General features: G+C 43.9%; 1 protein-coding gene across 1 annotated transcript; it reads left to right on the forward strand.

Moving 5' to 3' along the window:
• Nucleotides 1-26,111: 26,111 nt before the first annotated feature.
• On the forward strand, nucleotides 26,112-109,907 carry MAL2 (mal, T cell differentiation protein 2). The gene is made up of 4 exons (XM_073632197.1): nucleotides 26,112-26,373; nucleotides 71,894-72,064; nucleotides 99,306-99,458; nucleotides 109,332-109,907. Exons 1-4 carry the CDS (start codon nucleotides 26,245-26,247, stop codon nucleotides 109,404-109,406), a joined length of 528 nt encoding a protein of 175 aa, XP_073488298.1. The 5' UTR covers nucleotides 26,112-26,244; the 3' UTR covers nucleotides 109,407-109,907.
• The last annotated feature ends 34,272 nt before the right edge of the window (nucleotides 109,908-144,179 follow it).

Here is a 144,179-nt window from a genome sequence, read left to right on the forward strand (position 1 = left end):
AGACTTGACATGTTTATCTGTTTACTCCAAGCAACCTCATCTTTTATTTTTTTTACCAAAAATTGGGGATTTCACTTTTTGCACTAAAATTAAATCTAAAATTGTATCTATTTTCCAGAAAATTTGCTTTTGTTAAGCAGTTATGCATAAAAATGACAACTATCATCTTTATTCTACATGTTTTCTGCTATCAGAAAATATAACGTTTAAGTAATATGACCAAAAATGAAGATTTTTACAGGTCTTAAAAATTAGAGTTGAATGCAAATTACAAAATTAGTTGCTTATATATATGTTTATAATTAAAATGTTATGTATACAGCCCTGACCTGCCCCAGTTCTCCTGTAAATGCAAATAATGTGGGGCCCCATATAACTGTTTTGCCCCGTACACACGATTAGAATTTCGGCCCGCAAAAGACTGATGAGAGTTTTTCGTCGGAAAATGTGACCGCGTGTATGCTCCATCGGTCTTTTGCTGGCGGAATTCCAGGCAGCAAAAGATTGAGAGCATGCTCTCAATTTTTCGGTCGGGAAAAGTTCCTATCCAAAAATGCGATCCTCTGTGGCAATACCGACGCGCAAAATCCCTACGCATGCTCGGAAACAATTCGACGCATGCTCGGAAGCATTGAACTTCATTTTCTGGGCTTGTCGTAGTGTTGTATGTCACCGCGTTCTTGCCGGTCATAATATCAGCAAACTTTTGCGTGATCGTGTGTATGCAAAGCAAACTTGAGCGGAATCCCCTCGGAAAAGCCGTCATATCTTTTTCCGACGAGAAATCCGCTCGTGTGTACGCGGCATTTGGGTTAACATTTTTAACTGACCTTAACATAAGAGATTTTAAATGGTGTATGGTGGTGGCAATTAAGGTTCTCATACCCATAAGCACCCCTTTATCCCCTGAAGGTGCTTAGGGACCTTCTGTAGCTCTGTGAACTACTATTTAACGTCAGGGTGAAATAGACCCTTTTTGTGTGACTTTAGGAAGTGAGTTTATTGTAGAATGAATAAACAGAGGAAATAGGACCCATGATACCCAAAGACCAAAAATGTAGAATGGGACTTTGTACAATTTAGACTGCAGAGCAGCTTCTATGTAGCACAAGTAGCCCATGGATGAGCCACCAGACCTTCTGCAATGTCCACCGGAAGTAGTTTCTACCCAGCTCTTTGGGACAGGGAAGTCTTCACTCTTATCGGCGCTCTAATCCAAGTAATCGCCTTTATGTTCTACTTTCCTTATATGTGGTTTGGGGTTTACATAACATTTTAAAAACAGACAGAGGTTCTAACCTCAAAAAAAAAAAAATTAAAAGGTTTTGGTTGGAATTCAATTTTAATATTTGACATTGTTTGTTTTCATTTATGTTAATGTTGTACATGATAATTTGAGGATTTTTTGTTTGATTACAGTGAGTATTTGTCTTTATTCATATAGCCTATTTGATAATAAAGTTTAATTAAAAAAAAAAAATGTAAACGTTTGTTTCAGTTATTTTTGCCTCACTGATTGGATATATTGATGGTCCAGATTTTGGACAACTGATTCAATTGGGAAAGGTAAGTGGTTTCCTATTCATTCCATTGCTAGTAATTTACATCAGTCTTAAGCTGGCCATAGATGGTTCGAATCGCAGCTGGTTCTGCAGGGACCAGCTGAGATTCAATCCATGTATGTCCCTTTAAAAGGGAGCCTGTTAGGATAGCAATATTGGAGCTGCCATTACCTACTTGGTTTTGATGGTGTAAGCACTCGGACTGGCTACTTTATTTTTAATTCACTATCTTGGTCGTGACATTAGAATGCAACTAGTGAAGCATCAGGACACCTAATATGCCTATGCTTGTTACAAGTCTGATTCACCAAGTAGTGAAGAAAGGATGAACATGACAGCCCTGCACCATCAAAAACAGATCCACAGTGGCAGATCTCATTTCTATCCAGATTTAAACCAGTAAGAAAGTGACTTTTGGTGACTTTTGCTTCAACATCAATGTACTGTGATCACTACATTTATGGGGAATCAGTTTTTGCAATCATCAGTCCCTCCCAGGGAAAACAATCAGGTATTGTGGTGGAGCACACACCCAGCACACCTCCTTGCACATTTTGTGTGTATTAGTGCTGCCTAGCTAGACCCACAGCTATTTATCCCTTGGCATGGTGCACTGCCTCCTCTGCTTACAGCTTGTTACAGCCTAGTTTCAATGGAAATATCCAACCTGAGCTTGCAGTGTGTTTAGGAAATAACCCGGATTCAATGACGCTTATGTCTAAAGAGAATTCAGTTATAAGGTTTAATTTAGAAAAAAAAAATGACAAAGCCCAATTGTAGTTCCCTAAACTACCAAAAAAAACCCTTTTACTTTCTTTTTCATACATCATGGACACAGAGTTAGGCTAATATTCATTACCTACAGGGTTATACGGCATCTCTAGGTGAATGGACACTGGTAGACAAAGTCTTAGACGGATAGTGTTCTCCTATATAACCTCTCCCATACAGGAAGTACATCAGTTTTTTACCAGTGTCTGCAAGGTGGATGGGCACGTTTGTTTGAGCTCTCTGAGCTCCAGGTCTCTAGTCCCACAAACGGTTCTTATATAAATTAAGGGGTTGACCGATCGGATCCATTTGACACAGGCTCTATATGCTTAGATAAATGGTACCCGAGCCTCGCAAAGAAGACCCAAGATCCTGCAAGGTTTTGCCTGTAATGTGACCTCCTGGCGCTGGACCCTGCGTAGTGGAATCCTGGACACCAGAGCTAAGGCATTCCTGCAGGATGCTGTACAGGTCCAAGGAAGTGGACCCTAAACATGAAAAGGATATCCAGTCCTTGAAGGTCCTCAAGTGACAGCAACCCGCCATGATGGGTGAAGATTGGGCTCTTAGTTTCTTATTGTGGGGTGTCCCAATCAGTCAAGCTAGCTAAAGGCTGGACACCTGTGTGCGGTGACCACAAATCGGAGTTTTGGGCTAGCTGTGGGTGTGGGGGTGCGAAGAGTACATTTTTGTTTGTGTCTGGCTGTTTTTTATCTGAATGATGGCGCACGACGTTGCACCATTTCGCCTCTTGGTTTCCCAGGGCGCACATGCATTCGCAAGAGTTGATGCTTCTGTGCTCAGCAGTTTGTTTGGCAGCCATGGCGCACGCGGCTTCGCCATAGGCGTTGTACACACTCGGAGCCACGCATGCGCCGTAGGCCAATCTGGGCGCACGAAGATTTGTGCCATATGCGAATACAGCCGCGCCCATTTGCTGGGACCGTGCATGTATGCATGCGCAGTACGTTCCAACGCCCAGCCAGCTTATTTAACTGCTTGCCAACCGCGGCCGTTTGACGGTGGCAGAATGGCTCATCGTAGTAGCTGTACGCCAGGCGCTTTAAGGGGTATAGGGGGCGCGCCCGCCGCGCCAATGAGGAGCCAATGCGCGTGCCTGGCGGCCGCGATCGCTCCTGGCAGAGCCAGAATGAGGATCTGTGTGTGTAAACACACAAATCCACGTTCTGACAGGGGAGAGGAGACAGATTGTGTGTTCAGGGGAGAGGAGACAGATCGTATGTTCTTAGTATATAGGAACACCGATCAGTCTCCTCCCCAGGCAATCCCATCCCCCCCACAGTTAGAACACACTGAGGGAACACATTTAACCCCTTGATCACCCCCTAGTGTTAACCCTTTCTTTGGCTATTTATAGCTCTGATCGCTGTATAAATGTCAGTGGTCCCATAAAAGTGTCCGATCTGTCTGCCGCAATGTCGCAGTCCCAATAAAAACAGCAGATTGCCGCCATTACTAGTAAAAAAAAAAAAAATTTAAAATGTCATAAATCTATGCTTCTCAGTCGCCGAGGCTTTTAATCCAGACTCTTACCGAGATGGTTCGTTCTGCCTTTAAGTTGCCTCTTGCAGAGGTTACTGAGTCCCCTGATCCTCTTTGGGGTCCCTGAGGCCTCTTCAGGCCACACAGGCTTTCCCTTTACACCCAATGTTGGAAGAGGCAGTGTATGCTGAATGGGATCACCCTGACAGGTTTTTTGTTCCTCCTAAGAGGTTTTCCCTTTGTTATCCCATGGATGAAAAGTTTAAGTGGAGCATGCCAGCAGTAGATGTGGCAGTCTCTTCCTTAAACAAGAACTTAACTTGTCCAGTGGATAGTTCACAGGGCTTGAAGGACCCTGTTGACAAGCAACTGGAGTCGTATTAGAGGTTTTCTTTTCTTTGGCCAGTTAAGCTATTCAGCCATCTGTTGCAGCTATTGGTATCTGCCAGTTCTTTAAAGGATCAGGTCAGACGGCCTGACAGGCCTAACCAGGAGGATGATCTTGCTGAAAATAAGATATATTCCTCGAGCGCTGTGTTTTGCTGTTGATGCCTTTTAAAGGATTCAATACAGCAGGTTTCTTGTTTGGCTCTCTTGTCTGTACATACGCGCAGACTTTTGTGGCTTAAGAACTGGTCAGCCGAGCTTCCTTGTAAGAAGTTATTTGCAGGTTTCCCCTTTCATGGGGAACGTTTGTTTGATGATTTGGACAAATATAGCCAAAAGATTTCCGGGGGCAAGAGTTTTCTACTTCTTGTGAAGAGAAACACCAGGCGTCCCTCATTTAAAACCTCAGGGACTGCTTCCTCAGGTACCTCAGCGCCAAGGCAGTTCCGCCGCCAACAGGGCGCTAGAGCCAGAGGCAAGCCGCAAGGCCAGGGCCAGAAAAAGCCCTGGGCCCAAAACTCTTCTAAACCTGGCACCAAACCCTCCTTTTGAGGGGATGCCCCCACTCTATCGGGTGGGGGGGGGGGGGCTGCTGCCCTTTGCAGACATTTGGAGAACAGTGGTTCCGGACGTGTGGGTCACCTCGACTATATCAAGTTGGAATTACGAAGGGTTCCCCCTCAGGTTTCCAAGATCCAGCGTTCCCTCAGATCCTCCAAAAAGAAACTTACTGTTTCAGGCACTACATCATTTAGAGCATCAAGGGGTGATTGTACAGGTTCAGGGGCACAGGGTTTTTTTTTAGAACCTGTTTACCGTTCAAAAACCAAACGGGGACACAATGCCCATTTTGGATGTAAGATCCCTGAACCAGTATCTACTAATCCAGTCCTTTCGAATGGAGTCTGTCCGCTCAGTAGTAGCCTCACTCCCAGATTGGAGACTTTCTTGCCTCCATCGATTATAAAGGACGCGTATTTACACATACCGATCTTTCAGCCTCATCAGAGGTTCCTGCGATTTGCCATAGAGGAATGTAATTTTCAGTTTGTGGCTCTACCCTTTGGGCTTGCCACAGCTCCCTGTGTGTTCACAAAGGCCCTAGCACCAGTACTGGGTCTTTTAAGGGCCCAAGGGATCTTGGTGCTCGGGTATTTGGACGGCCTCCTGCTCAGAGATCACTCACTACAGGCTCTAGAACAGAGCATAACCTGCACAGTGCGGTATTTGGAAAGCTTAGGCTGGGTCATAAATACTGAAAAGTCAGCCTTGAGACCAGTTTAAAGTCTGAAGTATTTAGGTCTGATCCTAGATACGGTCCAAGCAAGGGTATTTTTGCCACCCGTAAGGATCTGTGCCCTGAAGGATTAGTTGCATCAGATAAGGGGCAGTAGACAACCCTCCATTCGGCTCTGCATGAGTCTTCTAGGAAGGATAGTGTCCTCCTACGAGGCAGTGCCCTATGCCCAGTTCCATTCCAGGCCTATACAACAAGACATCTTGTTGACTTGGAACAGGAGAGGACAAGCCCTGAATTATCCATGTTCTTATCTCCTCGGGCGCACTTAAGCCTAAACTGGTGGTTGCAGGACCAGAACCTGCAAAAGGGAAGATCCTTCCTCCCGGTGACTTGGAGAGTTCTGACCACAGATGCCAGTGACTCAGGCTGGCGATTGACCCTAGAGGGGCTCACAGCTCAAGGGAGATGGTCAAGGACAGAACAGAACCTAGGTAAAATAGAAAAAAAAGTTGCGCTAATAAAGTGGCAAGAGCAGCAAAAATGAATGCCTCAGATAAATCTTATTGAAAATAAAACACAAAACAAACAAAGTGATATTGAATATAACAATTAAAAAACAAATTATGCAAAACAAGGAAAAAATATCCCCTAGGGACGAGGAGCTACATCCTGACGACACCGCTACACATCTAGTCCCGGAAGTTACGGGCTGTTCTGGAGCTGGCCGGCTTTTCCTTTTGCTGATTTATATCTACCGATTTGTAAGTGTACATTTGGCTTTCTTTTATTCAATAAATGGTAAAGGTTTTATGCTATGTGGAGCATCTTGTGTTTTTTACGGTAATATACCATCCTGCTGTGGCCTATGGAGAGGGTTCCTTTGGACGCGATGTCATCCAGTGCCTGCCTCTAAGATCCCGGGCTGGGGTTACAGCTGTCTGCTTAGGGAGGTCCTCTGTAACAAGGGACCAACATCCTCTGGTAAGCGGCAGAATTTTTTGAAGGTGGAGGTTTCATCTATGCACCCCATTCACTTCAACAAGATTTCTTTCACCTGTCACCTGGGGATATTTTTTCCTTGTTTTGCATAATTTGTTTTTTAATATATGGACTATTTTTTGGGAATATTACGTTTTATATTTCACCTTTTTTACTGCGCACTGATTGTATGGACATTCCTTTGCGCTCACTAATTTGGTTCATTGTTATATTCAATATCACTTTGTTTATTTTGTGTTTTATTTTCAATAAGATTTATCTGAGGCATTCATTTTTGCTGCTCTTGCCACATTATTAGCGCAACTTTTTTTTTCTATTTTACCTGATTGTGCTGTATAACACTGTAGTCGCTGCTTTTTTACACTTTGATTGTTAGCGCAGTATTTTATTTTTCATTTTTCACAGAACAGAACCTGCCCATCAACATCCTGGAGTTATGGGCGGTACATTTGGCCCTACGGTCCTGGACGGTGGAGCTTCAGGACTGCCCTATCAGGGTTCAGTCCGACAAGGCCACTGCAGTGGCCTTTATAAACCATCAAGGCGGTACCAGGAGTCATTCAGCTCTGAATGAGGTTAACCACATACTAGGCTGGGCAGAGGGACATGTGCCAATTCTATCGGCAATCCATATCTGGGAGTAGAGAACTGGAAGGCAGATTATCTCAGCCACCAGCAGATCTGCTCGGGGGAATGGTCCCTACACCCAGGGGTGTTCCAGGAAATTTGCCAGCGTTTGGGATGGCCAGAGGTCGACCTATTGCCATCCAGGTCTACAACAAGCTATAGAAGTTTGTGTCCCGAACTAGCAATCGGAGCAGATGCTCTGGTAGTTCCATGGAGCCAGTACTCCATGCCTGGTTTATGCTTTCCCCCTGATCCCTCTCCTTCCACATTTGTTGCGCAGGATTGGGAGAGAGGGGGTTCCAGTCATTCTGGTGGCACCAGCCCAGCCCAGAAGGCCCTGGTTCCTGGAGATTGTGAGATTGGCAATTGACAGGCCGTGGACGCTTCCATGCCGCCCCGATTTACTGTCTCAAGGTTCTATATTCCACCCCAATTTAAAGTCTCTAAATTTGACTACATGGCTATTGAAGCCAGGGTGCTGAAGGACTGTGGCATCCCGGGACCAATGGTGTCTACCCTAGTGAATGCTAGAAAGACTATCACTAGGAAGATCTATCATAAGGTCTGGAAGACTTATATAGCTTGGTGTGAAGCCAGAAAATGGCATCCTCGGAAATACGTGACTTCTGGAAGGATCTAAGTTTCCACAGAACCCTGGTTGAGAATGTCTGTCTGATCCTACAGTATATGATACCAAGAACACAAGGCTCTCGATTTGTTCCATTTGATTTGTTTGTGACATCTCACACATGTACAATGTGTAGTTAAAAAAAAAATACGATCACACTACCAATGTGGAATGTCCACCCACAAATATTTCACAAAAGTTTTCCATTCAACAATAACGGTTTCTTTTTACTTAGTTATAAATAAATACATTTTTTCCAGTGCGCCAGTTAAAACTTATGCCGCGTACACACGACCGGACTTTACAGCAGACTTTGTCCGGCGGACTTTCCGAATGAACGGACTTGCCTACACACGATCAACCAAAGTCCGACAGATTCGTACGTGATGACGTACGACCGGACTAAAACAAGGAAGTTCATAGCCAGTAGCCAATAGCTGCCCTAGCGTCGGTTTTTGTCCGTCGGACTAGCATACAGACGAGCGGACTTTTCGACCGGACTCGTGTCCGTCGAAAAGATTTGAAACATGTTTCATTTCTAGGTCCGTCGAACTTTTGGGAAAAAAAAGTCCGCTGGAGCCCACACACGATCGAATTGTCCGACGGACTCCGGTCCACAGGACCAAGTATGCCGTAAAGTCCGGTCGTGTTGTACGCGACATTAGTTGTGGAAACTATCTACTGAACAGGCTCCCAAAAGTGGCTTACGAGGAAATGGCGTACAGATTTTTTTTTTCTTTCACTGTAATGATTCCTTATAATCAAGCCTTGCAGAATAAGACTTGAGAAATCCACCTAGAATATTGCCAGACTGAACATGCATCTTACATTTTCACATATTTGCATCTCAGAAATAGACAAACATTCCACCTCCTGTCTTGCTTTCATGTATCTGTGCTGTGATTCGCTGAGCATCATTTGAATAATTTTTCTACCCAAAAAAAAGTTGAAGTCCAAAAATTTTCTGAATCCTATTTACTGGGCAGCTTTTGAACTATGAATCTGAACTATTAGGGCTCATGCATACTGGATGTTATAAAAATGCATTAGCTGTACAATGAGTTTGCAGTGGTTTTCAGCTTTTTTTTTTCCCTATAGGAAAAATTATACTCTCACAATAGCTTATGGCTCAGAAATGCTGATAAATGCCAAATAGCCATGTTTTTTCAGCGTTTATCAGAGTTGGAGTGTTTTTACAGCTGAAAAACTAAGTCCTCGTGCACACTGGATGTTTTTACAGCTGCTGTGTTTGGCTTCATGTGCTTTTTCTGCAGCCAGCCTGTTATCCTATAGGCCCATGCACACATAGGCTTTTATCAGTGTATTTTTGTCAGAGGTGGTTTCTGGCAGGAACCCCCCCCCCCCCTCCCTAGAACTAGTGGGTTTGAAGAGGAGTTTTTCAGCTGTAAATACGCTCTAACTCTGCTCTGAAAAACGCAAAAAAATTTGGCTACTTGGTGTGGCCAGGAGGCATCAGGAAGCACTGCCCTAGAGAACGGCCAAGGCCGGTCACATGACAGCCAATCGGAGAACACCAAAGGCGCAGCCATGGAAACCCGGCCGAGGGCGAACACATGACACAGCAGCTAGGCCGCCTGCCCGCTGACACCAAATAGGGCAAAAGGATGCAGGAAACCCTGCGTCCCAACCCAGACCAACGTCGCCGTCACCGCCCTCTGGAGGAAGAGCGGTCCGTACGGCTTGGGTGTGCCAGCTGGGAAGTAGCTGGCAGCGCAACGGTAGAGCTGCACATGAAAAGAACTGTGAAAGATAAAATAAAAAGTTGTCATAAGAAAAAAGGAAACAAAAGGAGAGAGGGGGAGAGAAAAAAGGGAGAGAAAGCCAATGAACATTAGAAGAAAGAAGAAAAGAGAAAAGGAGGGGAGGGAAAAGAAAAATTAAAAGAAAAAAGAAGATGAGGGGAAAGGAAGAAAATTAGACCTAGGAAACTGAGAAAATACAGTTGATATCTCGTATCGAAATTTCCAAAAACAATGTGATCCACACAAGGGAAGAGAAAAAAAAATAAATACAAAAAGGGGGAGGAGGAAAAAACAAAGGGAGAGGAAAAAAAAAAAGGGGGCGGCGGTAAAAAAAAATAAAAAATTAGGAAACCAAATAAAAAATACAAAGATCGAAAAAAGGGGAAAATTACTGCAAAAAAAAAAAAAAAAATTAATAGGAAAACCAGATGAAAAATACAAAGAACAAAAAAAAAAAAAAAAAAAAAGGGAAAATGACTGCACAAACCATGAAGTCAATGAGTGACATAACAATCATGAACACAATATAGAACCCCAGAGTTATATTCTTTTTACTAACCCATTATTGCAGATTCTTTGAAGAATTTCAACTTGAATAGGCTATATATATATATATATATATATATATATATATATATATATATATATATATAGGTAATAGAAAAATATATCATATGTGTTACATAGTTACATAGTAGGTGAGGTTGAAAAAAGACACAAGTCCATCAAGTCCAACCTATGTGTGTGATTATGTGTCAGTATTACATTACATATCCCTGTATATTGCGGTCATTCAGGTGATTATCTAATAGTTTCTTGAAGCTATCAATGCTCCCCGCTGAGACCACCGCCTGTGGAAGGGAATTCCACATCCTTGCCGCTCTTACAGTAAAGAACCCTCTACGTAGTTTAAGGTTAAACCTCTTTTCTTCTAATTGTAATGAGTGGCCACGAGTCTTATTAAACTCTCTTCTGCGAAAAAGTTTTATCCCTATTGTGGGGTCACCAGTACAGTATTTGTAAATTGAAATCATATCCCCTCTCAAGCGTCTCTTCTCCAGAGAGAATAAGTTCAGTGCTCGCAACCTTTCCTCATAACTAAGATCCTCCAGACCCTTTATTAGCTTTGTTGCCCTTCTTTGTACTCGCTCCATTTCCAGTACGTCCCTCCTGAGGACTGGTGCCCAGAACTGGACAGCATACTCCAGGTGCGGGCGGACCAGAGTCTTGTAGAGCGGGAGAATTATCGTTTTATCTCTGCAGTTGATCCCCCTTTTAATGCATGCCAATATTCTGTTTGCTTTATTAGCAGCAGCTTGGCATTGCATGCCATTGCTGAGCCTATCATCCACTAGGACCCCCAGGTCCTTTTCCATCCTAGATTCCCCCAGAGGTTCTCCCCCCAGTGTATAGATTGCATTCATATTTTTGCCACCCAAATGCATTATTTTACATTTTTCTACATTGATCCTCATTTGCCATGTAGTCGCCCACCCCATTAATTTGTTCAGGTCTTTTTGCAAGATTTCCACATCCTGCGGAGAAGTTCTTGCCCTGCTTAGCTTAGTATCGTCTGCAAATACAGAGATTGAACTGTTTATCCCATCCTCCAGGTCGTTTATGAACAAATTAAATAGGATTGGTCCCAGCACAGAACCCTGGGGAACCCCACTACCCACCCCTGACCATTCTGAGTACTCCCCATTTATCACCACCCTCTGAATACGCCCTTGTAGCCAGTTTTCAATCCATGTACTCACCCTATGGTGTTCAAAGACGAATCTCAAAAACCAGTTAGGCAGTAAAGTAGTTTTAGTTAAAGTTTGTTCTCTGGACCACCAGAGACGAATCCATCCAAAAAGGACTTATAAGAAACTGACTCATTTAGGCCAGGGAAGGTGGTAGCATTAAGTCGAAAAATCCATTGTTGCTCCCGCTGCAACAATGTTTTATTCCAATCCCTGCCCCTAAAGCCTGAGTGAACACGATCCAGTATTAAAAACTTGATTCGTGGGAAAATTCCGCCATGGAAAGATATAACATGGCGGCCCAATGGTAAATAAGAGTTACATGATCGCATACTGTGGATGTGTTTATATGCCCTCTGCCAAAGTTGCATTTTGGTTTTTCCCACGTAGAAACAAGAGGCAGAACAGGCACATTGGAGTAAATAAACAACACCATTTGTGCGACAATTTGCAAAATGTTTTGGAACAAACCGAAAATAATTTGGGAGATCTGGATGCTTTGCCACATTCATATATTGACAGTATCCACATCCCCCACATGTGTAGGCAGTGGTGGCCCGTCCAAAAAAAAATTTTTTTTCAAACATGGCCCTTTAAAAAAAAAAAAAAGTCCTTAAGTGCACTGTGTTCCGGAGCCGGACACAGTGCACTATGGGAAGCGCCACGTCTATGCAATCACGAGATTGCAGCCGCGGCGCTTCAATGGCTGGGTTTGGAGCTGCTTTGCGGCGCAATTCATTGCACCGAGCAGCATTCGCCTGGCCGGGTGCTTTGTTCTCAGTGTGAGAACAAAGTCACTTCTGGTGCCCGGTGGGCTACAAAAAGATGGCCGCTGCCTAATCCCCTTGTGTTTAGTGGAGAGGGGAGGCCCCTCGCCTCTCCACTGAACACACAGAGAAATATAGGAACTAGCTGAAGGGGAGAGACAGATGGGAGTCGGGACATGAAGGAAGGCTGTGCTGCTGGGGACACTGATGTAAGGAGGGGCTCCGCTGGGGACACAGATGTAAGAAGGCTGCGCTGGGGACAGAGGTGTAAGGAGGGACCACGCCAGAGACACAGATGTAAGGAGGTGCTCTGCTGGGGACACAGATGTAAGGAGGGGCTCCGCTGGGGAGACAGATGTAAGGAGGGTCTCCGCTGGGGACACAGATGTAAGGAGGGGCTCCGTTGATGAGGACACTGATGTAAGGAGGGACTCCGCTGATGGGGACACTGATGTAAGGAGGGGCTCCGCTGGGGACACAGATGTAAGAAGGGGCTCCGCTAGGAAGACACAGATGTAAGGAGGGACTCTGCTGGGGGCACCTGATGTAAGGAGGGACTCTGCTGGGGGCACCTGATGTAAGGACGGACTCCGCTGGGGGCACCTGATGTAAAGACGGATTCTGCTGGGGGCACCTGATGTAAAGATGGATTTCGCTGGGGACACCTGATGTAAGGACGGACTCCGCTGGGGACACCTGATGGCATCTGGTGGCAGGCTACGTGGCAGGTGACATGCTCAGGGCTCCCACTGATTCTGCATTATAGTGAGTTGAATGATTTAATTCTATATTACAATGTAATAATAGAAATAATGCAGAGACCTAGCTCTCCGGAACGTAAAGGATGGTCGTGCCGATGCACGTGATCCAGCTATGGTGTCAGAACGTGCCAGTATTTGTTTATGATCCGTTTAAAACTCTCCTGTTGATTTGAGAAACAGGCTATGATTCACAGTTGACCTGCATAGGATTTATGAATTTTTGTTATGTATAATAGTTCTTGTCTATTTTTAGTGATTGCCTTTTTAAAAGCTCGCTTGCGGCATTTGATGGAATAGACCCAAGCTTGTAGTCTCAGCTTCAGTTTATCTGATTCCTCTTTAAAAATGATGTCATTCGAACAATTTCATCTGATACGGAGATATTGTCCGTACGGTATCGAATTAACCAAACTTCTGGGGTGAAAACCGGTGGCATGAAGTATGCCATTTCCAACAGATGGTTTACGATAAAGGCTGCTGGATAGCATGCCCTCCTCATCTTTATGAATATATATATTTATACAGAAATTTAATTTTTGTTGGATTACATGACATCGTGAAGCTGAGATTGAAGGTGTTGACATTAAGGGTCTGCACAAAAGTATGTAGCAGCTCATCAGAGACGCCCCACACTAAAAAAATATCATCAATAAAACTAAACCAAAGAATTACATGGCCATATCAAAAGGCCAGATTGTCAGAAGTACTAATCATGCGTTCTCACTACCCCAGGTACAGATTGGCGTAGGACAGGGCACACAAAGTCCCTATAGCCACGCCCTGTACCTGGAGGAAGTGGGACCCATTGAAAGTGAAATAATTGTGATTCAAAATAAAATCCAATGTGTCATTGTTAAATTTACAATCAAATCGTTTTTTTTCCGATTAAAACTCAATGGATGCAAGCCAGGCCCCTATCGTTTGGAATGGAACTATAAAGGGCCTCCACATGGATGGCCACCAGGATCGCATTGCTGGGAACCTGGAGGCCATAGATGTTTTGAAGAAGGTGAATAGTGTCCCTTATGTAACATTCAAAATATGAGGACGAAGATGACTATCAACGAATTTGCTCAAATTTTCAGTTAAAGAACCGTTGCCCGATATAAAAGGACTTTAAAGTGGATATAAACCTGATTCATGAAATTTGAGCTGGACACATATATCTGCAGTGTTTTCTTATCTCTCTTCAAAGCACTAAGTCCTGTGGCCTTCTCCTGCTCCATTCTTCTGTTATCAGCATGACAAGTTCTCTGTCAACTGTGATAAAACCAGCCTGAAATTTGTGTCAGGGAGGGTGCTATAAATAGATTAGCAGATAACTAGTCTATTCACAGCACAGCTCTTCCTTTTTCTGGTTATGTGGAGGGGGGCGGGGGGAGGGGGTGTGCCTTTACTCCAACCAGCTGTCTCAGTGTATGGCAAGAATCCACACCCACAAGTGAATCAGGAAGAGAAAATTCTAACAGGACGTGCACTTTCCAAACAGTATATAAAGCTGAAGACAGCAGATATACAAGTAAAACTTATGTAGGGAGATTTGTTTCATCTCTGTGTATCATCTGAGGCTGTTCACTTCACTGGATATATGTGCGGATTTACATCCACTTTTAAGTATGCCTTTGAGAACTAAATTCACACCAATTTATATAAAAACTTCACAAATTGTAGTATTACATTTTAAAAGAGAACATTAAGCCCACGTTCACATTGGGCTGATTTGGCATGCAATTTGACATGTCAAACCGCATTCCAAATCGGCGGCTGTTGCCGGAAATGGCAGCGTCCGAATCTGATTCCCAAAAGTAGTTCCTGTACTACTTTGGGCGACTTCGGGGGCGATTTGAATATACATCTGTGCGTGAACCTGCACAGATGTCTGTCAAATCGCCCCTCGAAGTCGGACTACATTGCCGTGCGAGTTCAGCTAGCTCCAATGAGAACGAAACAGAGGGGCCAAACAGAGAGAGAACGAAAACAATTTCTCATTGTCTAAATAAATATAATTATAATTAGAATGCTATATAGCATTCATACCTGGCATATAGTAGATATTACAGGCAAAGTTATCAGATATATCAGTAGAGATAGATCTCCTAGTGAAATTGCGCCCACCGGCCTATGGGACACACCCACATCTCCGTGGCGGCTGGTGGTATATTTTTTTGGTGGGGGCTGCAATCCATCTGACCACCCGCCAACCCCCACCCCCGCGGTCGGTCTAGTCTTCTGCACACACCCCCGGTTGGTCGATCGGTCCCCGCACTTACACCATCTAGGTCCTCCCGTCCTGCGGGTGGTATCTCCTTCTTCCTTGGCTTCACGGCGGTGCAGCTTCCACTGCGTCTCCTCCCCCCTCCTCCTAGACGGCCAATAGGATCGCCTCTTCTTTCGGGCCAATCGGGAAACGGGTCTCAGGACCCGCTTCCTGATTGGCCAGGAGGAGAATCAGTGTGACAATAGCGAATATTCATTCAGCAACTGGGTGGTCTCGGGGCACAGTGCTCTGCGCCCCAAGCCCACCCTTTTTTGAAGCCTATTTGAGCCTCTGGCTCTAATCACGTGCTTCAAAAAAAACAAAAACTCCTATTGGAATCCATTCGTCCAGCACCCTGCCTGTAGATTAGGGGGCCGGACGCATTGGATAAGGGGGCGGCGCCCCTGCAACCGTAATGGATGGGCTGCCACTGCCACATCTACATAAGCCAAATGCAAAGCGAAGTATAGAATGTAAGAATCAGGTTGAAGTGTAATGTCCTCATTACAAGGACCTATTCATTATATATTACGAAAGAGGAGGGAGACAAACTAACAAATATTTTTGGCTCTATTATTATGCTCTGTACTGGTTTATGTTTTAATGTTCTCTTTGAAAATGTAAATGAATAACATTTGTGAAGTTTTTTATATAAATTGGTGTGAATTTAGTTCTCAAGGACATACTTAAAGTCTCCTTATGATTTCTCAGACTATTTCATTATGAAGAGTTCACACTGTCCTGACCGAGGTTTTTATTTTATTTATAGAGGATGTAACAGGAAAAGCCGGATCACACAATGGAGGGCGGGCACACCCAACACTCACAGGTAGACAAGAAAAAAAGCTGCGAGACCTCACTGTTGGAAAATCCGAGACATATAACAAGCTAGGGGCTTACTTAGCCCACTGTTTCCTCCTATAACTAAACTATCACGATGGAATGGACTGAATCTTTCGGGCCTGTTTGTGATATGCGTTGCATTACTGAATGTGCGTTATGTCCCCAACATGTTTGTTGTGCTGCATTCTTCTGCACACCACCACACATGTACAGGGCACTTAGAAAACAATTGTCCACACAGTACATGTGCAGAAAAATGCAGCTCAAATGACATGGTGTGAACAAGCTCTAAAGCCTCGTACACATGATCGGATTTTCCGCCAGCAAAACCTCGGACTTTTGTCCGAAGGTGTGTGCCTGGATTTAGTCTTGCATACAAACGGCAAGGAATTGTCGGCCAACAAACAAGAACGTAGTGATGTACTACGTGGTTTTTCAGCTCTTTAGCGCCACCCTTTGGGCTCCTTCTGCTAATTTTGTGTTAGTAGAAGTTTAGTGAGTGTTGATTTGCGCTTTTCATTTCGTGCTTTTCAATTAGTTTCTGAACGGCCGTTCGTCAACCAGATATGTTGCGGAATCGGAGAAGATAACGTGTTATTTATTACTGGCCTTGGAGTTATTGCTTTGATTCAAGTCCAGGCCAGGAACAGGAGGAGGAGGATTTCTTGGACCAAAAATCGATTGCTTTATTAATCGTGACCAATTATGTCATATGCCTTTGCTGCGGGAGCTCCAGGAGAATAATACGGATGATTTTTGGAATTATCTCCAGATGACGGACCCCTGCTTTCACCAACTCTCGTCATTGTTGACCAACTATATTAAGAAGCAGGACACATGCATGAGGCTTTTATTTTATTTTTAGCTTGAATAATAATGATTTGATTTGGTATATTTTCTATATTTTTGCGTGCATAGAATACACTTTTTGGTTAAGTTCTATTGGCAGATAGCATGTCTAATTTTATTTGTTTTCTTTTTTTAATGCACAATAAAAAAAATGTGTAGAATAATACTTGGCTATTTGTTTTACTTCAAATGACAGTTTGGGAGTAGGCAGTTACTTTTAAAAAAATACAATGTAAAATTGACAAGGAACACCAACATAGTTGTATCTTTGATCTTAAAAGCTACGGGATAATGGTGTTGTGGTAACTTGCCCAAATTAAAAAAAAAAAAATTCTTGATATCACTAAATAAAAGCCTTTTAATCACTTATGCCCCGGACCATTTGGCTGGCACAAGACCAGAGCACTTTTTGTGATTCAGCACTGCGTTGCTTTAACTCACAATTGCGCGGTTGTGCGACGTGGCTCCCAAACAAAATTGATGTCCTTTTTCCCCCACGAATAGAGCTTTCTTTTGGTGGTATTTGATCACCTCTGTGTTTTTTTATTTTTTGAGCTATAAGCAAAAAATAGCGACAATTTTGAAAAAACGCATTATTTTTTACTTTTTGCTATAATAAATATCCCCAAAAAATATATATAAAAAAATTTTTTTTCCTCAGTTTAGGCCGATACGTATTCTTCTATATATTTTTGGTAAAACAAATCGCAATAAGCATTTATTGAGTGGTTTGCGCAAAAGTTATACAAAATAGGGGGTAGTTTTATGGCATTTTTATTAATTTTTTTTTTTTTTACTAGTAATGGCGTCGATCAGTGATTTTTATCATGACTGCGACATTATGGCGGACAGATCAGACACTTTTGGCGCTATTTTGGGACCATTTACACAGCGATCAGTGTGATTTAAAAATGCATTGATTACTGTGTAAATGTGACTGGCAGTGAAGGGGTTAACCACTAGGGGGCAGTGAAGGGGTTAAGTGTGTGAAAGGGAGTGATTCTAACTGTGGGGGGGAGGGGCTACGTGTGACACGACACCGCTCCCAATTACAGGGAGCGGTGATCAGTGTCCTGTCACTAGGCAGAACAGGGACATGCTTTTCTACATCAGAATTTCCCCGTTTTTCCTCTCCGTGAGGCGATAGCGGGTATCCCCACGGACATCGAGTCTACGGGACCCGTGATCACACTCACGGAGCTCGCAGCGGGCACGTGCCCGCAAACCACTTCTTAAAGGGCAACAACGTACAGGTATGTTAGTATGCCAACGTACTTCTGCCGACGTATATCGGCGTGAGCTGGTCGGCAAGCGGTTAAAATATGTTTGCCATAACTCTATCAGTATCACCAGCAAAGCAGCTTCATTATTATCTGATTAAAGAAGAAGAGAATTGTGCGCTGCATTTGGAGATTTCATAATTTGCCACGTGACAAATGTTATTTCTCCATTACGAACGCTAGTTTACAAGACCGACCGCTTCTGGCTCGTCCTTGCTTCCGAGCATGCCTGTTTGTACTTTGGACTTTTGTCCGACGAACTTGTGTACACAAAATCTCGAAAATCTAATAACACACATTTGTCCACGAAAAATCCGACAATTGTCCAACGGAGCGTACAAACAGTCAGATTTTCCGCCAACAGCCTGTCATCACACAATTCCCGTCGGAAAATCAGATCCTGTGTACGAGGCTTTAGGGTGTGCTGTTTAAAGCAGACAATTTCATTTTAATTTCCCTTGCATATATATTCAAAATGAACACAGGTCCACCTTATTTGCTATCGTTCACTTTTTCTCTATTTGTTAAATCAATCAATGTGTGAGTATTTCTAAATCCCAAACCATACATAAAATATATTGCAGCTTACTAGTTCTTGGTGTGGTGGCTGCATTTATTCTCTTTTTTTTTTTTTTTCAAGCTTTATTTTCACCTGGTAATCCTGAAAACGACACACTTGTCACTGGGTGGCTACATCACTCTGTCATTGTATCTGTGGAGGGGGCCATGGTTGTTACCCTAATGCAGCGTACACACGGTCGGACTTTTCGACCGGATTGGTCCAATGGACAATCCGATTGTGTGTGGGCTTCATCGGACCTTCAGCGGACTTTTCCAGCCGCAAATCTGACGGATTTTAGATTTGGAACATGCTTCAAATCTTTACGTCGTAACTCCGCCAGACCCAGAAATCCGCTCGTCTGTATGCTAGTCCGACGGACAAAAACCGACGCTTCCTTCCTTATTTTAGTCCAGTGTACGTCATCACGTACGAATCCATCGGACTTTGGTGTGATCGCGTGTAGCCAAGTCCGTTCGTTAAAAAGTCAGTGTGAAGTCCGTCAAAAGTCCGTCGGAAAGTCCATCAGACCAGTCCAGTTGAAAAGTCCGACCGTGTGTACACGGCATAAGTTGCTCCCCTGATATGGACTAAAAACATGTCCAAATCTTTTCATCTCCATTACATGGAAGGAAGGGCATATGGTAGTGTACAAAAGATAGCTAGGAAGGAAGCTGCATACAAGAAGTGACAAGGACACTGCATTTCTGGTAGGATCAACAGGTATTTTTCTGTATTTTCTGAAAATGTTCCAGCCTTCATTAGATGAAACTATGTTCTCCTTGCTGCCTGAAGTCCTCAGCAGCAACAATCTCTTGGAGTCAGGAGTGGCAACAGTCGCTCACTCGAAGTCAGTAGCAGCAGTCTGGTCCCCGGTCCTGCAACTCTATACAGCGGTTCTGTCCTAAGCTGGCAGTTTCTCCTGCAGCAGTGATCTATACTTTCACAAAGCAGGGGTGAAGGGCTATTATCTTAATCTCTCTCTACACATTCACTCACCTAGCACTGCACAACCCACTCTCTCTCCTGGGCTCTGACAGCTCAAGTCCCACTTTGGAATGCCAATCACAGCTCCAGTTAGCCAGTCAGTCTCCCTGCTCCTCCAGCACAGGTCTACTCTCAGTGTTCTGCCTGCACAGCACTGTAGAGTAGCGGTCGCAAACCAGTGGTCTGTAGACCACTGATAGTCCACGAGAACATTTTGGTGGTCACCACCAGGGGTTGTGTTGCAAATCAACATTTTGGCAGATGTATGCCGCCCAATGTTGTTCCCACTGTTGTTCTCAATGCACACTGACAGTCAATACTGTCAGCGCACATTGATACCCAATGCCTCCTCTGTAGTTTTGGCTCCTATGAACTCAGAGGGAAGTTCCGGGAGTAGTGCAGAGAGCAGGAGGTGAAGAAGGAGGGGACTTCTAATGGCACTGCTGATCGCGGACTGTGGGAGGGAACATGGAGCTCGAGTACATGGCTGGAGAAGGAGGTGAGATCCAATAATGAGTCGGTTTAAGGCAGCAGTGTGGAGGGGGGGTGTAGAGAGCTGGAGCATTGTGTGTTTAAAGTGTGTTTAAACCCTGATGGGTTTACTTCCTCTTTGTTTCCCTGCAAAGGTAAAGCATAATGATGCATAGTAGCCCATTATGTGTCACTTACCTGACACAGGAGCCTGCGATGTCACAGCTGTCCCCTCTGCTACGGAGCGTCCATCTTCTTTCCGGGTATAGTGGCTCCAGCGATGTGATTGGCCGGAGCCACGATGACATCACTCCCGCGCATGCGCACGGGAGCTGCCACTAACGGCATATCACCGTTAGCAGTTGCATGTTCAGTGCGCCTGCGCGCCGCTGTCTATGGCGCATGCGCCGTAGACAGCGGTGCCTGTTTTTTTGCAAATATCTCCTAAACCGTGTACGTTTAGAAGATATTTCTTGGACCTACAGGTAAGCCTTAATATAGGCTTACCTGTAGGTCAAAGTGGTCTGTAAGGGTTTACAACCACTTTAAGGCAGCAGTGTCATCTAGGGGGAGGGGGGCAGAGAGCCGGAGCATAGTGTGCATAAGACATGTAAAATTGACGTTAGTGGTCAACGGGATTCAACATTGTGAGTTTAGTGGTCTGTGAGGTCTGAAAGGTTGGCGATCACTGCTGTAGAGCTCCCTGATCACCTCCACATGGCTCCCCCATTTCTCCCTCTTGTAGTCTGTGCAGGCTCCCTTCCCCCTTCCAGGCACCAATGAGTGGACCTAACTACACATTTTAGAAAGGCAGCCGCACTTATTACCATTTGGTCTCCAACAATATAGCCATGGCGCTTCTTGTATTGAAGACACTTCCTGAGGCCTGTGGGAAGGGCTAAGGAGGTTGCTGCAGCTAGTCAGGTGCCCCCATCCTCCTTTCTGCAAGCTGTCCATCAAGGTCAGTGAAGGAGAAAAGTCCTGTAGATAAATGAAACATTCTGCAGGGAGGCTTAAATGGGCCGCCAGCGGGGAATAGATGCTTTACTGTAAACTATCCGTAGAAAGTTGGCGAACATTGTTAAGTTAACTGATTAATATCTTACTACACATGGCTTATGTGTAGCGGTACCCCCATAGGGGCTGCTGATTGACTCTATACCCCACTGGCTCCCCCGAATCTGCAGATCCTCTCTTACTTCTGACAACTCGGGTTCCATATTGAAATGTGATGTTATCAACAAAAACCACACACACAATTACTGAACCACTTAAGTAATTTACTGTAGTAAATGTTGTTTTCAAAAAAGTGCAATTCAATGTAAACAATAAGTAACAATGGATAACATTAATTATAAACTTGAGAATTGTAGATCAAATAGTTACCATAATGAATGTATGCAGACAGGTGACCAATGGGATAAACGTCCATTATACACAAAAAACTTATATTAAGGCCTTCCCACGGACCTCAAAGCATACACACCAAATCTGCAGTAAATGTTATAATAGTACAATACAATATATATATACAGGGCCGTCTTTAGCGCAGGGCAAACGGGGCACTTGCCCTGGGCCCAATCTTTGTTGGGGGGCCTGCGCTAGCCGTGAATTGGGGCCCCGATCACAGCTTTGCAGAACGCACAGCGGACACGGGAGGATGTATTCCTCGCTAGCCAGCTGAGAGGGGGTGGGGCCGGGAGCTCCACTGACGCTCTGACCCCGCCCACGTGCAGCCTGTGTACTCGGAAAAGAGCTTCTGTGGTGAGAGCCAGTGATCGGGGTGGGAGTGTCAGTGGAGCTTCCGGCCCCGCCCCCTCTATACTGGCTGGTGAATACAGAGGTCCGGGGGCGGGGCCAGGAGCTCCAATGACACTCCCACTCCGATCACTGGCTCTCACTACAGGCGCTCTATTACCAGTACATAGGCTGCACGTGGGCAGGGTCAGAGCATCAGTGGAGCTCCCTGGCCCCGCCCCTCTCAGCTGGCTAGCACGGGATACATCCTCCCATGTCCTCTGTGCACTCTGCAAAGCTGTGATCGGGGCGACCATTCACGGGTGATGTGGGCCCAGGGCCCACCCAACAAAGCATCAGTGGAGCTCCTAGCTGCTTTAGTGAGAGCAGAGAGTGGAAGCCCCGCCCACACACCTGAATGTATGTAGTGAGTTTGGCTGGCCAGGTATGTCCTTACACCCATAGAATGCCTGACTGTTTAAACCCTGAGCTGTGTTATTTAACTGTAAAGCTGTGCATTGCTGAACGTTCTCTGACCATCCCTTGTATAATGTCTGCAGTCTCTGATTGTCTCCTGCAGTATGTCCGCAGCCTCTGAGTGTCTCCTGTAGTATTTCCGCAGTCTCTGATTGTCTCCTGCAGTATGTCCGCAGTCTCTGATTGTCTCCTGCAGTATGTCCGCAGTCTCTGGTAATCTCCTGCAGTATTTCTGCAGTCTTTGATTGTCTTCTGCAGTATTTCCACAGTCTCTGATTGTCTCCTGCAGTATGTCCGCAGTCTCTGATTGTCTCCTGCAGTATGTCCACAGTCTCTGATTGTCTCCTGCAGTATGTCCGCAGTCTCTGATTGTCTCCTACAATATGTCCGCAGTCTCTGATTGTCTCCTGCAGTATGTCCGCAGTCTCTGAGTGTCTCCTGCAGTATGTCCGCAGTCTCTGAGTGTCTCCTGCAGTATGTCCGCTGTCTCTGAGTGTCTCCTGCAGTATGTCCGCAGTCTCTGAGTGTCTCCTGCAGTATGTCCGCAGTCTCTGAGTGTCTCCTGCAGTATGTCCGCTGTCTCTGAGTGTCTCCTGCAGTATGTCCGCTGTCTCTGAACCTCTCCTGTAGTATGTGTATTAATGTGCCCCTTTACTTGCTCAATTATTTGGGATTGCTCCACTGCTCAGTGAGAGGTAATGATGTGCATGAACTTCTAGCAACCAATCAGCAAACAGTAGTGATCTGCTTTAATCTCTAGCAACCAATCAGTAAGTGCTAATGATGTGCTGTAACCCCTAGCAACCAATTAGTGAGCGCTAATAATGCACATTAACCTCTAGCAACCAATCGGCAAGCAGAAATTATGTGTTGTAACCTCTAGAAACCAGCCACTGAGCAGTAATGATAGGCTGTAACCTCTGGCAAACAATTGCAATCGCTGCGTGATCTGCTGCAGTAAACTGATTTGGAGTCTACCTGCTATTTTTTGTATGTCTCAGAATGGAGGGGGAGCCCCAAGAAAATGTTTGCCCAGGGCCCAATTAAAATTAACGACGGCCCTGTGTGTATATATATATATATATATATATATATATATATATATATATATATAGATATCTCCTGTACTCAAGGGCTCCCCCAGACTGTAATGCAATGTTCCAAATGCAAAGCGAACTGTGATGCTTTGTAGAAGATGATAAAAGTCCCTTATCTTCTTGATCTTCAGCTAGCTTATGGTATTAGACTGCAGTATTTGTAAATTCAAACAGGGAAACAGGTAGACAGCAGACTGTAGGATAACTGAGATCACTTCTGTGGGGCTACAGTCTGTAACTAACTCACACAGCAACGGTGCGCTATATTGGGCAAGTGCCCGCTCACCACAACAGGCCCAGATGTTTGTAAGGCTCCTTTCCTGATATCTCAGTCCGATCCAAAGCTGGCACCGTCACACCGCACCACCTGATGGCTGATGACTCTAATGCAGGAAACCTCCAGAAATCTTGGGTCCTCCGGTCCATCTGCACACTGGTCCACCTGGCTGTGCTCTGGAACACCTCAGAGGCCGATCGATTCCGCTCCGCGCCTCACAGGCCTCAGTCTCCTGGTCACACACACAGACCTCACTGCAGGCAGATATTGAATGGCGTCCCAAGAGGCCGAAATATGGCTGCGCTGTTCCTTTTATTACTGCTACCAGCACACAGTGCAGTAATTTGGCCTTGTGAGTTTAGTAGTTCCCAAACTAAGTTAACACATGAGTTACTTCCTCATTAAACTACATCTCCCACAATGCTTTGTAACGCTGCTTCACAAAAACTAAACAAAGTCTTAATAGCATACAAAGGACACTAGAGGGAGCCAAACTCATTTATAACCAGCAGTCTGTAATGCCTGTGTTAGCAAAGCATGGCTACATATGTAATCAAGCTCAGGTGCTTGGATGTGACTCTTCCCCTCTCAAAAGCAATTTAATAAGCCAAAATGTGGCAACGGCTGATGGAAATCTGAAGAATCTCCAAAAATAACAACCAGGCACAAATGAGTTTGCTCTGAATTTCCCTTCTGTGTGCTCCAAATGGTACAATCAGGGGAATTCATAAATTGTGAAGACACTCTTTAGAATTCTGATGTGTCACCACATCTAAATTGACGGTGCAGGCGACAGATTCATGTACCTGTTGTAGACAGGTACGTGAACCTTAAAGGGGTTGTAAACCCTCATGGTTTTTCACCTTCATGCATTCTTTCATTTCTGAGCATGCATAGTCTTGCTCTTACGATTTTTTTCGTACGAAAACCGTACTAATGAAACGAAAATCGTACATTGAGTTCACGTACAACAAAATGAAAAAAGACCGACAATTTAGAAAAAAAAAACAAAACAAATAACATTTTTTACTTTCTGCTATAAAACATATCCAATAAAAACCTTTAGGAAAATCTAATTTCTAAATAAATTTAGGCCACTATGTATTTTGCTACATATTTTTGGTAAAAAAAAAAAAATCCCAATAAGCGTATAAGAGCGGTAAGGATGTGGAATTCCCTTCCACAGGCTGTGGTCTCAGCGGGGGGACATCGATAGTTTAAAAAAACCATTAGATAAGCTCCTGAATGACCGCAACATACAGGGATATACAATGTAATACTGACACATAATCACACACATAGGTTGGACTTGATGGACTTGTGTCTTTTTTCAACCTCACCTATTATGTAACTATGTATATTGATTGGTTTGCGCAAAAGTTATAGCGTCTACAAACTTTGGGATATAAACTGGAATTTTTATTTATTTTTTATACTAGTAATGGTGGCGATCAGCGACTTATAGCGGGACTGCGATATTGTGATGGGCAATCTGACACTCACCCTTTTGACACTTTGTGGGAACCAGTGACACAGTGAAAAGTGCTTAAAAATATGCACTGTCACTGCACTAATGACATTGGCTTGGAAGAGCAGCTTTCCCCGAGCCCGCCACGCTCTCACCGCCCGCATCCAGGGTAAGGACAGCGGGTATATTGTCTATAATAAGTGCGTTCTCATATGAGAAATGTTTGGGGTCATTAGCGAAGAAGGAATCAACGTTTACTTTCTTTATTCATTTATTTCTTTTTTATTTAGTTCTCTCTTCTTCCTTTTTCTTTCCCTGTTGGATTAATAACTCTTATATTAGATTTTGGAAATCGTACTATTATATCTTTGGTTCAATATGTATGATGTTCTGTTGTGTCTTTTTGTGTTTTGTTTGTAATTAAGAAATGTAATAAAAAGATTAAAAAAAAAAAAAAAAAAAACAGCGGGGCGTTAGTGCCAGGAGGGGGGGGCCTTTTACTCCTGGCACGAAAAAGCAGCTTGAAAAATGCACTCAAACCACGTTTTGCACATCACGTATATGCATGTTTGGAGCTAAAGCATTCTATCCGCCATTATATTAATTTATTCTGTCCATTAGAATGCATTAACACATACACACACCTAAATACGTCTAGTGCTTATGCATGTTTCACATGTTTTTCTGCTTGAAAAAGCTCCTCTCCTTAACATGCTGGTGATGGATTTTTTTTTTTTTTTTCAGCATGTAAATGATTCTTTTCTAATATGCTTATAAACGCCCATGTGTGCATGGACACATAGGCTAACATAGTGGTTCTATTACAGGCTGAAAAAAAAAAAAAGCCAACCGCCGGTAAAAGAGGCTTTTGTAAGCCTTGCATGGGTGAGCCCTAAGCGTCATCCAGATAGGGTTGAGATCTGCTTTGAGACGTACTCGCTGATGCCTTCCTCCGCCCGACTCTTTTCACATCAGTTCTCAGAGTTACCTTTGTATTGTGTCACCTGTGCCGCCCTGCCCTCCTCTCCCCTTACAGGAATCCCAGTGCAGCACAAAGACTCACAGGGCAGGGCTGGGCTGTACCTGCCAGGTGGTCACATGACACACTCAGGTACAACTGCCTGCACAGTAGGCTTTGGAAAGCCGTGCTGCCTGACACTCAGATTGTCACACAAACAAAGCGAGCATGGCTGATCCGGGGGTCCCTCCAATGCCGAGCCCTGCCGCCGTCTCCTACCCCGCTGCCTCCTATACCTTGCCCACCGGCATAGAAGTCTTTAGGACCTACACAGGAGCCTTCATCTGCCTGGAAATAGTAAGTACAAGCACAATCATGATCACACTGCTTATCTAATATGACAGTGCAAAGAGCAACAATGTGCTGCAAGCAAAATATACCGTTTTAGCAGATTAGAACAGCCTTTCTCAACCTTTTCAACACAGAGGAACCCTTGATATAACTTTCTGGTCTCAGAGAACCCCTGCTAAAAATTACTATATCTACAACTCATGATACATCAGTGTGATGGTCAGTGGGAAGAATGTTCCTTACGCTTGTGGACACTGAGAAGAATTACCCACTTTACAAATAGCTAAAAAGATCAATGGAGGCAGTTGGAACTTATCTGACTGAGAGGCAGAAATTGCTCATTTCTCAAGGAACCCCTAGCAACCACTGGAGGAACTCTAGGGTTCCATGGAACCCTGGTTGAGAAACCCTGGATTAGAACATCCAGGAAGATAAATGACGGCTGATTATTGTTTGTACCTAGCTGTATTAAAATAAGGATACCCCTATCAGGAAAAAAATGCAGGTTCAGGGCTCTGAGGATGCTAGGTTTGGAAGAAAATGTTGTGTTTTGGTTTCAAACTTGATGGACACAGGCTCAATTTACAAAGCTAACACACCAGCATATGGATATATATATATTTTTTTTTTTTAATAAAGTGACCGTTATTTTCAATTGAGTTTAAGGAGACTTGAACAGTCACATGGGTAAAATTAAAGGTACTTTAGGTACAGTCTGAATGGTATGGAATTAATCCCCAGAAATACTCACCTCCACCTTCCAGAGATGTGGTGGTAACATCCCTTGCCAGGCCACTTTTGGGAGACAGGTGTACAGACCTAGGAATTTAGGGCAGAGATTTCACCAATGCCCCCATAATGGGTGCATCCAGGTGGGCAGACCTGGGAACCCAACATGGAGATTTCACCAATACCCCCATAATGGACACATCAGGTGTGCAGATCTAGGAACCCAGCACAGACATTTCACCATTACAGTCTCCAAGAATAAAGCGCTGGTGGTTTAACTTTTCTAAAACAACCATAAAATGAAATATTCGTTTCTGGTGGAATGACCCTATAAGCACCCAGCTACAGCAGCAAGATCTTCCAGGAAACTGTATATGATGAGGACATCTATGCTATTACATGCTTCTTGCCTGATATTGAAGTTAGGATGATCGCTGTTGTCCCTGTGTGTAGTATTTGGGATGTATTTTGTGACTTATGTATTCATGATCTGTTAGCAGGAGGTGGAGCTACCATCAGGCCAATGAGTTAGATGGACCAAATATTAGACCCCTTTCACACTGAGGCAGTTTTCAGGCATTTTAGCACCAAAAATAGTGCCTGAAAACTGCCTCTCAAGCCACCCCAGTGTGAAAGCCCGAGTGATTTCACACTGCGGTGGTGTACTTGCAGGACAGGAAAAAATGTCCTGTAAGCAGAATCTTTAGGGTGGTTTGGGAGCGCTGTATACACCGCCCCTCCACCGCCCCTGTCCATTGGCCTAAAAAAGCGCTTCGGAAGCACCGCGTCACGGGCACTTTTAATCCCTTTTTAAGGCCTGCTACCACCCTATAACAGCGGTAAAGCGCCACTAAAATGCAGCTAACGACGGCACCACCCCGGTGTTAAAGTAGCCTTACTGCTGACATCCCCTACTATTTATCATCTATTTGCTGGTTAAAATTAAGGCATCAATTATAGCATGTTGTTTTTACAAGAGACTCTTATGGAACTGTGCCCAAACCTCTCTGAAGGCTTTTGCTCAGTAGTATGTCGAGATGAGCTTGGGCAACCTTCAAACCCATTTCTATCTGAACATCAAAATCACACTTTTTTTTTTATGCAGTTTTGATTTCCAGGTAGAGATGAGGCTGGAGAATGCCCAAGCTCATGTCTAGTAGTCTATGTAGAGTCTGTAGAGCCTATGCTGCCTCCACTAGCTCATGTCTAGTAGTCTGTAGAGTCCAAAATAGTGTTTGTAGAGCCTATGCTGCCTCCGCAGGCTCATGTCTAGTAGTCTGTAGAGACCATGCTGCCTCTGCTAGCTCATGTTTATATTATTTGATTTATTTATTTCAGGTACTTATATAGCGCCGTCAATTTACGCAGTGCTTTACATATACATTGTACATTCACATCAGTCCCTACCCTCATATGTCAGTAGAGTCCAATGTAGTGTTTGTAGAGCCCATGCTGCCTCTGCTAGCTCATGTTCTTTCTAGAGTCTGTAGAGCCAATTCTGCCTCCACTAGCTCATGTTTAGTAGTCTGTGGAGTCTGTAGAGCCCACGCTACCTGAGCTAGCTCATGTTTATAAGTCAGTAGAGTCCAATGTAGTGTGTGTAGAGTCCATGCTGCCTCCACAAGCTCATGTCTAGAAATCTATAGAACCCATGCTGCCTTCAAAACCTCATGTCTAGTAGTCTGTAGAATCTACTATAGAGTCTGTAGGGCCCATGCTGCCTCCACAAGCTCATATCTAGTGGATTGTAGAGTCCAGTGTAGTGTTTGTAGAGCCCATGATGTCTCCATAAGCTCATTTCTAGTAGTCTGTAGAGCCCATGATGTCTCCACAAGCTCATGTCTAGTAGTCTGTAGAGTGCAATGTAGAGTCTGTAAAGCCCATGCTGCCTCCACTAGCTCATGTCTAGTAGTCTGTAGAACCCAATGTAGAGTCTGTAGGGCACATGCTGCCTTCACAAGCTCATATCTAGTGGATTGTAGAGTCCAATGTAGTGTTTGTAGAGCCCATGGTGTCTCCATAAGCTCATGTCTAGTAGTCTGTAGAGCCCATGATGTCTCCACAAGCTCATGTCTAGTAGTCTGTAGAGTCCAATATAGAGTCTGTAAAGCCCTTTGCTGCCTCCACAAGCTCATATCTAGTGGATTGTAGAGTCCAATGTAGTGTTTGTAGAGCCCATGCTGCCTCCAATAGCTCATGTCTAGTAGTCTATAGAACCCAATGTAGAGTCTGTAGAGCCCGTGCTAGTTCCACAAGCTCATGGCTAGTAGTCTGCAGATTCCAATAGCGTCTACAGATCTCATGCTGCCTCCACTAGCATATTTATGACTAACATACAGATAATCATCATCTGATATTATTTGTAATAAAGGGAGTGGCTCTTTGACGATAACAATTTGTATTGGCTACCACCTCCCCCTGCTACTGAATTCTCATGATGTTATCTGTTATTATGGTAAGGACATGACAGACATATAAGGAGTTGGGTAAGCTGTAGCAACAACATTTTTTAATCGGCACAATCTTTTTGAAAAGCTGTTAGGCTATGCTAATTTAAACTGACCCATGGATATAGCTATGCAACACAGTAGTTTATTTGTTTTTAAATGTTACCTGGTTACATTACATTAAAGTTGGATTCCATTGTACAAAAACTTTTATATAAATGTATACCTCAGCAGACACAAAGGATATAAATCTGCTTTGTGTGCACCAAATGCCTTTGCAAACCCAGATATTACCTTGTGAAAGTAGCATTGGCATCATCACTGGGCTGTGCAGAGAGCAGAGCTGTGGGAGGGACACAGAAGACTCCACCCACTACAGGGTGCCTGCATAAACCTACAGGAGGGTGAATACAAGACCAATCACCCTGCACAAGGAGCGAGAGCAGCAGTGACTAGTCAGAAATGTTTCACCCCAAATTACTGTACAGATCTGGATGAAATGCACAAAGCACACTAAGATTTAAATAGGGAATACACCTGTGTCTTCTATTTAGACACTATTTGCTTATCCTGAATTTAGGCTTTAAAGCCTGGCTCCAATTTTGAAGAAAAAAAAATAGTGAGCCAGCATGTAAAAAAAAAAAAAAAAAAAAAAACAACCTTCACTGTAAACCTCACCTCTGGTGTTACCCCTCCACACTTAGAGCTATGCAATCCTCTAAGGGTACTCTTTTGGGATTCATGATGCCCACATCATCCAATTAGCATCCTGTGCACCTAGGCTGTCATGGACACGCCCCCTACCAGTATGTCGCCTCCCTGGCATGGACTGGAAGTACTATTATAATTATTATTATACAGGATTGATATAGCGCCAACAGTTTGCGCAGCGCTTTACAACATGAGGGCAGATAGTACACTTACAATACAAATCAATACAGAAGGGATCAGGGCCCTGCTCATTAGAGCTTACAATCTAGAAACTACTAATGAATAGAATGGTACTCACACATAGTTACATGTGTAAAAATATGCCTCAGCTGGAGGAGAAGAGAAAAGACTCATGATGTCACATGAGCCACCAGAAAGCTGATAGGTTTAAGGTATTTATTCAAGCATATTGCACATCCTAATCTGCCCACAGGCATAAAAAAAACTGAGGAAAGTGAAAAAATATCGCTGGACCCTTAGGGTTATCTCACTGGTATTGCTATCTTATAGTGTCAATATTGACGCAAATAATCTGGTCCCTGGGCAGGCAGCTTCTACACCCCAGAGGATCCCGATGGTCCCTTTTGCTTGTAGGGTATTATAACAAAAATGGAAATTGAAGCACCACACCAGTACTTAAAGCAGAGTTCCAGGCTTTTATTGAATTTCAAAGAAGTTCCAAAAAAAAACGGAACAATTGTACAGAAATGGAAAACGACCATGTGCAAAGTTGGTACAAAATATATAACAATTGTACAATAATGGAACAAGACCATGTGAGTAGTTGGTAAAAAGAAAAACAATTTACAGGTAATCTCCCACATGAACCAATCAGACTCCATGCAAAAGAAATGAGCAGGGGGTGAAAGTACAAACAGTATTAAAGGGCTCTATTCCCGGGCCCCCCCCCCCCAACTCACACCACGTACCCCAAATGGGAGCCTGCTGTACACAGGTGAACTGGGGTGATGACCAAGAGCCATAGAGAGAGGGCTAGGCCACTCTCCCTACCCCCTTGGGGTTCCAGGCTTTTTTTTTTTTTATTAAAAGCCAACAGCTACAAAAAGTTTAGCTGCTGACTTTTAATAAACAGACACTTACCTGTCCCACGGTCCCGCGATGCGGCCCCATGGAGCCCCACTTCTCTCGCGTTCCTCTCCTCGGCGCCTCCATTGAAACTGTGGGCACCCGGCCATGACAGCTCGCGGCTTCGCACTGCCACGCTGCACTCTCCCAGTGGACAGGCAATCTTCTGGGACCTGTCACGTGTCCCAGAAGATTGCCAAGAGGGATGGGCTGCCTAGGGGGAGAGGAGAAGTCGCCAAGGTGGCCTGTAGGAGGAAGTGGGACAGGAAGTCCCTCTCTAAAGAAGGCACTTGCCCCCCCCCCAAAAAAATGACATGCCAAACATGGCATGTAAGGGGGTGAGGAGTGCTTAAAACAGAAGTTCCACTTTTGGGTGGAACTCCGCTTTAAGAGGTTGTGATACCACTTTATTCTAATAAGAATTGGGGACGATCCAAAGAGTAGCAATCACATTTTGGGGTCCAAAAATTACCCCTTCATCAGGGCTTGATTGGAAACAATGTGAATAGACTATAAGTGAACTGGACCTTGAAAGTCATTTCTTCCAGTGTGATCACAAGCACAGGTGTTATCAGTTGGTTTGACATCCAGCGCTGACAAGGCCTATAGTCTACAGCAGTCGTGTGACCATGATGTCACTTTTTGTCTTAAAGCCCAGGACTTTGGATGGGGGAAGCTGCTGCGATGCATCACTGTATGTTTTGAACCTGTAGGCCCCAGGACTTCAAGTCGCTGGTGCTTTGCAGCATTTCCCACTGGCAGTAGACATAGCCTGTAATTTTACTGGGTGACGACGGGACCTTGCAAACATTCCGCGTCACTATTTATACAACAGAAGCACACAAGAAGTTGCAAGCATTACCACCATATTAGGAGTCTGTGGTTAATATTTTCTCTTTATTACAGGAGCCATAAACCCAACAAACTATGGGATAAACAATGGTTTTGCTACTACTACCAATATAAAAAGCATGCACAAATGTATTTAAAGCCCATGTCTACTTATTATTATTTACATTTTTATTATAATTAATATTCATATTATAATTAATATTATTATTTATAACAATTTAATTAAATGCACACCAACTGTAAAATTAAAAATGATGCTCTGGCTGCAATACTTCCCTCTTCTCCGGTGTTTTGCGATTCAGCACCTGTCCTCTTCCAGTTTGAATGAGGCCTGGTATCACCTAATCCAATGACTGGAGTGCAGGGCATTGGTGATCCACCTCATGGGAAGTGTCACTAATATTCCCTACAATCACAGTGTGGTGATGCATAGAATGGTGCTAATGTCAGCAATGCTCTTTGCCTGCTTGAGGACCGCCCGGCGTCGATGAAAAAGAAAGGGATCCTGCTCATTATATGTAGGGATGGGCATGTGGGTGAAGTTGGACTCTAGAAAATAAGCTTTTTATGGTAGTTTACTTTTTGGATTTGCATAGCCTTTACATTCTTTATCTTGTAGTCTGCAGTTGGAGCAGACTCCCTCAACCAGGGTTCCATGGAACCATAGCGTTCCTCCAGAATTAGCGGTTCCTTGACCTGTAGTAGGTTTCTCTCCCATCTACAATGACCACCAATGTTAGGGAGTAAATACTTTAGGTGTGCAGCATTCTTCTTTCCTTTATTTGAAACATTCTACAACTTACTAAATGTACCGGGAGCTGTAGATATCATCATTTCTAGAATGGGTTCTCTGAGACCTTGGAATGATTTTGAGGGTTCCACCAGGGTTAAAAGGGTGGGAAAGGCTGAGTTAAGCTGCATCTTCAGAATTATGCTGTGATAAGTCATCTTTGAAATGAAAGAGGTGCAGAATGTTTGTCTTGGAATAGTGGAGAGGATTGTGATGTAAACCGATACTGTGGGTGCAGAACTGAAGAGCGTTGTGCACTGTATAATCTGCCGTATTGTACTCTAATAATCGGCTGTTTGTGAGTATCCTTGATTCAGTCCACATAACACCTTAGAATAAAGTTCATCTACTTCTCCTACCTGTAACACAATGAAGAGAGACTACGATGGCTGGCTGGTTGCCTTAAGCCACGTACACACGATCGGATTTTCCGACGGGAAACGTTGGATGTGAGCTTGTTGGCGGTAAGTCAGACCGTGTTTATGCTCCATAGGACATTTGTTGTCGGACTTTCCGCCAAGAAATGTTGGCTAGCTCGGAATTAAGGACGAGCTGGAAGCGCTCGGTCTTGTAAAACTAGCGTTCGTAATGGAGATATCACGTACGTCTCTATGTTCGTAATTGTTGGCCAACATTTGTGTGACCGTGTGTATGCAAGATAAGTTGGCACCAACAACCTTTGAACAAAATTCCACGGTTTTGTTGTCGGAAAGTCCAATTGTGTGTACGGGGCTTTAGACTCAACATCAGTATGGCTCCAACAAGCACATATTTTTATTGCGGCATGAAAAGTTGCAGTGTTGTCTACAATACTGTCGCCAATCACTGCACTGTTAATTTGGACATCAAATTGGGTGTCACGACGGTCACGTGATCGGAAATCTTCCAATTGGAAGCAACGATCAGGACCTTTCTGTTAGCTGCCAGTAAAAATGCCAGGAGCACACAGGGTGCGCGTTCTCGGCACAGCTGGTTTTGCAATGTTGCACGCAAACATGCGGCCGCTCAACGCCAAGGCCCACCCACCGAGAGGCCGCGTATTTGCGTGCCGTCAGCTCCAACAGGTTATATGTATATACACCCCCCAAAAAATGTAATACTACAACTTACTAATCCTCAAAAGTGGTGGCTGCACAAGTTTTTTTTTTTTTTTCAGGCTGTTTTCCCTTAGTTTAAAACCTGCTGATCCAGCCAGTAACACACTTCCTGCCTGCACTCTGTCTGGACGAGCAATGGAGATACTTTTGGAGAGCAGCATTTTCATCCTGAGGAGAGCATAGTGTTAGATCCAGTAGAGGGTTTAGAAGGATCCAACAAACACATTGAGCCCCAGTTCACACTGATGTGATGCAGGAAACGCAGCGATTCCTGGGCGTCTCCCGCATCGCATAGCAATCGCACTGTGTTCATACAATCTGCTGCGGGTGTCAATTATAAGTTAACCCCAAAAGCAGCGCACAAAGCGCAGTGAGTTTGCCTGACCCAGATCACATGGGTGAGAACGCACATGAGATCCGGTTCCAGTGCAAACAAACAAAAATAAAGCTGCCTGCACCTTTTTTCATACGGATACGGTGCAATCTAAGCCATACAAAATGAATGGGCTCAAATAGCACTACACAGAATCGCATGTGATTTGCACAGGAATGCGATGCAATTCCTGTGCAAATCACATGTGATGTGAACCGGGGCTAAAGCCAAACTCCAGCTTACACTTTTTAATAGGTTACAGAAACAGTTATTTTTTTTCTTTCTTTCGGGATAAATGTTTTGGCAAAATGAAAATAGCTGACCATTGTAAGCACCCCTGTCAGTGGAAAATTGTTTGCCTCAGCTTTCTAACTTCCACTTTTTTGGACAACTTGGTCTGATAAAGAAAGTTGAAAAATAACAGACTTAAAATGGATGTAAACCCGAAATTTATTTATTTATTTATTTATATCATACAGTAGAGTATAAGATTTCCTATCATTTGAGCCCAGTTTTGCCACAAAGAGTTAATCCATCTCTGAGCAATCCCCTTTTATTGTTCAGTGAGATAAAACTTGACAAATAGAGAAAAACTTTGTCAAATCCTCCCCCTTGCTGTGAGTGACAGGTGATTTACATCTTGTGCACTAGCCTAAGACAGGCATTATTTTTTAATTCCCTCCCCCACTCCTTTCTTCAGCAGCTCTGCAAGGATTGGCTGTTCCACACCTCAGCATGATTTGTCATGCTGAAGTCATGTGGTTACTTTCCTGTCTTTTTACTGGATGTTAGAGATCATAGCAGAAGTTCAGTGTAAGAAATACACAGGAGAAAATGCATATTGACAAGGGGAGTGTAGAGGTGGGCGGGGAGTCTACTGACATCACGACTCCACCCACCGAGCTCCAGACAACAGACCCGCCCACAGAATCTGCAGTTTTTCGGGTCTCATAACAGACAGAGGGGAGACATTTGACAGGTAAAGATACATGCAGGAGACATGTATATCCTTATAGATAACCCCTATGGCAGGAGTTTAGAAAGGATGACATTGTGTTTACATCCACTTTAATGGCTGGATTACCAGGTCAAAATAAAGGGAAAAAAGCCCCCAAAAAAGAAAACTAATGTAACCACCACAGCTAGGAATTGGTATGCTGCAATATATTACATTTTTTGTGTGTGTGTGTTTATTGTCACTTTAAATGTGATAACTAAATTACAGTGCCTTGAAAAAGTATTCATATACCTTGAAATTTTCCACATTTTATCACGTTACAACCAAAAACATGAATGTATTTTATTGGGATTTCATGTGATAGACCAACACAAAGTGGCACATAATTGTGAAGTGGAAGGAAAATGATAAATGGTTTTTAACATTTTTTTACAAATAAATATGTGAAAAGTGTGGCATGCATTTGTATTCAGCCCCCTTTACTCTGATGCCTCTAACTAAAATCTAGTAGAACAATTGCCCTCAGACATCACCTAATTAGTAAATAGAGTCCACCTGTGTGTAATTTAATCTCAGTATAAATACAGCTGTTCTGTGAAGCCCTCAGAGGTTTGTTAGAGAACCTCAGGGAACAAACAGCATCATGAAGGCCAAGGAACACACCAGACAGGTCAGGGATAAAGTTGTGGAGAAGTTTAACCACCTCAATACAGGGCACTTACACCCCCTTCCTGTCCAGGCCATTTTACAGCTTTCAGCGCTGTCACATTTTGAATGACAATTGCACGGTCATGCTATACTGTAACCATATGAAATTTTTATCATTTTCTTCACACAAATAGAGCTTTCTTTTGGTGGTATTTAATCACTCTTGGGTTTTTTTTGTTTTTTTTTGTCTTTTTGTTTTTTTTGGGTTTTTTTTAGGAAAAAGTTTTTCTTAGTTTCTGTCAGTAAATTTTGTAAATAAGTAATTTTTTCTCCTTCACTGATGGGCGCTGATGCGGTGGCACTTATGGGCACTGATTAGGTGGCAATGATGAGGAGGCACGAATATGCCGCACTTATGGGCACTGATAGGTGGCGCTGATGAGCACCGATAGGTGGCACTGATGGTGGGCACTGGTGGGTGGTACTGATGGGCATTGATGGGTGGCATTGATGAGCAGAAGTGATGGGCAGCACTGATAGCCTGCACTGACTGGCATCACTAATGGCCACTGATTGCTGGCAGTTGTGGGCACAGATTGGTGGCAATTGTGGGCACTGGTTGGCAAGATTGCTAGCAGTGGTGGGCACACAGTTCTGGCACTGGTGGGCACTAATTGTAATCAGGGCACTGATGATCAGTGCCCTGATTACATTCCTAGCTGTCCCCTGTGAGGAGATGCCGCTGATGGGCTCTCCTCTCCTCACACTCTGTCAGTGTGAGGCGAGGAGAGCCGATTACCGGCATCTCCGTGTTTACATGTGACTGGCTGTGATTGGACACATTACACAGATCGGGGTTGCGCCGTGTCCTAGCAACTGGGGGCACGCAAGAGCAGTCGTTCTGGGAGGCCGTCATATGACGTCCACCCAGAACGAGAGCCGCGATGCCCAGCCGTCATTTGACGGCCAGCGGGTGGGAACAGGTTAAAGCAGGGTTAGGTTATAAAAAAATATCCCAAGCTTTGAACATCTCACGGAGCATTGTTCAATCCATCATCCGAAAATGGAAAGAGTATGGCACAACTAGAAACCTACCAAGACATGGCCGTCCACCTAAACTGACAGGCCGGGCAAGGAGAGCATTCATCAGAGAAGCAGTGAAAGAGGCCCATGGTAACTCTGGAGGAGCTGCAAAGATCCACAGCTCAGGTGGGAGAATCTGTCCACAGGACAACTATTAGTTGTGCACTCCACAAATCTGGCCTTTATGGAAGAGTGGCAAGAAGAAAGCCATTGTTGAAAGAAAGCCATAGGAAGTCCTGTTTGCGAGAAGCCATGTGGGAGACACAGCAAACATGTGGAAGAAGGTGGTCAGATGAGACCAAAATGTAACTTTTTGGCCTAAAAGCAAAACGCGAAAAACTAACACTGCACATCACCCTGAACACACCATACCCATCGTGAAACGTGGTGGTGGCAGCATCATGTTGTTGGGGTGATTTTCTTCAGCAGGGACAGGGAAGCTGGTCAGAGTTGATGGAAACATGGATGGAGCCAAATACAGGGCAATCTTAGAAGAAAACCTGTTAGAGTCTGGAAAAGACTTGAGACTGGGACAGAGGTTCCCCTCCCAGCAGGGCAATGACCCTAAACGTACAGCCAGAGCTACAATGGAATGGTTCAGATCAAAGCATATTCATGTGCCGGAATGGCCCAAAGTCCAGACCTACTGTAAATCCAATTGAAAATCTGTGGCAAGACTTTGGTGTTCACAGATGCTCTCCATCCAATCTGACAGAGCTTGAGCTAACATGACAAAATATGGAAAATTTCAAAGGGTATGAATACTTTTTCAAGGCATTGTATTTTTTTTTTTTGTCTTTTTTAATATCTGGTAACTCTGCCAGTAACATATTTCCTTCCTAGAGTGACAACGCTTACTCACTATACTGAATCTATGAAGAAGCAACATTGTTCCCTGGGACAGGAAGAGTATTGGGACTACAGAACGCCCCCTCCATCATCTCCATTACATAGAGGAGAGGTGTTCTGCAGTTCACCGAAAAAATGGGAATAATTCTATGTTATTAGTGCAGCAGTGGCAGAGTATACAGGACATTATGGGCTTATTGGATTTCTTGCAGGATCAACTGGTATTTTTTGCACTTATAAAACAGCTATAGCAACACTTTCAAATGTATATTTAATGGACAAAAAGGGAGCAAATAAGAGAAGTCCATTATTAGGGTTTGCATACACTTTAAGACCCCTTTCACACTGGAGGCGTTTTTCAGGCGCTTTAATGCTAAAAATAGCGCCTGTAAAGCGCCTGAAATAAGCTGCAGCTGCAAACCCAGTGTGAAAGCCCGATTGCTTTCACACTGGGGCGCTGTGCTGGCAGGGAGTTCAGAAAAAGTCCTGCAAGCAGCTTCTTTGCAGTGCATTAGGAGCGGTGAACTCACCGCTCCTAAAGCGCCCCTGCCCATTGAAAACAATGGGGCAGCGCTGCTATAAGGGGCGGCTTTAACCCCTTTTCGGCCACTAGCAGGGGTTAAAACTGCCCCGCCAGCGGCCGAATAGTTCCTCTAAAACGACGCAAAGCGGCGCTAAAAATAGCGCCGCTTTACCGCTGACGCCCACGGCCAGTGTAAAAGGGGTCTAACTGCCATTGCTTATTGATACCAGGTGTTGTCTAATGTTTTCTAAGTCAGACCATACACAGTGCAAATATTTCCTGGACCCACGGGTAGCAGAAAATAAATTTGCATGATTCCCCCATCAACATAAACTATGTAGAGGGTTCTTTACTGTAAGAGCGGCAAGGATGTGGAATTCCCTTCCACAGGCGGTGGTCTCAGCGGGGAGCATCAATAGCTTCAAGAAACTATTAGATAAGTACCTGAATGACCGCAACATACAGGGATATACAATGTAATACTGACATATAATCACACACATAGGTTGGACTTGATGGACTTGTGTCTTTTTTCAACCTCACCTACTATGTAACTATGTAACACAGACAGTGCTGGCAGGGGAATCCCTCCTGCTGAGCAATCGTCTGCTCCTGGCGGGGGGTGGGTAGGGGAAGTAGTCCTCGCCGGGAGAAAACAGTGATTATCGCTAGCGGCTATAGCAGCCACTAGCGATAATCGCAAGAGAATCTGGCAGGCTGGTTATACCCAAGCTGATCGATCAATCAACTTGGTACATTCAGCTTGCCCATGGATTCGAGATTCGATCCATGTATGGCCGGCCTAAGTATAAGACATTGCCATAATACCAGGAGTTGACACTTTACATAGTTGCCAGAGGCTGGGCATGTACAGTACTATAGACATTGCATTTAAGCCAACATTTGATATTTACATTAGGCTACACACGGTGTTAAGATAGCCGTGCGCTCCAAGCCATTCTGCAAATATTATAAAGAGATAAGAGAGAAGAAAACCTATTGCCACCATATACTGCAGTTTAAAGTGCACGTCAAGGCAAAATAAATCACATTGTGCGCTTCCTATGGACAGCACATACAGACAGGTTGATGAAAGCGTGCTACTGTAATTGATTTGGATTTGCTTCCTCTGTTTTTTTTTATTTGTGGAGTAAAATGTGTTTTCTGTATTTTTTTTTTTGTGCTGTGATAATTCCTGCTTAATCCACTGTGCCAAAAGCATTATTGATGGAGATTTATTCTTTGTAAAGCCAAACATAGAAGCATAGTATTAGTATAGATCTATGTTTATCCCAAGTGTGTCTGAAGCCACTTACTGTTGACTAACTCCCTACCTCTGCTGGAAGTTTATTCCAAGCCTCAACTACCCCTTCAGTAAAATAATAAAATAATACTTTCTAAGATTAGTTTTGAACTTTTATTTTATTTATTATAATAATCCTAATAATAATAATTTATTTTATTTTGCTCCAATATTTTTATTTTTATTATACCTAGTTCAAATACATCGGCCTCACATGTGAACAGAAAATATCTTACCATTGAACATAGTACATTAGATTGAACATATATAACCGGTTGATTGGTAAGCTGAACACATTTTTTAGTACCTGCTGCCTACTCTTTAACTACTTCAGCCCCGGAAGGATTTACCCCCTTCCTGACCAGAGCACTTTTTGCGATTCGGCACTGCGTCGCTTTAACTGACAATTGCGCGGTCGTGCGACGTGGCCCCGAAACAAAATTGACGTCCTTTTTTTCCCACAAATAGAGCTTTCTTTTGGTGGTATTTGATCACCAATGCAATTTTTATTTTTTGCGCTATAAACAAAATAAAAGCGGCAATTTTGAAAAAAAAAACGCATTATTTTTTACTTTTTGCTATAATAAATACCCCCCCCCCCCCAAAAAATATATAAAAAAACATTTTTTTTCCTCAGTTTAGGCCGATACGTATTCTTCTACATTTTTTTGGTAAAAAAAAAAATTAAAAAAAAAAAAAAATCGCAATAAGTGATTGATTGGTTTGCGCAAAAGTTATAGCATTTACAAAATAGGGGATAGTTTTATGGCATTTTTATTAATAATTTTTTTTTTTTACTAGTAATGGCGGCGATCAGCGATTTTTATCGGGACTGCGACATTATGGCGGACACATCGGACATTTTTGACACATTTTTGGGACCATTGTCTTTTATACAGCAATCAGTGCTATAAAAATGCACTAGTTCCTGTGTAAATGACACTGGCAGTGAAGGGGTTAACCACTAGGGGGCGGGAAGGGGTTAAGTATGTCCTAGGGGAGTGATTCTAACTGTAGGGGGGATGGGCTGTGTGTGTCACTACACTGACAACGGCATCTCCTCGTTCGTCCTCTCCGTGAGGCGATCGCAGGTATCCCCGTGGCGATCGAGTCCGCGGGACCTGCGACCCGACTCACGGACATCGTGGCAGGCACGCGCGCGCACATGGCGGCAAATTCAAAGTAACGTACGGGTATGTTACTTTGCGCAGCCGTGCCATTCTGCTGACGTATATCTACAGGAGCCGGTCGGGAACCGGTTAAAGGGGTTGTAAAGGTAAAAATTTTTTCACCTTAATGCATTCTATGCATTAAGGTGAAAAAACTTTTGACAGTACCGCCGCCCCCAGGCCCCCCGTTTTACTTACCTGACGCCTCGAATCTTCGCTGCTCGTCCTCGTCATCTTCATTGCAGCTCAGCCTGGTCGCTGATTGGCTGCAGTGGATGGATTGAAAGCAGCGCAGCTATTGGCTCGCGCTGCTGTCAATCACATCCGATGACGCGGCGCGCCGGGGGCGGGGCCGAGTGATACAGCGAGCGGCTATAGCCGCCGGCTGTATCACGGGAGCGCGCCCGCAAGCACTCACCACCGTGCGAGGGAGCTCGCATTAAGGTGGTAAATGCTTGCGGGAAGGAGCTGAAACAGCCGCCGAGGGACCCCAGAAGACCAGGTTCGGGGCCACTCTGCAGAACGAGCTGCACAGTGAAGGTAAGTATAACATGTTTGTTATTTAAAAAAAAAAAAAAAATACCTTTACAACCCCTTTAAGTAGTAGACAGGTAATATTTAGAAGCCTCCAAGGCTCTTTTGGAAATTAAGTTTGTTTGGCTGGACTTCTCCTGTGGCTCACAGGAGTGTAGTTCATTTTGCACACCTGTGACCCATTTTCAGAAGAGAACGGGCTCAAGTCTGCTGTTTGCTGATGTCACAGAGCCGGTCCGGGCTGGGGCAAGTTTGTGACACTGGAGTCGGGATCCGCCCACATGCCTGGACTGACACCTGGCTCAGCCTCTCAGCGAGCCGCTGAGAGGCTGAGCCGGCCGCTCCCCACCCCCTCCACAGCCCAGCGCTCCAGTGAGCGTGAAGGGGGCAGAGCAGAGAGCTGCTGACGGTCACCAGCTCTCTGCTCAGGGAGCTGTGAGAACCGAGCAACCTGTGGTGTTTGATCGCTCAGTTCTCAGTGTTAGAGCCGGCGGGGGGACAGATGCAGCATCCACCTAGGGAAGTATAGATCAGCAAAAACCCTAAACCCCATACTAAAATTGCTCCAATGTGGAGCAATGGTATTAACTAAGATAGCAAAGCAGAAGGGGATTCTGTTGGTACTTCTGAAGTTGCAAATGGTTTATCTGTTTTAGAATGGAGTATACTAACTAAGGCCTGGTTCACACTTATGCATTTGTATTTGTATGTGTTTTCAGTTGTACACTGCAGTCCATTTAACATGGTTTCCTATGGGTCATGTTCACATCTATGGATTTTATGGAAAGGGCCAGGGACTTTTTTTCTGGTTTACAGTTCCATGGGCTTCAATGGATCAAAAACATGCATTGACAACTGCACCTGAAATATGCATCAACTACACCCTACATAGGTGTGAGCCAGGCCTAAAGGATGATCATCAGTCCCAAAATCCAATTTATTTCAATATTTATAATTTAGATCTGCTGTTCAAATGCAACTGCTCCCTCTGTTGCAATTTAATCTCTTGATCCTTGAAAAAGTGGTAAAAGTTACCAGTACTAATGGCCCAATTTTGGTGATTTATGTAACTTTGCTGCATAGACACCTTGACAACTACCCATTATCAGTTAAAGTAAACTGGAAGCTGATGTGGGACCAATTGATGAAGCTACCTGGTTGGAGATCCGAAACTCAGTACTATTTTTAATTATCTTCCTCCCAATGACTAACATGTTTGTTATCTATGCAGCAAATCAGATTACTCTATTATTGACTTGGATTGGCAAGAGAACCCATGTTATAACCGGTGCAGTCCAGATGCTAGGGTTTTTAATCTATTTTCTCTGGAGATGTACCAACACCTTTTTCGGTTATTCTTCCCTGTCACTACCTCACATATATACTGGGATTTACCAATCTGCTTTATGCGGGAATACTTTTATTTTTTAAGTCTTTGGAGAGGGTACAGGTGCTCTTTAGTACGTAAAGTACAATGCCTTGAAAAAGTATTCATACCCCTTGAATTTTTACACATTTTGTCACGTTACAACAAAAACATAAATTTATTTTATTGGGATTTTATGTGATAGACCAACACAAAGTGGCACATAATTGTGAAGTGGAAGGACCATTATAAATGGTTTTCAATTTTTTTTTACAAATAAATATGTGAAAAGTGTGGTGTGCATTTGTATTAAGTCCCCCTGAGTTAATAGTAGAACCATCTTTCGCTGCAATTACAGCTGCAAGTCTTTTTGGGGATGTCTCTACCAGCTTTGCACATCCAGAGAGTGAAATTTTTGCCCATTCTTCTTTTCAAACTAGCTCAAGCTCTGTCAGATTGGATGGAGAGTGTTTGTGAACATCAATTTTCAAGTCTTGCCACAGATTCTCAATTGGATTTAGGTCTGGACTTTGATTGGGCCATTCTAACACATGAATATGCTTTGATCTAAACCATTCCATTGTAACTCTGGCTGTATGTTTAGGGTCGTTGTCCTGCTGGAAGGTGAACCTCCACCCCAGTCTCAAGTCTTTTGCAGACTCTATTGATTAAAATACAGAATTGCCCTGTATTTGGCTCCATCCCTCTTCCCATCAACTCTGACCAGCTTCCCTGTCCCTGCAATGGGTTTCTTTTTGTAAAACTAAAAGGTACATTTTGGATAAAGTGATGAAGTGGAGAGGGATTAGAACACCTGTCAGGTTAGGGAGATCAGCCCTCTCCATTTGTCTTGTTTACCATTATTGCAGAGAGTGAAAGTAAAAGGAAATCCAGGAAAACGGGAAAAGAGGGGAAATCTTCCATTTGAGACACTAGTTCTGGTGACAGAACTCATTTTAGGGATATTTTCACTCACTTCCTGTTTTGGCTATGGGACAGGAAGTGAAGGGAAATCTACCCAATTTGAAAAAAGATGGCAAAAAAAACTTGAGGGTTAAAACCCTATACAAACAGTACACAAGACGAACGGTACTATAGATATTGATGAAGCTCGGCCCCTATATAGATGAGAACTCCCAAAAACACACATTGCCCATGGGACTTTGAAAGAGTTGCACCAAACAAAAATAAATCAAAACATCATTAAAAAAAAAAAATCACATTTTTTATTTACATATTATTAAAACCATATTCAAATTCCATACAATATATCCTGATGATATATGATCACACATATACATAAAAAGATGACAGATTGATATCCTCTAACTCAACACATTTCGTGAAGCAAAGTGCACTTCTTCAGGAGATAATTGTATTGGATGGAATATCTGCAGAGAGACCATGTCATTAATCTACTGAAAAAAAAGAGCAATAAAGTCATTAATATTCAGAAAAAGTGGTAAAAAACACATGACATCAACTGTATATACAATCCTTCTCCCTCCCTTACTCTCCAAAATGAAAGAAAAGTTTTGCCTTTATTTCTACTTTAAAATTGCCTCATGTATTGCATGGGCATGAGTTTTAGTATATATATGATTTCTGAATATTGCTTATAAACTCTTGATTTTGTATTGAATCTCCTTGTACTTGGCTGTCAAATGTTGTGTTCACATTTGTTTGGGGTGGGAGTGTCGTGTGTCTTGGGGACCTTGTTGAGGGATCTGTCGAACCAAAGGATGACCTTGGTTGATTACCATGCATTTTACAGTAAAATATTACAGAAAATATTGGCATTGATTGGCGAGCTCTGTTGATACTTTATGCGTGCATAGCTTTATCTCTAAGTATTTGGTGTAGGCACAAGTATAACGTGTTGGTATGAAAAAAATGCAGCTTGGACGTCACCACTAATGGTTTGTTTAGGTTCTGTAATTTTCACATAAAAAGAAACAGCTTGTCTATAGCTGAGCGCTGGGTTGAAGCCAGACTCAAAGGGCAGGGCACCGATACTTTTTTTGGCTTGTCTGCAGGATCCTGGTTGTCAGGGTAGTTCACTCACTGAAACAAAAGGCTGTGTTATCCGATTTATGTTGTTGGTCACACAAGTGATGTTTTTGAAGGTAAAGAATTTAAAGCAAGACCAGCAACCCAATGAATCAACTAATTTTAAGTATTGCTGACTTTCACATAATACCGGGTGTGGACCCGATTCCATACTACAATTTGATGAAACACTCTGCTAGGGATAGTTTGCATTTAAAGAAAAATAATCCCAAGAAAATTAGGAAAAAAAAAATATTTAGGGCTTGTTCATGTTTTTATTAGGAAAGTGCATGTTGAGACCATTCACACTCAGTGCTTGTGCATTTACGCAATGCAAAGTGGCTCTGTGTTAGGGCAACCCCTTCATCAAACAAAACATAGCAATTCTGAAATAGTGCAGACCTATGCAGTTAAAGGAAGCTGAATGAGGAGTATTATTTGTAATGATGGCATGATATTTTATTAAGGTGAGTCTAGACTGGTGGCCATGGTGAATGGTGGGCAATCGCCACAGCAAACTTTATGCGCACATTTATGTCCCATAGTAAATTGTTCCTACCATCAAATGGCAAGATGGTTCCTTGGCCAAAAAGTTTTCAGTCCTCTCCTGGTTCTCAATCTGCTCTGCCTGCCATTACAATACGTCCCAGCTGTGGAGTATCTAGCATATTTGATACCCAAGGTGGATATTTTTTAACATAAACCACCTTCCCCAACACTACTCAATATTTAAAACGTTATTTTCATTAATAATCATTAAATACTGATAATGGACAGAAGAATTAGAAACAGTGAAGATTTTCTTTATATTAAAGTTTTATATATAATAATGTTGGTAAATAAAATACAACTGAAGGTTTTACGCACACATAGTACTCCTCAGCAAAACATGGAGATAATAATAACAAGCTAAATAAACCAGAATTCAAGGTTTTAATGGCAAAACATAGTGATTATAGTGCTTTGATAGTGATCAGCCTACAGGAGACTAAATTATAATATGATCCTCTAAACAGCTGTGACTTCACATTATGTCGGCAAACAAATGGCAATCCTGGCAATACATGGGCCCTAGATGGGAGAGTGTATGCAATACACCGGCAATAATCAGCCAACTGTTACAAAATACAAGCAGTGAATAGACAATAATTACAATACATGCACAGAAAACAGCTTGTGACAATATGCGGGTAACTAATGCACAAACATGACAATATGTGGGTAACAAATGGGTAATTATGACTAAATTGGGGAAGCAAACAAGCAATGGGAACTATATGGGGGGAGCAATTGTGACCATATGCAGACAACAAATGGGAAATTGCGATATACTGTATGTCCAAAAATTTCTCCTCCCCCACAAAAAACCCTCATCAGCAAAAATCCCCTCTCCCTCAGCAAAGCCCTCAACCAACAACCCCCCTCTTCCCCAGCCCAGTAAAACCCTGCAACAGCAACCCCCCCGTCCTATCCTAGCAGGCACAGTGGTGCCTGATGGCAGAGTGAGGGAAGCTTTCCTTCAACTGTGTCATGTGGCACATCATAGTTGATCAAGAGATTAGGAGTGCTTTCTTCAGCTCTGTCCTTCTGCTATATCTGATGTGTGACTGGGCTGCAGAGCAGAGGATGACAAGGCAATGTGCATCCACAGGGCCGCTGATGAGGCAGTACAACCAGTCCTGTTGTACCGGGCCCAGCCCCATCACCTCAACAGGGGGCCCGGGCTGCTTTATACTTAATGGGGTTGTAAAGGTCCATGTTTTTTCACCTTAAAGCATCCTATGCATTAAGGTGAAAAACACCTGTCAGTGACCAGCCCCCCCCCCCCCCTTTTACTTACCTGAACCCTCGAACTTGTCCAACAGGGACGTGCCATCTCTCTACTAGGGAGTTATCGGCTGTTGATTGGATAGATTGATAGCAGCGCAGCCATTGGCATGTGTGAGGAAAGTAGAGCCAATTTGACAGGGCACAGTGAGTACAGCATTTACACATCAGTGCCCATAAGTGCACCCTAATTAGTGCCCATAAGTGCAGCCTTATCACCACATATCAGTGAAGAAGAAAAAAATACTTATTTGCAACATTTCAGAACAGAAACTAAGAAAAACATTTTTGTTTTTTTATTTTGCAAATAAAGTGCCCGGCCTTGAAGTGGTTAATAGATACCTTCCAGAGGTATCAGATGCCACTTTCCCCTCTGTGCGCTGTGGTTCCATCTTCTGATCCCTATTTCACAGTATTGACACTTAAAGGGGTTGTAAAGGCTTGTGTTTTTTCACCTTAATGCATGCTATGCATTAAGGTGAAAAAACACCTTGCAGTGACCGGTCCCCCAGCTCCCCCGTTTTACTTACCTGAGCCCCGAATTTCCGTCGGCACGTCCCCGCCGTCCCTCTCTCCATGGGTTCCCGGCTCTTGATTGGATAGATTTATAGCAGCGCAGCCATTGGCTCCCTCTGCTGTCAATCAAATCCAATGACGCGGCCGCCGGGGGACGGGGCTGAGTCCTGCATTCGGTGGACACCGAATGCTGGACTCGGGAGTGCGCCCACAAGGTAACCCCCCCTGGGAGAGCGATTCTCCCAGGGGGTTATCTGATGTGGGGAGGAGCCCAGAGAGCTGCTGAGGGACCCCAGAAGACCAGGTTTGGGGCCGCTCTGTGCAAAATGAGCTGCACAGTGGAGGTAAGTATGATATATTTGTTATTTAAGTGCTTTTAGTGTTACTTTAATTTCTGCCTAAATAAATAAAATAATTTTGCTAAACCACACCCCTACTCCTACTTGTTTACCAGGATGCAATTACATGTTCTTGGGCCCCATCAGGTCAACAGAGGGGCCCAGGAGGGACTTTTTTCCAGTTTCAGGGTATAAGCAGATAAGCCTGCGCAGCACATTGCACTGCACTTGTTATAGTTCCGGCCGCCCTCCGCTTATTCCCTGGTGAAGTGATTCCTTTGCACACTGCTCCCTCAGTAAGTGCCGCGAACTGAGAGAGGGAGAGACTGATATGAAGGGGCCAGACGGCTGAAGGGGAGCAGCATGTAAAATCCAGGTTGGTGCACAGCTTCAGGCAAGCGGCAGCATACACTGCAGGCAATGACACTGGGAGGAAGGTGTAGTCCACCAGATCTCCCACTGTGTACTCATGATCATCATCAGGATGATGATCACAGCACAGCAGGTGCTCTATGGCTCTGTCACAGCGTGTCACATGGCTGTTAGGTGCTGACCTAAAGGGGTAAACCTATGTGTTTTTTCACCTTAATGCATCCTATGCATTAAGGTGAAAAAACACCTGTCATTGACCAGCCCCCCCAGTTTTTCTTACCTGAGCCCTCAAACTTGCGCTGTCTCTCTGCCCGGGGTTCTTAGCTCTTGATTGGTTAGATTGATAGTAGCGCAGCCATTGGCTCCCACTGCTGCCAATCAAATCCTATTGCTATGAACGCCAAATGTTGGACTCCAGAGTGCGCCTGCAAGGTAATCCCCCGGGAGAGCGCTTCTGTTATCTGTTGCGGGAGGAGCCACGAGAGCCGCTGGGGGGACCCCAGAAGAGCAGGTTCGGGGCCACTCTGTGCAAAATGAGCTGCACAGTGGAGGTAAGTATGATATGTTTGTTATTTTAAAAAAAAAAAAGGTCTTTACAATCACTTTAACTTATGGCTGTACTGTGGGTTACAGATCATACTGTAGCACAGTACAGCCATAACAATGTCAGCACCTAACAGTCATGTGACACACTGTGACAGAGCCATAGAGCACCTGCTGTGCTGTGATCATGAAGATGCTAGTTTACACTTGCATAGCTTCCATCTGTAACTGATTTCGAGGGACTGTCCCTGATTTGGAGCAATGTCCATCTGTCCCTCATTCCTCCTCATTTGTCCCTCATTTTGGTCTGATCTATATAGTTGTATATAAAATGCACTTTTTATCTATCAAAAAGTGTTTTCCAGCGCAAAACCTTTCATCCAATTTCTAAATTGCTGCATTTGTAAATTTCAAAAGCCAATATAAAGGAATATTAGTGGTAAAAAAAAAGCACTTGTGGGTTTAACCAATCTTGTTTTTTTGTGAAATTCTCCTTTTAAGGGGGCGTGGCAAGGGGTGTGTCCTATACCTACATACTTTTGCTGATAGGTGTCCCTCATTCCCATCTCAAAAAGTTGGGAGATATGCACTTGTGTTTGGGGGGGGGGGGGGGGGGGGGCAGGGTAGTAAAAACACATAGCTGAGGGGCCCCTTCAGGTTAGCTGTACATGCCCCATGATTTCTAACAGCGGCCCTGTGCGTCCATCAGGGGGTGCGGTCCCAGAGCACCCCCAATCACGGCTGTACCCAGGCAAGACATGCTCTCTAGGAACATCAATGAGCCCCATTTCTCATTTCAGCCATCCTTGCATAGTTTGTGCATTCTTGATAGTGGATCCATGTACTTTGTTCTTACAGTCCTCCCTCTATTGTTCTGCACACCCAACCAAACTGCTAGCAGAGCAGGGTCAGTTTTTTAGTTCTAGGTGTACCGATGTAGAGTCTACTAGGGCAGGATGAGCGGTCAGTAGAAGAAAATTAGCTTAGAGGAAGTATAAATTCACCCTTGTAGACCCCTAGATGTACATGCAAAAACATAAAGCAGATGGTGATGGGAATGAACAGAATGGACAATGAAGGAAAAATCATCATTTAGCTCTGGAGGAAAGCAAGCTTTTAAGTGAATCCACCACAATGTGTGCCTACCTGCACATTATGGCAAGAGCAGCAGAATTATAGTTCCACTTTAAACTACAATATACTGCCTGCTGAAGTAGAGCCATCATATTTAAATGTATGATCTTCCAAATTAAAGGAAAGGGAGTTGCTTGCCATGTTGCTTGGTCTTCAGAACCTCGTTCCCCCTCTCAAAGAACACCGCAAACCCCTCTCCCTGCAGTTCTTTTGCTGGATTTACCTGACATTCACAGGTGGCCAGATAAAGGGGAAAAATAATCACAATAATTGCCTTTTGTGGGATGAGGAAGGAATTTATATTTCCCCCGCTGGAGCATATTGGACCATGCTTTAAATGGGAATTTTTTGCCTTCCTCTGGATCAACTGTGGGTATAGGATTTTGTATGTGGAGGTTTTCTATTTATTTTTTTCTATTGGTTAAACTAGATGGACTTGTCTTTTTTTTTTTTCAATCTATGTAATTACGGTATGCCCCAGGCACCGGCTCACGAGTACTTAAAGTCATGCAAGTGAGGCACTCCATCTGAAATACAGAAAGCTGAGACCTATGGCTTCAATAGAAATTCTTCATGGACAGCAATGTTCCTGGTCACACAGGTGTGGCTTCTACTTGATGTTCTGGTTCATTCATTAAGAGTAAACTGAAGATTTCTGCTGTAGACCATGTAACTTATTAATATTAAACCACATACACGCTTATCTCTGAATGCTTCACTAGGCACATACCTTGAGGGAAGATTAATGGAGGCTTACATGGCCTTTTGTAAAGTACAGCTCTAATTACAATGTAGGTCATACCCTACACTGGGAAATCAATGGAACGTAATGGATGATTTATTTGTGATTTGTCTAACTATTTAGTCGGAAGCTAACTAGACTGTATACAGTAGGAAGGATTCCTAACGTAACTTTACAAATCTGCATGATCCCGACATGTCACAATATAGTACCGGTATAAATATATATGTTTTCAAAAAGGCTGTACCTTTTATATAAAGAAACCCATTGTTGAGCTCTAGCCCAGTGTCTTTGTTGAGGCTAATGCCGTGTACACACGAGCAGACTTTACGGCATACTTGGTCCTGTGGACCGGAGTCCATCGGACAATTCGATCGTGTGTGGGCTCCAGCGGACTTTTTTATGTATTACGCTATGCTATTTAATTTTTTTCTGGGATGATTTTATAACGTGGAATCAACGCTAACTCGTGGTTCAAGTCAATTATCGATTCATCTTACTGTGACTGGTTCTCATCAAGGCCTTGGCTGGGTTAAGCCACCTGTCTAATTGGCTTACGTTCTGGTAAGCATGCCATTTATAAGTTGGGGATACACTTCGTTATGTCAAGTCACTGAGTGTTATTATTTGAAGCATTGGAACATCTACTATTTTGGACTTTAATAAGCACATCACAGAACGTTTTGATTTTGTGTTTTCTGGGTTGTTCAATATTTATTAATTTTTAGATTTTTTCAAATATTTATATATTTTTTTAGTTCATACTGAAAACTTCACCCTTTTAGTTTTTTAATTTTCTAGCACAGCTTCTCTGCTTCTTATCTGTTTTGTGTATATCCCACAATAAGCTGCTGCTCATTTGATTCTTCCAAGCGCAGTTTTTCTTCCTTTTTTTTTTTTTATTTTATAACAAATGCTGTTGATTTTATCACTTTTCTGTTTCTTGTTCTGACACTTCATTTATCAGTAAACAGACGGGTGGGGATTCGACTCTCCTCTGCTTTTGTCCTTTTTATAAAGCCGCTATTATTTTTGGCAGTTGATGCTTGTTTTGTGTTGCTGAGTCTGGGTCGGTCTTGTCATTTCCCCCGGAGCCTCTGCTTACCTGATATGTATATCCACTATTCAATGCATTGTGGACAGTCTCCTCCAGCCTAATAACCATATTTAAAATTGATAGTGAATTTTTTTTTTTTTTTTTTTAATCAGAAACTGATTTTTTTTTGTTTTTATATTTTTTTGTACACTAATTTAACAAAACATTGTTATGCCCCCTATACATGGTCGGATTTACCGACGGAAAATGTGTGATAGGACCTTGTTGTCGGAAATTCCGACCGTGTGTAGGCTCCATCACACATTTTCCATCAGATTTTCCAACACACAAAGTTTGAGAGCAGGCTATAAAATTTTCCGACAACAAAATCCGTTGTCGGAATTTCCGATCGTGTGTACACAAATCCGACGCACAAAGTGCCACGCATGCTCAGAATAAATAAAGAGATGAAAGCTATTGGCTACTGCCCCGTTTATAGTCCCGACGTAAGTGTTTTACGTCACCGTGTTCAGAATGATCGGATTTTCCGACAACTTTGTGTGACCGTGTGTATGCAAGACAAGTTTGGGCCAACATCCGTCGGAAAAAATCCATGGATTTTGTTGTCGGAATGTCTGATCAATGTCCGACTGTGTGTACGGGGCATTACAGTGTGCATCCATGACATTTGCAAAGCATGCTGGAATTTCTGATTAAAAGGCCTAGTTATGCTTGGACATCTCCACCTACTGGCTGAAAGTGGTAAATAAATTACCTGAACTTCTGCAATCTTTATGCCCCTGATTGGCCTTTAATGTACCATACACACATAGAACATGGTACAATTGGCTGTATTGTATGGTGCTATCATTCTGTGATTACTAAACAACAAACATAGTGACTACCCTGTAACCCTATATTCCCACTATTTGTCAGACACACAAAGCCCATGGGCAAATGCCATATTCAATATATGAAAACAGAAAAAACACTATATTCTTTGTCAGGTACTCACCAAAGCCGAGATGCTGAGAGTGGCTCCCCTTGCAGCTGAGCGCACTCTACCCCTGAAAGTGGCACAGAGGGTATAGGGCACAGAGAGGCACGGGTCGCCAGCAGGTAGATGGGACTTGTGTGAAGATCTCCTGTAGCAGATCCAGAAGTAGAGACTGAAGCTTAGTCTTGAGGAGGAGGCCGAGGGTCAAACACAGAAATTCCAGCAGAAGCAAGTCCTTTAATACAAGCTGGGGTCATACACAGGAAGCAGGTAGTAGAGGAATCCTTTAAGCAAGCCGGGGTCATACACAGGAAGTGGGCAGTAGAGAAGTCCTTAGGCAAGCCGGGGTCAAAGTACTGGAGAAGATCAGATCAGAGCAGGTCAGGGTCAATCTGGGTCACAACAGGAAAACACAGGTCAGCAGAACTTGGGGCAGGAACACAAGAAGCTGAGAGACAAACCAGCAATTAGACAAGGGACTGCACTGCCTTTTTATAGGCCAGCAAGGGGGATTTCACAGTAGCAAAAGTATGTAGGCATAGGACACACCCTCTTGCCACGCCCCCTTTAAAGGAGACTTGCAAAAAGAGAACCTAGTGGGCCTCTCAAGGCCCACTTTATCCAGACACCATCAGTCCTATCTCACAGAACACACAGGAGGAGAGAGCGGAGGAGGATGAAGAGGAGGATTCTGGCACTTTCATAGGCGTCGAAGAAGAAGAAGACATGCGTCAATCTGTAAATGATGGCTTTCAAACCCAAGGACCCTTGGGAGTAGTACGTGGCTGGGAGGAGGAAGTTCCAGATGCTGTCATCCTGAGTGACCCTGAGGAGTCTGCTTCTCAAGCCTCTGCAAATATGAGGCGCATGGGCAACCTCATGCTTGAAAGCCTGTGAAAGGATCCAAGAATATGTGGCATAAAGGAAAAGGATGACTACTGGTTGGCAACCGTCCTTGACCACCTTTAATAAGGGGAAGGTCTCAGAACTCATTCCATCCCCACAGAGAGTGCAGAAGATAAAATCTCTTGAGGACATGTTAAAGAGGATTTTATTGAACGTTTTTCCTTACTCCAGTAGGTTACAGTGTCATGGAAAACATAGTTTTGAGTCTTCTGTTGGTCAAGAGAGCAGCGTTGAAGAAGGTGTCCGCCTAAGTGAGGCATTTCGGAACTTTTTTTTCCCTCGCTGACCAGGGCTGTCAGCTTCCACATCCCGTCGGCAGTGTCTGCATCACATGGTGGACGATTACCTCAGGGCCAAAACAGAGATGGAGAGCTTTCCAGCTGACGATTCACTGACTTACTGGGTCATGAGAATAGACCACTGGCCAGAACTTGCCCAGTATGCTATTGAGTTGTTGGGCTGTCCTGCATCCAGCGTGCTTTCAGAACAGGCATTCAGTGCTGCAGGTTTCGTTACTGATTATAGAACTCATCTGTCCACAGACTCCGTGGACCGTTTGACTGTTATAAAAATGAATCAGTCCTGGATTACCAGCTATGAAGCCCTTGATGCCGATGTCACTGATTAAGTCTTTTTGGGATGTGGAATCTCTGCAGGACTTTGAGGCTGTCTAGCTTTGAGGGTGTTCAATCATTTCATCTGGAAGAATGTTTTTGGTATAGGTTTCATGGGCACAATTAACACCCAAAGACCAATTTTTGAGCACCTGTTTGACAGGTGCATATCATTGCAATTTTTTACAGCAAGGCTAATTCTTGCTTTCATCAAGATTACTTCTATATGGTTACAGTGGGAAGGCACCGCCGACACCCAAAGACCAATTTTTTACGCACTGTTACTTCTATCCAAAGTCAAAGTGACACCAGAATGTGTCCAAAAAATCTCTAATCTTGTTCCCAGTGCACTACATTGTGGCCTCATCATACAAACTGGCTCCCCAGCTGTTGCTGAGCAAAATAAAAGGCAGCTTACAGGGAAAATATCATTTTTATTGGCTTTATAAATGCAATTATTGCTGCAGCAGATTCTAGACATGGTACAGATCTGCTACTTTACAGGTAGACCAAGAGGATCCCCCAGGCACTATATTGGAAGAAATTTTTCATTTTTATGCTTTCACTTAAAAAAAAAAAAAAAAAAAAAAAAAAATCGCTGCTCATTTAAAAATGAAGTTTTTCACAAACTTTGTTTTTATTGATACATGTCCCCCAGGGCAAGACCCAGACCCCTATAACCATTGTATGCCCAATTACTTGCACATACTTTAATGGGGTTCGTTATTCGGGTCTGAACTTTCGTGGTGTTCGAAAGTTCTGGTGTGAACATAACAGGGGTCCGTTCGGCCCATCCCTACTGGCCACCAGTGGAAGAAGCATTCTTCCCACTAACCACCAGTAGAAGAAGTATTCTTCCCACTAACCACCAGTAGAAGAAGTATTCTTCCCACTAACCACCAGTGGAAGAAGCATTCTTCCCTCTGACCATCAGTGGGGGCTTTTCTCCCATTCACCTAAGGGGGTTCTTCTCTCACCCACCACCAATGTAAGGTAGCACTTTAATGACCACCAGTATAACTAGGCACTTCAGTGACCAGCAGTGTAAATGGGCACTTCATGGACCACCATTGTGAGGGAGCACTACAATTTTTAATGTTTTGTGTTTCATTTCTAGCCATTATTTCAATTTCAATATTAAAATTTGTGTTGTATAGTGCAGCCCTGAGTGTCAAATACATCAAGAATGCCACGTTTCTTAAACTTTTTTGTTTATTCGTTTATCCACAACTGTAGGTATAATAATTATTAGCACAGATTAGTTATTTCAAAGGTTTCCCCCTGTTAAAGTTTTGAGAAAGGCTGATACAGAGAGTAATAGAATTTTATTATGATTATGTTCAGCAGCGTTTTGATCATGGCCATTGGTCAGATCATTTATAATAATTTGTCCCGGGGCCCCCTGCCAGACGGGACACTAAAATATAATAATTCCAAAATTAGTTATTTTAATAAAGGTTATCTTGGACAGCAGTATTTTGCCGACAATCATCTGTAAAAGTATTTACACTGGACTTTGTCAGCTCAAGTCAACCACTCATAGAAGGATTAAGGTCTTAATGAAAGCAGTCTACAATAACATTATTGTGCGTGTGCGATCCCATAAAGACGATTGGTCACACATTTGTAAAATGTGTTACTGTCATTGAGAACCAACAACATAGTGATCGATTAGTCAGTGAGAAAAGTCAATTATGGAGGTTGACAGATTCGGAGTTTAACTTTGTTGTGTAAATTGTTGAGCCAAGCCATTGTTGTCTATGGAAAATAAGGAGTACATAGCAGCATAGGAAGGTTTTTACCAATTTCATAACTAAAAATCTACTTGGAGTTTTGCTGGCAAGTATATATATGTATTTACTTCAGCTATATAGCTAATGTAATCTTCTTTGTATGTCAGTTTCAATGACTTGCAATAAATGGACTCTGATGTGTGAATCTGTTCCTCCAAGGTTTAAATCCAGTCCTGGCTGTAGTCAGGATACGTTTGGTTGGTATTTATGTCTGTTAATGTAATAAAATTTTATGATGATCCCGTGAAGTGGTCAGGTGGAGACGGGAGGTGGAATGTTCTATGAACTCTATGGAATGGAATAGTAAGGACTCATAATCATATGGATTTCTATATCTAAAAAAAATGCATTTTCAAGATTATGTTCATCAATTATAACATGCTTGACATGTAATGTTTTTGGTCTATGCCATAAGGTCAATTTTATAATGTTCCAAAATTCACTTCCAGTAATTTATAGCATAATTGTCACAGTGAAATCCATTTTCCTGATAATTTCCCTCAATTCATACATTTTAGAAAATGTGGCCAGAATGCAATGACTGCCAGAAACGTTCCTCCACATTGAACCTTGTACGATCCAATTTATTTTTAGTGGGGTAGAAATGGTTTTTGGAATTGCATGACTTTGCACTTTTTTTTTCCTGATACTTTTTACGCTTATTTATTTATTTTTAATTTACTTTTTTATCAATTCCCGTGCAATTCACCCTCAAAACAATCTATAAGATGGTGTAATTAGTTGCAATTCTTTGCAATGTTTCACATAAAGTGGATAGAAGAACACCTTTGGAATTCTCATTTATAGGATTTGGCAGGTGTGACTCTGTATACACAATGGTATTTACCTTGTTGAGAGATCAGTAGGTGTGACTTAAGAGAAACCTTGTTTTGGTCAAAACGAAACTATTAATAAATAGGTTAGGCAATTTTTTTTTTTACTGATGTCCACATAGGGAATAAAATAAATAGGTATTAACCACGTCAGCCCCGGAAGGTTTTACTCCCTTCATGACCAGGCCGTCTTTTGCGATACGGCACTGCAATATTTTAACTGACAATTGCGCAGTCGTGCGATACTGTATGCAAATAAAATTGGTGTCCTCGCCCCCCCCCCCCCACAAATAGAGTTTTTTTTTTGGTGGTATTTGATCATCTCTGCATTTTTTATTTTTTGTGCTATAAACAAAAAAAGAGCGACAATTTTGAAAAAAAATAATATTTTTTACTTTCTGCTACCGTATAAAACACATCCAATAAAATTTAAAAAAAAAAAACCCTTAATTTCTTCATCAATTTAAGTCAATATATATTCTGCTACATATTTTTGGTAAAAAAAATCCCAATAAGTGTTTATTGATTGGTTTGCGCAAAAGTTATAGCGTCTACAAATGATGGGATATTTTTATGGAATTTTTATTTAATTTATTTTTTCTACTAGTAATGGTGGTGATCAGCGATTTTTATTTTTTTAGCGGGACTACGATACTGCGGCAGACAAATTGGACACCTAACCTACACTTTTTTGGAGACCAGTGACACTACTACAGTGACCAGTGGTAAAAATATGCACTGTCACTGTACTAATGACACTGGCAGCGAAGGGGTTAACACCAGGAGCGATCAAAGGGTTAAGTGTGTCCCTAGGGGGTGCTTACTAACTGTGCGGGATTTGCTCTGACTGGGAGAACACAGAGATTCGTGTTTCTGCTTAGCAGGAACACAAGATCTCTATGTTCTCCCCTGTCAGAACGGTGATTTGCCTTGTTCACATAGGCAGATCGCCATTCTGCCTCTTTGGGAAATGATCGCAGGTGGCCAACAGACATAGCGCCTGCCGGACTCGCTGATTGGCTCCCCCTCTGTGCAATCAGCATAGGTGCCCCTGGAGGCCTCCACACGAAGTGACGTACAGGTACGTCGTTTCGTGCAGCCGGGCCACCTTGCCACAGTAAATATGCGGAAGGCGGTCCGGAAGTGGTTAAAAGTAACATTAAAGCTTCAGTTTTTTTAAATAAAATAACAAACCTATTTTATTTACCTGCTCTGTGCAATGGTTTTGCACAGAGCAGCCCCGATCCTCCTCTTCTTGGGACCCCCACTGGCACACAGGCTCCTCCTCTTTGGCGTGTGCCCCCATAGAAAGCTTCATTCAATAGGGGCACTTGTGCAGGCTTGCTCCCGATACAGAGCAGGATACTTGGCCCAGCTCCCTGATCACACCATATGAGTGACAGAAGCTGGAGCCAATGGCTCCCACTGCTATCAATCTGCACTGTAAGAAGGGAGACGACGGCGAGAGCAAATTGCTGGATTAGGATCAGACTCTGGTAAATATAAGGGGGGCCTGGGGGAATCATACAGCACAGAAGCTTTTTTTTATCTTAATGCATATAATGCATTAAGGTAAAAAACCTTGCGGATTTAGAACCACTTTGAACTGAAAACCAAAAGTCTCTGAATACCAGGTCCCCAATGAGGACAACAATCGCATTTCCATATGGTATTGACAAAGCACGATTTCGTGTGAAACACATCGACCTTTGTTCCCCTGCCCATGTGGATTGTCTTGTATGTTTTAGATACAATAAAGCTTTTGCATCGTATTGGATTGCTGCCATTTGTATATTTTTCCTCACCAGTAATCTGCTTACAGTGGCAGGGCGTGCACCCAATGGTTCCACCAAGCTTTGAAGATTATGGTCAGCACACATCACCTGGAAGCAGCGGTCTGTTTTTTGCATGTACCCCAATGAGGACTTACCAATCCATAGAGCACTGTAAAAATCAGTCCTCTCCTTTCCAACCGACTATCCCAGAACCCCTCACCCTACATGGGTGAGAACCCCTGAGTACTTAAATTGTGTTCTCATCATCCCCCTGCAAGGTACCACAATCCAAATAGTGGGGACACCAGTAAAAAAAAATTCCAATAAATAAGTTGTGTGATGATAAGCAACCTCAGCTGTCTGATGCAATCATGACAAGTCTAGAAAAAGCTTAAAGCGGAGTTCCACCCTGAAAAACGATTTTCACATTTTCCCAGTCCTTTATTAATAATAAAAAAACATTTGCAGTGAAATTTTTTTTAAAACTTACCTTGCCCTGTTGCTAGGTGGTGGCTCCTAATCTGCCACTTCCGGCTCCGCATCACTTCCTCCTTCACCTGAGTCAGTGGGCAGGACTGTGGGCAAAAATCATGTTATTTCCCAGCAGGAAATGACGTGATTTAAGGGGCAGATCACAGCGCCATTTTTAAAAAGGGAAGATAGATAGATAGATAGATAGATAGATAGATAGATAGATAGATAGATAGATAGATAGATAGATAGATAGATAGATAGATAGATAGATAGATAGATAGATAGATAGATAGATAGATATCATAATCCATAATTATAAAGAGTATTTGTGCCAAGATCTCAGGAATACTTCACCTTATCTAAGCGCTGCAAATGATTAAGCTGCTTGAAAGGATAAGGCTTCCTGATTTTGCTCTGCATAGATAATGTTATCTATGTTGCCATAACAATGGCAACTTGCTAAACAATCGGCACTATGGCCAGAGCATCGCGCATGCGTGAGATCGAGAGGTGCATGCTGGTTACCCAGCATGCACCTCTTGATCGATTATCCAGGAAGAGGTTGCGATTGGGATTTATATGTCCACACTCATCATGGCAACGGCCAGAAGACGATCATCTAAATTGTAAGATTAACAAAAAAAATACTTACTATCCACTAGCAAATATACATATAGTTTGTGTGTTATTACTGCAGTATGAGGGGATGCCTGGAAAAAATTTTTTAAAAATGTCTGTGGCCGGAACTCTGCTTTATTAGTCGCAAGCAAAAGTGGAAATATAAAACTTTGCTTGAATGTATTGTAGCAACTATTGCCAGCTTTATTTGGCACTGTTCAATCAATCATTCAAATGCCTATAACATTGGCCAGTTAAACAGAGGATCTTTAGGTCAGTGGCAAGGGCAAAGCACTTGAAAATAAAGTAGATGCCTTCACCTTCACCTTCATCTTCAAATGCCACCCAGTAATGTTGGTAATAGAGCTATCTTGTCTTTGGATGCTGTTAAGGCATTTGATGGTGTGGAGCGGGGTTATCTTTGGCAGCTACTGGAGAAATTTAATCTAGGTGAGGAATTTATTACATGGGTTAAGCTGCTATATCAAGCCCCAACAGCTTGCCTTAGAATTAATAACACCCCATCTGCTCCATTTAGGTTGAGCAAAGGTACAAGGCAGGGATTTCCACTTTCTCCCCTATTCTGTGCCTTGGCTTTACAGCCATTGGCTGCAGCTATACGGGGTGATCTTAGTGGGATTTCGGAGGGGCGAGATGGAGGAGAAATTACCATTATAGGCAGATGATGTTTTGATATTTTTGGCTTATACTTCTACATCTATAGATCGCCTGATGTCTCTTATCAATATTTTTCGATCTTATATAGGCTGTAGTATAAACTGGAATAAGTCTACTCTCCCACCCACTGAGACTCTCAGGGACCGCTTGCCACCAACTACCTCTTAGATAAAAGTGATAGAAACATTTGTATATTTGGGGATCATTATACATCATGGTATCTCCAAGTATGTTGATTTAAATATTAATCCACTGCTTATTAAATTTAAACAGAAAGCTACACACTGGTGCAAATGACCTCTTTCAATAGTTACATAGTAGGTGAGGTTGAAAAAAGACACAAGTCCATCAAGTCCAACCTATGTGTGTGATTATATGTCAGTATTACATTGTATATCCCTGTATGTTGAGGTCCTTCAGGTGCTTATCTAATAGTAGGGCGGGTAAATCTCATTAAAATGACATGGGAGCCACAACTGCTATATGTTTTCCATAATGCTCCAGTGTGGCTTTCTATATCCTTTTTTATATGGCTGGATACTATACTCCTTATGCTTATTTGGAAAAAGCGTAACTTAAATTAGAAACAATGCAGGAAGCCAAGGAAAATGGTAAACTGCCTGTTCCCAACCCATTCCTATATTATCTGTCAGCACAGATCCAGCATTTAATGGGATGAGGATGTGAGTATTGATTCAACTAGGAAAATATTGTCTACAATATACTTAGGTAAAAAATTGAGAGATTCTTTAGAGGCAGGTGAAATTAGACTAGCTAGGCAGTGTTCCAGGTTAGTCATGATAGATAAGGTTTTGAACAGGATTAAAGATCTCTGTCATTATAAGGGGTGTACTGACTACACCTGGATTTTTCTGAATTGTAACTACCCCAAGTTACTAAAACTGGAGGGATTTAATCATTGGTCTTATGTATATTCCGCAATTATTCCAGGGACAGTTTTTGAAAGACTTTCAGACTTTGCAGGAAGAATTTGGTTTGCCTACTACAAGCTTCTTTCAATATTTACAGCTCAGGCATGCTATCCAAATACAGTCTAAATTGATGCCCTAGGCTTATATTACACCTATAATTCTTAATTAAAGTTTAGCATCAACTTCTAAGCGGGGACAGATAACAGACCTTATTATGCTTTGCTACAAAAAAATTCAAAATTAAATTCTTTGAGGTGCAGGGCATATTGGCAAATGGACATCAGTCCCCTTAATGATGAGGAGTGGTTTAGAAGTTCTCAGGGCTTTTTTTCTCAGAGAATAGGTGCAGGAACTCAACCATGCCCGCCACACACACATACCTGCCAAATGGCATCAAATAGTAGCTCTTCCCTCTGCATACAACCCCCTCCCTCCACTGTCCTCATCTTCTCCCCCCTCCTTAAAAGCTCCACCATCTGTCATATTTCTTACCTTTGTTGCAATATTAAGCTGAAACGCCTATCCGGCTGTAGTACCTCCCAGCATACTATACTACAGTCACTTGCAAGGGAGATCATGCAGTAGGAGCATCAACAACTGGTCACCAGGGAAAAAATGGAGACCACAGAGGGTGCAGCCTACCACACACCCTCTCCTGCCCATGACTGCACTGAACCCTGGGCACCTGTTCTGTATCTCCCTTGTCCCTGTCTGGCACTCAGTGAGATCTGCGCAGGGGATCTGACCTGTGGGAGCTACTGGGAGATCAGCTATCACTTGTAAACGCAGAAGCTGGACTTCAGTGTTACTAAGTGATAGTGGTGAGCAGGGAGCAGAAGACCTGAGCCAGAGGTGGTGGAACTGAGTTCCCCCTAGTTCCTGCTGAAAAAAAAGCCCTGAATGTTCTTAATAATGTAGAACATGTATCTCTTTGTGCATCTCAGAGACTTGCTCAGCTTTATATATCGTGCATACTTTATCCCCCAGAAACTTTTTAAGTGGCATTAAAAGGATACTCCTCTATATCCATGATGTGAAAGGGATGCGGTAATACTGGTGCATAAGATATGAAGATTTTCTAAGTTGGACCCTAGCATTGGATACCATTAACAAGATGTTCAGAGTTAATATTCTGATAAAAACTTAAGCTATGTGTATTGGGGTGGCTGGATAGAGAGTTTTATACCCCTCAGGTATTTATGGTGATCCTCCATCTGCTGTTTATAGCACGAAAGTTGATGGCACAGAAATGGATTGCCACGCCTCCCCCAAAATACTCTTTATGAGTAAAAATCTATAAATTAAGTTTTACAAAGAGAACACATGGTTTATCTACATAGGGGATGCCCAGATAGATTTAGAAAACCCTTGGGCAAATGGTTGGCCATTCTAAGCTTTGCAATTAGTTAGAGACTGCTAGGGGAAATACATATGTTTTTTTTTTGGGGGGGGGGTTGGAAATAGAAGGGATATTGGTGTTTTGGTAGGCAGCAGACAACACTAAGTGCAGTACAGTTGAGGGATTAAAATGTATAATCTTATTGAAATTATTAGACGGAATTTATAAAGTCGTCATAGATATAAAAGGGGTGATAGGATAGACTACACAAGGAGATCTTATAATCACCTAATACTAATTAGAATTATGAGAAATGTGTGGAGAATCTCTTGGACATTTAGAGAGTAGTAAATATATGGTGTATTTTATAAGATGGGAAAGTAATTTAATAATTATTTGCTGTATGTATTGTAATTTAATATATAAGGGAATGAGGGGGAATGGGCACAAGGAGAATAGGCATGGGATATAGGATGTCCTCAAATGTGTTTCACGTCCTGGTTATGGGGTAGGGGGTTCAGGGTCCCCAGAGGCGTCCACCCAAGAGGACCAGATTTTATCAAACTTCCCTGGGCATTGCCTACTTTCATATGTCATTCTATATAGGGGAAGTACCATGTTCACCGACCTTCTCCACGAGGCCAGAGTAGGAGGCTCTACTAGTTTCCATCTCAGTAAAAATTCACGCCTAGCATAATATAATGCGAAGGTAAGACACAATTTACTATACCTGTCTCCCTCAACATCCTCCAAATGACTGAATAATAGTATCTAAGGATCCACCGGTAAATTTAAACCTGTGACATTGCTCAGTGTGGAGGCCACTGCTGACCAAAAGGGTCGGAGTTTGGGACAGGACCAGACCATGTGCCAGAAGGTGTCCACCTCCTGTCTGCATCTCTGACAATTGGGATCTCTTTGATGGTAAATGCGCGCCAGTCTCTGTGGGGTGAAGTACGCTCTGTGTAGGAACTTAAATTGTATGAACTTATCTTTTGCCGCGATCATGGAAGGAATGTAGGAGATTAAACACTCCTTCCATTCCTCCTCGTCCAAAGAAGGAATATCAACCCTCCACTTTTCCCATGTCTTAGTTAATTTGGTATCATACTCTACTGTAAGGTATAGATATATTGTTGAGAGAGGCTTCCCCATCACACTGGAAATCAGGAGCCGCTCAATGGAGTCTGGTTCCAAAATGAGGGGGGGGGGGCAGGGAACTGGGCTTCAAAGGCGTGCTTCAGCTGCCAGTACCTTAATTGGAAGGAGGATGGGACGGGCTTGACAAATTTGCTTAGAATCTAGGAGCCAGCTGAAAAAGTTAGGAGCCAGTTTTTTAAATCCTCTGCCCAGCGCCCAGAACTGCATGTCTGGGGCATCGGGCAATAAGAATTGCTCATGCCTGATGCCAAGCGGAAAAAAAACCCAAAATATTTAAAAAAAAAAAAATCAACTTTTGTTTTGTTTGTTATAAGATTTTGCAAATAAGTTTTTTTCCTCCTTCACTGATGTGCTCTGATAGGCGGCACTGATGATCACTGATGGGCTGCACTGATGAGGTGGCATTGAGGTTGGAACTGATGGGCACCAATAGGCAGCACTGAGATGCCACTGATGGGAACTGACAGGTGGTACTGATAGGCAGCACCGAGGTGGCACTGACATGTGGCACCGATAGGCAGCACTGAGTTGGCACTGACAGGCAGCACTAATGTGCACTGACGGGCAGCACAAATGAGCACTGAGATGGTACTAATGGGCAGCACTGAGGTGATACTGACAGGTGGCACTGATGGGCAGCACCAATGAGCACTGAGATGGCACTGATGGGCAGCACTGAGGTGGCACTAAATGGAATTGATAGACAGCACTGACAGGTGACACTGACAGGCAGAACTGAGATGGCACTGACAGAGGGCACTGAGGTGGCACTCCCCGTCCACCACGGCGGTAAGGAACAGGTGACTGATTATGCCTGCAATCTCAACCCCAGCTGTCAAACTGAGAAGATGATGTCGGAGGTAGGCGGGCAGTGAGCACGCCATGCTCATCACAGCACCGCCCACCAGAGGAGGACGCTGGATCGCAGAAAGGAGCGTGTATCCCGCTCCAGCAGGCCGCAAAGCCGCGGACTCAATTTTGGCCAGCCCGACCTAAGTCTGCGCACCCGCGGGGGGGTGGGAGAGGCACTTTGCAGGAATCCAGACCACTTCTGCGGTGTAGACCAGGCGCCAGGATGCAATTTCCAGTCACCATTGCGACCTGGCGCCTGGGTTTTGTTGAGCCCTGGTTTTGAAATATTTAAGGCAAATGGAGTCAAAAGTTTGGTTAAAGCGGTTGTAAACCGCTGGGCGTTTTTACCTGCAAGGCGAAGGCATAATGTGCTAGTATGCATCAGTACAGCCTCATCAGTGCACATCAGTGATGAAGAAAAAATACTTATTTACAAAAATGTATAACATAATCTAAACGTTTGGCCTTTTTTTGTTTGTTTAGCAAAAAATAAAAAAAAACAGTAGTGATTAAATGCCACCAAAAGAAAGCTCTGTCTCAAAATAAGTGATAAAAATTTAGTTTGGGTACAGTGTTGCATGACAGCGCAATTGTCATTCAAAGTGTGACAATGCTGAAAGCTGAAAATTTGCCTTGGCAGGAAGGGGGGGGGGGGGGGAGGGGGGAGTGCTGTAGGCAAGTAGGCAAGTGGTTAATATTAGAATAAAAAATGTTTCAGACTGTGGATTTAAAGGAGAAGTCCAGCCAAAGCTCATTTGGCTGGGCTTCTCCTATGGATCACAGGAGTGCAATTCGTTTTGCACTCCTGTGACCTGTTTTTAGCAGAGAGCGGACTGAGTCCGCTCTCTGCTGATGTCCCAGAACCCGTCCCAGAACCCGTCTCTGCAAGCCGCTGAGAGCCTGCGATGACCGCTCCCCGCCCCTCCACTGCTCAGTGCTCCAGTGAGAGAGGAGGGAGCAGAGTGGAGAGCTGCCGATTGACAGGCAGCAGCTCTCTGCTCAGGTAACTGTGAGAACCGAGCCATCGGCGGTGTTCGATGGCTCAGTTCTCAGTGTAGAGGCGCCGGGGGACCGATGCTGCATCCACCGAGGTAAGTATGATACTGGAAAAAAAAAAAAAAACCCATACTTCTGTTTTAAGAAATCGGTACAGAGACCCTAAACTGAGGCCACTGATCTAATGCTAGATAAGCAACATGACAAGCACCAGGTTTGAGAAATGACACTGCCAACCCTACTTATCTGGTTCTAAACCATGTGTAAGCTCTGTATTGAAACTAAACTAGAATTAATGACCTTCTTGCCTTCTGACAGAGTTAATGATTAGTGATTGACCACTGACGCACTGAGCAATGCATCCCAAAAAGAAGGGGAAAAGGTCACATGCTCCCCATATTGGAATACTGGGTATTGACAAGAGATCAAACAGAGCTGCAAGAAGCCTGGAGAAAACTGCAGTGAAAAGAATATTAATTGAGGGTTGTAGGGGTGACTGATGTATTTACAATAAAAGAACACGATTAAGCGTCATATTTGCCAAGCATTTCTTAATCCTATTTTTCTATTTGTTATTGCGGTGTGGTTACTTCCTGATGACTACACTTGTAATAGAAGGACTCAAAACAAGTCCTTGTTTTATTCTAAACCAAAAGGTTCCTTCTGGGTACACTGCTTGTTAGTAATAAAATTTGGAGTGATATATAGCTAACATTGCATAAGCATTTAGCCTTTCCAAAACATATTCATCAACTCTCATTCATCAACTCAAATTCATCAACCCTCATTCATTAATCCATATTCATCAACTCTCATTCATTTCAGCAGCAAAAATAAAGGGCTGTAAGAGCTGCTTGGATATATTCTAAGGCTCTATGCAGCTCTAAAAACCTGCTAAAATCTCCTGCAGGTTGTAAAACTATAAGTAAAAAACAACATTGTGCCTAATGCCTCGTAACACACGGGCAGACTTTTCAGCATCAAACGTCCGACGGTCTTTCCGATGGACTTTCAACGGAGTTATGACGGACTTTCAGACGACCTAACTTTCCCACACACGTACGGACTAAAGTCCGTTCGAAAGTCTGTTGGTATGAACGTGATGACGTACAAAAGGGACTAGAATAAGGAAGTTCATAGCCAGTAGCCAATAGCTGCCCTTGCGTCCTTTTTTTGTCCGGACTAGCATACAGACGAACGGATTTTTCGACCGGACTTGAGTCCGTCGGAAAGATTTGAAACATGTTTCAAATCTAAAGTCCGTCTGATTTTCGACCGAAAAAGTCCGCTGAAGGTCTGATGAAGCCCACACACGTTCGGATTGTCCGACGGATTTGTTCCGTCCGTCCAGTCCGGTCGAAAAGTCCGCCCGTGTGTACACGGCATAAAAAGCACTTTCAATTTTACATGTCCCCATTCTATATTTAAAAATTGCAGCTTATCTTTTTTGGATGCTCTATTCTGGACCCTCCAGCAAGGAAAAATACAAGGTAGTTCCCTTTGTTTGTAAAGGAGGGCCCTGCCTGCCCGTTCCATCACTGTGGGTGTGGAGGCCGCCCGCCGGTTCTAGTTAGAAGCATTGAGTCAGGAGATAGTACACTGTGGCTGAAGCTGAGCACTCACTGTCACTGCCATACAGGACCACCTGCCTATCCTATCCACCCACTGCTGCAGAGTCCAGTCAAATGCCATTTTTGGGATCGGAAACTAGAGGAGAAAGTCAGCTGACCAGCTGACGGCCAGTAGAGTGAAGGGGAGGAGCTCTCCGCTCTGCGAGGAGACCCCCATATCAGGAGAGGCATCACTGGAGGCACGTGATGGGAGCCAGATACAGGCAGAGACACACTGAGCAAGGAGAAGGAGGGGATCGACGGACACAGAGCAGGTGAGTCCCAGTGTCACTGATCCCATTTCCCCCCACCACCACCGCTGCCACTGGGGGGATAGGGATAACATCAGTGTCGGTGGTAGGGATAACATCAATGGCGGTGGTGGGCTAGGGATGACATCAGTGGTGGTGGCGAGATAGGGACCCCTATCCCACTGATGTCATCCCTATTTCCCCACTGCCACCGATCCCATCTCCACCAACACCGCTGCCACTGATCCCATCCCACCCCCCCACTCAGTGGACTGATCCCATTCCCTTCTCACTACCATCAGTGAACTGATCTCACCACCACCGCTGCCACTGATTACATCCCCCCCACCACCCTCAGTGGACTGATCCCATCCCCCCACCACCCCTGCCACTGATCCATGGGAAGAGAGAGCCTTCATGGTTAATTGCACCGGGGCCTAGCTATGCCTCTGCTTCTGGCAACAGCTTTCATGAGGAGTTGCAGCTTGTACAATAGGGTAATGCATGCCTAAAGCAAGTCCCTCCACCAATCGCACCAATACCCCTATTAGGGCCAGGTTGGGTGGGAGGTAATTTATCTACTACTTTGATTTTGTGGAAAATCTAGAGCAGCTGGAGAAGACCCATGCAACAAAGGAAGAAACAAACTAACTCCATGTATTAAAGTGTCACTAAAGACAAACATTTTTTTTTACATTTTGTATAAAGTGGAGAGGGAATAGAACACCTGTCAGTTTATTTTGCTGTCTGTGCCCCCATTATGGGAGATTCACCCACTTGTCCTGTTTACCATTATCACTGAAGGTGAAAGTAAAAGAAAATCCCAAATTTTGTGCTGACATCAGAACAGGAATAGGGAGAAAATTTTCCATTGGGACGACTAGTTCTGGTGACACTTGGGATTCCATCACTTTGTAGGGTTTCCCTCTCACCTCCTGTTTTGGCTATGGGACAGGGAGTGAAGGGAAATCTCTGAAAAGGGACACAGATGACAAAAAAAAAAAAAAAAAAAAAAAGAAAAAAAAAAAAAAAAAAAAAGAAGAAGAAAAACCCTTACTCTATCCAAAATGATTAAAAAGAAATTGTGCCTTTTTAGTGACATTTAAGATTTTAAGGAATAAGGTTAAAATGCTTTATATATATTTTGGCATCTTAAAGCCTCTACTTACTAGGAATAAGGAAGCTCTATAAAAAAAAAAAAAAGGGGGGGGGGGGGGACAATTTTATGAGTGAAATAAGTTTTACTTTTAATGAGTGAAATAAGTATTTCACCACTTCGCAAAACATGTCTTAGTACTTGGTGGCGAAACCCTTGTTGGCAATCAGTCACAGAGGTCAGATGTTTCTTATAGTTGGTTACCAGGTTTGCACACATCTCAGGAGGGATTTTGTCCCACTCCTCTTTTCAGACCCTCTCCAAGTCATTAAGGTTTTCGAGGCTGACGTTTGGTAACTCGAACCTTCAGCTTTCTCCACATATTTTCTATGGGATTAAGGTCTGGGGCCTGGCTAGGCCACTACAGGACCCTAATGTGCTTCTTCTTGAGCCACTCCTTTGTTGCTTTGGCTGTGTGTTTTGGGTTACTGTCATGCTGGAAGACCCATCTACGACCCATTTTCAATGCCTTGTCTGAGGGAAGGAGGTTCTCAACCAAGATTTGACGGTACATGGTCCCGTCCATCGCCCTTTTGATGAGGTAAAGTTGTCCTGTCCCCTTAGCAGAAAAACACCCCCCAAAGCATAATGTTTCCACCTCCATGTTTGTGTTCTTGGGGTCATAGGCAGCATTCCTCCTCCTTCAAACACAGCGAGTTTAGTTGATGCCAAAGAGCTTGATTTTGGTCTCATCTGACCACAACACTTTCACCCAGTTCACCTCCGAATCATTCAGATGTTCATTAGCAAACTTCAGACGGGCCTGTACATGTGCTTTCTTGAGCAGGGGGACCTTGCGGGTGCTGCACGATTTCAGTCCTTCACAGCGTAGTGTGTTACCAATTGTTTTCTTGGTGACTATGGTCCCAGCTGCCTTGAGATCATTGACCAGATTCTCCTGTGTAGTTCTGGGCTGATTCTCTACTGTTCTCATGATCATTGAAACTCCACGAGGTGAGATTCTGCATGGAGCCCCAGACCGAGGGAGATTAAAAAATTATTTTGTGTTTCTTCCATTTGCGAATAATCGCACCAACTGTTGTCACGCTCTTACCAAGCTGTTTGGCGATGGTCTTGTAGCCCATTCCAGCCTTGTGTAGGTCTACAATCTTGTCCCTGACATCCTTGGAGAGCTCTTTGGTCTTGGCCATGGTGGAGAGATTAGAATCTGATTGATTGCTTCTGTGGACAGGTGTCTTTTATACAGGTAACAAGCTGAGATTAGGAGCACTCCCTTTAAGGGAGTGCTGTATAGAAGACACCTGGGAGCCAGAAATCTTGCATATAGGGGATCAAAAACCTTTTTCACTCATTAAAATGCAAATTAATTTATAACTTTTTTGAAATGCGTTTTACTGGATTTTTTTTTGTTGTTATTCTGTCTATCGCTGTTAAAATAAACCTACTATTAATATTTTAGACTGATCATTTCTTTGTCAGTGGGCAGGCATACAAAATCAGCAGAGGATCAAATACTACAAAAAAATTCATAGGTGTGAACCAGGCCTTAGTCACTGTGCTAAGAATATACATTTAATAGTATGCAAAGCTTCTATTCCTTAATTTAAAGCGGAGTTCCACCCAAGAATGGAACTTCCGCTGTCCCGATTTCCCCCCCTCCGGTGTTACATTTGGCACCTTTCTGGGGGGAGCAGATAGATACCTGACTAATATTTGCTCCCACTTCCGGCGAAAGATCGTCGCAGAATCTGTCAATCTGTGAAAAGATTAGAAAACGATTTATATATAAATGAGGTGGAGAGTGAGAGAGAGAGACCCACTATCCTAAAACCAAAACTATAGGCAAAACTTTTTTTTTACATTTTGGATAGAGCAAGGAGGATGATAACCCCTGTCAGATTTTTTTTTTTTTTTTTTTTTTGCCATATGTGTCCAATTTCAAAGATTTCCCTTCACTTTCTGTTTCATAGCCAAAGTGAAAGTTAGACCCCTTTCACTTTGAGGCAGTTTTCAGGTGGTTTAGAACTAGAAATAACACTAGAAATAGCACCTGAAAACTGCCCCCCCATGCCGCCTGAATCTGAAAGCCTGAGTGCTTTCACACCCGGGCGGTGCGTTTGCGGGACGATAGAAAAAGTCCTGCAAGCAGCATCTTTTGGGCGGTTTGGGAGCGTTCTATACAGCGCTCCCAAAACGCCCCTGCCCATTTCAATGAATGGGCAGCGCTTCCGAAGAACCTGAAAAGTGCTTAGGAAACGCCGCAACACAGGTGCTTTTAACCCCTTCTTTGGGGTTAAAAGTGCCCTGCTAGCGGCCGAAAAGCGGCGCTTAAACAGCGATAAAGTGCAGCTAAAACGAGTGGCGCTTTACCGCTAATGCACGGGCGGCCCCAGTGTGAAAGGGGTCTAAATACCCAGAAATTAGGGGAATTTATCGAGGACCTCCAGGTCACCAGAATTAGTGTCCCCTTTGAAGATTTCCCCTCTAATACTTTTCTGGAGACAACCCAAAATGTAGGATTTTCTTTCACTTTCAATGATAACGGTAAAGAAATAGAGAGTAGGACAAATATAGAGGGTGAATCTCCCTAATAGGGGCACAGACAGCAATATAAACCTGACAGGGGCTCTAATCCATCTCCACTCTATCCAAAACTAAAAACAAACTTTTGCCTTTAGTTATATTTTAACTGATATTTTATTTTAACCACTTACCGACCAGCAACTGTATATATACCGTGGCAGGTCGGCTCGATAGCGCAAACCGCCGTACCCGTACGGCGGTTCATGCATGTGACACTGTGGGCTCGTGCTTCGCTGCATGCCGCGAGAGCGCAGCCACGGGTCCTGCGGACTCGATGTCCGCTGGCGACCCGCGATCGCAGTACACCGAGGCAGAACAGGGATCTGCCTATGTAAATAAAGCGGATCCCCGTTCTGACAGGAGACATCACAGAGATCTGCTGTTCCCTGTGATCGAGAACAGCGATCTCTTTGTTGTCTCAGGCAGCCCCCCCCCCCCCCCCCCCCCCAAGTCCATAAATCTTTCCCATAGTTTGTAGATGCGATAACTTTTGCGCAAACCAATCAATATACACATATTGCGATTTTTTTTTTTTTTTTTACCAAAAATATGTATAAGAATATATATTGATCTAAACTGATCAATACATTTTTATTTTTAATTTTTTGGTGGGATATGTATTATAGCAGAAAATAAAAAATATTGTTTTTTTTTTTTTTTCAAAATTGTCAGTCTTTTTTCTGTTTATAGCACAAAAAATAAAAACCAGAGGTGATCAAATACCACCAAAAGAAAGCTTTACAACGTCGCAATTGTCAGTTAAAGTGACGCAGTGCCGTATCGCAAAAAATGTCCTGGTCATTAAAGGGGTAAAACCTTCCAGGGCTGAAGTGGTTAAAATCCCTAAAAAAAATAATTAGAATAATGTGTTTACTGTATGTATTTATCACATTACTAATTTATGAAATACATTCTTTTGCAGATTTTTGGAGGCCTTGTCTGGATTCTGGTGGCAGCATCCAATGTGCCAGTGCCGGTTATACAAGGATGGGTCATGTTTGTATCAGTAACAGCATTTTTCTTCTCTCTTGTCTACCTGTGTGTGTTCCTTTGCGGCCTGGTCAACATGATCCAAACCAACTGGAACTTTGTGGTAAGAGTCATTCTTCTTATCTATATTAGTGTTTACAGTGATCATGGATAACACCAAAGAATAAGTGAAATGATACCAGATAGAGGACCTGAACTCAAAGAGTGAAATTTTGCTCTCTTATAGGGTACATCTGGAAATATTAAATTGTGCCTAAGCGGTACCCTAAATCACATACTGTACCTCTAGTCTTAAATTTTTCCTGAAAAATAGCAGTGCGCTTTCTTTGCTTTTAGCCCCATTGCTATATATCTGCAGTGTTAGATCCTATGAGGCACTGCTGCCTCTAATTGCTAGTCTCAGGTAATTCGGAGAGAGATTTCTTGATTTCACTATTGTGCAGCTCTGTGTTCTGTTTGCTGAAGTGAAAGCTGTACCTGAGGACGCGCAGTGCAAGAATCTCCCTGCTTCTTCTGTATTCATGCTAAGGATCTGTCCTTCCTCTGTCTGCTTTCTCTTGGTCATTCTTCACCAGTTATTAGTTCAACAGCTCTAATAAGGGGGGTAGCTCTGAAAGAGAACACAAAGCCCTGTATCTACTAAGATGACCACTTTAAAGTAGTACTAAAGTCTGTTTTGTTTAATCTTAATGCATTATTTGCATTAATGTAAAACATGCCCCACTACCTATCCTACCATTTCCCCCCACCCCTGTCTCTAAACACTTACCTGGTTCCATATCATCTCTCCAGTGCGGTCTCCGGCACCAGTGCTACTTCCCTCGCTTTCTGCTTTCAGAGGAGAAACTGAGGGCAGGGAGCCATAGGCTTCTGCTGCTGTCAGTAGATTCCTGTGAGGATGGATTGGGGCTGTGACTTACAGTCTGTGAGTTAGGTGCAGCTAGGGTTGCCACCTTTTCTTCGAGCCAAACCCGAACACTTCAGCGGGGCTTGGCATTTTTTTTGTAGCATACACTATGAGATTGTAAAATACCTGGGACACCTCTGTGTACCCTAGGGGAGTAGTAATGTGGCACGCGCAGCGGTGAACAGTGGGTGTAGCCAATTGCATATTTACAGTGTAATTTTGGGGGGTGGGGGGAGGTCTCCTGGTGTAGTTTGGGAGGGGCAGAGGAGGGGGCGCTGACAGAGAGGAGGGGGGGGGCTGACAGAGAGGAAGGGGGGGCTGCGATCATAACTTTGATTCCCGCTGTGCGGAGGAGGTCTCGGGCTCCCTGGTCACCTCAATATCTTGTCTCCCCAGCTGTGGTGGAGCAGGAAGAGGGTGAAGCTCCAAGGAGGTGAGGAGCTACACTGACTAGAGAGACTCGGACCGCGATATGGAGGGCTGTCTGTAGTGACACATGATCGCTGGAACATTTTGTGTGCAATGATCGAAAAAAGATAGGAGAAGCCCCTGAGCTGCCATTGGGGAGATAAACAGGAAGTGTGCACATAATAGGAGCCATGTGTATGGAGGGGGGAGGGGCACTGGCACTGCCATCTCCTCCACAGCATAATGGAGCCGAGAGGCGCACAACCGCCACAGATCTTCGGGGCGGAGGAGGGGACAAACCGGGACACAGACAGGCGCTGGATATATGTTGTGCCCGGGTTTCCAGGGGACAGAAACCTGGGCACAAGTTGCCAAACCCATACTGTCTGGGTCAATCCCGTATGGGTGGCAACCCTAGGTGCAGCATTGTACTGCTGGCAGAAAACGCACACAGTCAAAGTTCAGCATTAACAGAGTATTGTAGTACAGTTCGACCGAAGCAACAGGCCCAGCAGGGTATACACCCTACTGGAGCCACTTACAACTGAAACAATGGCGGATCCATGGGATGCAGAATGTCAGATGCCAACATCTGCCACAGAGGAGCAGAATGTGGCCTGGCCAGTCCACACCAAAAGGGAAGGCTTCCTGGAAGGTATGTTATCTCTAGTACTATCCCTGACAGACAAGGTTTGTTTTCCTTCACTAGCCACTCACAAATGCCAAGCTAGAAAACTGGAGTCTTGAATAGACTCTGCCTGACCAAAGATGGCCACCAGGGTCACATGGGGCGTCAGCATCAAATTGGATAGCTGCCTTCCTGTGACCAAGGAAATCATAGAAGAACCAAGTTCCTCTCAACTTCCTCCCCCACCTGCATTGTCGCTGCAGTCAAGCCCCAATTGCAGTGGAGAATACAGACTGCACCTGCCTACAAGCCGCTGTATGTATCTATGGGCACACACAGCTTAGCATAGGACCCAACAGGAGCATGCATGCACGGATGCCTCCCTAGCATCTAGCTTGCTACAGGAGGCGCCCAAAGGTGGTTTAGGAGCCTACAGCGCCAATGGGGACTGTGAGAAGAAGAGGAAAGTGAAGTTTCTGTACATCATCTAAGCAGAGAGGAGGTAAGTGTTACATCTTTTTTTATTAAAAAAAAAAAAAAAATTACTTTGTCACTTTAACAGTGCAGAACAAGATATGGTAAGTAGGGATGAGCTTGATGTTCGGGTCGAACATAAGTTCGAATCGAACATCGGGTGTTCGCCCATTCATCGATAAGTGAACATTATGGGGCGTTCTCGGCAAATTCGAGTGCCGCGGAACGTCCCATAATGTGATTGCGGTGCATTGCTGTATGATGATTGGCCAAAGCATGCACCTGACCTACATGCTTTGACCAATTACAGTGCCCTCTGCTAAGAGAGCCATAATTGGCCAAAGGCAGGGTGCCTTTGGCCAATCATGGCTCAGGGGGATTAAATCCACGCCCCACACTATATAAGGCTGCTTACACGCCGGCCGTGTGTAGTGTTGTTGGGGTGGACAGAGAGGTAGCTTGATTTTGATTAAGCAGGCAGGTTATTCAGTTAGTGGCAGTGTATTTGAGAATATACATATACATACATACACACATATATATATATATATATATATATATATATATATATATATATATATATATATATATATAGTGGGGGATCACCTTTTCTCAAAATGAAGGTCAGCGTACAGGCAGTTTCTTTAAAATCTTGCGGGTTGCCAGCTTTATTTATAGGTGGTTTGCAAAGTTGTAAAAACAAACAAAAAACAGTAAAACAAATCCTTGCCAGCCGGCACTAAACTAAACAGTACACTGCTGTCTATACGGTGAAGAGCTTATCCCTGTCACCCACAAAACATGAGGTAAAGCAAACCTTCATTTTCAGTCCTGAGGCAGGCCAGAAAAGTCTGTGGTCATTTCCGCCGATCATACAATGCCAGTGCTCGGCTGGCTGACATTCAAAGGGAATGCAACCTGCCCACCAACCGCCTCATTTGTGACATGCCCACCAGGTAGAACTCAACATTGGCAATGCTGCAGCGGCTGCACACGCAGCAGAGGGCCATCAATGAGTACCTGTGCAAGTATGGCACCAGGACAGGGTCAGGGGAGCTTGGCTTCTTTTCACCACGCCAGTAGCTACTGATCAAGAATGCATGCACTGTCCTGTCACCATTTGAGGTGGCCACAAGGATGGTAAACAGTGACAATGCATGCATCAGTGACACTGTCACTCTAGTCTTCCTGTTGGAGCACATGCTTCGTGGAATAATGGACACTTGAGGCAGAACAGCGGGAGGAAGAGGAGGACTTCCTTACCTCTCAAGGCCCCCTTTATCCAGATAGCATTCCTGCGGGCCCGCCAAACACACAGGAAGAAGAGCAGGAGGAGGGTTGTGTCAGCATGGCTGTAGAGAATAACACTCAGCAGCAGTCTTCAAGGGATGGTTTTCAGTCCAAAGACACCCAAGGAGTTGTACGTGGCTGGGAGGAGGTAGTTACAGATCATGTGATCCTCGGTGACCCAGAGGACTCAGAATCAAATGCCTCTGCAAACTTACGCTGCATGGCCTCCCTGATTCTGCAAAGCCTTCGAAAGGACCCTAGTATTCGTGGTATCGAGGAGAGGGATCATTACTTGCTGGCAGCCCTTGATCCACGTTACAAGGGTAAGGTTTCAGAACTCATCCTGCCTTCGCAGAGGGAGCAGAGGATGAAACATCTTCAGGAGGCCTTGAAGAAAGGTTTGTACAATTCATTTCCAGACCTGGGAGGTTACATTTTCCTGGTGCTGGACAACGTGTTGCTGAGGCTTCGTTCAGTCAGAGGAAGAGCGATGGAGAAGGTGGCCGGCTGACAAATGCCTTTTTTTCAATTTTTCAGTCCTCAGCGCCAAGGTCTGATCAGTTCAATCAACCATCGCCAGCGTCTGCATTACATGGTGCAGGAATATCTAGGGGCAAGAGCAGACTTGGAGACCTTTCCAACAGAGCATCCACTGGGTTACTGGGTCTTGAGGATGGACCGCTGGCCAGAACTAGCTCAATATGCAATTGAGCTACTGGCCTGTCCTGCATCCAGCGTGCTTTCTGAATGCACATTCAGTGCCTCTGGAGGGTTTGTAATGGATCAAAGAGTTTGCCTGTCCACAGACTCCGTTGATAGGCTCACATTCATAAAAATGAACCAGTCTTGGATCAGCAGCTATCAAGCACCTGATGCTGATGTAACCAATTGAATTTGCTATGGATGTGGGATCCCTTGCTGCCTATACTATTCCTCAATCTTGATGATGCTAGCTTCCAACAATATTTTTGGTTTAGGGCACCACCACCACCACCCAAGGCCCAATTTTTCTGCCCCTCTTTAACAGGGGCATGTAATTACAATTTTTGATCTAATATTTCACAGCAGGGCCCGTTCCTGCACCCACCAAGTGTAACTGAGGGCTTACAGTGTTCTGGTACCACCAACACCTAAGACCCAATTTTCTGCAGAGTATATAGGTCAGACCGTATGGTGTATATATACTGCTGTTCAGAGTATATAGTGCCTGGGGGCCTGGGGGACCCCCACGCCATTTTTTTTACATTTGGGTGCGGTGTTCCCCTTAATATCCATACCAGACCCAAAGGGCCTGGTAATGGACTGGGGGGGGGGGCATGGCATTTTTTTCAATCATTTTCATTTATATTGTCTATTACAGCCGTGAGTAGTTTTAAATTACATTTTTTCCTTCAGAAATGTAATTTTGCTGTGGTATTGTTCTAAACACAGGAAAAATGCGCTACTTAACAGGCATACTAAGGACATCCCCCAGGCATGATATTTAAAAGAATTTCATAAAATCACTGCTCCCAAAAAAAACGTCAGTTTTTAAAACTTTTTTTTGCTTTGATACATGTCTCCTGGGGCAGGACCCGGGTCCCCAAATAAGCTTTTAAAATTAGCACTTTTGATTTTTCACATTCGTGTCCCATAGACTTTAACAGTGTTCGCGTGTTCAAACACATTTTTTGCCTGTTCACATGTTCTGCTGTAAACCGAACCGGGGGGTGTTCAGCTCATCCCTAATGTCAGAAATGAGGACAAGATTGGGGGTTTTGGTAGATCATAAGCTCAATAGTAGCATGCAATGCCAAGCTACGGTTTCCAACGCCAGCAAAGTCCTTTCTTGTATTGAGAGGTACGTATGGACTCCAGAGAGTGAGATATCATTTTGCCCCTGTACAAATCATTAGTAAGACCTCATCTCGAATATGCAGTTCAGTTTTGGGCACCAGTTCTCAAAAAGGATATCAGGGGAACTGGGGAAAGTGCCGAGAAGGGCAACCAAACTGATAAGAGGCATGAAGGAGCTCAGCTATGAGGAAAGATTAGAGGAACTGAATTTATTCACTCTTGAGAAGAGGAGATTAAGGGGGGATTTGATCAACATGTACAAATACATAAGTGGTCCATATAGTAATCTTGGGATTGAGTTAATCACTTTAAGGTCATCACAGAGGACAAGGGGCACTCTTTGCATCTAGAGCAAAAAAGATTTCATCTCCAAATACGGAAAGGTTTCTTCACAGTAAGAGCTGTGAAAATGTGGAATAGACTCCCTCCAGAGGTGGTTCTGGCCAGCTCAGTAGATTGCTTTAAAAATGCCTGGATTCTTTCCTAAATGTACATAATATAACTGGGTACTAACATTTATAAGTAAAGTTAATCCAGGGAAAATCCGATTGCCTCTTTGGGGATCAGGAAGGATTTTTTCCCCTGCTGTAGCAAATTGTATCATGCTTTACTGTTTTTTTTTTTTGCCTTCCTCTGGATCAACTGTGGGTGAAGGATTGTGTATATGGGATTGTATTTTTTTTTTTTTTTTTTTTTTGGTTGAACTAGATGGACTTGTGCCTTTTTTAACCTGACTAACTTGTGACTATGTAACAGATAAAAAAAAAAACAAAAAACAAAAAACCATTCAGCAGCCAGATTCAGAGACTGTTTGTTCTATCGAGTCACACTTGTTCCTGTTTGCTAAAGCTTAAATGGAATTTCAAATAAAACAAAAAACTTATCTATCTTTAATCCTACAAAAGAAAATTCTTAACATTCCACTATTTCAAATAATATAATGCCAAATTCAGTGGAGGCGAGTATAGTGGTTGTAAACCTGTACATATACCCAGTGAAGTAACTATCCTCAGGTGATACACAAAGATGTAACAACTCCTCCTATATAAGTTGTACCTTTTTATCTGCAGCCCTCTCTTCTCTACAGCCATTCAAACACACAGAATTTACACAGCATTTATCAGCTTCAGAAGGCAGAGGGCAGGAATCTGATGTCACACACTGCATAGCATAGAGCAGGAAGCTTAGTGTAAATCTGAGATTTGAGTACACAGTCTCATAGGGAAACACAGATGAGGCTGTTCAACTACTTGCTGTGTGCTGGAGGGGGGTGGGGCTGTCTCCCAGGATTGTTTGGGACTGTCAGAAGGGACTCATGCAGATAGCAGAGGAATGGCAGAGTCGGCAGAAATCAAACTGGGGTGGATGGGGTTTGAGGCAAGTACACACCATAGAAGGATATGCATCAATCAGTTTTTAATTTCAGGGGTTTACAATCATTTTAGATGATATTCAGTGACGTGATGTAATGAGGTCTTTCATTTTTATTCACTGTATTGGTTGATGCTGGTTTTGTTTCTATTGTGGGAAATGCTGGTGTCTTTTCCATCTATATATCCTATATTTTCACTGGTGACTCCATACATTGGTGTTTCCATTACCTTTTGCCAGTCATCTCCAATTGTATAGATCTTGCATTGCTTGGCTACAATCTGTGATCGTTGTGCTGTTTGTAGTCATTGTAGAATACAAGTGCTGTCTATCAACATGCCAAACAATACACCCTCAAATTCATTCCTTTCCACTAGGTTTTAATTGGAAATCTTTTTTTTTTTTTTGTTCCTTAACACATACCTAAAACACCATGTGATTGTGAAGGCCACCGATGCTACCTTTTCTTTAAAGTCTAACTGTAGCCAAAACATTTCTTACTAATAAATAGACAATAGTGTAGTGAAGGGTTAGAGCCTCTGTAAGGTTTATATTTTGATCTGAGTCCCCATTGGAGAGATTGGCCTTACTTCTCCAAAACGGATATATAAAATGTGCTCTCATTATAACGGGAAAGGGGTAGAACATCAGTCAACGTGCTAGTACTGTGTCTTCCTGTCCCTGGCCTGTGACAACTGGTCCCCTAATTTATTGTACTGCTGTCATAGAGACTGGAACTCAGCTGAAATCTCCCCAACAGGGTCATAAAAAAAAAAATTAAACTTAGAAGAATTTACTGCATCCAATTCAATCCGAAAATTAAAAAAAAAAAAAAAATGGATGGTTGGAGTTACGCTTTAAACAACTCAGAACAGGAATAAATAACTGATAATTATCCAATAAAATAATTGAGACTGACACCAACAGCCATTTAAAGGCCTGCCATTCTTGTCTATGGTTTAAATCCTTCCTGCCCTCAATCCATTTATTAATCTTCTCTGGTGCAAGGATACATTAATATCCATTCTCCCCTCTGAGAACCAGCAAGTGACTCTTAACTGTCACTAACAACAGGGATTGAAAACCAGCAGTTACGTGAAATGTCTCCTTCTGGTTCTCAATCCCCGCTGTCAGTGATAGTCGGGGTCCCCAGCTGATGATCAGGTGCCAATCAGAGTTGTTTTCCGAACATGCACTCACTAAGTCCTTAAAGTGGAAGTACATGCAAAATCTAAAATCCCTGCATCTATAGACACCATGGATCTAACACTAACCTCTCTATCCCTGTAAAGCAAAAATGAGTATACATAGCTTTTTGGAAGCCTATCTGACCCGCTCCGACCGGATCCACGCTGAGCTGTCAGCTGCAGCTTCTCTGTGCAGGCGGGTGCAAAGGAGACGGAGGACAACGGAAGCCCCATAGTAACTCTAAGGGTGACATCACTTCCCATTCATTTCACAGCCGTTGTCCTCCGTGTTCTCTGCAGAGCTTCCAGGCCCTGAAGATCGGGTTGGAGCGGGTCAGATAGGCTTCCAAAAAGGTATGTATATACTCCTCTTTTCTTTACAGGGATAGAGAGGTTAGTATTAGATCCCTGGTGTCTATAGATGCAGGGATTGTTGATTTTGCATGGATTTCCACTTTAAGCTGGCCATAAATTATTTGATTTTCTTTCTGTTGCAGGAAAGAGGATCGCTCGATTTCCCCATCAACACAGTCAGTGTTGATAGGGAAATCCCTCCCATGGAGCCATTGTGTTCTCCTGGCAGGGGGAACCATGGAGAACACACAGTGATTATTGCTAGCAGCTATAGACACTGACAATAATAGCATTAGAAATCCAATAAGCTGGTTGTACCCAAGTTGATTGATCAATTTGGGAACAATCAGCCTGCCCATATATGGTTCGAATCTTGGCTGGTCCCTGCTGAACCAGCCGAGAATCAAACCGTCCATGGCCGGCTTTAAAAAGCTTAGACAGGAAATGTGCTATTAATAGGTTCCCAAGATTAAAAAATAATGAAAAGAAATCTAATGCAGCTACCACATCTAAGGACTGGTAGGTGACAATGTATTCAATTTTTTGTTTTTGGGTTTGGATACGGTTTAAAACATTGACAAGAGGTTTTCACTCTTCATTCAACCATTGAAACTCCTGTTTTTATAAAGCCGTTCTACACGATACCAGCCTTAGGCCTCGTTTACATTAGGCGTTTGGAATCACAGCAAAACGTGTGACAGGCGTTTGGGTACCATTATTCTTAATGGCACTCCAAATTCAGTGCAATTCTCCTACGATTGTCACGCAACAGAATTGTGCAGCAAAACGCATGCTAAGGTTGTAGCCCAAAAAGGAGGATGAGCTTCATTTGGAAGACAAACATGCATAGGGCAGCCCAATGAAATGAATAGGATGCCCTATGCATACCGTGCGGAAACATGTGTAAATCACGCTTTTAAAATTACAAGCGGAAACACTCGTTCCCACAATGCGATATCTGAATGGAGCTTTATACACCAAGTGCCAAGAGCAGTTTGCCAATGTCAGAAATGATTCTACCCATAGGGAAGGCTTCATTCTGCACCCATTGCTGACCTGCCAAAGCCATTGATACATGGGCTGAAAAGCTTATCAGTGTTCTCAATCTACAATAATAACCAGTGAATATATCCAAAGGTCAAAAATGTGATCTTTCTCTATCACATCCATGTGACCAAGTTAACTCATTTAACTGATGCATTCTGTTACCATTATAAAAAACAAGATATTTATAGTCTTGTTTTTCAGTTTTGTATATTTTAATTCACGCTATCTTCTTACTTACTTGTGACTCGTTTACCCAGGAGACAAGTGATCCGAGTGCAGTGCCTGGTCACCTACTAAACTCCAGCAAGATTGGGAATACATGGGTCAGTTTTTTTTTGATCAGCCAAAAATCGAAAATACAGAATATTTTCAAAAATTGAAAATACAGAATGGAGCCCCTCATCCACACAAGCCTATTGGCTGCAGCGCTGATTGAAAAATTTCCAACAAGCCTGTTCGTGAAAAGTAGATAATGGAACAGGAAAGGCCGTAGATGGATTGAAATTCAGCCGGTCACTGTTGAACTGACCGAATTTTGATCCATCTATGGCCAGCACTCGCTGATCATGTATTTATCCAATATGTTTCACAATGGTTCACGCTCATGCAGTGGCGTCTCCAGCTTTCATATTTAGGGGGGGGCACATATAAAATATATATATATATATATATATATATATATATATATATATATATATATATATATATATATATATATATATATATATATATACACTGGGGCCCTTTACTACGACCCCACAACGGCCCTTTCACATGTTCTGCAGTGAGCTCCCTTCCTACTGTATTGGGGCCCCCCCAGGGTGGCAGAAAACAAGAGATATATGTTACCAGCATACCAAGAAAATATAAGGATCCAAAGCAGTGGGAGAACTATCAGGGTTGCAAAGGTTGTCCTTCCTCCGGGCCCTGGTGTTCTGCCACTATGGGGTTCCCCAGCCTCCTCTTGCTGTTCTGCCCCTGCTATTGACAGCGCTGATCTGGCATCTCTTGGAATTTACAGGCTGGTTCTCCTGTCCTTAAGATGGGAGAAATCAGTCTGTTTTTTCAGTAACTGAGAGTCCTGGTGGAGTCCTTCCTGCAACTCGCTCTTCTCCCTGCATGAGGATGCAGGGGAAGGAGCAGATCGGGCGGCCGTGGTTGTGTGAGCGCTCGCATTATGCAGTGTCAGCAAGCAGAGGAAGGGGGGAGGAATCACCCACAGGAGCTGACTGGGGACTCTCTCCCTCTTAGACATTGATTTTTTGTAAAAAAAAAAAAAAATTTTTTTTTTTATGGGGGGGGGCACATGGTGGGGCACAGCATAATGTTGGAGGGTCAGGGCCCCCTCTGCCCCCCCTAGGGACGCCATTGCACTCATGTATTTTTGGTGCAGGTAATACTTCATTCCCATCTAAGCAGTTGCCAGCATAAAACCATAGTCATCTACAGCCGGGAAATGGTAACACAGCCAGAAGTGGCACACTTTCCATCTGTGTCTACAACTTCCTGGATTCCCTGCATGCTTTGCAGCTTCTCCTTTGCGGTTTACTTTCTAAGGACTACACATCCCATAATACCTTGCTGCCTTCAATCAGCGATTCCTGTGCTGACTCTGCCTCCTGAAACTCCTCCTCTCAGCACCTCTGTAGTTCAGAAGGCAGGCTCTTTGAAATGTGTGACAGAACAGTGCCTACTCACAGGGCATAATGACTAGGTGTCTCAGAATTCAAGGAAGTGAAGGTGTGGGGATCTTCGCAAACTTAAAAATCATTCAGATAGAAATAACTGAAATACAATGTAGAAATGAATATATGATTTTACATTTTGACAAAAGATACACGTTTTGAGTATATCTGGCTTATATAGAACCTTTTTTGTCTAATTTTAAAGCTCAACTCCAGGCAGTTAATTACACAGATAAATTAAATAGTATGGAAGCTGTTTTTATTGCCAAAATATTTATATGTCATCTATCCAGTTCTGAGATTTACACAGCTCTACTGCAGAGCACATCCCTGTCTGGCAGAGCAGGACACTGGACTTTTTATCTCTGCTGCTTTCAGGGCCAAGATTGAGGCAGCACTAATTTTAGGCATGGTGGGAGGCACCTCTGAGGCTAGAGTGTCAATACCAGACATTCTGTCCTCTGTGCATGGTTTACCTCTATGTAGGTTTATTTACTGGAAAACACACTGTCATTGGTTGTTATTGTGTAGGCCGCTTGCATCCTAGTGTAGCACCCTGGAGTTTAGGCAGGGCTGCTCCTCGCAAATTTACTTGCCAGGAATAATTATCCTGGTTGATTGTTAGAGATCTATTGATTTCTCCCTAAGTTTGGCCTTGTTGCACATTTCTCTTCTACCACTAGGTGGCCGCCGGGTAATTTGTGGTACTAGATATGAGAAGGGCAATGCAAGGTCAGGTTATGGGTATATGGGGTATCTCAGCCAATAGGAAGGGGTTTTCTTGAATCCCTTGGCCTGCTGGGAGATTCTATATATACGGGTGGAGTCAGGTGATCTATGTTCGGTACCACCTGGATGGCTGTCTGGGTGGACATGTGTTGTATTGCCCAGGCTGCTAGGCCGAGTTTGGGCATATCCCGGGCACATCTGGCTGCTAGGCTGTCTGAGGGCCTATCCAGAAGCAAGAGAGCAGTGCGGGGTTGGGACTGCGGTTTGCAGTCCAACAAGAAGTGACGGTTCTGCCGGCCGGAGAATCCGTCATGGTCAGTGGTAGAGGGGGAGCTGTCGCCAGTAAGGGACTATCCACCTAATTACCAGGGACCACAGTGAGTAACTGAAGCAAGTACCAGAGCAGCATTCTCACCAACCGAGGACGGTGAAGAATCTGGAAACTTCAGTGGGTATCAAGCCAGGGACCCAGCCAGAGAAGGTGATGCTTGCAGAGCAGCCTTGTGTATCAAGCCAGGGACCGAGCGGGCTAGCAGGGGTGAAGCTTGAGAGGTATCTAGAGTGCCAAGCTAGGGACCCAGCAGAGAAGCGGGGGTGGCGCTTGAGGAGGACACCACCGTGAAGATTATAGGAGCTCAAGGGATTCAGTGGCAGTGAATCAGCGGGTCTAGTTAGAGACCGGGAGCTCAGAGTGCTGAAGAACTACAAGGAGTGAATGTAGTGGAATAGAAAGGAACTGTTCAGCTTTGTGCTAGGAACTGTTAAAAACTGTTGCCATTGGAGACAGCATTCCTACACATGCAGATGTGGCGCCTTGCTGGATGCCTTTCCCTGCATGGCTGTCCTCCTATTGAAGTCGGAGTCTGCCATTTAATCTTGCAACTACCTAAGGGTATCCTGGCCCTAACCCTCTCTCCCCCAAAAAGTTTAAGAGAATTAAACTTTCTTTTGCATTCAAGAAGTGTCTGGCGCCCAATGACTTTAACTACTCTGCACCCACCATGCCTCATATCCCACTACATACAGAAGGATGTCAGCTATCCCTGGTCCTGGAGGTTCTCACTAGATCAAAGGAGGCCTGGGACCTTGCTACATTTGGTGCCCAATGTGGGGCTAAGGCGTTTTCTCTGCAGCAGTGGCCCCTAACAACAGGCCTCAGGTTCATCGGGATTTTGCCTGGCTCCGTGGGAGGGTGGCAAGTAACCTTTACACACTTCTAATAGACTGTGTTGTCATGTGTACTACCAATGTGGGGAAGAACCATAAATTCTCACTGCTCAGGGGAGAGGATCAGACTGGTCTTTTGACACTTCCCGTCAGCGCTGTGAGGGTTAATACAGATTCCAAAATGGACTCCAGTACAGTTTTCGCGCGCCGCAGAATGAAGAAGGCAGGCGCCACAGTTCCCAGAGAACATTTGCACCAATCTGTTGGCGGGGGGGGGGGGGGGGGAGTTCCAGCTCTGCAGAGGAGGACACATTACTGCTTGGGTCGCCATCTTGGGTTCACATGTTGAAACTTTGTGGCCTGAAAGGAAACATGGCGCACCTGGGAGTCCCTCAACCCATGTCGGCTGAATATGACCCATGGGAAATCGGCAGTTTCTTCGCCTCTGGAACCACGATTACTGACACGGGTATTCAGATGGCACCGAATGGTGAGGTCGCCCTGTATATTTCTCAAAGCTCTGCGGCTATGGGGATCATCTGCCAGTGGTGTTCCGGGTTTGCCCTGTTTATGTGCCCTTGGAGCCGGTGCTGTCAATGCGGAGAACTGCTGCTGATAGCTGCCAGAACGCTGCTGCCATCAAGGGTGATGAGGGTGGATTGGGCATGTGGTTATGCCACCGTAGAGGAGCCTACGTCCAGTACCGAGGCTGCTGATTCTGACAGTCCTACTCCGGCCCAGGCCGACTCTTCCTCAGACGAACCAGATGTGTCCGGCGAATACCGCAGTGGAAGTGTCAGTTCCCTCTGCCAACGTTCCTTCCGAGACACCTACAGTGACCGCAAGTCCGGAACAGGTGGTACCAATAACCCATCTCCCTCCTAAGGAGATCCAAGCATTTGCCTTGGCTACCACCAGGGTATCACTGTTGCGGAGGATTGTGGCCCCACAATCATTACTCAGTTGGCCCAGTATGTTCGCTCATCATGGGCGAAGAGAGGTGAATGGTCTCAGATCCCTCACCGGCGGCGCCTGAAGCCGGTAAGTGAAGAGAGAAAGGAGAATGTACGACATGAATAAAGTGACTGTTATGTAAAGTAGTTGTCATGCGTCGGGCCTTGAAAATCTTTACATCATAGTGTTCACTTCCCAATCTTAAGGGAAGAAGTATTACTACCATTGGTGGAACCGCTGAAACAAGCACCGGCTTAAGAATCTCATGAGTAAGTTGTTACAGTTGAATACAGCAGAGAACCGGGGATTACCGGCCCCCATGTTACCTGTTCTTACGTATGTTTATCGGATTAATGCAAATCATGCCAACTCTACCTGAGGGACTTTAAGGGATTTGTCACCACGGTGAATAAGAAGGGAGAGTCTGTAATTCTACCTGACACCGGGTACTACTGGTGAATCATCATCGAAATGGTATCATTACCACTTGGATTACAAATATGTGTTGTGTGATGTCAAGGATGCTATGCTGACAACCACTTAACACACACACACACACTTAAAGTGTTGCTAGTGGAGAACATTCCAGAGAGCTGTACTGCCCGGACTATGCTGGACTGAATGCTGCTGGCAGATACACGGAGTGCCCACCTGAGCCATGTTGGCTAAAGTTGTTGGGGTGATCCACCCTGAAGGGCGACCTGTGATCTTCAGCAGGTTGTTGCTTCCCAAGTGAAAAAAATATATCTCCTATGTCCCCGGCTGTCACATGGACAAGCGGAGGATGTCTTTGCAAGGGGACCTATGTCCTGAACTGCGGTCCCTTGCACTAAGGTCTGGCCGCTTGTTGCCTGAAATGCAGACATCTGTTGTCTGCTGACATCTGTTGCTCCATAGAGAGCAATGGATGGTCCAATCAGGTCCACCTGAAAAAACTGACAGGCAGACCCGATCGCTCAGTTAGTGAGTAGACTTCTACTGTCAGCATGCTCCTTGTAAGTACATAAGCACTGTAGCACAGCTGACTGACTCTTTCTGTTGCTTCTCACTCTTCCAGTCTGAGCTTTGCTGTTCAGGGGTTTGTTGGAAGCTGATAGCACATCAAATTCAGGTACTTACAATGCTTCCATTACAAAAAAAAATACATTAGGTGCCCATTACACTATTGCGATGCATTACAGCATATGCATTAAAGCGGCTGTCTTCCCCTGTAAGACAAATGCATAATATGCTAGTATGCATCACATACAGTGCAGTGAAACACATGGTAACCGTGCATGACTGATGGATAACATATGTTGTACAGTTATATTAATCCCTTCTTACCGTTCTACTCCCAATAAATCAAACACACCAACTTGGAGTAAAAAAGGCCGTAGCAGCCTACTTTATTAAAATAATATATATTTTAACTTTCTTATAAAAAACTCTTATCAAAAACGATCTACAATAAAACATCTTTTCTTCCCTGAAAACATTTTTAAACTAAAGAGCGTTGGTCTGCGCTATCACTTGAAATCATTCTGCTGTTCATCACCCACTCAGCACTGCCGTACTTATCAAAACTATCTCAACTATGCCTCAAGCCGACAAGCTGGCTCAGAGACTAACAATTCCCGCAGTGCCCCATTATCACTTCCCGGTTAACCTCCGTTAACCGGGAACCAAAAGACCTCCGGATCTATAACACCGTTAGATCCACCCACTTACTTTTTCCATCTTCCTTCCTTTTTTACAGACCAACGCCCGCCACTGCATCCAACGAGTAATACCTTACTCTTGGATGCCCCTCCACACCCTTATGGCTCGCTGTATTCCATCCTGCAAACCTAACATCCACAAATCTAACCCCACATCATTAAGATGTACCCCATCAACTCTCAGATATCTCCACGTTTCAAATTCTAGTTCTGGATGTCTGATTGCTAAACACCCATTGCGTACCATAAATTTGCTTATTTCCCTATTTATCTTTTTTCTGGCCCGATTTACACCTTCCACTGACCTGGCCATTCTCCATGATGTCCTAGCCACCATATCCGACCATATAAATATAGTTTTGGGGAATAATTCCATCAATCGCCACACATCTCCTTTTATATCGCGCGAGATGTCCACCATGGATCTGATACTTAAATCATTACCTCCTACATGCAAAATTAACACATCCAGTGGTCCCTCCCGCAGGGCATGTTTTTTAACTTCAGGAAGCAATCTACTCCACAGCATCCCAGGTACTCCCAACCACTTAATATAAACCTCCCGTTTGTCAAAACCTAACTGCCTACCATCCCTACGAGCATCCCCTCTTCTTGCCCCCCAACACACATAAGAATGGCCCATAATCCAGACCATTCCTGGCGCCGTACCTGTAATTAGAAAAAGACAAGAAGACTATACTAAAAACACTATCCTGCAATAACAACTTCCATTACTATTAATTAATTATCCTCCTATACCCTTAGCTTCCTTCCCATTATACCACCAAATGAGGCCTAATGTAAGACCGAAACCTTTGAGATTCCCACCTTCCAATGCGTTTCACCGCCTCCACGTCCAAACCCAATCTAGCTGCTTCAGTAGCCGCCCCAATCCTAAAAGAGTGTGATGAAAATTCTTTTCCTTGTAATCCCACCTCTTCCAGGCATCTTCTAAAAATTGTGATGAACTGAAACTTAGATAAAAAACTACCGTCCCGGTGAATTAATAAAGGACCCTGTACCCCTGGCCTTACTTGTAAGTACTGCCCAACCGTGCTCACCGGGCACAGGAAAGATCCCTGAATCGGGTAAACCCTCACTACCCTGCCTTTTCCTACTTGATCAGTTTTTGATCGTTTGACCACCACCGACAAACCTCCCCGCTCAACCTGAACCTCTTGCCAACCCAAACCACCCTGAACCTTTTTAGCCGGACTAACCAGCTCGCTAATCCTGAATGCCCCAAAAAAAGCCATTACAAATGCCGCCTTAAACAACCCTACCTCATACTCTGAAGAGCATACCTCCCTCAACTGCTTCACAATTCTCCCCAGAATATCAAACGTCACAGGTCTTCTCGCATCCTTTACGATTCTATTTTTTCTATACCCTTTAAGCGCGTGACATCCAGCTGACCCTGCAACTTAAACAAGAACGCTAACCCTGCTAACTGCATGTTTAACACCGCCACTGATGACCCTTCCTCCATTTTTCTTGCCATGTAATATAACAGTAACAAACGCAAATTTTTTCCTGACGGCTCCTCCCCTAAGGCCTGAAGAAATCCCGTCCACTCTTTCCACACTTTTGAGTACGCCGCCCAAGTGGACCCACTTACCGACTGTTTGATCCATCCTGCGATGACACCAACGGAATCTCCCACAGCCAATCGGGACAAGGTACCCCCTGTTGCTCCGCTTCCGGCGCCAACTCTCGGAACCTGTCCCACTGGAAGCGAGATAACGCATCAGCGACCACATTCTCAACCCCCGGCAAATGTACGGCATGAATGTACACATTCAATTGCAAACATCTTAACACTAAATGTTGCAACAATTTGATTACTGGCGGAGACGATGCCGTCACCCTATTGATAACCTGCACCACCCCCAAATTGTCCCCGTGAAAACGCACCTTCAGATCCCTGAAGGATGTGCCCCATAGCTCTACCGCCACTACTACTGGAAACAATTCCAATAGTACCAAATTTTTGGTAAAACCCTCCTCTATCCATGATTGAGGCCAAGGACCTGCACTCCACCGCCCCTGAAAAAATGCCCCAAAACCCGTGGACCCTGCCGCATCGGTGAATAATTCCATATCAAAATTACTTACCGGGCCCGCCATCCACATCGCCCTTCCGTTGAAAGATTCCAGAAACGTATGCCATACCCTTAAATCTTCTCTGTGCGACTTTACCAATCGCACAAAATGTCTCGGTGATTTCACCCCACCTGTGCTAGCCGCCAGCCGGCGGCTGAACACTCTCCCCATAGGCAGTATGCGGCAGGCAAAATTTAGCTTACCTAGGACCGATTGCAGTGCCCTCAGCTGCACTTTCTTTAAGCCAAGTAACCCCGCAATCTCTTTTTTTAAGTCTTCCAATTTGTCTTCCGGCAACCTACATTCCATGGCCTCAGAATCAAGAACAATGCCTAGGAACGTGATGACCGTGCAAGGTCCCTCCGTCTTTTCATTTGCCAATGGAATGCCGAATCTGTCAGCAATATGTTGCAGTGTCGCCAATAAAACCGAACAGATTCTAGATGATGCCGGCCCTATGCATAAAAAATCGTCAAGGTAGTGAATGATTGAATTCACACCCGATACGTCCCGCACCACCCATTCCAAGAAAGAGCTGAATTGTTCAAATATCGCACAAGATATTGAACAACCCATTGGCAAGCATTTGTCCACATAAAATTCCCCTTTCCAATGACACCCCAGCAATCTGAAGCTATCCGGGTGTACCGGCAATAATCGAAAAGCCGATTCGACATCGGCTTTTGCCATCAATGCTCCTTTGCCATAACGCCGCACCCAACCCACAGCGGCATCAAATGACGTATAAGTCACCGAGCATGCCTCCTGATCAATGGCATCATTCACCGATCCACCCTTTGGGAAAGACAGGTGGTGAATGAGCCGGAATTTGTTGTTTTCTTTCTTGGGCACCACACCAAGCGGTGACACCACTAAGTCAGCTATTGGTGCACAACGAAAAGGACCTCCCATTCTCCCCATTGCAACCTCCTTTGCCAGCTTTTCAGAAACCACCTCCGGATGTTGCAATGCGGACCGTAAATTATTTGGCACTTGGGGCACTACAATCATCCTGCATGGTATCCTAAACCCCTCCGTGAAACCCTCGTCCAACAACCTCGCAGCTTGCCTATCTGGATACCTACCGAGAAACGGTCGCATCCTTTCCGCTTTCACCGGAGTCCTCCCTTTTTTTCCCAACGTCCCCAATTCTGCCTTTTCCTTGCTTAAAGCATCTAGATGCTGGATGCGTTCCCCCGCAGCCTGAGCACTCGTGCTTATACTTACATGTCGCACCAAATTTACAGGCTCCGGAATTGTATTGCCAACAAACCCCCTTTTTATTTCCAGCCGAGTGTCCCAGGGCATATGGTCCACCGGCTCCTCCCTGAAAAAACTGGTTCGGAGCCCGCGTATTCGTCATCAAGCGCATCCACAAGCTAATGTCCTTGTGGTCCCAACGCAGCTCTGGCCGTATCGCTCTCCGCTGCCTGAACTGCTCGTCGTATCTCAGCCATCCCGTACCGCCATATACTCTGTAGGCCTCCCCTATGGCATCTTGATAGCAAAATAATGCTGAACAGTGTTCCGGATGCTTTTCCCCAATCACGCTTGCCATGATTGCAAACGCTTGCAGCCAGTTTGCAAACGTCCTCGGTATCAGCCGATACCTCCTCTTCTCCTCATCATCCTTCTTTGAACTGTCTGGCTTGACCCTATCCAAGTTAAATTTTTCCAAAGGTAATAGTGAAAATATTTCCACGTACTCACCTTTCCATAATTTTTCCCGTACCTCCTGTTTTAAGTGCGCTCCTAAAGGCCCCTCGTAACACACATACACTTCGCAGCGCGCTGCATCAGCCAGCCTAGTTATATCCTGCCTTTCTGTCGTCTCTGTAGCTTTTTCCTTCCCCTGCGCAACTTCACTCCCTGCAGACTCTAGGGCGGTAACCGCAACCATCTCTGCGGGCGTCCCCACTCCTGCTGCATTATTGCTACCCCCTGCTGGCGGGACCCACGCCGCTGCCGGGCCTCCTGCCATGCACTCTCCAACCTCAAACTTTTTCACTAAATCTTTAATACCCTCCAAAAATCCCAATAAGCCTGAGCCCCCCGCTTGTGAGGCCACCCCCCTTATGTTGCCCTCGGGCCTGTTTGTGTCTTGTACTACCCTGCTTCTCCCAGCTAACCCCAGATGTGCTGACTTACCGGGCTGCACAGGTGTTGCCCCATCAGCCGACCGTCTGCTCTCCTCCTCATCAGTTCTCCTGGAAAGGGGGGCCGCCTCCTCTTCCGATTCCGACACCTCCTCCCGATCTCCTGGATCTCCCTCTGCTTCTTCCACCTCCGAAAGCCCGCCTGGCCTGGTAACCGTGGCTGCCGCCGTCATCTCCGCACTTTCTCCCCTGTTGCATTCATCTGGTCTGGAAGCCTTGTGGACAGCAGTAGCAGGGCCGGTGCAGGATACCGCAGCCCTGTATGCCTCCGCTCCTCCATCCCTCCTTCCTCCTCTGTCTCTGTCTTTTTTAGCATTATTCCTGCTGTCCCTTGCCGGATTAGACAGCCCAGGGACAGCAGCATCTCTCTCAGCAGCATCTGCGCCCTCCGCCGTTATCCGGGGGGCGGGGCTCGCGCTCACCGCTCTTCTCCTCCTGTCAGTCCCGCTGCGCTGTCTCTCCCCGCCATGTGACGCCGGGGATGTGACAGCTCCTCCGCTCCTTCCGCCTGGCTTCTTCTTCGCCGGAGGGCATCCCTGCTCACCCTCGCCGCTCCTTCTCACTCTTCCGCCCACCGCCCGCTCTGGAGAGAAACGCTCGGGCGGACGGGACCTCCTCGCTCTGACGCCGCTCCCCTCTCCTAATGACCGTTGTGGTTCGATTCTCTCCATTGCTGCCCCGATCGCAGCCTGCAGCCATGCCGTGCCCCTAACCTCAACCTCCGCTCTCAATTGGGACATTATCCTCTCTACCTCGGCCATGCTCGCTTGAAACTTTCCTCCAGCCTTCTGTTAACCCCTCCCAGGTCAACCCTCTTAAATAGTACCCCACCCTTCCTGTCCCTCCCCCTCGGCTCCATTTTAACTCTACCTTCCCCCCACTGTTCCCACTGTCATGTATGCCCTCCATTTTAGGCAGGCCCAAAATGCAGCATGGAATTTCTTTGTGGTGCACTGCAACTCACAGCCATTGCCCATTGGCAAGGTGCTTTGGGCTTCAATTCAGAATGAATTGCACCACGTCACATGAATGTGAATAGCAATAATTCAGTTTCTAATAAAAATAAGTAAGTATACAGGAATGCTTCAATATCTTTCAGATATGTCAAAATCTTTACTATGCACACCATACCTTTAGCTTTAAAACACAGCTTAAAAGATTGTTAAAGGTTTAATAACAATTTCTATTGCTGTTTTTTTGCCTCTGCCCATATCGTGAGGATAGCAGCCGGCAGTTATGAAAGGTGACGGGAGTTTGCGGTACAAGCAGGAACATGTTATGAGCGATGGACTCATCCTGCACACACCTCATTGGTGGCCACTTTGCATCATTCCAGCAGTTTGCTCAGTTGGCAAAAATGTGCAAGTTCCACCCTAGGGTTCAGCATGATGACTAGACAAAGGCTGAACTCCTGAAATAAATGTTAATGCCTCCATAATATCTTTTTAGTCTAATATAAATTATTTTAAGGATTTATGTGAAACTGTACTTCTTCCAGCACCCCATTTTAAAAAAAATTGCGTGGCAACAACTCATTCGAATTCCAGGCAGCCATCTCAGGGAGGGCAGCTTAACTCCTTATTAAAAAAAAAAACCATTATTGACTTATCACTATTTGTATTTGTTTACCAGTATTTTTTTTTTAAAAGACACTGTCACCTTTGCTATGAAGGGCACAGTGTTTCTGCAAAGATCCCCCCGTCACATATTTATTCATTTTGCCAGCACTCCCCCACCTCTCCTTACTCCTCAGTAGTTAGCAACCATACTTAAGGGTATAGGGAGAATTTGACCCCCTCACTCGTGCCAGTGTTCGAGGGCTTGCAGCCAATCAAAAGACAAGAGATTGAAACCATACTCAAATAGTCATTGTGGCTGTGAGTGTGGTTGCCACCATCCCTCTCACATAATGATTTTTTACGTTTCCTCTTTATGGGATTTTGAAGGCAACCAAGACATTATAAAGATAAAAGGCTTTACTTTATTTCTTTATACATAAAAGCTATTTCTTTTAAAAACGTGATATTCTTTTATAGTCCAAAAATGATGTTTACACAGAAAACCACACCTATCAGCAATACATGGAAAGAAATGCCTGATCACATGTTCAAATAAAAGTAGTATTCCCAGTATCTAGTTATAGATCACACAACCTGGAGAACTTGATTGTTGGTTCTATCCATGGACTGGGCATACTTGGATGTCCAGTTCATGGATAGAACCAACAATCAAGTTCTCCTGGTTGTGTGGTTTATAATTAGTTACAGGGAATACCACATTTATTTGAATCTATGATAGGCATTTCTTTCCATGTATTGCGCATATGTGTTTTTTTTTGTGTAAACATAATTTTGGGACCTCAAAAGAATATCATGTTTTTAAAAGGAATAGATTTTATGTATAAAGCAAAAATGTAAAGAGATTGAAATCATTGCGTCTGTTCCCAGCCAACATTAGGAAAGGAGCGCCAATGGAGTGCTGGCAAGGTAAGTATAAATGGGTAGGTGGGGGGCCCTCTTTCCCTCCACGAATAAGGTGGCAGTATCTATTGTTTCATGAAGGAGAATGTCCACTCATCAACCCGTTCCTGGCCAGACCCAGGGGTAGTGACATTTTCGTTCAAACCGTACTATGGGTATGGACCCCCCCACCCCAGGGGAACTATCCTACCCTCAACTTGCATGTACGGACACCTATAGGGTGACACATCCTGGTTTGGCCAGTATCTGTTGACAGCCCTCTCCGCACCTGCTTCAGGCCTTACACCAATGTATAGGTGGGTCCCAAGCTACATCACGTGGTGAAACCCTACAGCTGTGGCTGTTCAACAGGGCTATCCAGGTCATTTTTTTGTATTATGTAACCACCTGTCTTTACACTCCACCCCCTGATCCAAATCCATAACAACCCCTAAACTCCCGGGGCACACTTCACACAGGCCCTGTAGTTCCCTGTGTTTCAGATTAGGGCTCTGGAAATCAAGCTGAACGTCCAGGGCCCATAATACATGGGAGGCCTAAATCACCTGGCATATGTTCTCTGAGGGGGGTCCTCTCTAACCACCAGGAGAGTGACTCTTCTTCCTAATGATCATCAGCTCCTAGGCATTGGTATTGGCTATGCTTTATAAATTACACTGTTAGGTTTCTACATTCATTTTATCAGTCTAGCACAGTGTTTCTCAACTCCAGTCCTCAAGGCGCCCCAACAGGTCATGTTTTCAGGATTTCCTTCAGATGAAATGGCTGTTGTAATTACTAAGGCAGTGAAACTGATCAAATCACCTGTGCAAAATAATGGTAAGCCTGAAAACATGACCTGTTGGGGTGCTTTGAGGACTGTAGTTGAGAAACACTGGTCTAGCAGATATAATTTACCTTGCCATTATCTGACTATTAGCAGAAATGCATCAATCACACCCACGTTACATAGTTACATAGTAGGTGAGGTTGAAAAAAAAAGACACAAGTCCATCAAGTCCAACCTGTGTGTGTGCTCTTAGGTCAGTATTACATTGTATATTCCTGTATGTTCTGGTCATTCGGATGCCTATCTAATAGTTTTTTGAAATTACCGATGCTCCCTGCTAAAACCACTGCCTGTGGAAAAGAATTCCACATCCTTACCGCTCTTACTGTAAAGAACCCTCTATGCAGTTTAAGGCTAAATGGCTTCTCTTCTAATTTTAGTGAATGGCTGCGTGTCTTTTTAAATACCCTTTCGCAGAAAAATTGTATCCCTATTGTGGGGTCACCATGATGGTATTTGTACATTGAAATCATATCCCCTCTCAAGCGTTTCTTCTCCAGAGAGAATAATTTCAGTGCTCACAACCTTTCCTCATAACCAAGGTCCTCCAGTCCATTTATTATCTTTGTTGCCCTTCTCTGGACTCTCTCCAGTTCCAGCACACTTTACATGCTAATTGAAAAAAAAAGGAAAATTGGTTGCACAACATGGAAGGAAGAACTTCTGTAGAATAGTTACTTTATTGTCAAAGTGCAAGACGTAGACAGGACCTTACAGGAACATTGGTAGACCGGTTTCACACAGATAACTCGTGCTTGTTCACAAACACTTTACATGCTAACACTATAATACACACACTTGGAGGCTTTTCCCATTTTCAAGATGCTTTACATGGATATAAACGTTAGTTGCAAATGCATGGCACCTAACAGCAGGTACCATCCCAACAACATGGCTTAACTTATTTCCATATGCTGTATGTGGCAGAATTACAGTCCCGCAAGGTGGTAGATATAGTCCAGTTGTAAATTAACCAAGCGTCCATGAGAATGGTAGGAACTGTCTCAAGCTTACTTATTGTGAAGTTCCGCTGTTAGGTGTTTCTATTCTCTGTGCAAGTAATATTCAGATGTCAGTTCCCTAGTCTCCCAGTTCAGCTGTCCTTTTCCTCCTCTTTCTGCCCTTAGGCTGGATTCACACCTATGCAGTTTTAGCGCTTTTTGCATTTTGCAGATTTGCACTACAGTCCATTTAACATGGTTTCCTATGGAACACGTTCTGTAGCGCAAATCTGCAAAATGCAAAAAGCACTAAAAATGCATAGGTGTGAATCGAGCCTGACTGCCTGTGAAGTTCATCTTTCTGGGACAATATTTTTATTCAAAGAAATGAAAAAATAAGGCAATAATAATAATCCTGTGCAAGGGATGTAAACATTGAGCATAACCTAGTGCCACCTAGGATATACATGTATGCAAGTTTTCCGCGAGAGAAACTATCAAACCGTAACGACCCTTTAGTCGAAGCCAGGGGTCAACACAAGGTGTTTGAGCAGGATTGCTCAAGGATTCAGGTGTGGACAGTCCGTAAAATCGGGATAATGACATCGGAAGCCCTACTTACGGACAAAGAAAAATATAAAAAATAAAATGGGGGAAATTAATGGGAAAATACAGGAGGTGGGGGGGGGGGGGGGTATTAGAAAACAGAGGGAGAAGTAGGATTTAAAATGAGTAAACACAGTTGATTGAGAATAAATGGCTTCAGCCAAACACTAACCATGAGTGAAAGAAAAGTTTTTGTGTTATCATTCATATTCTCTAAAAAATGGCCAAGAAATCATAAATTCTGCCAGGGTATGTAAACTTATGAGTAGGGCTGGGCAATTTTCTAAAAAAAAAAAAACCACAGCGCCGGTCCTGAGGAGCTGCGGGCAGGAGTTTTCAGGCGAGGCCGCGGCTTCGGCCTAGTCAGCGGCGTCCGGCCTTGTGGACTAGGCCGAAGCTGCGGACTCACCTAAAAACTCCTGCCCGTGGCTCCTCAGGACCGGCGCAGTGTCGGCGTCGGTCCTAGGGAGCTGCAAGCAGGAGTTTTTAGGCGAGGCCGCAGCATCGGCCTAGTCAGCGGCGTCCGGCCTTGCGGACTAGGCCGAAGCCGTGGCCTCGCCTAAAAACTCCTGCCCGCAGCTCCTCAGGACTGGCGCAGTAAAAAAAAAAAAAAATCGATTTGCTTAAATTTTGAATCGATTTGACCTCTCAACTCGATTCAAGATTTTAATCGATTTTTTTTCCCTAGCCCTACTTATGAGCACAACTGTAAGGCAACCCTTTCTATTTCCACTGAACACTAATGTATGGGAGCACTTTTTCACAGCGCACCAATGTATGGGGATTGAAAATTATTCTGTCCTGGGTCTTAAATAAATACTGTAGGTACATCAAACTCGTTTTGTTTTTTTTATTATTATAAAGCATACAACTAACTTACTGATCACAGTAAAGGCTTGTTTCCACCTGCAACAATCTTCATTTTTTTTTTTTTTTTAATGACCGAATGGGGTTTTTGAATGGGAATACCATGCCACAAGCCTAACATTTGGCCTGCATGGCCCAATTAATCTGATTGGATTGTGTTTGGCGGTGATACTACCCCCAAGAAAGGGAGATGGGGTATAATGTTTGCCTCAGCCATGAAGCAAGGCAATGTAGTCGCAGCAAATGTACAACTTCATCTGACCGCTGTGTTATTTTAAAGTGGGCGGTTAGAGTTGATATAATCATGGCTCTATGGCCTGTTTTTATTGCCCCTAAACAAGCTCTGACTGCTAATTATTTTAAGCTGGGGTTCCCCGAAACCTGAAAATAATTTCAAGGGCACCTCTGATAAAAAGGTTTAGAAAGTCTAATATCAGATTACATGCAGCCTGCTCATTTTGTGTTGGTTTCACCTGCACCATTCTGCACGCTGCTTTATATGCTTTGTAGAATAGCTAGAAAAAAAATAAAAAATTAAAATTAAATTAATAATTAAAAACTATATTTCAAAGATGCTGATTAGAACTATATATTGAGACCGTCCCAACCCCTTTAATCAGGTGCTTGTGGTTTGAGATATGGAAGGCTGTTAGGTGTTGCCTGTGTACAAGTTATGGCAGGTTGCATCATTTTCTGTTCCTGAGATATGGGTGTGTATGAGAGAGCTGACATTCACAGCCCCACCTTATTACTGTATCTTTAAGACAAAACTGAAGTGTGATCAGTGTTCTGATAATATGTTTCACCTTGGGACTTTTCCACTTTTAAATATTTTTAGGATTTTGAAAGCAGCAATTTCAAGTTGTCATATGTAATTGTCAAAAGTAATATAAATCAGTGGCAATGACAGCATGCAAATCAATAATTGTTTAATGTTTTTTTTAGCCTGTAAGAACTGATCCCCATCAGTGCTTTCCATTGACTAAAACAAAATGCCTGAAGCCTGAATGCACATCTAAAAACGCTTCTAAAATGCTTGTATAAATGCCCAAAAACGCAAAAATAAAAAATATCCCTAGAACCGCCTGCATTTTGCTGAGGTGTGAATGCAGATTAAATGAGGGGAAATCTCTGTACTTTATATAACATCCAATGACTGACATTCCAAGTGCCCCTTTTAAAAGAAATCCTTTGACATGTGTAATAGACATTTTAGGCTCCATTCACACTAGCGCGTTTTTTGATGCATTTTGCAGAAATGCATGGGAATTTCTTAACATGGAACATGTTCACATCAATGCCTTTTTGTACCTCTGCGTTTTTGGAAAGCGTCAGGGCCTTTTTTTTAATGCAAAATGCAGCGTTTTGCATGTAATAGAATTCAATGGACCAGCATCAAAAACGCAAGTGCAGCGGTTTTACAGCGTTTTTGACACGTTTTGGGCATTTTTTTTTTTTAAACTATACAGTCTAAAAAAAAAAAAAAAACTGTAAAAAGAAAAACAAAAACGCAAAATGCGGCAAAAATGTGCCAAGCATTACAAAAAAAAAACACTGCAGAAACGCTCAAAAGCAACATGCATAGATGTGAATCGAGCCTGAGATCATATCTATTTATTTTTCAGGACCTCGCATACCACTTCATCACCTTCGTGTTCTACTTCGGAGCATTCGTCCTGCAAGCAGCTGTGTCGGCTTTAGCCAATCTAGAGAAAAATTCCAACAGCACCATTCTGAAGCTCAATAACCGCATGATTGGACTGAATGTAGCAGCAACAGTAAGTAAATGTGCAAAAGAGTATGCTAAGCCCCAAATGTAATATATTGCAGCTTACCAATTGTTAGATGTGGTGGTTGCATCAGTTTTCTTTTCTTTGGATTTTCGCCCTCTGTTTTCACCTGGTGATCTGGCCAGTAACACACCTCCTGTATTAGTGAGACACTGGAGGAATGAGCAGAGGTTAGTCAGAGGGGGGGGGGGTGCAGTTCAGTGAGTAAAATAAGTATTTGATTCCCTACCAACCAACAATAATTCTGGTTCCCACAGACTGGTTACAGTAGGTGCTCATGTGGTATACAGATTAGTTCTGTCAATTTTAAGAAGGTGCTGCTAACGACAACTCATTATGTGTATAAAAGACACCTGTCCACAGAATCTCTTCCATTCAAACCTCACCATCATGGACAAGACCAAAGTGCCGTCAAAGGATGTCAGGGACAAGATTGTAGACCTGCACAAGACTGGAATGGCTACAAGACCATCAACAAGAAGCTTGCTGAGAAGGAGACAACTGCTGGAGCGTTTATTCGCAAATGGAAGAAATACAAAATAACCATCAATCGCCCTCGGTCTGGAGCTCCATGCAAGATTTCGCCTCATAGAGTAAGGATGATCATAAGAAAAATGAGAGCTCAGCCTAGAACTTCATGGGAGGAGCTTGTGAATGATCTCAAAGCAGTCACCATACAACCCATTAGTAACACAATACACCACAATGGATTGAAATCCTGCAGCGTCTGCAAGGCCCCCTCCTCAAGAAGTCACATGTACAGGTCCGTCTGAAGTTTGCCAATGAACATCTAAATTATTCAGAGAAGGGTTGAGAGAAAGTGCTGTGGTCAGATGACACCAAATTTGAGCTCTTTGGCATTAACCCGACTCACCGTGTTTAGAGGAAGAAAAATGCTGACTATGACCCTAAGAACACCATCCCTATAGTCAAACATGGAGGTGGAAACATTATGCTTTGGGGCTGTTTCTCTGCCAAAGGTACAGGCCGACTTTGCCGCATTGAGGGGCCAATGGACGGGGCCATGTATTGTAAAATCTTGGATGAGAACTTCTTCTCTCAGCCAGAACACTGAAAATGGGTCTTCCAGCATGACAATGACCCAAAACATACCACCAAGGCAACAAAGGAGTGGCTCAAGAAGAAGCACATTAAGGTCATGGAGTGGCCTAGCCAGTCTTCAGACCTTAATCCTATAGAAAATTTATGGTGGGAGCTGAAACTTTGAGTTGCTAAGCGACAGCCAAGAAACCATAAGGATTTTGAGAAGATCTGTAAAAAAGTGTGGACCAAAATCCTTCCTGAGATGTGTGTAAACCTGGTAAACCAACTACAAGAAATGTCTTACCTCTGTGCTTGCCAACAAGGGTTTCTCCACCAAGTACTAAGTCATGTTTTGCTTGGGGATCAAATACTTATTTTACTCACTGTACTGCAACTGAATTTATAACATTTGTATCATGTGTTTTTTCGGGATTTTTGTTTGATATTCTATCTCTATCATTTAAAATACACCTATGATAAAAAAAAAATTATAGACCCTTAATTTCTTTGCAAGTGGGCAAACTTACAAAATCTGCAGGGGATCAAATAATTATTTTTCTCACTGTACCTGCTCTATGCAATGGTTTTGCATAGAGCAGCCTTGATCTGCCTCTTCTTGGGTCTCCCGCCAGTACTCCTGGCCCCTCCCTCCTTCCAAGTGCCCCCAGAGCAAGCAGCTTGCTATGGGGGCATCCAAGCAGGCTCGCTCCCGAGCTGCTGCTCTGCATGTACATTCACACGCAGGGCCGTTGCTCGGCCCCGCGCCCCTCTCTCTCCTCATTGGCTGTGATTGACTGATGAGGGTGGAGAGTTCCCGGAGAGCTGAGACTTTCGTGCATATCGCTAAATCAAGATGGGGCCCAGGTAAGTTTTAGGGGGCACTGGGGGGCTGCTGCAAAGAGTTTTTTTTACCTTCATGCATAGAATGCATGAAGGTAAAAAAACTTGAGCATTTACAACCGCTTTAAATGTATTAGCAGATTTAGAACCACTAACAAACTAAAGTTAAACTCCAGCTCACGTTTTTTTTTTTTTTTTCCCTTTTGGGATAGATGTTTAGCATGAATAAATAAAAGCTGATCGTTGTAAGCACCCTTGCCAGTGTAAAGTGCTTTGTCTCATCCAATGTTAACTCAATATTTTCTGCTGGAGAGCTTGTGCTGTGAGAAACAACAAATTTACTAGCTGGATTACTAGATGGAAGTAGAAGAAAAAATACTAAAAAAGAAAAAAAATACAGCTATCACATCTAAGAATTGGCAAACTGCAATATAATGTTTTCTTTTGGGTTTAATACTGCTTTAAAGAAACACTGTCACCAACTTAAAAATTTGAGGGTAAAAGTAAGGGTAATTTAAGTGTTTTACATACTTACTTCCAGTGTTTTTACTTTTTAGACATTTTTATTAACTTGCAATGTGCTTTTGAACTTGCTAGAAAATTTGACTAGTCAATTCCCTAGCAAAGCCTTCTCCCTCCTTGCCTGTCATAGCTCTCTACCTTTCTGGGAGTGTCTTATTACTGTCTCTGCTGGCCCAGCTATTAGGCACCTCTCTACATAACCTTTTATGTAGCTGTCAGGAAAGTAGAGATAGGGAATTCTACAGAGCATGGATATGCAATTAGCAAACCTCCCGCTGTTGCAAAACTACAAGTCCCATCATGCCTCTGCCTCTGAGTCTCATGCTTGTGGTTGTCAGTCTTGCTATGCCTCATGGGACTTGTAGTTCTGCAACAGCTGGAGGTCCGCTAATTGCATGTCCCTGCTATAGAGTGTCCCTTGAGTGACAGCTCTCATTCTGCTGGGGTTGGTGACATCACATCCAAGAAGGATGTGCAGCAGCAGTCTCAGGACTTTTGGATGTCTAAACTATTAGCAGGTTATTGAATCATGCGCTTGGAGGCTTTTTGTATACAGAGAATACTTTACTTTCATGGAGGATTAGCAATGCATGTCTTACAGGAAACAAGACAATACAAGTACAGGCACTTAACATTGACAGAACATCCTGTTATTACTTTACCATAGAACAACACACTATCATACCACAGTGCCACCTGCTGGATAGAAATGTTTAATGCATGTATATATAATTCACATTATAGAAAGCTACTTGCTGTTGCTTCCTTCAACATACACAAGGGAGGTTTTGCAGGTAAACTGCATGCACAAAATATGTTAAGTGCACATATAATCTTATGGGAATTTTTTTCTTGAAATAAATTATCTGGCGACAAGGTATTTTTAGGTAGACCTGAAATCAAAAGTCAAACTTTTGCTGCCCTATAGGGAACATCTATAAATGTTAATTGTGTCTAAGCAGTACTCAAAAAAAGATTTACTGTACCTTGCCCTAATTTCCTCTTGATAAGTAGCAGTGCCATGAGCCTCATAGTTGCAATTCACTCTTTTGGAACTAACCACTTTAAGACCAGGCCTTTTCTGGAACTTTTTGTTTACAAGTTTAAATTTGTATTTTTTTTTTTTTTTTTTTTATTAGGTGTGCCTATACTGAGATTGATACGTGACAGGGAGCCATGGGTTTTGAAGAAGCATGAAAAGTGCTTCGTGCCCGGGGTTACGTATGCGCCATATGTTTGTCCAGCCCACCTCCGCCAGTAGGCGACTTTAAGCAGTACCTCTGCCGCCCCTGGGGGGGGGACAGGAGGGTGTCTATCCAATCTGGGGTCTAGATAGCAATTGAAATCTCCCATAATCAGCACCGGAACATCAGGCTTACTTGCCAGGTACATCAGCAGCAACTGTAACACATCCCATGAAAACGGGGGTGGGATACATATGAAAGCCAACAGCAATGTTAAGGTATACAGTTTACACTAAATAAATACATATCTACCAGAAGTGTCCACCATCGAGTCAAGCTCTCGTTATACCAGCGCTTTGTGTATCAGTACACTCACCCCGCGGGAGTAAGCGGAGTGGGTGGAGTGATATGACTTGCCAACTCAGGCGTATTGCAGACACCCCACATTGTCCTTCAGAAGATGAGTCTCCTGCAGGCCAATGATGGCGGGGTGAAACTTGCGCAAACAAGAGGAGATCATGGTCCGTTTCAGGCAGGGCAGCTGCTACCACTAGGCAAACTAGGCAGCTGGCTAGGGCGCCCTGCTGCCTAGGGTGCCCGGCCACTGGTGTTCCTACTCTCTTCTCTCTGTAGCAAGCAGCTAAGTCTCAGCATCAGCAGGCAGCCACCGCTCCGTTCACACATAGTGTCAGAGGCACAGCGCCTGATGGAGGACTGTGTCTGTGTCCAGACTCCCGAATCAACGGAAGCAAGCAAACATTCACTGATGGGTGCTGGTGAGGCTGCATTTGATGGGTGCTGGTAGGTTGCATTAATGGGCGCTGGTGAGGCTGCAATTGATGGGCGCTGGTGAGGCTGCATTTGATGGGCGCTGGTGAGGCTGCATTTGATGGGCGCTTCATTAGAAAGGTGGGTGGGCAGGGCAAAAAGGGTGAAGTCAGGGGTGGAGCCGGGGGGGGGGGCAGCAAAATTAGGTTTCGCCTAGGGTGTCAAAAATCCTTGCGCCAGCCCTGGTTTCAAGGGGTCATTCGCTCCTCGAACATTCCATGATACTATGGGTGTGGACAACATTGTATTCAGTTAAAAACATATTGAAATGGGGGCCCTTTGTGGACTAGCTGTCCCCTAGAGATCAAACTGGCCTGGACTGTACGATGGCCCGGGTGTATCAGCATACATTGCAGCAAAAAGCACTTGCCCTGCAGGGGGGCTGCACATTGGAAATACAGTGTTTGTAAAAGGCAGTCAGTCTCACGCAACTGCACGGCATAGTAGTAGAAAACAAAAGACAAACTGAGATAGAGAAAGCCCCTGGATCTAGCCATGATTAAACGCACATAGCTAAAACCTCCCAGGGGCTGTAGGGTATAAGATCCAGTCTGTCTGCTCATGCCAACTGAGCACTGAAACATTAGCCATGTAGCCCATGACCTCACGTGACTCACAAGCACCCGACACGGTAGCATCACCCGTGTGGGCCGCTGCTAGTAGTGGAATCAACAGAAAGTGAAAAGATAAAGAATTTTTTGGGTAGTCACTTGCTGTGTAAATTGCAGTTCGGCAACAAAGTCAGGAATGAGGAGAGATGGAAGAACAAGTGCTTGCATTGCCTATCCTTGTATCCCTGAGAAGCCATATAAGAACAACGGAGCAAGGGTTCCCCCAGCCTCATGCACACTGCACATTTTGACATCTCTCCTAGAAGCCTTTACTCCTGGCAGCAGCTTTGTGGTAGAAAAAAAAAAAAACAATTGGTGCTTGTAAACGCTTTCGACGCGTTTACAAGCCTCAATCACTATAATTCTGACCATTGAAATGGATGACCACTCAAGCGCTAAAACACATCTAACACGCGTTCACAGGCGTCAAGTGTTTTTTCTGCCAAAACACTGTTGCAGCTAGACGTGCTGGCAGTAGATTTTTTTTTTCTGCCTCTAAATGCCCCTGCCTCCAAACTTCTATGCGTGCATGGACATATAGGCTACAATGCAGGGGCATTTAGAGGTGGAAAAAAAATGCCAGATGCCCCTAACAACTACATTAAAAACGTCCAATGTGCATGAGCCCTACGTCTTTTGTCAAGAAGCTGTTGAGAGATCTTATCACCACTTGAATGGTCAGATTGTCACTTGTAGATGCCTGTCTCCTTGGAGTAAGGTTCTTATGAGCCCTTCAGACAAATACCTGAGGACAGCAAACACAAGAAACGCCTTCACTTGAGAAGGGTCAATAAATACTTTTACACTTATAATTTTGACTTTCCTTATTTAAACATCTGTCACCTTCTAAATGCTTTTCAAGTCATTCATTACATTTTGTTAAATATTTTCACAAAATTCCTGTTTTAAAAATCTCTTCTTTTCATAGAAACTGTTGGCCTAATGTTTAAAGAGAACTTAGCACTAACTTAAAAAACTGCAGGTAAAAGTACAAAAAGTCATTTTTTTTGTTTAAAGGCTAAGTTCACCTTATTTAGAGTGGAACATGTAACATGTTCCAGCTCCTGCCCCCTCTGTCCTCGATATCCCCCCACCCCCATGACAGCAGGCAGGGGATCTTCTCCCGACACCCGCTGTCACTTTTTGAAAACAGTGCGCCCACACAGCCCTGCCATTCATTCAGGCATTCGTGAATAGATAAGTTACAAGTACCGTCTTGGACCACAGCAGACGGACTTGTAGTTTCAATGGGCTGCGGTAATGAGTGCTCCGAGTCCACTATAGTCCACAATACTTTCAAACAGAAAGCCCATGCAGAAATACAGGCTAAAAGCAATAATGAATGCACATTTTGGTTTTCTGCAAAAACGTGCATTTAGAATTGTTTCCTGTAAGTGTGAACTTCCTTCCTTCCTTTAAATGCTTACTCACAGAGGTCTTCCCATCCATCGAACACCACCGATGGCTCAGTTCTCACAACTCCCCGAGGCAGAGAGCTGTAGACTGTCAGTCAGCAGCTCTCCGCTCTGCCCCACCCCCCCATGCGTGTGCGTGCTCACTGGAGCGCTGTGCTGTGGAGGGGCAGGGTGCGGCCGTCTCAGCCTCGCAGCGGCTCGCTGAGAGGCTGAGATGGGTATCAGTCCAGGCACCTGCCGCATCCAGACTTTATTGTCGGGATGACACACTGCCTGGACTGATTCCTGTGACGTCAGCAGAGAGTGGACCTCAGCCTGCTCTCTGCTGACAATGGGTCAGAGGAGTGCAAAATGAATTGCAGTCCTGTGACCCATAGGATAAGTACAGCCAAATGAGCTCAGGCTGGACATCACCTTTAAGTACCTGTGGAAAGAGGAGAGAAGGGGAATACTATAGAGTAGCCTCTCTCAACCAGTGTTCAGTGGAACCCTAAATGTTTCTCCAGAGGTTGCTGGAAGTTCCTTGAGCAATGAGGAATATGTCTCTGAGATAAATAACCACTGACAACAATGAACCTTCAAGCTATCTGTTAATGGGGGATTTTTCCCAATGACCACAAATGTAAGGAGCAGTGATCATCACACTGGCTGTCAAGCCATCACATGTGCAGCAACATGGCAATTGCAGATGAAACAGAGGCTAAGATGGCAGCTTCCTTGGCTGTAAAGTATAGCAGGGTTTAATTCCACTTTAACCACTTGCAGAACGCCCACCGCCTTTGTACTGCGGCAGGGTGGCCCTGCTGCCCTGCATCACGTACATGTACATGATGCAGCATTTTCAGGTAGGGTGTGCGTACGCCCACTACGCCTGTCCGCCTGGGCTTATCAGATTCCGATAAGCCCCCCACTTGCAGCCCCTGACAATCACAGCCCAGGGTTGTCGGCAAGAGGCCCTTGTCCCCATCAACATGCACCCACCCCCCATGTTGAGAGCATGTAACTTGGTATAGTTCAGGAGGGGGGGGGGGGTTGGGGGGCGCTCGCTGGCCCCTCCCTTCCTGATCTGCCAGGCTGCATGCTCGGATAAGGGTCTGGTATGGATTTGGGGGGGGGGGGGGGCACGTCGTTTTTTAAAAAACATTTTTCTAATGCCGGTAATGGTATTGTATTGCCGGAAATTTAAATGTAATTTCATGCATTTTTTTCTTTAGAAATGTCATTTTTTTAATGTGGGCAATTTCTGGCATTCTTTATCTTTAACATTCATCTGTCAGTGGGGAAGCCCACGGACAGATGACTCATGGTTGTTAAGGACTCGGGTGGCCGGCTTCCCGGCCCACTGCTTTAACAACCAGCTATTTCTTCATATAGAATTTGAATCAGTCGATCCAAAAGTTGGAATTTGTTATACAATTAATAAATTAAACAAATTTTAACAAAAACAAAACAAATTCTGAAACCAAACTAAACTAATTCCATAACGAATTGAAATTAGTAAAATTAGTAACATAACACATCTATCCAAAACAAAACTAAAACACATTTTTCCGTTAAGCACATAAGTCTTGTTTTTTTTTTTTTTGTTTAAACATAACAAACATGTTATACTTACCTGCTCTGTGCAGTAGTTTTGCATAGAGAATCCCAGATCCTCTTCTTCTCGGGTCCCCAGCTGATGCTCTTGGCCCCTCCCTCCTGTCAAGTGCCCCCACAGCAAGCAGCTTGCTATGGGGTCACCTGAGCTGAGCAGCTGCTCTGTGTCCATTCAGACACGGAGCTGTGGCTGGGCCCCACCCCACTCTCTCCTGATTGGCTCACTGACTTTGATTGACAGCAGCGGGAGCCAATGGCACCCACTGCTGTGTCTCAGCCAATCAGGAGGGCCAATCCTGGACAGCCGAGGCTCTCGTACAACATTGCTGGATCGAGATGGGGCTCAGGTAAGTATCAAAGGGGGAGCTGCACACAGAAGGTTTTTTTATCTTAATACATAGAATGCATTAAGATAAAAAAAAAACTTCTGCCTTTTAGAACCACTTTAACCATTTAAAAGTCCTAGATGTTAACCCCTTCCCAGACAATGTCATTAGTATAGTGACAGTGTATAGTATTGTCACTGACCACTGTATTAGAGTCACTAGTGATGTCAGTGTACCCATCCAGTGTCAGTGTCAAATTTCCCGCTGCACACTTTCCCACTATAAGTTGCTGATCACCGCCTTTAGTAGTATAAAAAAAACAATTCCAGTATATATACACGATAGTTTGTAGACGCTATAACTTACACGCAAACCAAATAATATATACTTATTGGGATTTTTTACCAAAACAGAATACATTCTTGCCTAAATTTATGAACAAATTTTATTTTTCTATTGGATCTGATTTATAGCAGAAAAATAGTGTTTTTTTTTTTTTTCAAAAATGTTGGTCTTTTTTTATTTATATAATAAAAAATAAAACAGTGGTGATCAAATACCACCAAAAGAAAGCTCTATTTGTGTGCAAAAATTATATAAATTTCATTTTCGTACACTGTTGCATGCCCGAACAATTGCCAGTTAAAAGTAGCGCAGTGTTAAATAGCAAAAAATGCCCTGGTCAAGAAGGGGGTAAAACCTTCCGGAGCTTAAAGAGGTTGTAAACCGATTTAAAAACAAAAAACAAAAAAAAAAACAGAAAAAAAACCTGTAAGACAAAGGCGTGCATACTAGCGCATTATGAAATACTTGCCTTAGAACAAAGCCCTGCAGCGATGCCCGCACACCGCTGAGATGGCTAACATCATCTTCCCTGGGGTTTCTTCCGGGTTTGCGGGCTCCGCGATGACATCACTCCTGCACATGCGAGCGGAAGCCTCCGGTCACAGCACAGGGCCCTGATGAAACGGCATGAGCGTTCCTTCAGAGCGCATGCGCTGATTATGTCAGCGGCATATATAGTAAATATCACCTAAACGGTGCAAGTTTAGGAGATATTTACAATACCTACAGGTACGCCTTAATATAGGTTTACCTGTAGGTACAATTAAACAAAAAGACTTTATTTCCTCTTTAAGTGGTTAATAAAAAAAAAAAATTAAAAAAAAACCCACTAAGCAGTCACACAGAACACCTGTAGATCCCCATGAGAGTAACAGCCCTCATACAGGGCATGGATGCATACACCTTGTGAACGAGGCCGTTGAAAGCTTTCAAAACACGTTTTTTTTTTCCTCAGGCATTACAATGAGGAAGAAACCTAATAGGCTTCTAAAGCTTGTATTTTTACCAGGAAAAGGTATCACTTACTTTCCATACTTTCCGCATTACTCCATGGCTAATAGTGTACAAGACTACTCTTGGTTCAACTAAGAACAAAAGGTTGCATCTATTTATACACATACTGACATTTTCCCTTTTTCTGTGTTCACAGATTTTTGCCTTTGCAGTCACAGTTTGCTATGGTTGTAGCACGGTGCTGGGATTCAGAAGGTGGAGGGGGCAGTAACCTGGAATAAGCTAAACCAGATGGACCTGTTGGAAACTGATACAAGTCAACGAATGAAAAAAAGCAAGAGAGCACTATCACCTGATAAACTGAAAGACAATGGTCTGGGTTCCAGAATGACCCGCAGAAGGAGCCTGACCTCAGTGCCGAGACATTACAAGCTGAATGGACTGGTTCCTAGCTGGTTCTGTGGCCAACGTGTGAAAAGTGTAGGGAGAGGAAAACAGAGGTGTCGCACATAAACTGTCAGCATTCCAAGTGCCGTTTTCCTATGGATAACACTTTCTTGTTTCCTTCCTTCCAGTTTTCATATACGAAGCCCCGTGTTCCCAAAGTGAATAATACAAAAAATACAAATAGAAACGGAAATGTAATGGCTATGTATTTTAATTTAAAAAAATTGCATATGGACTTTTTTTTTTAGCTGAAAGTGCTATTCATGTATGTATTTGGGGAATTTTTATGTTAAACAATAATCTTTAAAATAAAAACAAAAATAAAGCCCTTTGACTAAATGATTAACTTTTGCTACTATGGTCTTCACAAAAGGAAACCTGTATATACATTTTTTTTCCTATAAATAAATGTACTTCATTCCATCTGATAACGTATTCTCCATAGTGGGGCTCCATCAGGTATAACTGGACGGGCCTCCTACACCTCAGTATTGGCTAGTGAGGCCACCCATCAAAGTGATGGACCACTGGTGGGAGGCACGAGTGAGCACAGCAGAGCTGTTGACCACAGAGGCCCCTCATTATTCCATATCAGAGCTAGTGATTAGTGGAAAAAACTGGAATATCAGGGAAATCTGTGATTTTTTTTGTTTTTATCATCTTTAATATTTGCATACGGAATTGTCTAATTAACAGAGAATCATACAATTGATAAATGACAATTGTCTGGCTTCACAGCATTCTTGATCCTCTGTAGATCAGGCATGCAAATATTCAGGCGAGTCAAAAAGTGATGACTCGGTGATTCTCCTGATACATTCCTCCTTAATCAGAGCTCCCCAGTATCTGGAGTTTGGGGGCACTTTAGATTAAAAAAATCCAATGGGAAAGCACCTGGAGGTCCCTGCTTCCCCGTTTAATATGTTTTGGTTTTCTACTCCTGGCCACAGGTCCTTTTTAAGGCCAAGATAACCACAAGGCAAAGGACTACCTGAAAGACAAGAGCAGGGAGAAGTTCACCCTAGGGTAGTAGGTCCAAACTTGTGATTTGACCAACAAACCTGCAAAGGGGGTGATGTACCCCTATCCTTTTTCTCAGCAAGGTCAAGGATTGACCCTGTCACACACAAATTTTACAATATCTCTGAAAATCCTTGTAAGTATAAATGGCTACTTTAGATGTGCCTGTTGTTGCCTTCTAGATTAGTTCTAAATAATCTAATCCTCACCTCGGCCATGCATGGCATTGGACCTTCCAGTCTGGGTGGGTTAAATTGTAACTGCACACATATACTTATCTCCATCGCCAAAAAGCCACATTTCCAGTCGTATACTCAGCTGTCCCCTATCCAATGAGAAATCATTGACTAGATTGAAGAGCCACTTGTCAAAAATGTATTGCTGGGCCTGCACCAGTGCTTAGCACTCTTATTATTCCTCTGGAGAGTTTTCCCTCTCGCCTCTTTCCTTTTCTTGCCCATGCATTTGACCCTCTCTCTCCCCTTCCCCCTTCTCCTCCCCCTCTGGTAGAGGAATGATTGGGTCTGTTGGCAGGGAGCAGGAAGTTTGATGGGGTGTGATCTGTTCCCTCCTTTTCTCCCCTCCCCCCCTTTTTGTCTGAGGTTTTGTTATCCAATCAATCCCATTGGATTATTAATTTGTTTTTAACTCCTGCTGCTGATTTTAGGCCTGTTATACTGAAGCTTCTATTGTTGATTTCCAAGCGTATATTTTCTGTAATGTAATCAGTTAGACACTCGGCGAGGCCAACCTTTTTCGTGTTCGCTTTTCTTATGCACCTGGATGCATTAGGCTGGTCACTGTCCTTAAAGTATCCCTCTACATGTATGTACCTGTTGTTAATCCTTCCTTTCCTGTTTTTTCTTTTTTTTTTTTTGTATTTGGAAAACTTTTTAATAAACATATTATCGAAAAAAATTGGGACATGGTTGGTGCAGTTACACTCTAAAGTAAATATAAAACCAAATCAGTGTCTAGTTTTAGGTAGATAGGTCATGATTAAAATCTTTGTAAGGTTTCTTTTCTGTGCCATTGTGGAGGCTTCACTTTCTGTCCCAAGGAACGCAACAGGAAGTGAGCAGAAATCTCTCCAAAGTGTGCGGAACACCACTGGAAGGTTTTCTCTTTAGTTCTGACTTCCACTATATGAAGGGATGCACATGTAGACAAGTGCTTTGCAATGTTATGTTTGTTCTTCATCAAGAAATGTTTCTCTTGGGAAGCCTTTCTTACATAAGCTCCTACACAATGGTGTAACAAAAGCCATAGCAGTGCATGCTGCTCATTTGGGACCTGGGGTAGTCGTTATGGAGGCTGTTAAGGAAACTAAACTGTGATGTTTCCAGTATAGAAGGTTGGAAACCAGAATTCAGGACCATCACTAATCACAGATCACCCTGTGTAGTAAGAAGCAATCTGTCTTAGCAGTATTATTACTAGAAATTATTTCCCTCCAAGCGTCTTCTACAGACTGAAAGCAACCCTTTGTGTCTATGTCTAATGCAGTGCAAAATACCAGTGTTTCCCCTCAACTAAAAATCTTATAGGACAGCTAAGATTCGTGGCTGTAAAATAAAATGTTTAAAGGGAGTTTAAAGACATTTGTATTAGGGTTTTACAGTAAGGCCTCATGCACATGGTCGTAAAGATCCATACTCACTTGCAAAAGGCCATCTTCAGCCTCCCAGGATGCACAGATGTTCCATGCAGGGGTGTGAAAGCAGCCTGTCTGAAATCAATGACAGTCTGCTGACTGCACAAACCTACCTTAAAGTGGATGTAAACCCCAATTTGTATTTATTTTTTTTTTTTATGTCATAATGTAGAGTATAAGATTTCCTATCATTTGAGCCCAGTCTTGCCACACAGAGTTAATCCAGCTCTGAGCAATCCTCTTATTGTTCAGTGAGATAAATCTTGACAAACAGAGAAAAACTTTGTCAAATCCTCCCCCTTGCTGTGAGTGACAGGTGATTTACATATCTCGTGCACTAGCCTAATGCCCTGTACACACGGTCGGACATGGATCGGACATTCTGACAACAAAATCCATGGATTTTTTCCGACGGATGTTGGCTCAAACTTGTCTTGCATACACACGGTCACACAAACTTGTCGGAAAATCTGTTAGCTCTGAATGCGGTGACGTAAAACACGTACATCGGGACTATAAACAGGGCAGTAGCCAATAGCTTTCGTCTCTTAATTTATTCTGAGCATGCATGCCACCTTGTACGTCGGATTTGTGTACACACGATCGGAATTTCTGACAACGTTTTTTGTTGTCGGAAAATTTTATAGCACGCTCTCAAACTTTGTGTGTCGGAAATTCCGATGGAAAATGTGTGATGGAGCCCACACATGGTCGGAATTTCCGACAACAAGGTCCTATCACACATTTTCCGTCGGAAAATCCGACCGTGTGTACAGGGCATAAGACATGCATTATTTTTTAATTCCCACCCCCACTCCTTTCTTCAGCAGCTCTGCAAGGATTGGCTGTATCACACCTCAGCATGATTTGGCATGCTGAAGTCATGTGGTTACTTTCCTGTCTTTTCACTGGATGTTAGAGATCATAGCAGAAGGTCAGTGTTAGAAATACACAGGAGAAAATGCATATTGACAAGGGGAGTGTAGAGGTGGGCGGGGAGTCTACTGACATCACGACTCCACCCACCGAGCTCCAGACAACAAACCCACCCAGAGAATATGCAGTTTTTCGGCTCTCATAACAGACAGAGGGGAGACATTTGACAGGTAAAGATACATGCAGGAGGCATGTATATCCTTATAGATAACCCCTATGGCAGTAGTTTAGAAAGGATGACATTGAGTTTACATCCACTTTAAGGTTGGTATGCATGGACTGAAAATCGAATTTCATTTTGAGTCAACCGCTGTCTGTTCAACAGAAGCCGGTCTAAGACCAGCTTCTGTCAAATGGATCCGATGGACAACATTAATCAGTGCTTGCAGCCAATGGCTGCAGCATTGATCTGTGTATTCTGCCAGGGGAGAGTTCCCTGCATTCACTGTCAGAATACAATAGAGCGGGGGAGAGATCCCTGCATTCACATCACTTGTTTATGTGAGGATCTGTTAGTTTTTTTTTCCATTTTTAGACTTTTAGAGTTAAGGAGGAGCATCAGGGAATTGTAAAGAATATCTAAAATCCAAACTCTTTGATCGTTTTGGATGTAGTACAGAATGGTTCCGAGGGGTATATAGGACAGGAAGTTTAAATAAATATTCCAAATAGTACAAGGAAAACAAAAAAAAAGATTTAGGAAAGAAGTGTCACACTTATATCTGGAAGTCCAAATATGTTATTTGGGTTTTAAGGACCGATTCCCACTTAGAGAGGAACCCGGGAATATACCCCATCTCCGTTCGGATCAGAGAGGCATAAATCAACGAGAGACAATGACGGATCAGCTCTTGCCTATGACATATGTGCTCTAGTTCTGTAAGCTGGCATAGAGTGCCCAAAGAGCGCAGGCACCTATGGAGGAAATTGCGCAACTGAAGACTAATCCAGAAATCCAGAGGGGTGTCTGCAGCCGTCACGCAAGCAGAAGAGGAAGGCTGGCCATCCGGCCCCAAATAATCGCATAGATGAAGACGGCCATTTGAAGCCAGTCGCTGACAATGAGGGTTCTGGTGATCCGGTACAAATTCTGGATTGCCCGGTATAGGCACCATGGGGAAAGGTATTGATGTTACAGAAGAATGTCTGAAAGCATCCCTTGCAACCATCAGCATGCTGCCAAGGGTGGGGTGGTCCCTAAGGGCTTTCGGCAGGAGCGAGGTGATCCAAGGCCAACTCTTCACTGTGTCATTAGAATCCTCCAATTCCATGGCCACCCACTGTTTAGCTTCAGCATGGCAGTGCCAGTCCACTATCCTGGTAAGATATGCCGCTCTGTAATATGCCCGCAAGTCTGGGAGACCAACTCCTCCCCGAGGCTTCGGGAGATGGACCAAATATGTTATTTAATTAAAGTGTATCCGAAAGAAACAAACCGACATGCTTTGGGGTTGCTCATTTGACCAGAGACAAAGATCAAACAGAAAATTCCATGGGACTGTGAACCTTGTATGATGGAGTCTTTGCATTGGTATCCTGTTGCAAATATCAGAAGCTGCATGTTTAGTGAAGTCTCCCTGAGAACTACTGCTTGAACACCCTATAGGGCCAATATTGGTATGAGGCACTTGTTGAAAAAATATTCTGCCTAACCAAACCAATAATTGATTTTGCTTCCCTGGCAAGAAGACCAACATTAACTGACTGTAAGTGGTTCTCTGCCCCACGAAACGTTTCTTTGCAAGATGTAACAAGAAAAGACTTTTGGTTTCCCCTTGTCAGGCAATGTAGGCTACTACTTGTTGTCAACCTTACTCAGGCCCCCTTGAAGATCCTGAAAGGCTTGCAATGCTGGAAAAGGCTTCCTCATTCAAGATACTTGGGGAGTCTGCGCTTCACCTCGATCCAATAGCCTTGCACTTGTTTCTTCAGATTGTGGACTCCCCAGCCCCAGAGACTGGCATCTGGCTTCAGAATCATCCTATCTCCTGGGCTGAGAGGCATGCCTCCAAAAGAAGCACAGTGACAATGTCCAAAATTCCAGTTCTTGTTGAATTTGTATAGGCACAAAGATTTTCTGATCCATAGACAGCCCAGCTCAAAGAGAAGGCAAATAGAAACGCCCTCACGTGCCACCTGGCCCAAGGTACCACCACTGCCAACAAGATCTTCAAAAAGATTCCTGGGGCTGTGCCAATTCTGTAAAAGGCAGACACCTGAACTGGAAGTGACATCTGGCCACTCCAAATCTCACACGCCTCTGGTGCTCGGCATTGATCGGTACATGTAAGTATGAGTCGGCCAGTCGATTGATACCAACTGGTCCTGCTGCTGAACTGTCCCTGTGACTCTCTCCATGGACTCCATCTTGAACCCCTTGGTGTGTATGAACACATTTGATTTCTTCAAACTGAAACAGGCTCCTGTCTTAGGTACTAGAAAAACTGGGGAGAAAGGCCCCCAGATGATTCTATGTTTTCAGCATCACTGGCATGATGGCCTTGTAGCAGTATAAAAATCTTGCAAACATTTTCACTTCTGAGATCTGTTGGACATACATTAAATGGATTCAGTGGTCAACTTTGGAATTCTCCATTGTATTCCCACCTGTCTTCTGGACCCACTGGTCTTTGATTATTGTCGTCCTAACCCTCCAGGAGGCTGCAATCACCAACTTCACTCAGGCCCCCTGGCCCCAACTGGGAGAGACTGGTTGGACGCACCTTCAAAAAGATTTTCCAGCCATCTTAGCAGCTTGCTCTGGACTTGATTTCATGTCAAAAGTAACTTTGAGACACCTCCACTGTGATCTGTTATATCTGCAGCCTGTCCTATAAGATTTGGCCTCCTGCACCTTCTGAAGTTCAGTAGGCTTGAGTGAAGGAAGGCGGCTCCTCCTACTAGTCTGTGGCCACAGTCCAGACTTTTCCTCCTGTCATTCGCTTAATTGCGTCGTTCAGCGGATGGCCAAACAATAATCTCCCATTATAGGAAATGTTGAAGGCTTATGTAGAAGTTCCGCCTGCCCTCCAGTGGTGTAACCACAATGCTCTCATAGAAGTGACTGAGTGCGCCAGCGCTTGTACTAGGTCTATCAAAAGCATCAGCCGAAAGTCAGTTGACAGGTTCCACTCTTTTTCCAGAAACTGTGCCAAATCTTGCAGTTTCCATTGTTGAATGTAATGTCATTTCTAAAGTTTATATATCGAAGTTAACGCTATTGCTGGTTGGCAGGCAAAATCTGTCACTGTATAGATTCTGTGCAAGCCTGATGGAAAGTTCACCACAATTTCTGCGATCCAGATGTGTTTCTACATGTGTGTTTTTGATGCATTCTCGATGCGTTTTTGCCACTTTCCAGATGTGCCATACAGAAACAATGCAACATTCTACTTTTGTTGACTCCACTAGAATGCACTGTACTGATGTGAACTAAGTAATTGAAATCAAAGTTAAACACTGTCCATGCGTTCTTGATGCAGAATAAAAACGCACCGGACTGCATCTGGTGTAAACAAGTCCACTTTCTCATCCATAGGATCTCTGAAGGCAACCGAGTTATAAAAAGGCAAAGACACTTGCTGCACCAGACACTAGAGGGCAGCATCCACCCCTGGAAGTGCAGTGCATAAACATACATCAGCCATCTTATATGGATAAAGCTTATAGAACCTGTTACTGTAAATTGGTCTTCTGACGAGGTCTCTGTCATCCTTAACTAGCTGCCGCCTGCCCACTGTCAAATGACGGCGGGGTGGTGCAGCTCTCGTTCTGGGACGCCGTCATATGACGGCGTCCCAGAACGGCCGCTCTCGCGCGCCCGCATGTTGCTAGGACACGGCGCAACCCCAATTTCTGTAAGGAGCCGCGTCCACGGCTCTTTAACCATGTGATCGGCTGTGTCCAATCACAGCCAGTCACATGTAAACACGGAGATGCCGGTAATCAGCGCTCCTCGCCTCACACTGACAGAGTGTGAGGAGAGGAGAACCGATCAGTGGCATCTCCTCACAGGGGACAGCTAGGTATGTAATCAGGGCACTGACCATCAGTGCCCTGGTTACAATTAGATGCCCACCAGTGTCACCAATCAGTGCCCACCATTGCCCACCAGTGCCAGCAATCAGTGCCCACCGGAGCCAGCAATCGGTGCCCACCACTGCCCACAAGTGCCACCAATCAGTGCCCATTAGCGATGCCAGTCAGTGCTGGCTATCAGTGCCATCTATCAGTGCTGCCCATCAATTCCCATCACTGCTGTCGATCAATGCCCATCAGTGTCGCCCATTAGTGCCGCCCATCAATGCCCATCAGTACCGCCTATCCGTGTCACCTATCAGTGCCCACCAGTGCCGGCTATCAGCGCCCACCAGTGCCACCTATTAGTGCCCACCAGTGCCACCTATCAGTGCCCATAAGTGTGGCATATTAGTGCCTCCTCATCAGTGCCACCTAATCAGTGCCCATAAGTGCCACCTCATCAATGCCTACCATTTCAGCCTTTCAATTACTGACAGAAACTAAGTAAAATCATTTTTTTTTCAAAATGTTTGGTCTTTTTTCTTTCTTTTTTTTTTTTTTTATAAATAAAAATAAAAAACCCAGCAGTTATTAAATATCACCAAAAGTAAGCTCTGTTTGTGTGAAGAAAAGGATAAAAAATTTGTTTAGGTACAGTGTAGCATGACCGCGCAATTGTCATTCAAATTGTGACAGCGCTGAAAGCTGAAAAATGGCCTGGGCTGGAAGGGGGTGTAAGTCCCCCGTAGGAAAGTGGTTAATAAACGAGCAATTTATGCTCTATACTTATGGAAAAAGACCATCCTTCATCAACAAGCACTTTACACTCTATCATTGTGGGAAAAGACCATCCTTCATCAACGAGCGATTTACGCTCTATCATTGTGGGTGTTGCTTTTGGCGTGGATATTTGCAGCATACTTTCTGCTACTGCCGCCTTAATAGGGCTTAGAATTTTGCACAAACCACATCCTTGTGAGGCAACCTGTACAAATTAATTTCTCTGCCACTGCAGACTGCATGCAGGCCCAAAATGCCCCCTGAGCTGAGCATTTCTTATCATGCTGGCATAAACGCACGTGCCAATTTCCTGGATCCTGTCTCTTCATAGGATAAGTGGAAATGACTACTTTAGAGCGTATTGACCACATGCTTAATGAAGGTGACAACCTGTTAGGGGTCATCGTCCTGGTCAGGATAAGATGATCGTTGGCGGGTCTTTTGTTTTTTGGAGCATTTGCATTCAGGGTTTCTGTTCCTAAAATAATGCAAAGCACCTTAGTTTGCATAATTTCCTTGAGCACGTTGCCCCCTCCTACCTTTGATAATCTCCTGTGCCACTAACAGGTGTGGCAAGCTCATATTTGCCCACAATATATGGAGAAAATCATATTACCTCTCACCAAAAAACAGGTACACTGTCTCCTTAAGAGCCATCTGCCTTCATCCATTCACTTCAGAAGCAGCCGCAGCCCGCAGGTGAGCCCAGGCAGCATTTCCAAAGGCAGACACCAGACACAGTCAGAGTCTAAAACAAAAACCAGTCAGACTGTCAAACCCACAGAAGTACACAGCATAGCAGGGGAGCCAGGACAGAACATCCAGAGGCAGACAGGGGACCCAGTCAGAATCTGAGGTAAGTCCTTTACCTGGCAGGACTGCAGAGAGAGAGGGAGAGAAGCCCTCTTAACTGCAGACCTCCAAGACCATTTACACCACTGCATGGCGACTGGCGGTTACCATCCCGTGCTGCCCATCTCCCCATTTCCTGTGACATCATTAACAGCCGCTCTCAGACTGACAATAAAGCCAGGAGAGCAGTGTGGTGCGCTGCATATAAAAAGAAGGAAAAAAACCCAAAAGGAGAGGCAAAGACGACATTGCAGAGCTGTTATAATACCACACCTGTATAATATCAATGCGGTTTAAGCATCCTTTTACCCATGGCCCTGGCACAAAGGGCACACAGTTTTTAGAAGGATTTACTTCCAGCATTCAGGGTCTTCCAACTCCATGAGAGGCTGAACGTGGAGGGGTAGGTTCGGCAGGGGGGGTGCAGCAAACAAATTACTTACCAACTGGTGGCCTGGAGCATGACCAAAAAAGAACATCTTAGTTGGGGGAGGGGCTATCTTTTATTCAGCTTGGAACAGGGGGTCATGTGGGGCTCCAAAGGAGGTGTTAAGCCGTTATGTGCTGATTTGAGGTGGGCCAGGAAAACTGAAATACATCACAGGTGATATAATTTGCTGCTCATTAATTGCAGTATTCTAGTCTGCATCTCCCCAAGGTAATACTTAAAATCTGGCCTGTTATTGGGTCCTGAGGACGTGAGTTGAGAACCACTGGAATAAAGGATTCCATTATTGGCCAATTGGAGCATGCTTTCAGCAGCAATCAGCCTGCATTCGAAATCAGCTTAAAGAACTTCTGAGATCATTAGAGTTCATTAACAGACAGTTGCACCAACCTGCTTTAAGCTGCTTTTGTGTTTACAATGAATTATATGGGAAAGGAAGAGGTTGTGAAGTGAAAAAAAAACCCTGTATAAATAAGCCCTTACTGTTATGTAGTTATGCTGAGCGCAATAAAGAAAGATGTGTTGGAATAAGTAGATGCTGAGCATAGTACATTGACACTCCCTGTGCTTGCCCCTGCAGTCATGGGCCAAAGGGCAGAGTACAGGATGCAATGCTATATACTTTCTGTATACTAGCATGCATCTGTTCAGTGCACCCTGTATAGTAATAAATCATAAATTAGGGCAGTATAGTGCTATAAAGGAAGATACCCTAATCAAAGAAATGCATTGGGGCCCCCTAACCATGTACCTATGCAACTGAGATGCAGTCTTATCCATTGTCAGGATCGGTCCCAAGCTGGCCATACACACAGAATTTTTTCATGCAGCCTATAGATGGTTTCCTCCATCAATGCTAACAGGAAGGTCGAATCTCCCCTGTCAGCTAGTCTACTAAGAACATCCATAAATGCCCTAACTACCAATTTATAAGATTGTAAGCAAAAGTGGAGCATATAGCAATTGATCACGCTAGATATTTTACCTGGTGAATGATGATGGTAAGCTAGAGATGCCCTCCCTTGAAATTGGAGCGTGGAGAGTTGGTATTTCTGTAGCTTTTTGGGTGGTACAGATAGTTTCTTTAGGACTCTCAGCCAATGTGTCATTTGTCAGTCCTTTGGGTGGGCGAATTGATCTCTTGTCTCTCCCCTTCTCGGACTCTGATGGACCTTCTTCAGGTCCATGGAGGTGACCACAATTACCTGGAGCCTACTTGTCTGTATTAGCTTCCTTTTGTTGGGGCGCTTCTGTAAGGTGGTGCATGTCTCTTTAAAGTGGATGTAAACCCAATGTCATCCTTTCTAAACTACTGCCATAGGGGTTATCTATAAGGATATACATGCCTCCTGCATGTATCTTTACCTGTCTCCCCTCTGTCTGTTATGAAACCTGAAAAACTGCAGATTCTGTGGGCGGGTCTGTTGTCTGGAGCTCGGTGGGTGGAGTTGTGATGTCAGTAGACTCCCCGCCCACCTCTACATTCCCCTTGTCAATATGTATTCTCTCCTGTGTATTTCTAACACTAAACTTATGCTATGATCTCTAACATCCAGTGAAAAGACAGGAAAGTAACCACATGACTTCAGCATGTCAAATCATACTGAGGTGTGGAACAGCCAATCCTTGCAGAGCTGCTGAATAAAGGAGTGGGAGGGAATTAAAAAATAATGCCTGTGTCTTAGGCTAGTGCACAAGATGTAAATCACCTGTCACTCACAGCAAGGGGGAGGATTTGACAAAGTTTGACAAAGTTTTTCTCAGTTTGTCAAGATTTTTCTCACTGAACAATAAAAGAGGATTGCTCAGAGCTGGATTAACTCTGTGTGGCAAGACTGGGCTCAAATGATAGCAAATCTTATGCTCTACATTATGACATAATCCATGCAATAACGGCTGAATAGCTGCTGAGTAAGGAGCAGTCTCTATTGCATGAAGCTTGTGCAGCAAGTAATTAACCACTTAAGGACCGCCTCACGCCGATGTACATCGGCAAGGCGGCACGGGCAGGCAAAATCATGTACATATACGTGATTTGCCTCCTACGGGTGGGGGGTCCGATCGGACCCCCCCCGGTGCCCGAGGCGGTCCTCTTTTGTCCCCCGGCGATCGGAGTTGAGGGGGAGGCCATCCGTTCTTGGCCCCCCCCTCGTGACCCCCCTGCTGTATGCTAAACAGCAGCAAAGGAAATGATGTCATCTCTCCTCGGCTCGGTATTTTCCGTTCCGGCGCCGAGGAGAGAAGACTGTAATGTGAGTGTAAAACACAAACACACACAGTAGAACATGCCAGGCACACAAAACACCCCGATCCCCCCCCCGATCGCCCCCCGATCACCCCCCAATCACCCCCCCCGTCACAAACTGACACCATGCAGTTTTTTTTTTTTTTTTCTGATTACTGCATGGTGTCAGTTTGTGACAGTTACAGTGTTAGGACAGTTAGGGTTAGCCCCCTTTAGGTCTAGGGTACCCCCGTAACCCCCCCTAATAAAGTTTTAACCCCTTGATCACCCCCTGTCGCCAGTGTCACTAAGCGATCATTTTTCTGATTGCTGTATTAGTGTCGCTGGTGACGCTAGTTAGGGAGGTAAATATTTAGGTTCGCCGTCAGCGTTTTATAGCGTCAGGGACCCCCATAAACTACCTAATAAAGGTTTCAACCCCTTGATTGCCCCCTAGTTAACCCTTTCACCACTGATCACCGTATAAGTGTTACGGGTGACGCTGGTTAGTTCGTTTATTTTTTATAGTGTCAGGGCACGCGCCGTTTATTAATTTATTTATTAATAAAGGTTTAGCCCCCTGATCGCCCGGCAGTGATATGCGTCGCCCCAGGCAGCGTCAGGTTAGCGCCAGTACCGCTAACACCCACGCACGCACCGTACACCTCCCTTAGTGGTATAATATCTGAACGGATCAATATCTGATCCGATCAGATCTATACTAGCGTCCCCAGCAGTTTAGGGTTCCCAAAAACGCAGTGTTAGCGGGATCAGCCCAGATACCTGCTAGCACCTGCGTTTTGCCCCTCCACCCGGCCCAGCCCAGCCCACCCAAGTGCAGTATCGATCGATCACTGACACTTACAAAACACTAAACACATAACTGCAGCGTTCGCAGAGTCAGGCCTGATCCCTGCGATCGCTAACAGTTTTTTTGGTAGCATTTTGGTGAACTGGCAAGCACCAGCCCCAAGCAGCGTCAGGTTAGCGCCAGTACTACTAACACCCACGCACGCAGCATACGCCTCCCTTAGCGGTATAGTATCTGAACAGATCAATATCTGATCCGATCAGATCTATACTAGCGTCCCCAGCAGTTTAGGGTTCCCAAAAACGCAGTGTTAGCGGGATCAGCCCAGATACCTGCTAGCACCTGCGTTTTGCCCCTCAGCCCAGCCCAGCCCACCCAAGTGCAGTATCAATCGATCACTGTCACTTACAAAACACTAAACGCATAACTGCAGCGTTCGCAGAGTCAGGCCTGATCCCTGCGATCGCTAACAGTTTTTTTGGTAGCATTTTGGTGAACTGGCAAGCACCAGCAGCCTAGTACACCCCGGTCGTAGTCAAAACCGCACTGCAGTAACACTTGGTGACGTGGCGAGTCCCATAAGTGCAGTTCAAGCTGGTGAGGTGGCAAGCACAAGTAGTGTCCCGCTGCCACCAAAAAGACAAACACAGGCCCGTCGTGTCCATAGTGCACTTCCTGCTGCATTCGCCAATCCTAATTGGGAACCCACCGCTTCTGCAGCGCCCGTACTTCCCCCATTCACATCCCCAACCAAATGCAGTCGGCTGCATGAGAGGCATTTTCTTTATGTCCTCCTGAGTACCCCTATCCAACGAACCCCCCAAAAAAAGATGTTGTGTCTGCAGCAAGCGCGGATATAGGCGTGACACCCGCTATTATTGTCCCTCCTGTCCTGACAATCCTGGTCTTTGCATTGGTGAATGTTTTGAACGCTACCATTCACTAGTTGAGTATTAGCGTAGGGTACAGCATTGCACAGACTAGGCACACTTTCACAGGGTCTCCCAAGATGCCATCGCATTTTGAGAGACCCGAACCTGGAACCGTTATAAAAGTTAGTTACAAAAAAAGTGTAAAAAAAAAAATATATATATATAAAATAAAAAAAAATAGTTGTCGTTTTATTGTTCTCTCTCTCTATTCTCTCTCTCTTGTTCTGCTCTTTTTTACTGTATTCTATTCTGCAATGTTTTATTGTTATTATGTTTTATCATGTTTGTTTTTCAGGTATGCAATTTTTTATACTTTACCGTTTACTGTGCTTTATTGTTAACCATATTTTTGTCTTCAGGTACGCCATTCACGACTTTGAGTGGTTATACCAGAATGATGCCTGCAGGTTTAGGTATCATCTTGGTATCATTCTTTTCAGCCAGCGGTCGGCTTTCATGTAAAAGCAATCCTAGTGGCTAATTAGCCTCTAGACTGCTTTTGCAAGCCGTGGGAGGGAATGCCCCCCCCCACCATCTTCCGTGTTTTTCTCTGGCTCTCCTGTCTCAACAGGGAACCTGTGAATGCAGCCGGTGATTCAGCCAGCTGACCATAGAGCTGATCAGAGACCAGAGTGGCTCCAAACATCTCTATGGCCTAAGAAACCGGAGGCTAGGAGCATTTTATGACTTAGATTACGCCGGATGTAAATAGTGCCATTGGGAAATTGGGGAAGCATTTTATCACACCGATCTTGGTGTGGTCAGATGCTTTGAGGGCAGAGGAGAGATCTAGGGTCTAATAGACCCCAATTTTTTCAAAAAAGAGTACCTGTCACTACCTATTGCTATCATAGGGGATATTTACATTCCCCGAGATAACAATAAAAATGATTAAAAAAAAAAATGAAAGGAACAGTTTAAAAATAAGATAAAAAAAGCAAAAAAATAATAAAGAAAAAAAAAAAAGCACCCCTGTTGCCCCCTGCTCTCGCGCTAAGGCGAACGCAAGCGGCGGTCTGTCGTCAAATGTAAACAGCAATTGCACCATGCATGTGAGGTATCCCCGCAAAGGTCAGATCGAGGGCAGTCATTTTTGCAGTAGACCTCCTCTGTAAATCTGAAGTGGTAACCTGTAAAGGCTTTTAAAGGCTTTTAAAAATGTATTTATTTTGTTGCTACTGCACGTTTGTGCGCAATTGTAAAGCATGTCATGTTTGGTATCCATGTACTCGGCCTAAGATCATCTTTTTTATTTCATCAAACATTTGGGCAATATAGTGTGTTTTAGTGCATTAAAATGTAAAAAAGTGTGTTTTTTCCCCAAAAAATGCGTTTGAAAAATCACTGCGCAAATACTGTGTGAAAAAAAAAATTGAAACACCCACCATTTTAATCTGTAGGGCATTTGCTTTAAAAAAATATATAATGTTTGGGGGTTCAAAGTAATTTTCTTGCAAAAAAAAAAAAAACTTTTTCATGTAAACAAAAAGTGTCAGAAAGGGCTTTGTCTTCAAGTGGTTAGAAGAGTGGGTGATGTGTGACATAAGCTTCTAAATGTTGTGCATAAAATGCCAGGACAGTTCAAACCCCCCCAAATGACCCCATTTTGGAAAGTAGACACCCCAAGTTATTTGCTGAGAGGCATGTCGAGTCCATGGAATATTTTATATTGCGACACAAGTTGGGGGAAAGAGACAAATTTTTTTTTTTTTTTGCACAAAGTTGTCACTTAATGATATATTGCTCAAACATGCCATGGGAAAATGTGAAATTACACCCCAAAATACATTCTGCTGCTTCTCCTGAGTACGGGGATACCACATGTGTGAGACTTTTTGGGAGCCTAGCCGCGTACGGGACCCGAAAACCAAGCACCGCCTTCAGGCTTTCTAAGGGCGTGAATTTTTGATTTCACTCTTCACTGCCTATCACAGTTTCGGAGGCCATGGAATGCCCAGGTGGCACAAAACCCCCCCAAATGACCCCATTTTGGAAAGTAGACACCCAAAGCTATTTGCTGAGAGGTATAGTGAGTATTTTACAGACCTCATTTTTTGTCACAAAGTTTTGAAAATTGAAAAAAGAAAAAAAAAAATGTTTTTTCTTGTCTTTCTTCATTTTCAAAAACAAATGAGAGCTGCAAAATACTCACCATGCCTCTCAGCAAATAGCTTGGGGTGTCTACTTTCCAAAATTGGGTAATTTGGGGGGGTTTTGTGCCACCTGGGCATTCCATGGCCTCCGAAACTGTGATAGGCAGTGAAGAGTGAAATCAAAAATTTACACCCTTAGAAATCCTAAAGGCGGTGATTGGTTTTCGGGGCCCCGTACGCGGCTAGGCTCCCAAAAAGTCCCACACATGTGGTATCCCCATACTCAGGAGAAGCAGCTGAATGTATTTTGGGGTGCAATTCCACATATGCCCATGGCCTGTGTGAGCAATATATCATTTAGTGACAACTTTTTGTAAATATTTTTTTTTTTTTTTGTCATTATTCAATCACTTGGGACAAAAAAAATAAATATTCAATGGGTTCAACATGCCTCTCAGCAATTTCCTTGGGGTGTCTACTTTCCAAAATGGGGTCATTTGGGGGGGGGGTTGTACTGCCCTGCCATTTTAGCACCTCAAGAAATGACATAGGCACTCATAAACTAAAAGCTGTGTAAATTCCAGAAAATGTACCCTAGTTTGTAGACGCTATAACTTTTGCGCAAACCAATAAATATACGCTTATTGACATTTTTTTTACGAAAGACATGTGGCTGAATACATTTTGGCCTAAATGTATGACTAAAATTGAGTTTATTGGATTTTTTTTTATAACAAAAAGTAGAAAATATCATTTTTTTTCAAAATTTTCGGTCTTTTTCCGTTTATAGCGCAAAAAATAAAAACCGCAGAGGTGATCAAATACCATCAAAAGAAAGCTCTATTTGTGGGAAGAAAAGGACGCAAATTTCGTTTGGGTACAGCATTGCATGACCGCGCAATTAGCAGTTAAAGCGACGCAGTGCCAAATTGGAAAAAGACCTCTGGTCCTTAGGCAGTATAATGGTCCGGGGCTCAAGTGGTTAAGCTTTGTGGTTCAGCTCACTACTCCTGGCATGTAACAGGTCTGGTCCCATATGCTTGGTGATCAGCTGTCTCAGTCTTCACAATCAAGTCCTCATTGGCTCCCCCTGACTATAGGCGTACATAGCAATGGATCCCTCCAGCTTAGGGTCCCAGCACGTCAAGAGAACTTTCAGTGTCTCATTCCTTGGTCTCTGATGTGAGCACAGACACCCAGCATTAGGTCGGCACTCTCTCAGTCCCTGAACTCCTCTGAGATGGCACCCTGGTCTCTGCACAGTCCAACTCAAGGCCACACATCTGTATGGTTTGGCTTATTTGTGCAAAAGACCCAGATCTCTCCAGAATTGCCCAGGAAAAAGTCCTATCCCTCCTCAACTATTGTGCAGGGAATACTGGGTAGTGAACACAGCTTCATCAACCTCCCTTCACTTGCATCACACTGTGCCCCTTTAAGGGCTACATTTCCCAGAGTCTTTGGTGGCCGAAAGAAAGGGGGGTGGGGGTGGAAGCGAGCAGGGGATATTACATGGAGCCGCTCTGATGCTGTTAGGAGGGAAGCGAGGGGTGAGAGGAACTCCTTTTCCACAAAAAGAGCCACTCCAGCAGCATCTAGCAACACAACAGCAGGGGAATAGAAGAACACAGCCTGCTGCTACACAACACATAGGAATCCTGGCGCTGTCGGGGGGGGGAGAGCGGGGGAAGATCCCACAATTGGCTACAACGGTTTAAATCTTTAAATGTTGGAAAAGCAGCGATGATATCAGAAGAGATGAGCTTGGTCGTTCTCCATCAAAATCATTTTCTTTAACTAAATATGGGCCCTCGACTGATTGGACAAGAAAATTGAGCAAATTGGAAGTTCAGATAGAGATGAGCTCAGAAGATGCCCAAGCCCATCTCTAGTTAAGAGGATATCTTTTGCATAGCAAATCTCTTGACTATCAGTTTGCTTCACCAAAACGTTAGACACCATCAACACCGAACGGCGATTGATCAAAACATAAGGTCAGGAATAATGCCGTTGCCTTCAATTGTGCGAGTTCATACCATTGCCTTGCGTTGGTGAGCGCTGAAAAAAATAGGACAGGTTGAATTTCATTGCAGAGCACAGCAAGTCAAGCACAAGTCAAAAAGGATAAAGAAAACGGCATTTTCACGGCATTTCACGGCAATGCATTTTAGAATTGAAAAACAGCGCAAATGCATCATGCATGCATTAAATATGGTTGTGATGTAAACGAATCCTAAGTAAACTTATCAGTAGCAATAACATTGTGGTATAGCATGCAATAAACATTATAGTAGCTGTCAATGATTAGCTTTGCAATCCAGGAAAACAGGTCCTGGACAGTCCCCCATTGTTAAATCTTGTTGGAAACATACGTATTAGCCACCAGCCACATTTCTCCAGCTTTCATGGTACACATCTATATCGTCACACACACACAATTAACTGAACACTTTACTCAAATCATTGAGACTTATCGCTTCTGGAATTCAACCTAATTTAAATCATAATTGTCAGGTTAAATAACTAGACCACAAAAAAAAATATTTCTTGGCACAGTCAAGGACTCAACAAATGCCATGACAAAATCAGTGCTTCTATTACCGTTAATGACTAAGTTGCCCTTGAACAAATGCATTAATGACAATTGCCTGTGAGCCCCTCAAACAGAACATTGTACCAAGTTTAAAAACTAAAATGAGGGAAGAAGGGACTAATTCTCTCTCTCCACAAATTTGATAGTCCTCATTACAAAATGTAAAGTAGAATTATAGGCAAAACTTTTTTTTTTTCACTTTGAATAGGATAAAGGAGGGTTACATAGTTACATAGTGAGGTTGAAAAAAAGACACAAGTCCATCAAGTCCAACCTGTGTGTGATTATATGTCAGTATTACCTTGTATATCCCTGTATGTTGTGGTCATTCAGGTGCCCATCTAATAGTTTTTTGAAACCATCGATGCTCCCCGCTGAAACCACCGCCTGTGGAAGGGAATTCTACATCTTTGCCTCTCTTACAGTAAAGAACCCTCTATGCAGTTTAAGGTTAAACCTCATTTCTTCTAGTTTTAATGAGTGGCCACGTGTCTTATTAAACTTCCTTCCGCTGAAAAGTTTTATCCCTATTGTGGGGTCACTAGTGTGGTATTTGTAAATTGAAATCATATCCCCTCTCTTCTCCAGAGAGAATAAGTTCAGTGCTTGCAACCTTTCTTCATAACTAATGTCCTCCAGTCCCTTTATTAGCTTTGTTGCCCTTCTCTGTACTCGCTCCATTTCCAGTACATCTATCCTGAGGACTGGTGCCCAGAACTGGACAGCATACTCCAGGTGAGGCCGGACCAGAGTCTTGTAGAGCGGGGGAATTATTGCTTTATCTCTGAAGTTAATCCCCTTTTTAATGCATGCCATTGCTGAGCCTATCATCTACTAGGACCACCGGGTCCTTTTCCATCCTTGATTCCCCCAGAGGTTCTCCCCCCAGTGTATAGATTGCATTCATATTTTTGTCACCCAAATGCATTATTTTACATTTTTCCACATTAAACCTCATTTGCCATGTAGTTGCCCACCCCATTAATTTGTTCAGATTATCTTGCAAGGTTTCCACATTCTGCGGAGAAGTTATTGCTCTTAGCTTAGTATTGTCTGCAAATACAGAGATTGAACTGTTTATCCCATCCTCCAGATCGTTTATGAACAAATTAAATAGGATTGGTCCCAGCACAGAACCCTGGGGAACCCCACTACCCACCCCTGACCATTCTGAGTACTCCCCATTTATCACCACCCTCTGAACTCGCCCTTGTAGCCAGTTTCTTCATGAATCCATGCTAATTACTGCTAATAATACCGTTTTCATTACTAAAATCTTGTATATAGTCCCTTATCATCCCCTTCAAGAGCTTGCATACTATTGATGTTAGGCTAACTGGTCTGTAATTTCCAGGGATGTATTTTGGCCCTTTTTTAAATATTGATGCTACATTGGCTTTTCTCTAATCAGCTGGTGCCATTCCAGTTAGTAGATTGTCAGTAACAATTAGGAACAATGGTCTGGCAATTACTTGACTGAGTTCCCTAAGGACTTCAGATCCTTCAAAACCATATAGTGCAAGGGTCTGCCGGATTACATACAAATTTAAACTCTTAAGGTTGGACCTCATATTATATGGTTTTGGTAAATCTGAAGACAAAAATCTGCAGAATATCGAATTGTGTGTACGGGGCCTTAGACTTAAACCCCATAACCTCTTCACTATCGAAAGTGAAGAGGTTACTAACAATATGTGAATTTTTGTTTGACAGAATACAACGTCAGAAGTGACATAACGTGTTGAATAGTTTTGTATGTATTCTTTCGTTTCTGAGCATGCGTAGTCTTGCTCTCACGATTTAGTTTTTGTACGAAAACCATACTAATGAAACGAAAATCAGATGTTGAGTTCACATTCGACAAAATTTTATAGTCTGCGCATCAAGCTTTAGTCTGACGAAAAAGTTAAATCGGCTGTTGAAGGATGATCGGTTGTCGTAACACAATTGACGTTCCAAAATCAAAGCGTGTGTACGGGCCTTAAGACCCCATACACACTATTAGATTTTCTGCAGATTTTTGTCTTCAAATTTACCAAAACCATATAATATGAGGTCAAACTTTAAGCATTTTAATTGGTATGCAATCAGACAGGCCCTTGCACTACATAGTTTTGGTAAATCTGAAGACAAAAATCTGCAGAAAATCTAATGATGTGTATGGGGCTTTAGGCCCCTTTCAAGCGGTGGGGCCAATCAGGTCCATCTGTCAGCTCTTGAGGCAGACCTGATCGGATGGTCCAATAACCCCTATGGATAGGCAGGTGTAAACAGACTTGCATCTACCTCCAATGCCACGTATACACGACCGGTTTTTCCATCGGAATTAACTCTGATGGTTTTTTCGACGGGGTTCCGCTGAAACGGACTTGCCTACACACGATCACACCAAAGTCCGATCGTTTAGAACACGATGTCGTACAATGTAACTATAAAAAGGAAGTTCAATAGCCAGTAGCCAATAGCTGCCTTTGCGTCGTTTTTGGTCCATCGGAATAGCATACAGACGAACGGTTTTCCCGATAGGAATTGATTCCGTCGGAAAGATTTAAAACATGTTCTATTTCTAGGTCCATCAGAATTTTCGAAAGTAAAAGTCCGATGAAGCCCACACACGATTGAAATGTCCGATGGAATGATTCCGTCAGACCTTTTCTGCCGGAAAGTCCGGTCGTGTGTACGCGGCATGAGTTCAATCTGGTCCACTAAAAAAAAAACATCCTCTTCCATTTAGGCAGATCAGATCAGAGGTTAGTCGGGTGTAAAAGGAAAGCAGAGTACGTCCGTGTACATCCGGCCACCCATACAGCAAAGGAGGCTCTGTCCGTGTCTGCTCTGCATAAACTGAGCAGGCACGGACCTGTCATCCACCCCACTCTGCCCTGATCACTTCGGGGATCTGTATGCAGAGGGGCTAGGACGGTGGAGAGACGCTGATCTCTGAACACAGCTGCTAGAGACACAGAACCTTTGCCTCCTGGATTGGAAGATTTGTTTTTGTTCACACTATATAGAGTGGTGCGCTGGTAGCACCTACAGCATGTGAGTACATTGACATATTTTATAAGTTTGGAGCTAAAACGTTATCATACTATCTAGCCTATCATTTATATATATATGATGCGGGGACAACTATATGGAAGCGCCTGAGGATTAAGGATGAGCTCAGGCGTGTTCGCAAACAGCATGTGCAGAACTCACCAGGAAGTCGGCACAGCGCTAATCACAAGCAGTGAGACATTGTCCCCATGCGCGGCTGCAGAGATCAAGAAATGTCTCACTGCCTGTGATTAGCGCTGTGCATTGCCGACTTCCTGGCGCGCTCTGCAGGTGCTGTTTGCGAACTCGCCTGAGCTCATCCTTACTGAGGATACACAAAGTCCATTAACCTTGAGTCCAATGATGGTTCTACTGCTTGTCTGACCAAACTCAATTGTGCGGTCACATGCCCTGAGGTGAGCGCAATCACACGGGGGGGGGGGGGGGGGCACGTGTGAAAAGTCACCAAGAGTTTAATTCTGAAGCACTTTCAGAAGTCAATGAAGAATTTTCTTTGGAAGCACTATATATAGATCGATCGTTTAAGGATTGACTTTTTTTCATTGATTTATTGCACTGGAATATTTATAGCACATATTTAAATACTCTATATTTTTATATATTCTTTTGTATTTACAACATATGAATAGGAATTGTTTTATATTTATTGTGTTATATTGAAGCAGATTAATTTACGTAGTGGGACACAACATTTATTTATTTTTTGCACTTGCACTTTATGGATTGCTAGCAGGTTTGAATATTTTGTTTGCAGTATCATGTAGAGATATTTACACAGCGTGGCACAATATTTATATATAATTGCTTGATTTAAACACAACATATGGGAGTGTGACTGGTGTAAGCAGCTAAAAGGCATTATTACATTTCCTTGCAACAGGATGCTTCTTTCAAGGCTTTCAGCCTAAAAAATATTATTGGTTTAGCTCGCAAGATTTTTATTTATCACGATCAGAATGGAATCCACCCCATCTGAAAGGGGCTTTAGGCTTTTCTTCCTTTACTCTGTCGATGTTCAATCTTTTGCATCTACATTTTTTTTGCCATTTTGCACATAATTGTGAGGCTTGACCTATTTGGTATCTATCTACTTGATACACTCTCATCTTTTATATGTTATAAAGATTATGTGTGCATTATAATTAATTTCTGTATAGTTTTATTAGTATAATGCAAATGGTGCAGCGCTAATGAAAATAAATTAACACAAGTGAAAAAAGACTTAGAAATAAGACTAATGAAGAGTCCCAAATCAAGTCCATATGTAGCAAGATGTAAACAAAGACTAATATCCGTGCTCCCTGTGGATGAAAAGCTGAAAGAGGAGCGAGTGATAGTCCTTCGCACCAGAGAGAATCCTGCTCCACACCCGGTAGAGCTGCACGATTAATCGTTAAGAATCGTTATCGCCATTATTTGCAGAATCAGCTCCTACCCACTCAAAGAGGAAATTATGAGGCAGGCACGCCTAGCACGCAGAGTGATGTTCGAGGACGTCCAGATCCAACTATATCCGGACTTATCCTGGCTCACCCTACAAAAACGTAGACTCCTCCAACCCCTACTACAAACCTTACAAAAAGAAGCCATCACCTACCGATGGGGCTTTCCATTTAGCCTCACAGCAAAGCACCAGGGCAAATCCGCAATTTTGAGATACCCAGAAGATCTCCGCACGTTTTGCGAAGTTTTGGAAATTCCGGCTCCTCAACTACCAGACTGGGACATAGTGGCTACCCCTCCACCACCGCCCACCACATGGCAGAGAGTACCTCCATCTAACCGACCCAGGAACTCGGACACGCAACGCAAGCCTACTAAGCATAAGGCCCGCTGAACTGCAAACGCAACGATATCAAGCAAATACGAGACTTGAGCACTTGGGCTCAGTATTCAGGACGGTCCAGACAGCAGTATACCTACTGCTACCCTAGATTAGCACCCTTCAATATGCCCCTATGCCACTTTAGAGCTCGCTATTATGGGCACGACTCAGGAGCTTGGAGAAGATAGGCCTTAGATCCATCTCCTATCACCCCCTCACCCCCCCCTATTAGTGTTTTTTTTTACTAGTTATAAACGGGTGCACAGTGATAGACTGTGTACGGTTCACAAGATATGGTTGATAGTACACGGGCTCCCGGGGGTGCCTCTCCACTCATCCCATTTGGGATGGGGGGGGAGGCCCACGCGGGAGTCCGTTCTGACCTTGGCCCGTTGGCCATTCTAAGTTTGAATGCAAGGTTTATATTGTGTTACTATTATGCATTAACTGTATTCTTCTCTTTCCCCCAGTCCCTTCTTCTTCTCTCTCTTTCCAGCCGTCATCCTGCAAGCACAGATATATGCACGAAACTCCCTGGTCTCCTCCCGGAGGGTGCCCACTCTGAATCTGAGATCTCGACCCCTAACAAATCTCAACTAGGTAAGAGCCTACCCCCATATCTTCACCCATCACCACTATGGCCAAGGTATTATCATTAAATGTACATGGACTAAACTCCAATAGGAAAAGACATCTGGCGCTGAGGGAGTTCAGACAGTCGGGAGCTGATATTATTATGGTCCAAGAGACCCATTATAATAAAGAGGGCTCATTCGCATTTGCATCCAGATATTACTCCCAAATCTATATAGCATCAGGCACTCATAAAAGGGCTGGAGTGGCAATACTCATTAAGCGAGGGGCCCCCTTTACATGCGTGACCCAACATTGTGATCCCCATGGCCACTTCATTATCTTACAGGGGCAGTGGCAAACACAAGACGTGACACTATGTGCATTATATGCTCCGAATACTAGACAACATAGCTTCCTGTCCAAAGTATATGCGCGCATTTTTAGATCTACCCCCAGGGTCCTCATAGTGGGAGGTGATTTCAACCTCATTCAATCAGCTGCTGCGGATCGCCAGACGGTGGCCCCCCAGGCTCCTTCGTCCAGGGTTCACAGAGACTCGAGACTGTTCAGACAAATTACTAGACGATACGCGCTCTTTGACGCATGGAGGGCTCTCAGTCCAGGCGATCGGCAGTATACATTTTGCCCCCCACCAGACCCACACACGCATCGACTACTTTTTTGTCAACAACCACACTCTCAAACTGACACGCAAGGCACAAATACTTCCGATCTCGTGGTCGGACCATGCCCCCATCCTACTCACACTAGACTTAGGCACCCCGGTCCGCAGACCATATAACTGGAGGATGAATACTTTCCTCCTCCAACATCAATCGGCTCTAGTGGAATTAAATTCCACGCTAAAATATTATTTTCTAGAGAATACCAACCAGGAAGTCACACTCCCCACACTTTGGGAAGCCCACAAGGCGGTCCTTCGGGGTAAATGTATAGCAATTTCATCAGCACTAAAAAAAGATGCCACAACAGCAAAACTAAAGGCAGAGCAAGAACTTAGAGCTAACGAACACAAATTTCAACTTAAACCCACAATACCTGTCCTAAGGAAAATAATTAAGCTCCGCACAACACTCCGAGATCTAGCCTTGGGACAGGTGGAAAAGGCTTTAACAAGATTGAAACAAATGTTCTATGATAAGGGAAATAAAGCCCATTCTCTTCTAGCCAATAAATTACGTGAACGGTCCCATATGATCTCTCCTCATCAGATAAAAGACAAAGGGGGACAATTACTATCCCACCCGGCAGACATCGCCCGTACATTCGCGGACTTTTACAAGGAACTTTACAACAATCCTGAGATACCCAACAACCCACCTTCTATAGACCTAACCCACAAAATGCAACAATACTTGGAACAGAGTGGCATTCCCCATCTCCAACCCTCTGATCTGATGACACTCAACGCACAGATCACAGATGAGGAAATAGAACTTACTATAAAGTCCCTACCACCCCACAAGGCCCCAGGTCCAGACGGCTTCCCGTACGAATACTACAAAACATTTCTCCCCCTTTTACTTCCCCATCTCCGCAGACTGTTTACCGCTTTTCTTAATGACACACCCATTCCCTCAGAGATGCAGAAATCTTTTATCACCATGATCCCTAAACCAGATAAGGACCCCTCCCTTTGCGCGAATTATAGACCCATTGCATTACTAAATTCGGACTTAAAAATTTTTACTAAACTCCTATCCAATCGCCTGAACACGATACTCCCATCACTGATCCACAAAGACCAAGTAGGGTTCGTCCCTTTACGGCAGGCTAGTGATAATACTAGAAAGGTGGTTGATTTGGTGGAAGTGGCAAACAGGGAGGGCGCCCCTTCATTACTGCTTAGCTTGGATGCTGAGAAAGCTTTTGATCGACTGGGGTGGCCGTTCCTGTTCGCCACACTGGGTCATATGGGCTTTCGGGGACCCTTCCTACGGGCAATCAAACATCTATACTCCAACCCTTCCTCGCAGGTCAGGACCCCCTTTGCAACTTCAACGTCATTTACAGTTTCGAACGGAACCAGACAGGGATGCCCGCTATCATCTCTCTTGTTCGCGCTATGTGTGGAACCCCTAGCGGCATCCATTAGGAATAACCGAGATATACGAGGGATTACGGTTAGAGACAGAGAATTTAAAATCTCCCTCTTTGCCGATGATATCATCCTCACCCTGACCCAGCCCCATGTTACCCTCCCGAACCTACATGCAGAACTAGACAGATTTCGCACCATATCAGGGTATAAAATTAACGCCTCTAAATCAGAAGCACTACCCATCAATATCCCCGAGGCTGAGATCACGCTTCTACAATCTAACTTCCAGTACAACTGGAAAACAACCGCCCTGAAGTACTTGGGCACTTACATTACCCCACAATTTAACACACTATATCAAGAAAACTTCCCTCCCCTCTTCAACACAATTAGATCCCTATTACTTCAATGGAAGAAACATCGTATCTCCCTCTTGGGCCGAATCGCCTCTATTAAAATAACCTCCTCCCGAAACTATTATACCTTTTCCAGACACTTCCCATACCCATACCAACTAAACAACTGAAAAAACTGCAGTCAGACCTGCTAGACTTCACGTGGAACTACAAAAGACACAGGATCCCAAGTTCAGTTCTGATGGCGTCGCGCAGTGAGGGGGGTCTAGCTTTCCCAAATATCATTAAATACTATCAGGCTGCGCAACTAAGAGCGGTGGCTTCATGGTTTACTCAAAAATCGTACAATAAGTGGACAGAGATTGAGAAATTATGGCTAGCTCCCATACACCCGAACAACCTATTATGGAATGCAAATGCGGATGTGGCTCCCGACCGCTTGCTGGGTCCTATGGCCCTTCTACGGCAGATGTGGCGGAAGATAGCACAACCCAATAAACTGATCTCAGAGAGATCGACCTTAACTTCCTTTGTCTGTAATCCCAGGGTGCCGGATAGTCTCACACACCAGATGTCACACCCCTGGTCCTCTAGGAACCTATTCCACTTCGGAAGTATAGTAGACCTCAGATCCCGTAGATTGCTGCCTTTCTCAGACTTGCAGACCAAATATGACCTACCGAGACAAGCATTTTATGGGTACCTACAAATACGACACTACGCATTAACCATAGCCCCAAACCTACAATTTTCACCTCCATCCCCCTTTGAGAATATAATTCTAGCAGGCTCCACACAGAAGGGTCTCATTTCAGGAATCTATAAGATACTGAATGCTTTCCACATAGAGGAGAAAGGAAAACATCGCTACATGCTCAAATGGGAGAAGATTCTTAATGAAGAACTCCCATTGGAGTTGTGGCAGATAATATGAAACCAAGCAGCGAAGAGTTCAATATGCACGCTTTATAAGGAAAATTCATATAAAATTCTTTGCTTCTGGTACATGACACCAGATGTAGTTCATTCAATCTTCCCTACAAGCTCAGACAAATGCTGGCGTTGCCAGAGAGTAAGAGGCACTTTTATACATATATATTGGACATGCCCAATAATCACCCCATACTGGGAAATGGTTCGGGATCTCCTCTCTCGTGTTCTGGACACGGAGGTTCAGGAGTCCCCAAAATTTTTCCTACTGGGTCTATCACCACTAAAACTTAGCAAACCCTACAAGAAATTAGTGAGACATATTCTCACAGCGGCACGCTGCTTGGTAGCTCTACACTGGAAACGTAATACCCCGCCCTCTCCTGAAGATCTTTACTCTAGAATTAAAGATGTTGAACTAATGGAGAAAATGACAGCTAGAATACAAGACAAGCTGGAGGCCCACAACAGAGTTTGGGAACCATGGCACCTCCGGGAGGACACAACATGACCAGGTAACAATTCTAGGCAGATGGCTTACTTCTTCTTTTTACTTCTTTCTCTCCTTCCTCCTTTTTCCCCTTTTTTCCTTTTATTTTTATCCCCCCTAAACCTGCACCAATAATGGTATCCAGGACCCTCTCTCTCTGGGGGACTTCACCCCTTAGTTTCTCCCCATATCATTATGGAAGAATGTGCTACACTTTAATACCAGAAATAGGCTTCCATCTACTTCTTTGTTTCCCAAGGGAATTATTAACAGCTAAACTGTACTGATTGTCAGTCTAACATTGTAAGCGGTCATACTGGATATTTTATGTGATTTTTTCATGCTTCTTTATTTTGTATTGATAATACACTTAATAAAATGTTATTTGACAAAAAGAATCGTTATCGCGATTTTTTCCCCTTTGCGATTTTGACAAAGTATTTCCTGATTCTTTCTATGCAGAGAATTCTCTCTGCTCTGCTGAAGCCGACAAAAGAAAGGGAAAAAAAACGGGCAGTCTACCAAGAATCACAACATTCTTTAGGCTGGTCATACATGGTCGAATTTCAAAAGAATTTTCTTTTGAAAATCAGAAAATTTGTGCGTTTTGTGATCTGATGATGCCACCATTGATTTCAAAATTCGACCAACCAAGCCTTCAATTTCACCTTGTGTTGCTACAGAAAAGAATTTTCGTGGCTGGGAATCTTCTTTTCTTTCCAGGAATTTTCTTTTCTTGCACATGCGCATTTCTTTTTCGATTACATTTCTCACACGTTACTCACATCATTGATTAGAATAATCGTTTGTTCTTCTAATAATGTCCAACATGTCCCATTACTCAAATTCGATGGCCGCACGAAAATTGGCTGTTGCTGCAGCCCACTAATGGTGCGAAATACGAACTAAAATTCTTAGATAGGCTTTTCAAAAGAAAATTCTTTCGAAATTTGACCCATGAATGGCCTGCCTTAGCAGTGGAACTTAGGTATAAACATTGTAACAATTTGTCCTTTAGATCAAAGGAATAGACTTTGGTGTGTAAATGAGGGAAGTTTAACCACTTAAACACTAAACCTTTTTCTGACATTTGTTGGTTTCAAGTTAAAATCTTTTTTTTGCTAGAAAATTACTTAGAACCCCCAAACATTATATGTATATATATTTTTTTTTTGTAGAGACCCTAGAGAATAAAATGGTGGTTGTTGCAATATTTTATGTCATACTGTATTTGCCCAGCAGTCGTTCAAATGCAATTTTATAATTAATAAAAAAAAAAAAAACCAGTAAAGCCCAATTTTTTTTGTATAATGTGAAAGATTTTACGCCGTGAGAATCGTGATCTTTTTATTCTAAGCAAAAAAATTGTGATTCTCATTTTGGCCAGAATCGTGCAGCTCTAAAACCCGTAAAGTAAATATATCATACTTACCAGCTGTCTGTGACCACTAAATGGTCTCACCAAGCGCAGAGAATTGGATCTCCCCAGGAACCTTAATGCTTGCTGGAATCTCCACTATTCATATGGAACTTGGAAGTAGAAACAAAAACAAAAAGTGCTCCCATAGTGCAGTACTTCAAAAATCCAAATTTAATGGTAATAAAGATTGCACTTACATGATACAAGCATCATAACAGCATGTAATGGAATCGCGGCATCCCTACAAGCTTTGCTTCCTGGTTTGATATATATTAGTGAAAATATAGATTTTATGAATAGTTGCACAAATATGGTGCAACGATAAAAATTGCAACGTTCACCTTTTCATTCAACAGCTCATCTGCTTTCAGAAAATGTAACATGCTTTGGGGTTTTAAACCCCTTCCCATATATGCAACCTCAAGGAAGTGTGGCCTCATATATGCCTTGCTGTGTTTGTGCTGAAAGCATGGTGCACAGCGCAGTCCCAGCACAGAGACCAAGCTGTCCGGACAGCTCCAGATTTCGTATTACCGATTGGAAATTAGGAGGCCTGGCTCCCAATTACCAGTTTGCCTCTGATTGGCTATCATAGTGATCAGTCACTGTACAGCCCGCCCTTGTGTTGTTTTCTCCTCTTGAAACGTGAAAAAGATACATTGTGGAGGTTGATTTACTAAAACTGGAGAGTACAAAATCTGGTGCAGCTCTGCTTATTAGCCAATTAACTTCTAAATTCAGCTTGTTCAATTAAGCTTTAACAAAAAAACCTGGAAGCTGATTGATTTTGATACAGATCTGTATTGTTTTCTACTTGCTAGAGGAGAGAATTGTAAGCAAAAGTCTGTGTAAAAATAAATAAATAATAGCTAGGGTTTGATCTAGGTTAGTGTCAGCGTAAGAATTATGGTCAAGTTTAGGGTCAAAGGGTGGGGTCTAAGGTCAGGGTCAGTGTATTATAATGTAGTGTCCGTTAGTGTCAGTATGTTTTAGGTAAGATAGGTAGGCAAAATGCGCACTATTGGTTCTGGGCCCTAGTACATCCAATCGCTATCCAAAATTTGCCGCCTCAACCCAAGCAACATCTCCAAGATACGCCCCTTCCTAACCAATGACACCACAAAGCTTCTAATCCACTCCCTGGTCATTGCAACTCCCTTCTCACTGGCTTACTTCTAAATAGGCTATCCCCAGTCCATCATGAACGCTGATGCCAGGCTCATCTGCCTTACAAACCTTTCAGCGTCTGCTACCCCTCTCTGCCAATCCCTCCATTGACTGCCACTCAACTAACTAATTAAATTCAAGATACTAACAATAACTTACAAAGCCATCCACAACCTGGCCCCCAGCTACATTTCTAATCTAGTCTCTAAATACCAACCTAATTGTTCTCTACGTTCCTCCCAAGACCTCCTGCTCTCGAGCTCCCTTGTCACCTCATCCCATGCTCACCTCCAGGACTTCTCTAGAGCCTCTCCTATCCTCTGGAATGCTCTACTCCAATCTGTCCGACTTTCTCCTACTTCGTCCACTTTCAGACGATCACTGAAAACTCATCTTTTCAGAGAAGCCTATCTGGCCCCCACCTAACAACTGTACATTTATTTTCTCCATCAACACATCCCCCACAGTTATTACCTCTTGTATCTCTTGACCTTCCCTCTTAGATTGTAAGCTCTAAGGAGAAGGGCCCTCAGATTCCTCCTGTATTAAAGTGTATTGTATTTGCACTGTCTACCCTCAAGTTCTAAAGAGCTGCGTAAACTGTTGGCGCTACTGTATATAAATCCTGTATAATAATAATAATAGTACGAACTTTGGTGGTTGGTTATGGTAATAGCAAGAAATTTACAGCTACATTTTAAAAAAATTAAATACTGTATTTTTTGGCGTATAACACGCAAATCAGGTGCAAATAGCGCGTGCGTGTTATACGCCGATACTTCAATTGTAGCTGCCTCGGAGGGGACAGGGAGGGGGGTGAGACGAGCGCCGTCAGATACATACAGTGAGAATCTCCTGTTTACCTGGCGGCCTTTGTAATAGGAAGTCCCGTCTCCTGGGCCGCCATTGGACCATTGTTCCATCTATCATAGGAGATTTTCACTGTATGTAATCTGTCAGCGCTCGTCCCGCCCCCTCCCTGTCCTTTCTAGGCTACAGATGGGCATCGATCAGGCTGCACTGATGGCAATGTTGAGGCTGCTGCATTGAAGGCACTGGTGAGGCTGCTGCATTGATGGCAATGGTGAGGCTGCATTGAAGGCAATGGTGAGGCTGCTGCATTGATAGCAATTGTGAGGCTGTGGATGGGCATTGATCAGGCTGCATTGATGGCAATGGTGAGGCTGCAGATGGGCATTGATCAGGCTGCATTGATGGCAATGGTGAGGCTGCAGATGGGCACTGACCCTTATTTTTCTTCAAAGTTCCTTATTTAAAATTTAAGTTTTTTTCCTGAAACTTCCCTCCTAAAATGAATGTGCATGTTATACACCTGTGCGTGTTATACGCCGATAAATACAGTATTTCTTTACTCCTTTGTGCCAGTTTTCCTTGGATAATAAAAACAAATCCGGGGATATATTTATAAAGTGGTTGTAGAGGCAGAAGGTTTTTTATCCAGATGCATTCCATGCATTTAGATGAAAAACCTTCTATGTGCAGCAGCCCCCCTCACACTTACCTGAGCCTCCTCTGATCCAGCGATGTTGCACGAGAGACTCGGCTGGCCGGGACTCTCCCTCCTGATTGGCTGAGATAGCAGCGGAGCCCCATTGACTCTCGCTGCTGTCAAAGTTAAGGAGAGAGAGGGGACAGTGAAAATGACAACATCACCTGTACCAAATTCAACAAATATAGAAAACCTGACCTAGGTTTGTATCTTGAGAAGGAGAGTTGGGAAACACTGCCCTAGCTAATGTGAATTGTAATGTTTCTGTGTTTTTAAGAATAGCAAAGCCCAAATTTGAAGATGCATTGCCCACAAATTGTGCCTTAATGCCGCGTACACACGGTCGGACTTTTCGTCTACAAAAGTCCAACGGACGCTGACGGACTAAAGCTGGCTGGTAATCCGATCGTGTGTGGGCTTCTCCGGACTTTCAACGGACTTTTTTAGCCTCAAATCCGACGGACTTTAGATTTGAAACATGCTTCAAATCTTTACGTCGTAAGTACGACGGACCCCGAAATCCGCTCGTCTGTGTGCTAGTCCGACGGACAAAAACCCATGCTAGGGCAGCTATTGGCTACTGGCTATGAACTTCCTTATTTTAGTCCGGTGTACGTCATCACGTACGAATCCGTCGGACTTTTGTGTGGTCATGTGTAGGCAAGTCCGTTCGTAAGAAAGTCTGCCGCAAGTCCGCCGAAGGTACGTCGGAAGTCTGTTGGACAGGCTGTCGGACTTTTGTAGACGAAAAGTCCGACCGTGTGTACGCGGCATTACATTCTTATTTCCCTCATGATCTCATGCCTAAAATGTGTGTATTTCCATACATCTAGTTTGCTAAAGCCCCAAAACACACAGTGTGTTCAACATGTACTATCTCCCATGACTGGGTATTAATGGACGCGTTTTGGGGGTGCAACCCCTTTCTTATAATTAAAGTAGGTCAGAGGAAGGGGTTGCACCCCTGAAACACGTCCATTGATAGCCCGTGATTTTTGTCACAATGCCAAGAGTTGGTGAAAGCAGGGGTCCGTCATCCGGAGATAATTTCGAAAATCATCCAGATTATTCTCCTGGAGCTCCCGCAGCAAAGGCATATGACATAATTGGCCACGATTAAGCAACCAATTTTTGGTCCAAGAACTCCTCCTCCTCCTGTTCCTGGACTGGACTTGGGTCAAAGCAATAACTCCAAGCCCAATAATAGCACGTTCTCTCCTCCGATTCTGCAACATGGCTGGTTGACGGACAGTCATTCAGAAACGAACTGAAAAGCGTGAATCAACACTCACCAAACTTCTACTAACACTAAATTAGCAGAAGGAGCCCAAAGGTGGCGCCTGACAATTGAACTTCCTCTTTATAGTCTTGTAGTATGTCTAGTATGTCACTACGATTGTGTTTGTTGGCCGGCAATTGTGTACCGTTAGTATGCAAGACAAGTTCCTGCCACACACCCGTGGACAAAAGTCTGATGCTCTGTTGGCCAGCAATCGAACCATGTGTATGAGGCTTTACACTGCACATCACCCTGAATACACAATCCCCACCATGAAACATGGTGGTGGCAGCATCATGTTGTAGGGATGCTTCTTCAGCAGGGACAGGGCAGCTGGTCAGAGTTGATGGGAAGTTGGATGGAATCCAAGTACAGGGCAATCTTAGAAGAAAACCTGTTAGAACAGGGGTAGGCAACCCCGGCACTGGTGCCGCAAGCGGCACACGAAGCCTTGTTTGCAGGCACCCGGCTCCCTCACCATCAGCAGGGCAGGGAAGTGTCAGTGAGACACTAATGCATTCCAATTTCAGAATTCCCCACACCGCACCTGTACTGAGGGGGGAGGTACTGTGCCCGCACACATTGTAAAGGATGCGCAACATTGTTTGGTTCTCTAACTTTGCTGTAGCTGCGGTCGTCAGCTTTTGTAATGGGGAAGAGATTGGGTGCAGTTCACCTAGGGGGGGCAATCCCTGTTTCCAGGAGGAGGAAGACTGTCATTGGCCACTGCTAAAGCCAATCACAGTCCTGCTAGCCCCGTCCACCATCTGGAGGAAGATGACTCGCTTGGTTGCCACTACCAATCTCTGAAAGAAGGGATTTCACTTTGATTGAGAAAACCACAATCAGATGACAGTTTGTGGAATTACTGTTGAGCTTCTGGAAACTTTGTTGAAATTATTCCTGAACCTTTGCGTCACTTACTTCTGAACCCCGGCACTCTGTGTCCCTTTAAGCCACAACCAGTATTCAATGCAATGAAAATCACATCCAACTTTTGCTGCGGCGCAGAGCGCCGCACTTTTTCTCAGCTACGGGGGTCCAACTTATGATCCTGCACACAGGCCCACTGCTTTCAGAAAATACCCCTGACCTGGGCTCAACATTGTGCATCCATTTCAGTTGCTTGTATGTGACATCACATACATCACATACAAGCACGTGGCCTGGATACGAGAGGTAGATCAGCAGGATGAGTGTGCCAGCGTGTCCTTTCACCACACTGCATATCAAATGAGAAGGAGGGTACAGCGGTGGGGAAAATGAGCAGGAGGGGTTCAGGGGTGGGACAGAAGAGCAGGAGGTACAGCAGTGGAGCAGATGTGCAGGGAGGTACAGTGGTGGAAGAGATGAGAAGGGGGTTCAGCAGTGGGACAGAAGAGCAGGGGGGTACAGTGTTGGAGCAGATGAGAAGGGGGTTCAGTGGTGGGACAGAAAAGCAGGGGGGTAGAGCAGTGGGGCAGATGTGAAAGGAGGTATATTGGTGGGACAGATGAGCAGGGGGTTACAGTGGTGAGGCAGGAGAGCAGGGGGGTACAGAGGTGAGACAAATGTGCAGG

Source organism: Aquarana catesbeiana, linkage group LG05 (genome assembly GCF_042186555.1).
Source record: "Aquarana catesbeiana isolate 2022-GZ linkage group LG05, ASM4218655v1, whole genome shotgun sequence".
NCBI lineage: Eukaryota > Metazoa > Chordata > Amphibia > Anura > Ranidae > Aquarana > Aquarana catesbeiana.

What these genes read in the sequence shown, in the direction of transcription:
- MAL2 (XM_073632197.1), top strand. Translation starts at nt 26,245, where the DNA reads ATGGCTGATCCGGGGGTCCCTCCAATGCCGAGCCCTGCCGCCGTCTCC. An exon ending in AAACCAACTGGAACTTTGTG is followed by an intron (nt 72,065 to 99,305) that starts GTAAGAGTCATT and finishes TTTATTTTTCAG; the next exon opens with GACCTCGCATACCACTTCAT. An exon ending in GACTGAATGTAGCAGCAACA is followed by an intron (nt 99,459 to 109,331) that starts GTAAGTAAATGT and finishes CTGTGTTCACAG; the next exon opens with ATTTTTGCCTTTGCAGTCAC.